The sequence below is a fragment of the Mobula birostris genome, chromosome 14 (genome assembly GCF_030028105.1).
Source record: "Mobula birostris isolate sMobBir1 chromosome 14, sMobBir1.hap1, whole genome shotgun sequence".
NCBI classification, from domain to species: Eukaryota; Metazoa; Chordata; class Chondrichthyes; order Myliobatiformes; family Myliobatidae; genus Mobula; species Mobula birostris.
This window is the reverse complement of record NC_092383.1, coordinates 73,643,127-73,765,022: the sequence shown is the minus strand read 5'-3', so window position 1 is coordinate 73,765,022 and position 121,896 is coordinate 73,643,127. Positions and strand designations below refer to the sequence as shown.

General features: G+C 42.3%; 1 protein-coding gene across 3 annotated transcripts; it reads left to right on the top strand.

Annotated features, from left to right (window-relative positions):
• The first annotated feature begins 250 nt into the window (after positions 1-250).
• On the top strand, positions 251-67,564 carry kcnc4 (potassium voltage-gated channel, Shaw-related subfamily, member 4). 3 transcript variants are annotated; one of them, XM_072277784.1, is made up of 5 exons: positions 251-889; positions 62,110-63,034; positions 65,598-65,757; positions 66,327-66,337; positions 67,287-67,564. In XM_072277784.1, exons 1-5 carry the CDS (start codon positions 251-253, stop codon positions 67,352-67,354), a joined length of 1,803 nt encoding a protein of 600 aa, XP_072133885.1. In that variant the 3' UTR covers positions 67,355-67,564. The 3 variants fall into 3 exon arrangements, with proteins under 3 accessions (XP_072133885.1, XP_072133884.1, XP_072133883.1); XM_072277783.1 differs by lacking the exon at positions 66,327-66,337 and having other exon boundaries at positions 65,598-65,753; positions 67,293-67,564; XM_072277782.1 differs by lacking the exon at positions 66,327-66,337 and having other exon boundaries at positions 65,598-65,784; positions 67,285-67,564.
• The last annotated feature ends 54,332 nt before the right edge of the window (positions 67,565-121,896 follow it).

Sequence of the window (121,896 nt, the reverse complement as noted above, 5' to 3'; positions counted from 1 at the left end):
GGTTGTTGAAAGTGAGCAGCTCCAAGCTGGTGAGTGCGGACTGCGGACCCAGTGAATGAATGCGTCCTGCCCGGATCTGTGGATGATTCTTTACCCTGACCTGCCTGTGCAAGTGCCATCGATTCCAGGTCTGATCGCTTTGTCCCTTCTCCAGTAACTTGATCCGGGTTTTTTTTTGGTCAAACCAGAGAAACAGGAATACAAACTAATCTTCCCTGGGAGGGGGATTTGGTTGAAGCCCGACCTCCGCATGATAAGCTCCGTGTGTGTCTCATCTTACCGGGGACGCAAGTCAGGCAATAAAGCTCCATCTAAACCATGTCTGAAGGAAGAAATGGGCAAGGGGGAGGACAGCGAGAGAATCACCATCAACGTTGGTGGCACTAGGCATGAAACGTACAAAAGTACCCTGCAAACGCTGCCGGGGACCCGGCTAGCGGGGCTCGCTGACCCCGGCGCCCGATGCAACTTTGATTTCGACGCCAAGTCCAGCCAGTTCTTCTTTGACCGCCACCCGGGCATTTTCGCCTATGTGCTGAATTACTACCGCACGGGCAAGCTGCACTGCCCGGCCGATGTGTGCGGACCCCTGTTCGAGGAAGAGTTGGCTTTCTGGGGACTGGACGAGACCGATGTGGAGCCCTGTTGCTGGATGACTTACAGGCAGCACCGAGATGCCGAGGAGGCGCTGGACATCTTCGAGCCGACGGACGGCACTTGCAACAGCGCCGAGAGGGAAGACGACGGCGAGCCCGACCTGGACTCGGGTCGCATCCTGGGACTGGAAGCTTGCAACCACAACCGTTCCACTCTTGCCAACTGCTGGAAGAGATGGCAGCCCAAAGTGTGGGCACTCTTCGAAGACCCTTACTCCTCCAGAGCGGCACGGGTAAGCAACAGATTAGACACCTGCTAGTCAGTTTCAGCATCTTCTAACCAATGTTTCATGAACACTTTATTTCCCCCGATTCCACAATGAATATATTCAGAAACCTGCACGTTTACATTAAATAAAAATAATGCGTAAAGTATTTTAAGAGCTCTAGCCACTAAAGTCAAGCCGCAGATTCGATAGAGCAATTATTTATTTTTTTAATAGTTCAAAGTATCTGAATATGACAATGTAAAGTGAGGGCTTTGGGCTTTCAAACTCCCAGTGAATCAGCAGATCGACGGTCATCGCGCCAAAGAATTCGTCTGACTAGTTAGTCTGAAATAGATAATACTTTTACTTGCAAATTAATATAAAATGCTAATATGTTAAACATTTCCTGTGACGGGGGTGGGGGAGACTCGATATGAAGCAACACTGCTTGTCTGGTAGAAAATTTGCAGAGTTTAGCGGAGTAGCAATGAATCTCGTTTCCAGTTCTTGCAGTATTTTAACCATTATTTTGCTGTCTACTGACTAAAAGAGATAAGGTGAGCGCGGGGGACTGGGTACGTGGGTACATGCACGCGCACCAGACAGCAGGGTCTAGTTTGGTGACTATATAATGGAGATGGGGAATGGATTCTGCACAACTGTTGCATGGGAGCGGCCTCCCGGTTTCCACTAAGCTTCGCCTCGGGAGGCAAGCATATTAGTATTATCACAAATTAACCAAAGTAATAAAGATGAAAATAGAATCAGACGCAGATAAAAGCCCACTGGTTTGGAAGGAAAGGTAGGGCGATCTATTTGCCATAACAATTAAAGTGATGAACGGGAACACGGACCTTAAGACGAAGAACGAATTTAATCACTTCAAGCTCAGAGCATCAGCTGTTAAGGTATAATGTTGATGGATGATTTTTCTTTAGTCTGACTGTTTACAATCCTTTTGTATTGTTTTAATTATTGCAATTATGTGGCACCTGTTTAATTGGAGTCAAATTTGTGGGCGTAAAAAACAGGCCATAAAGAGAGAAAAGATGAAATATGAAGGAGCCAATAATAAAAAAGCGGAAACAGAAAGTTTTTCTTTCCGGTAGATAAGCAGTAAAGGAGAGATGAGAGTGGATATCTGACTGCTGGAAAATTAAGCTGGAGATGTAGTAATGGGCGACAAAGAAATGGCAAACAAACTTATTAAGTATTTTGTGTCAACCTTCACTGTGGAAGACACTAGCAGAATGCCAGAAGTGCGAGAGTGTTCAGGGCAAAAGTGATTGACATTGCTATTACTAAGGAGGCGGTGCGTGGGAAGCTGAAAAATCTGAAGGTAGGTCGGTTACCTGGATCAGATGGACTACTACAGGGTTCTGAAGGAGGTGTTTGAAGGGATTGTGGAAGCATTCTTGATCTTTCAAGAATCACTCGATCCTGGATTGTTTCTGGAGGACTGGGAAATTGCAAAAATCATTCCACTCCTTAAGATGTGAAGAAAGCAAACAAAAAGAAATTATAGGTCAGTTAGCCTGACTTCAATGGTTGGAAAGATGTAGGAGTCTATTAATAAGAATGAGGTTTCAGGGTGGGAAGCACATGTTAAAGTAGGCGAAAGTCAGCATGGTTACCTTAAGGGGAAATCTTATCTGACAAATCTGCTGGAATTCTTTGAGGAAATAACAAGTAGGATAGACAAAAGAGAGTCAGAGGATGCTTTTTTTTTGGATCTTCAGAAGGCCTTTGACAAGGTGCCACACATGAAGCTTCTTAACAAGGGCCCATGGTATTACAAGAAAGATACTAGCATGGATAGAAGATTGGGTGACTACCAGGGGACAAAGAGTAGGAATAAAGGGGGTCTTTTCTGGTTGGCTGCTGGAGACGAGTGATGTTCTGCAGGGGTCAGTGATGGGACCACTTTTTTCATATTATATGTCAATGATTGGATGAAGGCTTTGTGGCCAAATTTGTCAATGATAAAAAGATAGGTGGAGGGGTAGATAGTGTTGAGGAAGCAGGGTGTCTGTAGAAGGACTTGAACAGAAAGGGCGAACAAGTGGTAGATGGAATATAATGTACAGAAGTGTGTATTATTTTCTAAATGAGAACATTCAAAAATCAGAGGTGCAAGGGGACTAGGGAGTCCATGTGTAGGGTTCCCTAAAGGTTAACTTGCAGGTTGATCAATGGTAAGGAAGGCAAATGCAATGTTAGCATTCATTTCAAGAGGACTAGAATACAAAAGCAAGGATATAATGCTGAGGCTTTTAAGGCATTGGTCAGACCATACTTTGAGTATTGTGAGCAGTTTTGGGCCCCTTATCTAAGCAAAATATGCTGGCATTGAGGGTCCAGAGGGAGTTCACAAAAATTATTCCAGGAATAATTCAGGAATAGTCAGCAAGGCTTTGTCAAGGGCAGGTCGTGCCTTACGAGCCTGATTGAATTTTTTGAGGATGTGACTAAACACATTGATGAAGGAAGAGCAGTAGATGTAGTGTATATGGATTTCAGCAAGGCATTTGATAAGGTACCCCATGCAAGGCTTATTGAGAAAGTAAGGAGGCATGGGATCCAAGGGGACATTGCGTTGTGGACCCAGAACTGGCTTGCTCACAGAAGGCAAAGAGTGGTTGTAGACGGGTCATATTCTGCATGGAGGTTGGTCACTAGTGGAGTGCCTCAAGGATCTGTCCTGGGACCCTTACTCTTCGTGATTTTTATAAATGACCTGGATGAGGAAGTGGAGGGAAGGGTTAGTAAGTTTGCTGATGACACAAAGGTTGGAGATGTTGTGGATAATGTGGAGAGCTGTCAGGAGTTACAGCGGGACATTGATGGGATGCAAAACTGGGCTGAGAATTGGCAGATGGAGTTCAACCCAGACAAGTGTGAAGTGGTTCATTTTGGTAGATCAAATATGATGGCAAAATATAGTATTAATGGTAAGACTCTTGGCAGTATGGAGGATCAGAGGGATCTTGGGGTCCGAGTCCATAGGATGTTCAAAGCAGTTGCACAGGTTATCTCTGTAGTTAAGAAGGCGTACAGTGTCTTGGCCTTCATCAATCATGGAATTGAATTTAGGAGCCGAGAGGTAATGTTGCAGCTATATAGGACCCTGGTCAGACCTCACTTGGAGTACTGTGATCAGTTCTGGTCACCTCACTACAGGAAGGATGTGGAAACTATAGAAAGGGTGCAGAGGAGATTTACAAGGATGTTGCCTGGATTGGGGAGCATGCGTTATGAGAATAGATTGAGTGAACTCGGCCTTTTCTCCTTGGAGCGACAGAGGATGAGAGGTGATCTGATAGAGGTGTATAAGATTATGAGAGGCATTGATCATGTGGGTAGTCAGAGACTTTTTCCTAGAGCTGAAATGGTTGCCACAAGAGGACACAGGTTTAAGGTGCAGGGGAGTGGGTACAGATGAGATGTCAGGGGTAAGTTTTTTACTCAGAGAGCGGTGAGTGCGTGGAATGGGCTGCCGGCAACGGTGGTGGAGGTGGATACGATAGGGTCTTTTAAGAGACTTTTGGATAGGTACATGGAGCTTAGAAAAATAGGAGAATATAGGTAAGCCTAGTAATTTCTAAGGTGGGGACATGTTCGGCACAACTTTGTGGGCCAAAGGCTGTGTTGTGCTGTAGATTTTCTATGTTTCTATGTTTCTGTGAATGAAAGGGTTAACAGATGAGGAGTGTTAGATGGTTCTGGGTCTGTACTTGCTGGAGTTTAGAAGAATGAGGGGGTCTCACTGAAACATCATTGAATACTGAAAACTCTAGATAGTGGATGTGAGGATGCTTCCTATACTGTGTGAATCTAGGACCAGAGGGCACACGCTCGGAAAAGAGGGACATCCATTTAGAACTGAGATGAGGAAAAATTTCTTTAGCCAGAGGGTGGCAAATCTGTGGAATTCATTGCCACATATGGCTGTGCAGGCCAAGTCATATTTAAGGGGATGTTCTTGATTAATCAGGGTGTCAAAGGTTAGAGGGAGAAGGCAGGAGAATGGGTGTGAGAGGGATAATAATTCAACCATGATGGAATGGCAAAGCAGACTCAATGGGCTGAATGGCCTAATTCTGCTCCTATGTCTAATGGTCTTAAGGTATATGTGGATAGGTGGAGAGGGTCAGTAACTTTAAATTCCTGGGTGTCACTATCTCAGAGCACCAGGCCTGGGCCATCATATAAATATAATTGGAAAGAAAGCACGACAGCACCTGTACTTCCTCAGGAGTCTGCGGGGATTTGGCATGTCATCAAATTCCTGTGCAAACCTCTATAGATGTATGGTGGAAAAGTGTGCTGACTGGCTGCATTATAGCCTGGTAGAGGAACACCAATGCCTTGAGTGGAAAATCCTACCAAAGGTAGTATATTTGGCCGAGTACTTCACAGGTAAAACCGTCCCAACCATTGAGCACATCTAAATGAAACGTTGCCATAGGAAAGCAGCATCCACCATCAGAGATCCTCACCACCCAGGCCATGCTCTATTCTCACTGCTGCCATTAGGTAGAAGGTACAGGAGCAACAGGACTCGCACAGCCAGCTTCAAGAATAGTTAATACCCCTCAACCATCAGGCTCTTGAACAAAGGAGGATAACTGCACTTATTTTTCTTCTGGTGTTCCTATAACCAATAGTCCCACTTTAAGGACTCTTCATCTTATTACAGTATTTCATGCTTTCATTATTTATTGCTATTTATTTATATTCACATTCAGGGAGTGGAAAGATATACTATAAGGCAGGGAAGAAGAAGATGGAGTGTGGAGTTTAGTCACTGACACAGACCATCTGGGGTAATTAACTTGTTTCTGTGCTCTAATATTCAATGCATCTTGGGTAACTACAGGGGAATGGGCAGTGCTTGTGGAAATGTTTTGAAAGGGAGATGGATTTTAGAAGGAAAGTGGCCGTATCCTAATTAAAAGAAAATGCTGTAGGAAAATTGTAGTATTTGAGGTAACCCGATAATTTCCAACAAATGCAGTCAAAGCCAAAGGGAACAGCTGTAAGGACAAAAGCCAATTTAAAGACTCTGCTCAACCAGAATAGAATGCTTAGCGTTCATGAAATTGTTCACACCTCGGGAAATTATTCTGACTGCCAGTCCCCGAGCAGCAAGCTGCTGAGATCACAGTGGCAAGGTATATTTTCAGGCCTGAATGCACTGGTACTCAATTGCTCTGTATGATTCCTTCACACAGACATTTGCTCACATCTGCATCAAACAAAAGCATTGAGCGATATAGTGAAATATTTTTCAGAAATTTGCTTTTGTTGGGTGAGAAGCATTTTGCCTCAAGGTTCTGGGGAAGAAATGCAAGATAAGGTGTCCGGATTTGAAAACAGAACTGAATAACAACAGGGAGATTAGGAAAAGTGCCTAAAGTTTAAGAGCAGAATAAAAGATAAAATGAGGAGTAGGTGTTTGGGAGATACAGACAGGAAGGCAGTGGTGGATACATGTAGTGAGAGAACACCTGGATCTTTGTGATCTTTGTTCAATGCAAACATGGATTACAGCTCAGACCCAAGAGGGCTAATCTAATGTGTGACTGCACTCAAAGTCAATTAGGATTTTGCCACCTCGGCAAATTAGTGTTTATCATCAAATGAGAGAGCATCACATGTACGCACAATGTATGAACGTTACGGCTATCCCAAATAAATATACATTTACTGTATCTCAGTATGCAACAATTGTCAGAGCTTTTTTCTATTCGGGATCCTGAACTGGGTTGAATTTATGGCTCTTCTGCGACTGAAATCCTCTGGAGAATAAGCTCATTGGTTCTTATCAACAGTTAAAAGAGCTGTACTTATAGCGCTACACCTTTTTAAATTGGAAAATTGGTTTATTATTGTCACATATACCAAGATATAATAAAAATCTTTGCTTTGCATGCCATCCACATGGTTCATTTCATCACATCAGTGCATTGAGGTAGTACAAGGGAAAATAATAAAAGAATGCTGAATAAAGTGTTACATTTATAGGCTTGTTTTTTTCAATAATATAGTACACAATCTCATTTCAACCAGATGACTATTGCCATTTTGGGACTGTCGCACTTTTAAATACAGGCTACAGTATTTACCTCCAAGAGAAATTCTGCAGATGCTGGAAATCCAAAGCATCACACACAATACTGGAGGGACTCAACAGGTCAGGTGGCATTCATGGAAATTAACAGACAGTTGACATTTTTGGGCTGAGACCCTTCTTCGGGTCCTGAAATGTCAACTGTTTGCTTGTTTCCGTGGATGCTGCCTGACACGCTGAGATCCTCCAGCATTTTGTGTGTGTTATAGTGTTCACCATTTTCTATCTTATCTGCTATCTACTGGTTTATAAAAAGAAATGTATTAGATATGGGCATCCCAAGCAATGTTATCTTTTATTGCCTTTTTTCTGATGGCACTTAAAAAGAGGATGGTAAGCCATTTTCTTGCATTTCGGCAGTCTTTCATCGTTTCAAGATTTGGGCTTTGCAATCAACAGGTTATTGGTGAGTAAGTACCACTTGGTTGTGCTATTGACTATAATTTCCATCATTTGTTAATGGTTGAGAGTAGATTAGTGGGGCAGAAATTAGCCGTATTTTATTGGTCTTGATTTTTGCAGACCATAAGACATAGGAGCAGAATTAGGCCATCTGGCCCATCGAGTCTGCTCTGCCATTCAACCATGGCTGATCCTTTTTTCTATCTCCTCCTCAACCCCAGTTCCCGGCCTTTTCTCTGTAACCTTTGATACCATGTCTAATCAAGAACCTATCAAACTCCTCCTTAAACACACCCAACGACCTGGCCTCCACAGCTGCATGTGGCAACAAATTCCACAAATTCACCACCCTTTGGCTAAAGAAATTTCTCTGCATCTCTGTTTTCAAAGAGCGTCTTTCTATCCTGAGGCTGTGCCCTCTTGTTCTAGACTCTCCCACCATGGGAAACATCCTTACCACATCTACTCTGTCTAGGCCTTTTAACATTTGAAAGGTTTCAATGAAATACCCCCTCATCCTTCTGAATTCCAGTGAGTACAGACACAGAGACATCAAACATTCCTCATGTGATAACCCTTTCATTCCTGGAATCATCCTTATAAACCTCCTTTGGACCCTCTCCAATGCCAGCACATCTTTTCTAAGATAAGGGGCCCAAAACTGTTCACAATACTCAAGGTGAGGCCTCACCTGTGCCTAAAGACTCAGCATCACATCCCTGCTCTTGTATTCTAGACCTCTTGAAATGAATGCTAACATGGCATTTGCCTTCCTCACCACCAACTCAACCTGCAAGCTAACTTTCAGGGTGTTCTGCACAAGGACTCCCAAGTCCCTTTGCTTCTCAGATTCCTGGATTTTCTCCCGGACATACCAGCATAATTTTCCACAGTGATTGGTAGATACCAGAATTGCCATCACATTAGGAAAATCCTGACAGTAGTTCTGGAACACATGCCGAAAGGAAGATAACAGATGGAGTATTGACTGGTTTCAAAGCTATTGTTCTCTCCGGCACTCTCAGCCTTTTCTTCATAAAATATGAAGTGAACTGGATTGACTAAAGACTGACTTCTGTGATTGTGGGGATATCATAACAGGGCCCAGCAGATCATTTACCTGGCAGTTTTTCTAAATGCTTCAGCCTTGTTGTTCTCCTTTACTGTTACATTGTAATGAAAGAGGGCAGTGAGTATTCATGTCAACCAAGTTCTCTGCCTCCATAAAGTCATGCTGTTTTATATCTAACTGACTCATGCTTTGACAACCCTTTAAACATTGATATGTTTTCTGAAAGGCTTTTGAGTTCCTCTTATGTTCATTGCTAATCTGACAGCATTTCCACTCCTAACTATTCATACTGTGCAGCCTTTTCTTTCCATAAGACATAGGAGCATAAGTAGGCCATTCGGCCCATCAAGTCTGCTCTGCCATTTGATCATAGCTGATTTATTTTCCCTTTCAACCCCATTCTCCTGCCTTATCCCCACAATCTTTGATGCCATTATTAATCAAGAATCTATCAACCTCTGTTTTGTCAAAGTACATATATATCACCATATACAATTCTGAGATTCATTTCCTTGTGGGCATACTCAACAAATGTCTGGAATAGTAACTATAACAAAATCAGTGGAAGTCCACCCCACTAGAACATTCAGCCAGTATAAAGAAGACAACAAACTGTGCAAATGCAAATATAAATAAATAACAATAAATAACGAGAATATAAGATGAAGGATCCTTGAAAGTGAGTCCATTGGTTGTTGGAACATTTCAATGATGGGCTAAGTGAAGTTCAGTGAAGTTATTCCCTTTTGTTCAAGAGCCTGGTGGTTCTATAGTCACAGAAAAGTGAAGGGTAATAACTGTTTTTGAACCTGACAATGTGTGTTTTATTTTAGGATTAGTTCATAACTAAGTTCCTGAGAAAACTAAAGAAACTTGGCCTGTCCCCTAAAACCCTCACTAATTTTTATAGATGCACCGTAGAAAGCATTCTTCTAGTGTGCATCACAACCTGGTATGGAAGTTGTCCTGTCCAAGACGGAAAGAAGCTGCAGAAGATCGTGAACACGGCGCAGCACATCACACAAACCAATCTTCCGTCCTTGGACTCACTTTACACCGCAGGCTGTCGGAGCAATGCTGCCAGGATAATCAAGGACAGGACCCACCCAGCCAACATACTTTTCGTCCCTCTTCCCTCCAGGAGAAGGTTCAGGAGCTTGAAGACTCATACAGCCAGATTTGGGAACAGCTTCTTTCCAACTGTGATAAGACTGCTGAACGGATCCTGACCCAGATCTGGTCTGTACCCTCCAAATATCTGGACCCGCCTCTTGGTTTTTTTGCACTACCTTACTTCCCATTTTTCTATTTATGATTTGTAATTTAGATTTTTGATATTTATTAGTTTTAACTATTTTTAATATTTTTAACATTTAATATTTGTAATCCAGGGAGTGTGAAGCGCAGAATCAAATATTGCTGTGATGATTGTACGTTCTAGTACCAATTGTTTGGCGACAATAAAGTATAAAGTATAAAAGTTATGGACCATGTATTTGTCACCAGAATCATATGGAGTCACCTCAGAATCAGTTATTCCCTACAGTAACATAAAGGTTTGTGCCTTGCTTTACAGCACCAGCTTGTAAGATTGGGGCTCGATTCCTGCCATTGTCTGCAGGAGTTTGTATGTTCTCTCCATGACTGTCTGGGTTTTTTTCCAGGTGCTCTGGTTTCCTCCCACGTTCTAAAAGTATGTTTAGGGTTAGTGAATTGTGGGCATGCAATGTTAGCACCGGAAGTGTGGTGACATTTGCAAGCTGCCCTGCACAATCCTTGCTGATATGATTTGATGTGAATAATGCCTAGTTATAGAAAAATACAGAAATAGGCTCTTTGGCCCATCTAGTCCATGCTAACCCATTTAAACAGCATTTTTCTGTATGTTTTGATGTACATGTGACAAATTAAGCTAATCTTACCTTTTATCTTTACATATTACTGTCTGTGTATGGGGATTATTGTTGTCTAACTGGTAATCCTGCATTTTGTTGACGACAAAAATTACCTGGAGTAAGTAGAGTGGTTGTTGCAACATGGATTCTTGCTTATGATCCATCTATCTTACCTCTAGGTATGCAATCTGTGAGAATGGGCTACTCTTAGATAGTGAAATGTGCATGAAGAACAGATTTTGAAGATTGTATACGGTAATATTTCTTAGGAGCTTATAATAGAAAAAAATACATGTTGACATTTGAAATTGTTTGATTTATTTGCATGATTATGGTTCCTTCCTGACCCTGAGGTTATCAATTATTTCGAATTATAACATCTTGAAGTGATTGGACCAACTTATTGTCAAGACCAAAGTGATTATATTTCATCTATTGCTGAGAAAGTGTGTCTTCTCCTGGCAACTGAAAAAAAGGTTCCAACTTAATGTGAAACATCAGACAGCATTATTAAGCCTGAAAACTGATGGGTCATGTTGAGGAGGGTTTCATGATTCAGAGTTTTAAAATAATCTTTCACCAAATATGGAACTTCCTGCAAAAAAGCAGCATTAATTTCCCAGGTCTACTTTCTCTTTATCTTAGCAGCTTGCTGGACCATTTCAGTGGGTCGTTAAGAGTCAGTTAGATTGTTATATGTATGGAGTCACACACGAGCAGGACCAGGAAAGGAGAGCATGTTTGCTCTCCGGGAAGGAATTACTGCATCAAATGGGCTTTTTATAGTAATTTTATGGTTCATTGTCACTATTACTGATTCTGCCTTTTTATTCCAGGTTGTCTAATTAGCTGAGTTTAAACTCCAGTTTAAATTTTGGGGTTCCAGCTTAGATCTCATGGTCACTAGCCTCTGAATTGTACCTGCATTTGACCGGTCTCTCTCTCACTCTTGCTCGTTGGTCTTGGAACAAAGTGCCTGCATTTGACAAGGTCTCTCTCTCCCTCTTGCTTGATGCTGCCCGTGGATGGTGCCGGCATCTAGGGTCTTGTGCAAGGTTTGATCAACGTGCTTTGTGGATTGGACATTGCAGTTTATGTTATGTGTGTTTCTGGTTTCTAGTTACAGCTTTTTTTTTGCTATTTTGTGCAATTTTGATTGGGGCAGCCCTGCTCTTCTGCCTGCAGTCAATGAACAACACAGCGCTAAATTGAAATGAACTGAAATGAAACTGAACATTCCCAGACTGGTTCAATGACTTTTTAATCTGTGTTTTTCCACTAGTTTTTGCCACTCGCTCGATTTGTTGTTTTTTTGTGTTTTGGGAGTTTGATGTTTTCTTTGAATGGGTTCCACGGTGTTTCTTTGTTTCATGGCTGTCTGTGGAATGATGAATCTCAGGGTTACATACTGCATACAGACTTGATAATAAACGAACTTTGAGCTTTGAACTTTGGATTGCTTCTCCTGTAACTGATCTGCTTTTCTACCTAAATGTTGGAAAAGGCCAGAATATTTACAAAAAAAAAGCTCATTGCCGAGAATTGTGAATTTAGAAAGAGATCATGCCAAAAAGTGGTTGATTTTGTGAAGTACAGTGAGCTGAGAGACCTTAGAGCCTGATATACAAATCCCTTAAATACACACAAAATGCTGGAAGAATTCAGCAGGCCAGACAGCATCTATGACAAAGAGTAAACAGTCGGTGTTTTAGGCTGAGACCCTTCAACAGGACTGGAGAAAAAAAGAGGATTTACAACATCTACTGATTTTCTCTTGTCTGTGATTACACAAATGCCTTATTGTGACAATTCCTTTGCCATAGTAAGTAAACAACTCTAGGTTATTTGCATTTATATTGAACTGTAAAAGCAAGGAAGTTGTATAGGGACACTTTATGGATCAATCCTACTGTTGTTATCCATTAGTGGAGACCCATTTTAAGTGTATAAAGTGAAGTAGTTCCAGGTCACTTCCAGGGATGCAGGACTTAAAATTTTCCAATGTGTCTTCATATCTTATTAGAGAAGTGTGGCTTCAAAGTCATGTTTAAATTCCTCTGATTGATTCCTGGGGTGTCAGATTTACATATGATATAAGGACAGATTAAGCAAACTATGTTCTCCTGTGTTTAGAAGAATGAGAGGCAAACTCATTGAAACATATAATTCTAGTGAAGCTTGACAATAGAGTTAATGTATCCTTGAGTATCATGGTGTCACTTAGAATCAGGAGCAATACATACAGAATTCTGGAGGAAATTAACAGGTCAGGCAGCATTTTTGGAAAGGAATAAACAGTTGACATTTTGGAATGAAACATCATTCCAAAGTGCTGCCTGACCTGCTGAGTTCCTGCAGCATTTTGTATGATTTACTCTGGATTTCCAGAATCTGCAGAATCTCTTTCATTTTGAACCAGGAATCATGTTTTCAAAATAAAAAGTTGTCAATTAAGTATGAAGATGAGAAGAAATTTCTTCACTAAGAGGGTTGTGAATTTTTGAATCTTCAAACCAAGACGGTTATGGAAATGAAATCACTGAGTGTACTCAAGCAAACATTTATAGGTTTTTAGAAATTAAGGGAATCAAGAAATATGAGTCGGTATAGAAAAATCATATTAAGCTAAATGTCTATGGACAATCTTATTGGGTAGTGGATCAAGTTCAAGGGGTATATTTTCTTCTGATTTTTCCTGATGTTCTAGTGTGGTTTCGCTGATTTTAATTATGGCAGATAGAGAAAAACATTTTCATCTTGCAAGTTAGCAGAGTTCATAATCACTTTTGAAAGGCAGAAAATATGGAGAAATGTTTTCACTTGGAAGATTATCAGGATCTCAAATCTTCCATTGGGAAAGGTGGTGTGAGCTGATTTCTTAAATAAATTAAAAGGGGGTTGCGCAGATTGAGGAATTTGCAAGGCCATAGACAATAAGCCAGGGTGGGATAATATGGGAATATTCTTTCACATAGACAGATTAAGGGGTTTTTGGACCCCTGGGCATGCAGAAATTGGAAACTCTCCATATTCCATTACAAATATAAATGAATGAAGAATCATTAATACAAAGGGCCATTAAATGTTTTACATATCATATTAATATTTCAAGTACAGCAAAGTACAAGAAAAATGTGGGCATTACTGATTGCTTAAGAATACAATTCGGCATTTACTCGAGTATGAATGCTGATCAGTTACTACTCGTGCTTTTTATCACCTGATTTGTCTTAACCTACCTCCATAAAGTCCTCTGTCTTGCATCTCACTTCCACCACCCTCCCACCCAACTCTACCTTGAAAATATGAAAATCCTCTGCTCTTTTCCCAATTCCGAGAAAGAGTCATTGGTAAAAAAATATTGAGTAGTTTCTCTCTCCACTGATGCTTCTTGACCAGGTGAACTCTTCCAGCATTTCTGTTGTTGTTTTCCAGTCTGAAAGATAGCATTGATGATTCCTGCAATTCCAGTAAAGCAGCAGGCTTATGAACTTACAGGCACTTGTGCATAGAAAAGTTCAAAGGGATATGGATTAAATTTTACAGTACTAGCTTAGATTGGAATTTTCATCAATATTGACTAGGTAGACCAAAGTACCCATTTCTGTGCTGTAGGACATTATGACTCTATGACAGTACAACGTATTCCAGTTATTTTGGCCATCGGTTAATCCGGACAGCCACTTATTTGGGCCGACTCTTAAGGGACAAAAAATAATTGAGAAAATAGCCCTGATTCCCTTTATTTATTTGGAACACCATGCCACTTAATTGGGGCAGGAGACTGTGGCCAAACAGTTTCTAATTAGCATCAGTCACATGCACTTGTGTAAGAAATTAGACTGTGTTTAGAGCAAATAGTTTTCAAATAGCACCATTGGCATGTGTTTGTGTTCATAAAACGATTTTTGTCACCAATAGTTGGTGAGAAGTAAGCAGAAAGATAATTCAGAACTGTTTTGCACTCTGTATTTTCAAGCATTTAGGTTTGGTGATGCCAAAAACGGCTGGGTGTGAAAATGAAACTACTTTAACATGTTAGGAATGCAAAAAATTTTAAGGTATTGACAATCATCTTCAATGTTATAATGAAAATGAAGATTTGGAGAATACAATCATTGAAAGCATTTTATGAAGGCAGCCCATAATCTACACTGGGTGTCTATGCTGATTTTGTTATTTTACAGTCAACTAAAAGTACACATCAGCGTACACTGGATGAATTCCTCCATCGATAACTATTAGAAAATAATACACTGTTTTATAGTACTGTAGTAGTATTGATGGCATTCTAATTTGTTCTTTTTTTAATTTAAATGCATATTTTGTTACAGTTAAACTGTAGTTTTTTATACCTTTTTAGCTATTTCCATTAAACAGTCTAATTGGGGCAGCCATTTAATTGGGTCAATGGTTAACTGGTTCTGATGTGTCCCAATTAACTGGAATCCACTTGTGCTCCTATGTCAACATTTACACCACAATGACATAACTAAAATATCAAATAATATAAACATTAAGAAAACCTCTTGAATATACATTTTGCCTTTTAAATTATTGGCTTCTTCTGAACTTTGAGAGGACAAGTATCATGTATGTCATTATAATCAATTTAGTGCATCAGTTGCAATTCAGCTGTCATCAGAGAGAACACAATCAGACACCTCTGATGCATTATAGATCTCAGTTTAGTTCTTATCCTTTGTGTTGTCAAAAATGTATATCCTGCTTCACAGATTGTGACTGGCAGGGTCAGGAAATGTCTAAGAATGATGTGCATATTAGAGAATGTTGACTGAAGGCCATTTTGCTTTAAAACTAGCAGCAATTTTCAAGCAAGTATGTCTGGCTTATCCTCTGCAAAGAATTTGAATTAGCTGAGTTCATTGGTGAAGTTCTATTCCAAATCATTGGGGTAAACTGCAGCAAGTTTGGTGAAATGCTAGTGAGGTTCAATAATTTTTTAAAGGGATACTTTCAATTTTCTTTTGAATTTGGGGGTCAGGGCATTTCCAAAGTATGAAAGGAGGGGATAGTTGAGACAGGAGATATGCTGGAACTCTGGAGGGATTAGAACTTAAAGTAGACAGGTTCTTCGTATTAATGGAATTTCCCAGGGATTTTGAGAGAATTACGTGAAGAACTAGAAGGAGTACTGATCAGGATATTTCAATTCTCATTGGATCTGTGGGTTAGTGCAATAAACTGAAAACTGATCAATGTACAAGTATGGGATAAGGACCATCCCCAACAACCAGATTGTCAGCATAATCTCATTGTTGGAAACACCTTTAAAAACAATGATCTGTGATAGGAAAATGGGTTAATTAATGCAAGCCAGCACATGATTTAAAGGAGGAGATCACGATTAGATAATTTTTTTCCAAGAGCCAACAAATTTGATGAGGATGATGCAGTTCATGTGGTGCACAGTGACTTCCAGAAGACATTTGGATAAAGTGCCACATGACAGACTGAAGTACGTGGCATGAAAGGGTCATGGATGTGAAGTTGGCAAAGTTACCAATAATAGAGGGTCATGGTGATTGATTTTCAGACTTGAGGAAGGTGAATAGGGAGATTTTGTGGGAATAGTTATCAGGGTTGTTGCATTTTTTGATCTTTATTGATGACCAACATTTGGGGGTGACAGGGTAGTGCAAGCCAGAATTTCTAAGTTTGCAGATGATCTTGGCAGTATGACCAGCTATGAAGAGGATGGTGATATCTGAAACAGGGTATAAGTGGGCTGGTCAAATAGGCAGACTCAACCTAGCCAAGCCTAAGTATGTGGAGCAGTTGGAGCGGGTGGGCACAGTAAAATTCCACAGAAGTTCCTATAAGACAGTTACACAATCTATTCAGCAGTCACTCCTCTTCTTCTCCTACTGCTATCAAAGTACTTCACTTACCTTCTCCTTTGACAGAAAGTTAGTGTTCCCTCTCTTTCCTTTTCAGTTCCATCCCCCTGACATAAACCATGGTACTTGGCTTCCTGTTTTATGAGGTATTCATTTGACATGTCACAGTTAGTTATTTGTATATTTATCATCTAAGATGACTTTGTCTTTCAAATCTTTTTCCCAAAATAATATACAACTGCCTTATTTTTCATGCTAAAAATGCATACCCATAGAACTGTGCAGCAAAAACAGGTCCTCTGGCCCAACTCATCCATGTTGGCTGAGATGCTGATCCCATTTTCCTGCATCTGCTCATATTCATGCGGTGGCTCATAACCATGAATACTACCTCACTAATGTTTTATTTCTATTTTTGCAATACTTATTTAATTTAACGAATAATATATATACTTGCTGCATTTCGTAGATTTCCTCTATTATTATGTATTGCATTGTACTGCTGCCACAACGGCAACAATTTTCACGACATGCGCCGGTGATATCAAACTTGATTCTAATTCTGATTCCTCTGCTCTGTTCCTTTCCACGTACCTGTCAAAATGCTTCTAAACCCTCTGATTGTACCTTCCCCCTCTGGTAGCTTAAGGCATTTACCTGCAAATCCCTCTGTGTTAAAAAGAAACTTGCCCCTTCGATATCTTTTAAGAATTTCCCCTCTCACAGTAAATATATGTCCTCTGGTTTTAGATTCACTCTTTGGTGGTGGGAAGCTATTTAACTTATATATGCCCCTCTGCATTTTATAAACCATAAGGTCTCCTGTGAATGAGTGAAAATAATATCAACCTATCCAATTTCTCTTAATAATTAAAACCCTACTTTGTGTACAACAAGCTGGTGTATTTCTTTTGCACTTTTTCTTGTGCTATTACACACTCTGGTTACCAGAAGTCTTCGCATCTGAACTTTTTCAAGTGAATTAAGATGCACCGTTTCTGTGTCATACTGCATATAAATATGTAGCATTGTCTGGAGATCTTCAGTTAAATCTCTGGAGTTGAGTGCAGATGTAGCAAATATGAATTTAAAAGAGAATTAACCAGCAGTAATAAATCTGTTGCTGAATCCACAATCATATTCTTATAATTCTTTACAACATTAAAGGCCTTTGGCTCATTGAACCTACACTGGCTTTCTGATTGGTCCTATAAATCCTATTCCTTCCAATTTACACATACACACAGGCCCAGTTCATTTCCCCTCTCCAGTCTTCCAATCACTTACCCAAACATCTACTAACTTACAGAGGCTGATTCAATTACCAACAAGCATATCATAAGCAGCTGCTTTCTACACAGATTAGAAATGGGGCCTCAATTTTCTGTATTTGTTTTCAACATGGCTGATAAAATGGAAAATATCCTAGTTTACAGACCCATGTAAAAATAGCCAGTGTTTTAAATAGTCCTGACGAAGGGTCTCGGCCTGAAACGTCGACTGCATCTCTTCCTAGAGATGCTGCCTGGCCTGCTGTGTTCACCAGCAACTTTGATGTGTGTTACAGTGTTTTAAATGGTAGATGATAATAAGATTAGAAGTACATATTAATAGATGATTTTAATGTAGCTTAATCTAAGGTCATCTACTTTAGATTAAAGTGGAACGTAACTGAATGTAGTCTAAATGGTGAAATAATAGACCCATGAAAAAATTAATGAAGTGCTTACCAATGTTATTAAGAGAACCAGGAAACATACCAAAGCTATACAAAGCCTGGTTAAATCTCAACTATGATGGGCGGTTTTGTGCACCACACTTGGTGAGCTGTAATGCCCTTAAAAGAGACTGCTTAACAAGAGATTTATGTAAGTTATGAGTGGAGATTACAGAAACTATTGTTGCATTTCCTGAATTTAGCACACAAAGATATTGAAACGTCAAGATGTTAAGGAAATCCTCAAGAGCAGATAGAGAAAAGACATACACAATATACAGGAGGAACTCAGCAGGTCAAGCAGCATCTATGGAAACAAACAGTCGATATTTCTGGCCATAGCCCATCTTCAGGACTGGGAAAGAAGGGGGGAGATTCCAGAAGAAAAAGGTGGGAGGAGGGGAAGATGGGTAGCCGAAAAGTGATAGGTGAAACTCGGTGCATGGGAAAGGTAAAGGGCTGGAGAGGAAAATGGACCGTAGGAGAAAGTGATAAGCAGGTATGAAGAGGCAAGAGACCAGTGATGAGAAAAGAAGAGGAAGGGGGAGAGAATTTTTTTTTTACGAGAATGAGAAATTGATATTCATGCCATTAGGTTCTACTGGTAAGGACATTTTCTAACAAACTCTACAAATTGGAGCTTTGACTTTGTGAAGTGAAGCTGTGGTAGAGGTACTATCTCATCATATACTAATGGTATTTAAAATAATAAGTAAACAAATAATTAAATAATACTGAGAACATGAGTTGTAGACTCCTTGAAACTGAATCAGTTCATTGTTGAGGTGAGTGAAGTTATCCACGCTGGTTCAGGAGCCTGATGGTTGAAGGGTAATAACTGCTCCTGAACCTGGAGGTGTGGGACCCAAGGCTCCTGTACCTCTTTCCTGATTGCAGCAGCGAGAAGAGAGCACGGCCTGGATGGTTGGTGTCCTTAATGACGGATGCTGCTTTCCTGCAAAGGCACTCCTTGTAGATGTGATGGACTGGGCTGTATCCACTACATTTTGTGGGCTTTTCTGTTCCTGGGCATTGGTGCTTCCACACCAGTCTGTGATGCAACCAGTCAGGGTACATTCTGAATCTGCACAAACTTCTGAGAAAGTAGAGGCGCTGTTGTGCTTTCTTTGTTTTGGCATTAACGTGCGGTTCCAGGACAGGCCCTCTAAAATGGTAACACCAAGGAATTTAAAGTTGTTGACCCTCTCCACCTCCAATCTCCCAATGAGGACTGGCTCATGGACCTCCGGCTTCTTCCTCCTGTAGTTGGTTCTCTAGCTTAAGTATTAATGGTTAAAAAGAAAAAAATCTTCTGTAGATACACAGTGTAGATTATCCAAACTAGGTGCATCACAGCCTGGTATGGAAACAGCAATACCCAAGAATGGAAAAGCCTACAAAATATAGTGGGTACAGCCCAGTCCATCACATCTACAAGGTCAGTTATCAACCAAGAATAGGCTCAAGGGGTGAAATGGCCTGCTCCCCCTGTCAGGGTTGTGTATCTTGTTCCAAACCCAGTCTTGGGTCATACTGTTTCCTGGATCTTGCATCTGGGATTAATTAAATAAAAAATAACTTAATAATCAAGATGTTCCAGTGGTTTTGTGCCATTAGTTTGCTTGTTGCATCCTCATGTGTAATGAGAGTATCACATCTTTCAGTCCCATAGCAACACTGCTGTAGTGATGATAATCCCATCAATTACCAGCCAGCCCAACTCTACTGAGCTTTGCTGTGAGTTGTCATAGTAAAACATTTTACTGAGGATTGTAAAGGAAGAAGTTGCATTTATATATAAAACATGCTACATCCTCAGCATTTCCCAAAGTGGCCTGTAAAAACTTAATGTTTTTTTTTGCATGTCACTTGTGTTAGGCAGACACATAATTCCTCCTAAGCAAGATGAAACAAACACCAATTAAAACGAAATATTCCATTTGGTGTGGTTTAGTCTGAGTGGATTTGTTGCCTGGACACCATGTGCCTAGAAATTCATCCCCAACCTAATTAAATGGGTTCTCTGTGTTCTAGTCCACTTTCAAGATCCAAGATTGTTTAATGTCATTTTTAGTACACAAGTGTAAAGGAGAATAAAATTATTGTTACTCCGGATCTAAAGCAGCACAAAAAAGCAATAAAATAAAGAAAAATACAATAAATATAAATACATAAGATAGCTGATATATTGATTGTATGTACATAAAGTGACGCTAGGTACAGGAGTGACTGCACATCAGGTGACTCTGACATGTAATGAGAAAATAGTGGTGGTGGGGTGGGTTAACGGGTGGAGATGTTGATCAGCCTTACCGCTTGGGGAAAGTAACTTTTTTTGATTCTGATGACCCTGGCGTGGATGCTATATTGCCTGTTCCCTGATGGGAATGGGAGGGATGCTTCATAATATTGCTGGCCTTTTTCCAGCACCTTTCTGTATATATGACCTTGATGGTGAGTAGGAAGTTGCCAGTTATACACTGAGCAGATTTGTCTACCCATTGTAGAGCCTTCCTGTCTGCCGCAGTGCAGTTTCCGTACCATTCAGTGATGCAGCGTGCTAGGATGCTCTCCACTGTGCACCTGTAGAATGACATGAGTATAGATGTGCATAATCCAGCTCGCTTCAGCCTTCTCAGAAAGTAGAGGAATTGGTGAGCTTTCTTGATTTTGTAGAATTGTTCTGGGACCATGAGAGGTTGTGCGAGTAATTAACTATTTGGTTCCATTAACCTTAAAACAGTGGTCCCCAACCTCCGGGCTGCAGACCGATACGTGGCCGCGAAGAATGCAGCGGTGCAGTGGTAGCTGGGACGCACCCAGCACATTTTTAAGAAAAAAGCCAAAATAAAGAAGCTTATTAATTAGGTGCCGCCCAGCATGTAAATGTTGGCCCAGATCAGAGTCGACGCAATCAGCAGCTGCCTTAAAATGATAATTGAATTTAGTTTTGTTCATTATGTGCCTTGTCATATGACGTGGGTAATTGTAGTCTTTCCATGATTCTGAACGTTCTTGGCAAATTTTCTACAGAAGTGGTTTGCAATTGCCTTCTTCTAAGCACTGTCTTTACAAGATGGGCGACCCCAGCCATTAACAATACTCTTCACAGGTTGTCTACCTGGTGTCAATGGTCGCATAACCAGGACCTGTGATATGCAGCAGCTGCTAGTATGACCACAAACAAGAGAAAATCTGCAGATGCTGGAAACCCTAGCAACACACGCAAAATGCTGGAGGAACTCAGCAGGCCAGGCAGCACCTATGGAAAAAAGTACAGTCGATGTTTCAGCCTGAAAAGTCGACTGTACTTTTTTGCATAGATGCTGCCTGGCCTGCCGAGTTCCTTCAGCATTTTGTGTGTGTTGCTCATTTGACCATTCTCTACCTGCTCCTGTGGCTTCACATGACCCTGGTCAGGGGGCTAAGAAGATGCTACACCTTTCCCAAGGATGACCTGCAAGCAAGCAGAGGTAAGGGGTGCCTTACACCTTCTTTAATAGAGACATATCTTCAGCTCACCACTCAGAATTGTGTTTAACCAGATATAATAACAAATTTGACATTTATCAACTACAATCTCATGGAAGGGAGATACAGTCTCGAGAGACTAAGTATCGCACTTCTGCTGCAATGTTTGTAGTTGGTTCATACTTGTATGTGTTGTCCAGTTACTACCATATACAGATATTCCCTGATTTGTAATGAGATTGTATTTCTGGAAAATGTTTTGTTGAAGAAAATTTGTAAGTCAAAAAGATGAAATGCATGAGTATTTTGGTGCTGTGCATTCCAAAGGACAGAAAGTGGTTAGCTATTCATTCTTACAAACAATAGATATGTAAGTTGAGGATCCATATCATGGAGAGCCAATGGTTTAATACTGAAAAGTCGGATATAAAACATTTAGAAATCATTGAATATTTGCTGAGCTCGAGGCGAAGGTCATCTGTTTTAGTATCCAGAGAGGACAGAGCTCAGTCAGTACAATGTGAATAATGTTTCTGGAGCAAAACACTAAAGGCAACATGATATGAACCACTCTGAGCAGGGGAGAAAGTAGTGAAAATAACAGCGTATTCATTTCTATAGCATCCTTTGCAACCTCAGAATATCCTAAAGTGGTTTGATGCTACTTAAGTACTTTGTGGTAATGTTGGAAATGTGCACTCAAATTGTACACAACAATCTTCTCTGGCGCAATTTAATGATGACAGATAATCTGTTTTCACCAATGTTGTTGGAGAAATGGAGGATTTATTGACAACATAACATCAAACAAGGTAATGGAGGTTGAGAGTATGACTCATAGTAGTCAATAGCAAGCAAACAATGGCATTTAACTTAGAAAACAATGCCTAATTAAAGTTCAGAGGAGACATAAACTACAGCAACTTCTCCTGATAAAAGAATAATTTGTCCAGAAAAATGCAGCAATTTGAATACACATCATCTTTCTAATCTTAACCACGTTCAGCAGGGAGAACTGCAAACTTGATATGCAAGGAATTACCCAATCACAATTTGCAAATGCTGGAAATCTAGAGTAAAAAAATAGAAAATGGTGGAAATGCTGCCAGCAATTTGAGGAGAAAGTGAAGAGAATGAATGTTGAAAGATTTTTTTATGTATTCTTCACAATACAATGGATTCCATTTAATTGGGCCATTGGTTAATCGGAGCCACCACTTATTTCAGACAACTCTTAAAGAACAAAAACTTATTAAGAAAATAGCCAGGATTCTCTTTATTAATTTGGGACACTGTGCCACTTAATTTGGACAGGAAACTGTTGTCAAACAGTTTCTAATTAGCATCAGTCGCATGGACTTCTCTGGCAGTAAGACACTACACCAGGCTTGGAGCAAACAGTTTTTCAATAGCGCCAGTTGCGTGTGTTTGTGTTCAAAAAGCAGTGTTTTCTGTCACTGATGGTTGGCGAAAAATAAGCAGTAAGACAACCAGAACCGTTTTGATCACTGTGGTTTCAAGCTTCCAGGCTTGCAGATGCCAGAAATGGCTGGGAGTGAAAATGAAATGATTTCACTTCTTCAACAAGTTAGAAACTATGAAGAAGTTGAAAGTATTGAGAATCATCTTGAATGTTAGAATGAAAATGAAGATTTGGAGGATGCAATCATCAAAACCATTGTATGAAGGCAGTCCATTACCTGCACCAAGGTGCCGGCGCTGATTTTGTCAATCGAAAGAACACAGCAGTGTACACTGGCTAAGTTCCTCCATCAATAACTTTTAGGAAGAATTCACAGTTTTATAGTAGTGTAGAGGTATTGATAGTTTTTAAATTTGTTCTGTATTTCATTTAAATCCATAATTTCTTACTCAATTATATGGTAGTTTGCCTTTTTATACCTTTTAAACTATTTTCACAAAACTTCAGTTAATTGGGGCAGCCATTTAATTGGACCAAAATGCACTGGTCTCAATGTGTCCCAATTAACAGAATCCATGAATTAAAATATATTACATTAGCTTAAAAAAGCCAGTTCTGACAAAAAGTCAAAGATCAAAGTACATTTATTATCAAAGCATGTATACAGCATACAACTCTGAGATTTGTCCTCCACAAAACAAACATCATGGAACCCGTTCAAGAAAACATCAAACACCCAGCCTGCAAAAAAAGAACCAACTGCACAAGTGGCAAAAAGCAAGCAAACGAGACCAAGAATATCAAGCATTTAAACCAGGAGTCAGTTTGATGCAGTTCAGCACTGCTCTGCTAGCTCACCGCTGGCCGCAGAGCCATTCTTTCCCAAGGTGTTCCAGTACGCATCAATTAAACTGCTCAGAGACAGCAAAAAAAAGAGTAAGCAGAGTCCAGAAGCACATGCACCATGAACTTCAAAGTCCATCAAAATGAATCCACAGCCTCAATGATGATTCCTTGGATGTGGATCCCAAAACTCCTGCACTTCCCTCGAGCAGCAGCTAGCGAGAGGGCAAGGAAGGCCAGATGGTGCCGAACACCCACCGCTCCTCTGTTCTTGTCCTTGTCCACTTGTAATGCTAACTCTACTTCTCTCTCCACAACTTGACCTGCAGTAGTATATTCACTAAATGGAGCTGTTATATTTAGGGTATTGCAAATAACACAATCGATTTTTTTTTTGAAAGGAGTGCCCTGGGACCTATTTCATACACCTGACACAGGAGAGAAAATCTTCTCATTCAAAACTATCTGTAGTTTTTTGTATCTTCTCATTCAAAAGGTGACTTTTCTGCCACTGCCTAAATTTTGCACTTCACCTAAAATGGGAATTTGGCCCATAGCCCTCAACACAAAGCTGAGGGCACGACCCATGGTTATATTCAAAACGCAAAATTGCAGAGAATTTAGCTTTTATCCACCAGGTCGATTGCCCATCACGTTTCACCCTTACAGCAGAATATAAAATAAACATAGAAAATAGGTGCAGGAGTAGGCCATTTGGCCCTTTGAGCCTGCACCACCATTCAGTATGATCATGGCTGATCATCCAACTCAGAACCCCGTACCAGCCTTCCCCCCCATACCCCCTGATCCCTTTAGCCACAAGGGCCATATCTAACTCCCTCTTAAATATAACCAATGAACTGGCCTTAACTGTTTCCTGAGGCAGAGAATTCCACAGATTCACCGTGCTCTGTGTGAAGAAGTTTTTCCTAATCTCGGTCCTAAAAGGCTTCCTCTTTATCCTCAAACTGTGACCCCTCATTCTGGACTTCCCCAACATCAGGAACAATTTTCCTGCATCTAGTCTGTCCAATCCCTTTAGGATTTTATATGTTTCAATAAGATCCCCCCTTAATCTTCTAAATTCCAACGAGTATAAGCCTAGTTGATCCAGTCTTTCATCATATGAAAGTCCTGCCATCCCAGGAATCAATCTGGTGAACCTTCTTTGTACTCCCTCTATGGCAAGGATGTCTTTCCTCAGATTAGGGGACCAAAACTGCGCACAATATTCTAGGTGTGGTCTCACTAAGGCCTTGTACAACTGCAGTAGTACCTCCCTGCTCCTGTACTCGAATCCTCTTGCTATGAATGCCAGCATACCATTCGCCTTTTTCACCGCCTGCTGTACCTGCATGCCCGCTTTCAATGACTGGTGTATAATGACACCCAGGTCTCATTGCACCTCCCCTTTTCCTAATCAGCCACCATTCAGATAATAATCTGTTTTCCTGTTTCTGCCACCAAAGTGGATAACCTCACATTTATCCACATTAAATTGCATCTGCCATGAATTTGCCCACTCACCTAACCTATCCAAGTCACCCTGCAATTTTTAGCTTAAAGGGAATAAAGGAAAGTGAAGGAATATGAAGGTCTTTACACAAGCTAGCAGTTATTTCATGTTATAGTGTATTGCCGAATCGTAAAAGCAACGAGTCCTTTAACTAACGTAAACAATACTTTTAAATTCCAAGTTATAGATTTTTTCTCCTTTCGACTGTAAATTTGAGAAAGTGATACTTGAGTCTCTGACCATCTCTTCTGCCATCTGATCGTCCATATTATTTGCTACTTACATAGATACCGATCCTTCTTCAGGACAATATCCTCCATTTAATTTGGCACTCTTGTTGGTGCATGGATATTCCCCATCCAATACAAACAGGTGCCTAAATTAAAGTGAGTTGTACCTGGATGAAGAAGATTTTAAAGAGAGATTAGGTTTATTTTTTACATGTACTTTGAAACATACAGTGAAATGAGTCATTTGTGTCAACAGCCAACACAGTCTAAGGAAGTATTGCTATGCTTCCAGTGCCAACATAACATGCCCACAACCTACGAGCCATAACCTGTACAGCTACTGGAATATGGGAGGAAACCAGCGCACATGGAGGAAGCCCATATGGTCATGAGGAGAATGTAGAAACTTCTTGTAGATAGTGGGGGAAATTGAACCCCAATCCACGATTGTTGGTGCTGTAAAGCATTGAGCTAATTACTACATTACCATGCCACCCTGAGTAATTATTAGCAAGTAATACTGAATACTATGTTACACAGTGGTGTTGGCCCTGTGATCTCTGTCACAGAGGCGGATGTTAGACTGTCTTTAAAGACAGTGAACCCTCGCAAGGCAGGAGGTCCCGATGGAGTACCTGGTAAGGCTCTGAAAACCTGTGCCAGCCAACTAGCGGGAGTATTCAAGGACATCTTCAACCTCTCACTGTTACGGGCAGAAGTTCCCACTTGCTTCAAAAAGGCAACAATTATATCAGTGCCTAAGAAGAATAATGTGGGCTGCCTTAATGACTATCACCCGGTAGCACTCACATTGAAATGCTTTGAGAGGTTGGTCATGACTAGACTGAACTCCTGCCTCAGCAATGACCTGGACCCATTGCAATTTGCCTATCGCCACAATAGGTCAACGGCAGATGCAATTTCAATGGCTCTACGCATGGCTTTAGACCACCCAGACAACACAAACACCTACGTCAGGATGTTGTTCATCGACTATAGCTCAGCATTTAATACCATCATTCCCACAACCCTAATTGAGAAGTTGCAGATCCTGGGCCTCTGTACCTCCCTTTATAATTGGATCCTTGACTTCCTAACTGGAAGACCACAATCCATGCGAATTGGTGATAACATATCCTCCTCGCTGACAATCAACACTGGCGCACCTCGGGTGTGTGCTTAGCCCACTGCTCTACTCTGTATATACACATGACTGTGTGGCTAGGTATAGCTCAAATACCATCTATAAATTTGCTGACGACACAACCATTGTTGGTAGAATCTCAGGTGCTGACGAAAGGGCATACAGGAGTGAGAAATGCCAACTAGTGGAATGGTGCCACAGCAACAACCTGGCACTCAATGTCAGTAAGACGAAAGAGCTGATTGTGGACTTCAGGAAGGGTAAGACGAAGGAGCACATACTAATCCTCATAAAGGGATCAGAAGTGGAGAGAGTGAGCAGCTTCAAGTTCCCGGGTGTCAAGATCTCTGAGGATCTAACCTGGTCCCAACATATCAATGTAGTTATAAAGGAGGCAAGACAGTGGCTATACTTTATTAGGAGTTTGAAGAGATTTGGCATGTCAACAAATACACTCAAAAACTTGAGATGTACTGTGCCGAGCATTCTGACAGGCTGCATCACTGTCTGGTGTGGAGGGGCTACTGCACAGGACCGAAAGAAGCTGCAGAAGTTTGTAAATCTAGTCAGCTCCATCTTGGGTACTGGCCTACAAAGTACCCAGGACATCTTTAGGGAGCGCTGTCTCAGAAGACTGCATCCATTATTAAAGACCTCCAGCACCCAGGGCATGCCCTTTTCTCACTATAACCATCAAGCAGGAGATACAGAAGCCTGAAGGCACACACTCGGCGATTCAGGAACAGCTTCTTCCCCTCTGCCATCCAATTCCTAAATGTACGTTGAAGCTTTGGACACTACCTCACTTTTTTAATATACAGTATTTCTGTTTTTGCACATTTTTAAATAATCTATTCAATATATGTAATTGATTTACTTGTTCATTAATTATTGTTTTATTTATTATTTTTTTCTCTCTCTGCTAGGTTATGTATTGCATTGAACTGCTGCTGCTAAGTTAACAAATTTCACGTCACATGCCAGTGATAATAAACCTGATTCTGATTCTGATACATCTCTATCAAAGGAGGCTCCTTTCCTCCGCTAGCCTGCAGGTCACCCTTGGGCAAGGTGTAACGTCTGCTTAGCCCCACAATGAGGGTCATGTGAAGCCATGGGAGCAGATGGTGGATGGTCACATGAGCAGTTGGTGCATATCACAAGCCCAGGTTAAGGAACCACTGATGGCAGGCAGACCATCTCCAAAGAACTTTGATAATGGCTGGGGTCACCCATTTTACAAAGTCACTGCCCTGAAGAAGACAATGGCAAGCCACTTCTGTAGAAAATTTTGCCAAGGATAATTATGGTCAGGAAACCATTATCACTGAAGTCATATGACATGGCCCATAATAATGATGTCACATAGACGGCCGCGTGAACTCATAATTATTATAGTGAATAGAGTCACACAGTCACTGTAGAGTGTCACATAGAGTCATGCGCAGACTTAATGTTGTGTCACACAAAGTGCAATACGCTCTCAACAGTGTGTTACAGAGAGAGCTCCGTGTCACCTAATCAAGCCACAGAGAATTTTGTGTACGCTACAATGTGTAACCCAGAGAACTGTGTATACCGTAGTTAACATTGTGTGTGATGAATATTATGTTACACAAGAGAGCTGGGTGTATTTCACAGTATGTTACCAGGTAAACTGCTTGCTTGGTCCATAAATCTCCGCATGTATCCCCGTGGGATTAGATTTGGATTGGTGTAAGAAGAGCCAAACACAATTTGGTAAATAGCTTCTTGGTCTGCTGTAATATTGAATGCGCCTTCTTTCAGCCCAGATTAGCGACTTCGGGGAGAAGAGAGAGAAAATAGAAAACATAGAAACATAGAAACATAGAAAATAGGTGCAGGAGTAGGCCATTCGGCCCTTCGAGCCTGCACCGCCATTTATTATGATCATGGCTGATCATCCAACTCAGAACCCCGCCCCAGCCTTCCCTCCATACCCCCTGATCCCCGTAGCCACAAGGGCCATATCTAACTCCCTCTTAAATATAGCCAATGTACTGGCCTCACCTGCTTCCTGTGGCAGAGAATTCCACAGATTCACTACTCTCTGAGTGAAGAAGTTTTTCCTAATCTCGGTCCTAAAAGGCTTCCCCTTTATCCTCAAACTGTGACCCCTTGTTCTGGACTTCCCCAACATCGGGAACAATCTTCCTGCATCTAGCCTGTCCAATCACTTTAGGATTTTATACGTTTCAATCAGATCCCCCCTCAATCTTCTAAATTCCAACGAGTACAAGCCCAGTTCATCCAGTCTTTCTTCATATGAAAGTCCTGCCATCCCAGGAATCAATCTGGTGAACCTTCTTTGTACTCCCTCTATGGCAAGGATGTCTTTCCTCAGATTAGGGGACCAAAACTGCACACAATACTCCAGGTGTGGTCTCACCAAGGCCTTGTACAACTGCAGTAGTACCTCCCTGCTCCTGTACTCAAATCCTCTCGCTATAAATGCCAGCATACCATTCGCCTTTTTCATCGCCTGCTGTACCTGCATGCCCACTTTCAATGACTGGTGCATAATGACACCCAGGTCTCGTTGCACCTCCCCTTTTCCTAATCGGCCACCATTCAGATAATAATCTGTTTTCCTATTTTTGCTACCAAAGTGAACTTCACATTTATCCACATTAAATTGCATCTGCCATGAATTTGCCCACTCACCCAACCTATCCAAGTCACTCTGCATCCTCTTAGCATCCTCCTCACAGCTAACACTGCCACCCAGCTTCGTGTCATCCGCAAACTTGGAGATGCTGCATGTAATTCCCTCATCCAAGTCATTAATATATATTGTAAACAACTGGGGTCCCAGCACTGAGCCTTGCGGTACCCCACTAGTCACCGCCTGCCATTCTGAAAAGGTCCCGTTTACTCCCACTCTTTGCTTCCTGTCTGCTAACCAATTCTCCATCCACATCAATACCTTACCCCCAATACCATGTGCTTTAAGTTTGTACACTAATCTCCTGTGTGGGACCTTGTCAAAAGCCTTTTGAAAATCCAAATATACCACATCCACTGGTTCTCTCCCCTATCCACTCTACTAGTTACATCCTCAAAAAAATCAATGAGATTCGTCAGACATGATTTTCCCTTCACAAATCCATGTTGACTTTTTCCGATGATTTCACCGCTTTCCAAATGTGCTGTTATCACATCTTTGATAACTGACTCCAGCAGTTTCCCCACCACCGATGTTAGGCTAACCGGTCTATAATTCCCCGGTTTCTCTCTCCCTCCTTTTTTAAAAAGTAGGGTTACATTAGCCACCCTCCAATCCTCAGGAACTAGTCCAGAATCTAACGAGTTTTGAAAAATTATCACTAATGCATCCACTATTTCTTGGGCTACTTCCTTAAGCACTCTAGGATGCAGACCATCTGGCTCTGGGGATTTATCTGCCTTCAATCCCTTCAATTTACCTAACACCACTTCCCTACTAACAAGTATTTCTCTCAGTTCCTCCATCTCACTGGACCCTCTGTCCCCTACTATTTCTGGAAGATTATTTATGTCCTCCTTAGTGAAGACAGAACCAAAGTAATTATTCAATTGGTCTGCCATGTCCTTGCTCCCCATAATCAATTCACCTGTTTCTGTCTGTAGGGGACCTACATTTGTCTTTACCAGTCTTTTCCTTTTTACATACCTATAAAAGCTTTTACAGTCAGTAAACAGATGTTCCTGACTAATTTAATCAGCTGTAGTGCTGCATGAATCTGTAAACCAATGCTGTATGTAAGTCAATTTATTAACATCCAATAAGCATTCGCTGTTGGTAGCTGAGCACTTCTGAATGCCTTTGAATTTTAACATGGGCAACTTCAGTTTAATAGCAGGCAGTTTGGCATTTCAGCGCTGTGTTCTGCACACTTCCACATTGTCCTTTCATCCCAAGAAAGCAGTCAGTGAAGGGTCTTGGTCCAAAATATCAGCTCTTCATTCCTCTCCATAGAGGCTGCCTGATCTGCTGAGTCCCTCCAGCACTGAGTATCTATTATTCAGGATTCATCTGCAGAACCTCTTGTGTTTTTGAGTCAATAATAGAACCAGGCTGACAAAATGAAATGAAAAACTCTGTCCCTCACTGCCTTGGGCAAAACAAACAATTTCAATACAATCTCCCAGTTGAGTAAGAGTATAGGACAGTGCAGACTTATAATGTACATGTACAAGGGGTGATTGATAAGTTCGTGGCCTAAGGTAGAACGAGTCAATTTTAGAAAACCTAGCACATTTATTTTTCAACATAGTCCCCTGCTACGTTTACACATTTAGTCCTGCGGTCGTGGAGCATATGGATCTTGAACCTCCAGAAAGTGTCCATAGCAGGAGTGATTGATAAGTTCATGCCTAAGGTAGAAGATGAGTTATACAGCTCTTGTTACATGCACATGCAGTTCAACTCTGAGTGATTATGCAGAGAGTTTGAAGTTAATAACTCTTCAGGGGTGATTGATAAGTTCGTGGCCTAAGGTAGAAGGAGATAAGTTATTAACCTCAAACTTTCTGCATAATCACTCAGCGTTGAACTGCTTGTGCATGTAACGAGAGCTGTATAACTCATCAGCTTCTACCTTAGGCCACAAATTTATCAATCACCGCTGCTGTGGAGACTTTCTGGAGGTCCAAGTTCCGTATGCTCCATGACCGCTGAACTAAGGGTATAAATGTAGGAGGAGAGGATGTTGAAAAATAAATGTGCTAGGCTTTCTAAAATTGACTCCTTCTACCTTAGGCCACGAACTTATCAATCACCTCATGTGTAACAATCATGATGGCTGTCGGCCCTTGACAAAGTACTCATCACATTTGAATGCACTGTTGTCTATTTAGACATTAAACGCAGTGGTTGTTCTCTTAATTTAGCTGTGACTGTTTTGATATTGGAAGTAAAAATAGAAATGTGGGATACAGATTAGTCGGAGCTGTACTGGCACTGGTAGCCCTCCCAACAGTTGAGCACATCTACGTGAAACACTACTGCAGGAAAGCAGCATCCATCATCTGTGACCCCCACCACCCAGTACATGTTCACTTCTTGCTGCTGCGATCAGGAAGGAAGCACACGTGCGCCAGACTCACAGCACCAGATTCAGGAACAGTTAATACCCCTCAACCATCAGGCTCCTGAACCAAAGAGGATAACATCACTCACTATCACTTTCCCATCATTAAAATGACCCCACAGTCAATTGATTCACTTCTGAGGACTCTTCATCTCATGTTCTTGATATTTATTGCTTATTTATTTCTTCATTTTCTACTTGCAGTTTGTTGTCTTTTGCACACCGTTGTCTAGTTGGGTGGTCTTCCATTGATTTGGATATGGTTATTATCCTATAGATTTATTGAATATGCCCACAAGGAAATGAATCTGAGGGTTGTATATGGTGACATATATATACTTTGATATTAAAATGTACCTTGAATTTTGGAGAAGCAAATTGACACTGCATTAACCATCACCTACATTGCATGGAATAAGCAGTAATGAGGCCAACCATTCAGTCCAGAAAGTCTGTTGCTGTCCTCAACACAACTTTATTTTCTTCCACTCTACCACCATATTCTGCTATTTACAGGGAAAGGGGGAGCTGATTTAAAAGTGCACAGTCTTTCCGATCCAGTATATACCTAGAACTCCTGTATTCCCAAGGTTTGCTCCTCCTAGGAATTTCTAACTATCTTCAAAAATGTATATTTTTCTGAGTTTTAAGACCGTGTTTTGTTTTAATCTTGCTCATTTGCAGCTGGAATCCGAATTCACTGTGGATGATCTCAGGGGAGAAAACTCCTGATTCATATTGACAAAGGGATTGTGCAGAATAATGAAACGATTAGCCCACTCTCCTGAAGAAGATTGCCTGAGCAACTTGACACGGATACCTAAGGCAAGGGGCAGGTGCACATTTGGCCAATATGAAAAGGAATTTAACATTGCAAAGTTATAGACAGCATTGCTTTTACCATTCAGTGTATTGACTACTTAGTATCCTATGAATTCATCCACCACTGCTGGTTCCTGCAAGCACTTAATATAACCATGAGCCTAAAAAGAATGAAAGGAGCATCATCTATGGGTCATTAACAACAATCTGTCTGAACTCTGACTTAAATCCCTGTTGCTGCAGTGGAGTTTGCATTTTTTTTAAACATTTCCAGACTCTGCAATAATGTAAAATGCATTTAAAATCCCAGGAATGAAAATGGAAGAGAAAGAATGGTAGGAGAGATTGCTGCTGTGTATAAGCGTGCCGGCAAATTTGACTGAGCACATTCCCTCTTCAGTGGTTATACTTGTTTTGGTGCCTTACTGGTAGGCAGGGAGAGGAGCATGTAGATGACACAAGTAACTTCAGCCAACACAGTGAACTGTTCCACAACCGGGAGGCAGCTCCCCAGTTCTTAATCCTTTTATTTCATAAATGCAAAGAAACAAACTGGGGAAGAAAGTTCTAAGTACACAATCCCAGAATAACAAGTGCTGATATAGGGATTGTACACGTGGCAAATGTGAAAGATTAGCCAAATAAAAATTGTCCTCCTCTGGAATAATTTGTTTCAGATAATTGTGGAACATGTTGCATCTGAACGAATGAAACACATCTCTCCCTCCCCTCTCCCCCCCTCCCCCCTCTCCCCCTCTCTCCCCACCCCCATTCTCTTACCCCTCTCTTATACCATCTCCTTTTTTGCTGTTATTCCTTCAGTTCTCCCAAACCTACCTGGGGGGGTATCATTCATTTTTGGCAAGGTATACACCCCAGTGCTAGAAAATACTGTATGTGATAGCATTGCAGCGGTGCAAACACGAGGAATTCTGCAGATGCTGGAAATTCAAGCAACACACATCAAAGTTGCTGGTGAATGCAGCAGGCCAGGCAGCATCTCTAGGAAGAGGTACAGTCGGCGTTTCAGGCCGAGACCCTTCGTCAGGACTAACTGTTAGTCCTGATGAAGGGTCTCGGCCCAAAACGTCGACTGTACCTCTTCCTAGAGATGCTGCCTGGCCTGCTGCGTTCACCAGCAACTTTGATGTGTGTTGCATTAGTCCTGACGAAGGGTCTCAGCCCGAAACATCGACTGTACCTCTTCCTAGAGATGCTGCCTGGCCTTCTGCGTTCACCAGCAACTTTGATGTGTGTTGCATTGCAGCGGTGGTAACTTTCTGTGATCCCATGGTGCTTTGCCTATGATAAAATGAATTATGCCAGGTACCTGTCCCCTTACTTTGCTCAGATGATGAACCTTCCAGAGAAGAATCCTCTGTGTATGAGGCCTTCAAGACAGGCCAATGCTCAGTGCAGCTGTCAAGTAACAACCCCTTTGGGCAGATCCCTGTGGACCAGGCTATTGAAGCCACGGTGAACAAAGACACACAGACTCCTGGAGGCACATCACGGATCAGCCTGAATGCTGGAGCTATCAAGCGTTACTACATAACAGCAGAGCACCGCAGTGCATTCCTGGGACAGTTGAGATGGTGCAAGTGAACAAATCAGAGCTTTGTCATGCAGAGGTACAGCGGCGAAGAATCCAGAAAGATGAGGAAGCAGTTTCAGCAGTGGTTAGCCTCGTACATGAATGGGTCAGCCCATTTGCAGAGAAGCAGGACCTCATTAACGTCCCTACGGCAAAGGCAGCCCCCAGGGACATTGCCTCCAACCTGATGAAGGCATATGAGATTGGTGAGCAATGCTATGCAACCTTCAAGGATGAGAGACTAGAGGAGGACTCACCAGCAAAGAAATTCCATGACCCAATGAAAACCAACAAGCTGAAAACATTCAGTGATATGTGCAAGAAGAGAGAAGTGAAATCAAATGGGAGGGTGATCATCTTGAAAGCAGTCAGGTCTGTGTTTGGACGTATCTACGTATGGAGGATATCCTTTCTCATCCCCTTGGACCATTACCCTGGGCCCTGTCCACACCAGATGGATTGCTGAGAAAGACAAATAAAGCTTCTTTAGCCACAACCTTGCAGAAAAATGTAGCAGTAGAAGGGCAACTCCCAGGAAACTCTGCTACATTGGTTGATGGAATGAACTTGGTCCAAAGAGTGAAAGGTGATCAAGTTACTTTCAGAGATGTTGCCACAACAAGACAGTGAGGAGTTGTCAGTTCTTCAGTGTCAACAAGAAGAAGCAGATGGCTGCCTACTTCTCCATGCTGCCCATGCCACAAGAGAGAGATACCAATCTGTAGTGATCTGATCAGAAGACACAGATGTCTTTATCATGCCTTTAGCATTTTGTAACAAGATTGAGACCCCATTGTTCCAGAAGTGTGGCACTAGAACCCGTACAAGGCTTGTAGACATCAGGAAGGTTACTGCCATTGTTGGCACAGAGGTTTGTAGGGCTCTCATCGGGTTGCATGCATATACAGGGTATGACACTGTAAGCAGGCAAAGAGAAGACAAGTGCCCTAAAACTTCTGACCAGCAACAGGGAAACTCAGGACACATTCTTAGAGTTGGGTCAGGAACGGGACCTCTCCCCAGAACTGATGGACAAACTGGAGGCATTTACATGTCTCCTTTCTTTCTTTCTCAATCTTTTTATTAAGTTTCAGAATTAATAGACATAACAATAATAATAATGATACAAAGAGATCGGGATTACATTAATAACGGTTAACATGTACAAGCACAGATTCCAAGCAACAAATGTAGTTTAACCTCCCAATCTCTTAGTAACTAACCATGAAAAAGATATTTTATAAAGAGAAAAAAAAACACTAAACTAAAAAAACTAAACTTAACAAAAAACAAATCCATCGTGCACAATGAGTTTCATCCTACTCTTGCGTCCAAAACGTTAAATATCAAATATTAATTGCCCAATAATAAAATCTAAGATTCGGCAAAGCCAAACCGCCTTTTTGATTTCTGTAAATATTTCTTACGTAATCTAGGATTTCTATTCTGCCATACATATGAAGAAGTTTTAGAATCAATAATATCAAAAAAAGATTTAGGGATGAAAATTGATACTGCCTGAAATAGGTACAGAAATTTAGGTAAAATAATCATCTCAATGGCATTAATTGGAGCAATCAAAGTTAAGGACAATGGGGACCATTTAGTAAACAGTTGTTTAACATGATCAATTAAGGGTAAAAAATTAACTTTGAATAGATCCTTATGCTTCTTAGTAATTTTAACACCCAAATAATTAAAATACAGTAATCAGTAACCAATCTACAAACTTGTAAATGGTGATTGTCTATAAATTGGAACTTGCATATTTAATGGAAAAAGCACACTCTTATTAAGATTCAGCTTATAACCAGAAAAACTACTAAACTGAGCAAGTAGTGTTATTACTGCAGGAATGGATTTCTCTGGGTTAGAGATATATAGTAACAGGTCATTTCCATATGGTGATACTTTATGCATCCCATTCCCACAAATATTGCCAGGTATATTGGGTGAATCATGAAGAGTGATTGCCAAGGGCTCCAGGGCAATATCAAATAGTAAAGGGCTTAAAGGACAACCCTGTCTAGTACCTCGAAAAAGCCTAGAAAAAGGGGATCTCTGATTATTGGTAAATACAGAAGCCAAAGGTGTATGATATATCAATTGGATCCAAGGTATAAATTTGGGCTAAAATTAAATTTCTCAAGTATATTAAATAAATAATCCCATTCAAGTCTATCAAACACCTCGGCGTCAAGCAAAATAACACATTCTGGAGTATTAGATGAAGTAATGTATCATCATCATCATCATCAGGTGCCGTGCCCAGTTTGAGCTTTGACTGCCATTGCCCACACACTCCTGGTTTGGGTCAAGTGGATCAATTCATTGGTATTTATTTCCAGTTCCCTGGCTGCTCTCTCCATCATCATTTGTCTTTGTCTTCCTCTTGCTTTCTTCCCTTCAATCTTTCCCATAATTACCGTGCATTCTAACTCCTCTTTCCTAATCACATGTCCACTGAAGTTACGTTACCTTTTCATGATCTCATACATTATTTCTCTTTTTGTGTTTGCTCTGTTCATGACATCCTCCTTAGATATTTGTTTCGTCCATGATATTCTTTGCATCCTCCTCAAAAACCACATCTCTACTGCTACAATTCATTTCCTCATGTTACTAGATATTGTCCAACATTCTGAGCCATATAACATAACTGGATAAACGTAACTTTTCAGTACTCTGAGGTGGGTTGTCATGCCTAGTTTAGTATTGGTGAGTATACTCTTCATTCTTGGAAGGTGTCTTTTGCCATCCCTGTTCTTCTTTTAATGTCCAAGTCGCACCTGCCATCTGATGTCACCCAGCTTTTTAAGTAGCAAAAGTTCTGTACTTGTTTTATGTCTTCCTCGTTTATTCTCAGCCTGCAGATAAGATTCTCCTTCTTTTTGGATATCACCATACATTCTGTCCTTTTACAATTGATAGAACCATTTTTGCACTTTCTTCAACAATTATATCAATTAAGTTTTGTAGTTCTTCCTCCGTACTTGTAATTAACACAGTGTCATCTGCATATCTGAAATTTTTGATGTTTTCACCGCCAACTTTGATTCCCAAGATGTCTCTTTTTTTTGTAATATTGTCTCACTGTACACATTAAATAAATCAGTGGAGAAAACACACCCTTGTCTAACACCTCTCTTGATTTTCGTAAACTGACTCACTTCTCCATCTATTCTTACAGCGGCAGTTTGATCCCAGCACAGATTTCTGATTAGGCGGAGGTCTTTCGAATCTAGATCTAGAGTTTTCAGTAATACAATAGTTCAAATAACTTATTGTGCTTCACTTTATCAAATGCTTTTGCGTAGTCGATAAAACAAACAAATAAATCTTTTTGCACTTGAATAACTCGTTCTGATAGTATCCTTAACATCGATATGTGGAAACCATAGTTAAACTGAAATTCTTGAACAGCCCGGAGGCGATTTCGCCTCATCCACTGAATTCCTAGTATGATGCTTTACCGCACCCCCCCCCCCCGCCACCCACCCAGGCGATTCCACCCTCAAACAGGGGTCAAGGAAGCAAAAAAACCAAGAGGGACACGGCGGGTCGAGCAGCATCGGATGAGGCAGGGTCTCCGCACAAAGCGCTCCCCTAACTCAGCTCGCAAACAAGAGAAAGTTTGCAGATGCTAGAAATCCAAACAACACACATAAAACGCTGGAGGAACTCAGCAGGTCAGGCGGCATCTATGGAAACGAGGACTGTTTATGCTGTTCCGCGAGGTCCTCCGGTAGCCTTCCTTCTTGGGTATATACATATATGTATTTTGCTCCAGGTTCCAATATCTGTCACTTCCTATGTCCAGCGAGGAAAGGGTTTGGTTTTGGATGATGTGTGAAGTGTGTAAGCGTCAGGAGTACTCGTCAAATCTCGGAGAAGGCTAGACTTCCTGCTTAGGCTGCAATGCAGTTTACAATTAGCCTGCTTGCGAGCAAATGGGGAGGAGTGAAGTTAGCGCGATTCATACTTCGCGTCTGCAATGGAAAGCTGAGGCCGCGCTCTGTCTAACAGCAGCACAGCGAAAGGTCTGTAGTTCCAGCCTGCGCTTCGCTTTTTATGTAATGGGCTTAAGCTAAATAATGTATTTTCACTATCTTGATGAAGGGTCTCGGCCCAGAACGTCGACTCTTTTTCCCTTTCGAGAGAAGAGGTGCTTTCTGATCTGCTGAATTCCTTCAGCATTTTGTATGTGTTACTCTTACACTTCTTGTGGTGTGCATTAATAAAAAAAAACAAAACCTGGTAAATCTCAATTCTCCATCTATAGTTGGAAAACGTTGTTTCTGCCGTGGACCATCACGTAGAGCGGTTTTCTGTCTACTTAGTGGTTGTCAGCGTGCAGTCAGTCCCGTGCGCTTTGTTTGAGGGAACGGTAGTGGCTCTCAGCGTCCCGTCTGCGGTTTTGCCGGGGTAACCATCCTCCCCTGTGGGCTACCCACCTGCACGCGTTTTCTTCAGTCCCCACTGTTACAGCAAAACGCCTCACTTGCCATCGAGTTGCTTTTTTTTCTGACTTTCTGAACGAACAGTCATATTGAAGGTTTCCTGTTTCGGTGCCTCATCCGGCCACGTGTAAAATTGGGTACTCGGACTGGGAGTTATTGCTGCGAGCACATTTTCTGCTCGACACTACAGTAGGTCGCATAGGAAGTAAACGCGGAGAGTTGACGCCACTTCATGAAGGTAGCTGAGCAGAAATTGAAGCTCCTAGGGGGTTTGTCAGGGAAAGGGGGAGACTTGAACGGGGTTTAGGTGTTTGGTGGGTCATCTGGGGAAATTAATGGTAGCTTGACTGTGCTGAGGAGAGGTTGTCATTGCTCGAGATGACATCAGGGATATTGGGGAGAGTTGGGGGAGGCAGGTTCAGGATCACTGAAGAGAGCAAGCGACGGGCTAAAGGTACTAGGGGAAGTTCCTGGGGAGAATTGGAGATTGGTCAGAGGCCACTGAGATCTTCAGTGATCGTCAGGGATACCGGGGAGAGTTCAGGTGAGTTGATAGTTGCTCAGAGATAGTCGCGGTGAGTATTGCTGGTTAGTTAGTCGGAGATCTTACGGAGAGATGGTGCTTCTTCGAGGGTCTTGAGGTGATTTGCTGAGCAGTCAAAACCTCTGGAAAAATTCGGTGTTGGGGAGAATTGGGATTTGGTCAGACGCCCCGAGAGGGTTTCTGGTTTATTACGCGTACTGGCGAGCATTGGTGGCTTCAGAGATCTTGAACGCTGGGTGGATGTCCTGGGGAAAATAAGTGATTGAAGAGAGGTGCTGGGGTGAGTTTGTGCACGGTTAGGGTAGGGGGGAGAATTGAAATTATGGATACAGGTGAGAGTTCGTCTGAAAACTGGTAAGAGATGTTATTGATTAGATTTACTGTAAAGAAATAACACTTAGGTGTACCAGGCAGAGTTCACGTTGATTGGATACACCCATTTTCGTACTTTCTTCAATGTATACGATGTTCATTAACCTCCTAACATTAAAATATGAATAACAATTTTTAGTAAATCCTGTCTGATCCCCGGAGATCATTTGCGGCAATACCTTCTCCAATCTAATTGCTAATATTTTGGAAAATAATTTAGAGTCCACATTCAACAAAGATATAGGTCTGTATGATGCACATTCAGTAGGATCTTTATCTTTTTTAGGAATTAAAGAAATAGATACTTCATGAAAGGATTGTGGTAATTTACCTACAAATAAGGCATCTTTAAAAAATCTACATAACCAGGGAGAAAGTAAATCTGAAAAAGATTTTAAAAATTCAGCTGTATACGCATTTGGACCAGCTGCTTTACCAGAGTTCATTGAAAAAAATTGCTTTATTTATTTCCTCTTCAGTAATGGGTGTGTCTAGTGCTAAATGTTCATCAACTGGTAATTTCGGAATATTCAATTTCCTTAAAAATTCATGCATTATGGTAGAATCATCAGGAAATTCTGATTGGTATATATTGGTATAAAATTCTTGAAAAGATTTGTTAATTTCATCATGGTCAACCGCCAAAATACCAACCCGTTTACGAACTTTATTAATCTGATGTTTCACAGGCAAAGGGAAGACAAGTGCCCTAAAACTTCTGACCAGCAACAGGGAAACTCAGGACACATTCTTAGAGTTGGGTCAGGAATGGGACGTCTCCCCAGAACTGGTGGACAAACTGGAGGCATTTACATGTCTCCTGTATGCCCCAAAAGCATCGACCACCAAGGTCAATCAGATTAGGTATCACCTTTTCTGTGCCAAAAAAGGTGAAATCAAAAGTCATCAACTCCCACCATGCAAGGACTGCTTAACAAAACATGCACAGTGAGCGAACTACCAGGCTGGTATATGGAGAAGATGTTTGGAGAAGGACCCACAAGGGCCAAGCCCTGTTGGCAGAGGATGGAAGATGGAGAGAGAAGAGGAAGCTGAACAGTTGGTGGTGCACTGGATGGAAGGCCAGCCAGCACCCAATGCTGTCCTGGATCTACTGGCCTGTAACTGTCCAAAAAAATGTTCACTCCCAAGATGTATGTGTGTTGCAAATGGCCTCAGGTGTACTGACATATATGTGTAGACTGGCAGACTGTGAGAACCAGGCTTCCACCTCAGAGAGTGTGGAAAGTTCAGATGAAGATGTGGAAGATATGGAAAACTTGGAAAATTATTATAATTATTAATAGATTATGAAAGTATGGAAAACAAAGTACAGAAAGCAGTCTTTGATTAAATATATTCATCTTACAACCAAATGGGGCCTAGGTTATGGTCGTGTGGAACCCCACATTTGAATTATTGTACTGTAATTCTGTATGCTATGGCAAAAGCTTAAGATTGTTTTGATTTGATACAACAATATGGAAAATATCATGACATTGATAAAACTCCAGAAATCTCTCCAAATGAGGTTTTGTACCTTCTGGGGGGCGGTAGGGTAACACTTTCTGCTCTACTGATGTTAATATAAAATATATACAAGAAGTGATTATTTATTTGAATTCCGGAATAACTTCTCCACAAATCCATGTGATTATATGTGTCCTAGGGTTTTTATTGGCTTTTCCAAAATAAACAACAGACAAATATTTTTGTAAAAATGAAATGATTCACTGTACTGAAATTGGGCACTGTACTGTGAGTGCCACCAAGGGCATAATTTTCAATGTAGAATTTTATAACAACATTTGATGGAAAGTGCTTGAATTCAGCTATCATTGTGACAAATTTCAATGTTGAGGGATCACTGATGACAAAATACCACTAGGTTGAATATATATGTTGTATATACTGGCCACTTTTCAGAAATGCTTATTTTAGGGTAGTGTTACAAAATGCATCATATCACACATAAAGCTACCACTGATGCAATGCTATCACATATTTTCTAACTCTAGAGATATATACCTTGCCAAAAATCACAATGAGCATTATTCCCCTCAGATGGTACCACACAACCCTACTAGCTCACGGACTAACAGATATATCTCTGAACTCACTTCACAAAACAGATGATCTAATCACTGTTTGATTAGTCCTTGTTGGATGTTACTTTGCTTGAACTGGCTTGTTTTGTACTTTGCACACAAAGGTATAGTTTAAAAGTATGACATTGGCTTTAAAGTATTTGGATAATTCCAAGATTTAGAAAGTCAATTTGCACAGACTCAAGGTGACTGGCAGATAATTAAATGTGATCCATTTTTCTACAAATGCTTTCTTTCCTTCTTTAATCAAAAATTCTTTAAATCCAACCTTTAAAACCTGTATTTCCTCATAAATACAAGAGATTCAGCAGATGCAATAAATCTGGAGTAACACATAAAATGCTGGAGGAGCTCAGCAGTTAAGGCAGCATCTATGGAAAGGAATAAGCAATTGATATCTCAAGCCAAGACACTTTACAAGGACTGATCCTTTCTTGTAGGATTTTTAACTTCAAGTGAAGGGTTTTAGGATCATCTCCCACCCCAATACATGATGTTCGGTAACACCTACAATTATGTTGCTTTAACAGAGATGCCATAATTGAGGAAATATATTGAAATTAAACATCATTTTCCAATGAAGAAGAGGAGCATTTCACTGTCAAAATTACTTCTGGAAAATAATATTTGGAAGTAAAGCTACAGGAAAAGGCAAAGTCAAAGCAAATTTATTATTAAACTACATGCACCATATACTACCGTGAGATTCATTGTCTTGTGGATATTCACAGTAAATACAACAAAACACTATAGAGTCAGGGAAAAAGATGGACAAACAATGTGCAGAGGTCAGCAAATTGTGTAAACACAGAAAGAAAAAAAACTTAATAGATACTGTAAATACGGAACAAACAATTGAGAACATGTGTTGTAGAGCCCTTGAAAGTAAGTTCATGGGTTGTGGAATTCAGCTCAGTGATGGGATGAGTGGAGCTATCTGCTCCAGTTCAACAGGCTGATGGTTGAGGGGTAATAATTGTTTCTGAACCTGCTGGTGTAGGACCTAAGTCTCCTGTACCTCCTTCCTGATGGCAGCAGTGGGAAAAGAGCACGGCATGGATGATTAAGTTCCCAGATGATGGATGCTTCTCTCCTGTAACAGCGCTCCTAGTAGATGTGCTCAATGGTGTGGAGGGCTTTACCTGTGATGGACTGGACTATATCCACTACTTTTTGTAGGCTTTTCTGTTCGAGAGTATTGGTGTTTCCATACCAGGCCATGATGCAACCAGTCAGTATACTCCCCAACATGTGTTTATAGAAATCTGTCAGATTTTTTGATGCCATACTGAATCTTTTCATCCTTCTAAGAAAGTAGGGGCACTGCCGTAACTTCATTGTAACGATACTTAGGTGCTGGACTCGGGACAGATTCTTTGGAAGTTACTGATCCTCTGCACCTCTGATCCCCTGATGAGGTCTGGCTCATGAACCTCAGGTTTACTCCTGCTGTAGTCAATAATCAACTCTAAGGTTTTGCTGATGTTGAGTAGGAGGTGGTTGTTGTTGTAGCACCATTCAGCCAGACTTTCAATCTCCATCCAATATATTGATTCATCACCATCTTTGATTCACCCTGGTTGGTGACCACTGGTTAAACTTTGACTTATCAAAGTAAGAGAGACTTATTAGACACATCCTTGCTTAGTATTATTTCGATTTCCTGCTGCATGGATTAAGGATGTACGTTGTAAAATGAAATGAATAGTCTGGTCTTTGTTTATCAGGGACCATGTGTCTTCATCTACCTTCACAGAACTATCTCACTGGAAAACAAAAGACTCAGTGATCTATTCATTATACTGGGATGCTTGATATGATATCAGCTAAGTGAAGTGTTTAGTTCCAAGACTGTATCTGTTGTCTTGCAAACATTCTAACTATAATTAAATTGTGCTGTTAATTTAGGAAGTGCACATCTAAATAAACAAGAACTCCTTGTAGAATAGGACAATTAGCTCATCATGAAGTATATTGTCAATACTCATTACTTATGGGTCCATAAGTGATCTGAAAGGCTACTTGACCTGCTTACAAATGGAAATGTTTACTGGTGTCCAGGTGATGCTAAATGCCCAGTTTATTGCTCTGAGACTTTAACACTAGGAAATCTTTCCTCTCAGATATTAATTCCCAGAAGTAATTTTGAAAGTGAAATGTTCCCCTTCTTCATTGGAAAATGGGTTTTCATTTTAATATTTTATTTCCCCAACTTTGGCATCTCAGTTAAGCAGTTCAATTGTAGGTGCCAGCCTAAGTCATGTATTAGAGTGGGTCATAATCCCAAAACCCCTTACTTGGAGTCAAAAATCCTACAAGAAAGGATCGATCCTGATAAAGGGTCTCAGCCTGAAAGGTTGACTCTTTATTTAGAAACATAGAAATATAGAAAACCTACAGCACAATACAGGCCTTTCAGCCCACAATGCTGTGCCAAACATGTACTTACTTTAGAAATTACCTCAGGTTACCCATAGCCCTCTATTTTTCTAAGCTCCATGTACCTATCCAGGAGTCTCTTAAAAGACCCTATTGTATCTGCCTCCACCACTGTCACCGGCAGCCCATTCCACGCACTCACCACTCTCTGCGTATAAAAAAACACACCCCTGACATCTCCTCTGTATCTACTTCCAAGCACCTTAAAACTGTGACCTGTCATGTAAGCCATTTCAGCCCTGGGAAAAAGCCTCTGACTATCCACATGATGAATGCCTCTCATCATCTTATACACCTCTGTCATATTTCTCTCCATGGATACTGCCTGACCTGCTGAGTTCCTCCAGCACTTTTTGTGTTACTCTGGATTTCTAGCATCTGCAGAATCTCTTGTGTTTATGAGAAAATTGAGGTTTAAAGGTTGGATTTAAAGGACTTTTGATTAAAAAAGGAAATGAACATTGAGGAATATGAGGAGTCCAGGAAAAGGCAAATTAATCAGTAACACATGGAGAGCACGGCAGCACAGTGAGCGGTTGGCATAATGCTATTACAGCGCCAGCTGTTTGATCAGGGTTCAATTCCAACTGCTGTTGGTAAGGAGTTTGTTTGTTCTCCCCGTGACCATGTGGGTTTCCTTCAGGTCCTCCTGATTCCTCCCACTTTCTGAAGATGCATGGTTAGCGTTAGTGGGTCATAGGAATTCTATGTTGGCATTTTCAGGCTGCCCAGCACCATCTTTGTTGATTTGATTTGATGTAAACAATGCATTTCACTGTATAAGAGAATCTCTCTTTTTAACACGTAGGGAGCAGAAAGCAGATGGAGCACATCATGTCACAGACTCTGTTCTTGCCCATAGGCATTACAGCAGCAAAACAATTCTTTGTGAGAATGGCCCATGGCTGTTCTCAGGCCCAAGATCTGGTTAGAGTACGACGATAAATTGGGATAGTCAATGAGATGTGAGATAGCTGCTGAAGCTCGGAGACTATCACAAAACAGGTGAACTGTGATGAGGTGCAGGATACAGGTAACTGGCAAAGGGGTTAGGCAACCACTGCAGAGTCCCCCTGTGGCCATTCCCCTCAACAACAGGTACAAACAGGCTACACTTTTGGATACTGTTGGTGCGGGGATGACCTGGCTGAGCAAAACCATGGCAGTCAGGTCTCTGGCACTGAGACTGGCTCTGTGGCTCAGAAGGGAAGGGAGAAGAGGCAAGCCGTAGCGATAGGGGATTTGTTGATTAGGGGGACAGAGAGAAGATTCTCAAAGTTCAAAATAACATTATGTACACACATGTCACAACATACAACCCTGAGATCCTTTTTTCTCGGTGGGCATACTCAGCAGATCTACAGAGTATTAACTGTAAACAGGATCAATGAAAGAGCAAGAGCCCAGAAGACAACAAATTGTTGAAATGCAACTATAAATAAATAGCAATAAATAACGAGAGCATGAAACAACAAGATAAAAAGTCCTTAAAGTGAAATAATTGGTTGTGGGAACATCTCAATAGATGAGTGTTCTTATCCTCTTTTGTTCAAGAGCCTGATGGTTGAGAGGTAGTTACTGATTTTAAACCTGATGGTGTGAGTTCTGAGGCTCCCGTACCTTCTACTCAAATGCAGCAGCAAGAAAACAGCATGGCCTGGGTGGTGAGGATCTTTGATGAAGGATGCTGGTTTTCTACAACAACGTTTCATGTAGATTTGCTCAGTGGTTGGGAGGGCTTTACCCATGACGTACTGGGCCGAATCCATTACCTTTTGTAGGATTTTCCACTCAAAGGCATTGATGTTACCATACCAGGCCAGAATGCAGCCAGTCAGCACAAGTTTCACTGCACATCTACCCAGATGATATGGATGAGAAAATCTGCAGATGCTGGAAATCCAAGCAATGCACACAAAATGCCGGAGCATCTCTGGAAAGAGGGAGTGGTGAAGTAAAGTGCCGGAAAGCTGATAGATGAAAGAGAAGGAGGGCTGCTTATCCTTGTAAGCACAACAAGTGCCATACCTGTCCCTACATCTCCTTCCTCACTACTATTCCTACTATCCAAACAGTCCTTCCAGTTGAGGGGACACTTCAGCTGTGAGTCTGTTGGGGTTATCTTCTGTATCCAGTTGCTCCTGGTGTGGCCTCTTGTATATTGGTGAGACCTGTCGTAGATTGGGAGACCGCTTTGCCGAGCACCTACGCTCCAACCGCCAGAAAAAGCAGGATCTCCCTGTGGCCACCCACCTCAACTTTACTTCCCATTTCCATTCCGACAGTCAGTCCATGGCCTCCTCTACTACCTCAATGAGGCCACACTCAGGTTGGAGGAGCAATATCTTATACTCTGCCTGGGTAGCCTTCAATCTGAACACCGATTTCTCGAACTTATGGTAATTGCTTCCTCCCACCACTTCACCATTCCCGTTTCCCTCTCTCACTTCATCTCCTTCTTTGCCTGTCACCTCCCTCTTCCTTTTCTTTCATGCTTTTCTACCCTCTCCTATCAGATTCCCCCTACTCCAGCCCTTTATCTTTTTCACCTCTCAGCTTCCCAGCTCTTTACTTCACCCCTCTGCTTCTCCTGGTTTCACCTACCACATTGCACTTCTTCCTATCCTCCCCCCTGCTTTCTTAATCTATCTTATCTTTTTTCCCCAGTCCTGATGAAGGGTCTCCACCTGAAACGTCGACTGTTCACTGTTTTCCATACATGCTGCCTGGCCTACTGCTTTCCTCCAGCATTTAAAGTGTGCCACCCAGAGGATTTGTTGCCTCCTGGGTGCCTGGGTCAGGGATATTTTGGATCAAGTCCAAAGCATTCCTAAGTGGGAGGGTGAGCAGCCAGAGATCATGGTCCATGTTGGTACCAATTTAATAGGTAGGAGGGCTTTTGAGGATCTGCAAAGTGAATTCGAGGAGTTAGGTGACAATTGAAAGGACAGAACCTCCTAGGTTGGGATCTCTGGATTACTATCTGTGCCATGTGCTAGTGAGGCCAGAAATAGGAACATCTTACAGTTTAACACGTGGCTAAGGTGATGGTGCAGGAGGAAGAGCTTCATATTTTTAGATCATTGGGCGCTTTTCCAGGGAAGGTGGGACCTGTACAGAAGGGACGTTTGCACCTAAACTGGAGGGTGGACTAATATACTAGTGTGAAGGTTGCTAGTGCTGCACGGGGGAGTTTAAATTAGAGTTGCGAGGGGATTGGAATCAGAGTACCAGCACAATAATGCTATTAGTTTCAAGATAATTTTAGAAAAGGTTAAGCCTGGTCCTTGGGTTGAGGTTCTGAATTGGGTAAAGGCCGATTTTGGTGGAATCAGAAAGGATCTGGAAAGTGTGGATTAGGACAGTTTGTTTTCTGACAAATGTGTACTTGTAAGTGGAAGGCCTTCAAAAATGAAATAGTGAGAATACAGAGTTTGTATCCTGTCAGAGTAAAAGGCAAGATAACAGATTTTGGGAACCTTGGTCTTCAAGAGATATTGAGGTCCTGTTTAACAAAAGGAGGAGGTGCATAGCAGATATTGGCAGATAGGAACTAATGAGGTACTTCAGAAATGCAAGAGAACACAAGAAAGAAATCTGGAAGGCTAAAAGAAAGCATGACTCTGCTCTAACAGACAGGGAGAAGGAGAAACCTAAGGGCTTCTACAGATATATTAAGAGAAAAAGGATAGCAGGGGACAAACTTGCTTCTCTGGAAGATCACACTGGTAATCTATGCGTGGAGCTGAAAGAAATGGGGAGATCCTCGATGGATTTTTTTGCTTCTGTAATTGCTTGGGAGATGGACACAGAGCCTACATAAGTGAGGCAAAGCAGCAATGATATCATGGACCTTATACAGATTATAGAGGAGGAAGTGTTTGCTATATTGAGCCAGATTAGAGTGGATAAATCCCCAGGACCTGACAAAGTGTTGCCTTGGACACTGTGGGAGGCTAGTGCAGAAATTGCAGGGGCTCTAGCAGAGATATTTAAAACATCCTTAGCCACAGTGTGGTGCCGGAGGTTTGGAGGATATCTAATGTTGTTCCGGTGTTTAACAAAGGCTCTAAGAATAAGCCTGGAAATTATAGGCCAGCGAGCCTGACATCATTAATGAGAAAGTTATTGGAAGATATTCTAAGGGACCAGATATACTGTATAAGCATTTGGATAGATAGGAATTGATTACAGGTAGTCAACGTGGCTTTATGTGTGGTAGGTTGTGTTTAAAGAATCTTATAGAGATTTTCGAGGATGTTACCAGGCAAATTGATGAAGGCAAGGCAACGAATGTCGTCTTCATACACCTTAGCAAGATCTTTGACAAAGTCCTGCATGGGCGGTTGGTCAAGAAGGTTCAGTCACTTGTCATTCAAGATGAGGTAGTAAATTGGATTAGACATTGGCTTGAAAGGAGAAGCCAGAGAGTGGTAGCAGATGGTCGTTCCTCTGACTGGAGTCTTGTGACTAGTGGCATGCTGTGGGGACCAGTGCTGGGTTTATTGTTGTTTGTCATCTGTATCAATGATCTGGATGAAAATATGCCTAACTAGATCTGCAAATTTGTGGATGATACCAAGATTGGGCATGTAGTGAGTAGACAGTGAGGAAGCGCTTACAGCAGCATCTGAACCAGTTGGAAAAATGGCCTGAGAAATGGAGGATTGAATTCACTGCAGACAAGTGTGAGGTGTTGCACTTTGGAAGAACCATCCAGGGTAGGTCATATCTGGTGAGTGGGAGGGTACTGAGGAGTGCAGTAGAAGAGAGGGATCATTATTCCTTATAAGTGGTGTCACTGGTAGAAAGGGTTTTAAAGGAATCTTTAAGGCACATCAGCCTTCATAGATCAATGTATTGAGTACAGGAGATGGGATGTTATATTGAAATAGTGTAATACATTGGTGAGGCCTAATTTGGAGTATTGTATGTAATTTTGATCACCAACCTACAGGAAAGATGTAAATAAAATTGAAAGAGTGCAGAGAAAATTTACAAGGATGTTGCTAGGACTTAAGGACCTGATTATAGGGAAAGGTTAGAATGATTTAGAACTTTATTCCCTAGAATATACGAAGGGTGCTTGATAAGTTCGTGGCCTAAGGTAGAAGGGTCAATTTTAGAAAGCCTAGCACATTTATTTTTCCTACATTTAAACTTAGTCCAGCGGTCATGGAGCATACAGATCCCTTCTTTGTAGAAGTCGGCATCTTGGACCTCCAGAAGTGGTCCACAGCAGGGGTGATTGATAGGTTTGTGGCCTAAAGTAGAAGAAGATGAGGAGAAGCTTCAAACTTTCTGCAATTTCACTCAAAGAGTTGAACTGCACGTGCATGTAACGAGAGCTGTATAACTCATCTCCTTCTACCTTAGGCCACAGACTTATCAATCACCCCTGCTGTGGACCACCTGGAGATCCAAGACGCTCTCGATACATGCACATGCAGTTCAACTCTTTGAGTGATTATGCAGAAAGTTTGAAGTTAATAACTCATCGCATTCTACCTTAGGCCACAAACTTATCAATCACCCCTACTGTGGACCACTTCTACAAAGAAGAGATCCGTATGCTCCACGACCGCTGGACTAAGTGTGTACATGTAGGAGGGGACTATGTTGAAAAATTAATGTGCTAGATTTTCTAAAATTGACTCCTTCTACCTTAGGCCGCTCCTCTTATCAATCACCCCTCGTAGAAGATTGAGAGGAGATTAGATAGAGGTATACAAAATTATGAGGGGTATAGATAGGGTCAATGCAACCAGGTATTTTTCCACTGAGTTTGGATGAGATTAGAACTTGGGGTCATGAGTTAAGTGTGAAAGGTGAATTGTTTAAGGGGAACATGAGGGGGAACTCAGAGAGTGATGAGGATGTGGAACGAGCTGCCGGTGCAAGTAGTAGATGTAGAATCAATTTCGGTATTTAAGAGAAATTTTGATTGGTGCATGGGTGGGAGGGGAATAGAGGGCTATGGTCTGGGTGCAGGTCCATGGGACTAGGCAGATTAATGGTTCAGCACAGACTAGATGGGCTGAAGGGCCTGTTTCTGTGCTGTAGTGTTCATGACTCTAAATCTTAGGGCATAATTAGTATTAAAAACTCTGTTAAATCGAATGTAGTGTAACAATGCCTTTAAGCAATTTGTCATATTGAAATAGTCATCAAATTGTGATGCAGGTTAATACTCTGTCACGTTGTACAAACTCATTACCATCTGCTGTTGCAAAGACAGAAACAAAATCTATTCTCATGCCTTGGGGATGTGGGAACCAGCTGTGAGCACCAGAACTGACAAAGCAAGAAATGACACTAGTGAAACTGAGGCCCAGAATCTAATGATATGCCTTGTAAAAAGGTCAACTGCAGGAGCAGGAATGCTGGAAATACTTATCAGGTTAGTTAGCATCTAAAGAGACAGAAGATGTGGCGGCACCATAGTGTAGTGGTCAGCATAATGCCTTTACAACACCAGCGGCCTGGGTCCAATTCGCCGCTATCTGTAAGGAGTTTGTACGTTCTCCTCATGCCTGCATGGGTTTCCTCGGGGTGCTCTGGTTTCCTCCCACAGTCCAAAGACATGAAGGTTAGTAGGTTAACATGAGGAAATCTGCAGATGCTGGAATTTCAAGCAACACACATAAAAGTTGCTGGTGAACGCAGCAGGCCAGGCAACATCTCTAGGAAGAGGTACATCGACGTTTCAGGCCGAGACCCTTCTTCCTGACCAAGGGTCTCGGCCTGGAACGTCAAGGTTAGTAGATTAATTGGTCACCTGGGTATAATTGGGCAACACGGGCTCATTGGGCAGGAAGAGCCTGTCACTGTGCTGTAAGTCTAAATAAAATTAATAAAGTAAAGTCTGAATTAATAGGTAAGTGAAAACTTAAAAAAAGTCTGCCATTGCTGGAAATATAAAATAATATCAGAAAATTCTGGCCACAGGCCATATCTATGGGAAGAGAATCAGAATGAATGCTTTCGGATCAAAGACCCCTTTAGTTTTCCATCCCACTCTGCTCTGACTTTTTGGTCTGTGACCTTCTGTATTTTTACGATGAGGCCCAAAGGAAGCTTGATGAATGCTCTTCAACTTTCACCTCTGCACTTTGCAGCCTTTTGGACTCAATATTGAATTCTACAACTTAAGGTAATTTTACTTCTCTAGTCACCCATGATTGTAGCTTTTTGTTTTCTACTCACCTTTTTAAATTCTGGAAGTAGAGGGCATGCCTGGCCTCACTTGCTGGGCACATTTGCCTGCTATGTGATCTCCACTCCCTCCTCCTTCTGTCTGTATTCTTTTGTCTGTGCTCCCACTCTCTTGACTGTCCCCATTCTCATTGACCAGATAACCCTGTTTACAGTTTATCCCATTGTAATCCCAGTTATACCCCATTGGAGACATTCCCCTTACCCCACCCTCTCCAGCATAACAAGTTTCTTTCGTCTCCTTCACAATTGCAATAGAATGTCTTTAGCCTGGAATGTTAACTCTGCTTTTCTTATGGCAGATGCAGTCCAACTTGCTGACTGTTTACAGCATTTTGTGTTTTCATAACTAAATTAACATCACAGGTTAATGACCCTTCATCAGAATTAGCCAGTTCTGCTACATACTGAAAGGCTGGCTATCTGAAGTTGATGAATTTCATGTTGAATCCAGTGAACTATCTCATTCATAATCAAAAGATCAGAGGCTGCTGTTTAATCTTAATTTGGAAAAAGTACAATTAAAATGCTACTTCATTTGAAAGCAGTTTTGGGGTCACTGAATGGAAGAAGTGGCTGAGGTGAAAGGGTATATATTGTGTTTCCTGCATTTGCATGGAAAAGTGCCATGTATTTGTTGCAGAGTCTTGAGGAATATTGTGTGCCTAGTCAGAAGAGAAGCTATTGTTTCCAGGTGAGGTAACACTTTATCTGTGAATCTGCTGGGGTCGTATATTGTGCCTGGTGTTCCCAATGCTGCCTCCTCTTCATTGGTGAGACCCGTTGCAAATTGGGGAACTGCTTCATCGAACACCTCCGCTCCATCTGACAAAAGCAGAACTGCATGCTGGCCCAACTGTTTTAATTCCGATTCCTATTCCAGTTCTAACATGTTGGTCCATGGCCTGCTCTTATGCCATGATAAGGCCACCCTCAGTGTGGAAGGGCAACGTTTTATTTTCTGTCTGGGTAGCCTCCAACCTGATGGCACGAATATTGATTTCTCGATGCGGTAAAAAAAATTCCTTCACCTTCCTTTCTTCCCCTCTTTTGGCCTTTTACCTCTTCTCATCTACCTATCACTTCCCCACGTCCCCTCCTCCATCCCTTCTCCGATGGTCCACTCTCCTCACCTATCAGATTCCTTCTTCTCCAGCCCTTTACCTTTCCCACCCACCTAGCTTCCCCTTCCCCCGCCTTTTTATTCTGGAAGAGTCTCAGCCTGAAACATTGACTGTTTATTCATTTCCACAGATGCTGCCTGACCTGCTGAGTCCTCCAGCATTTTGTGTACATTGCTTTGGATTTTCAGCATCTGCAGAATGTCTCCTGTGTACGATTAGCAGATGTTTGAGCTTATCTTGGTCTTCATTGGAATAGTACAAGAAGCCAAAGATACAGCGGACAGAATTGGAATGGGATGGACAAACTCAGGGGCACTGCTGTGGACTGGAGGTGACCTGTATTATGTTTCCCCAATTTAGAGGAAATCATTTTGTGAGCAATGAACACAGAGGAGGAAGTGAATCACTACTTCACCTGGAAGGTGTGATTGAGCTCCTGGATGTTGAGAAGTGGTGAAAGGATAAACGTTAAATTTTCTTTGTTTGCATGAAGAAGTAGATGGACATTGGTGAAGATAGAGGAGTGAAGTACGGAGATATGGAAAGAGGGACCCCTTAGGAAGACTGAAGTGAAAGGCCAGTGGAAGATGTATCTCATGGTAACGTAAATTATGGAAGACAATCCTTTGCATGTGGAGATAGAAGGAGTGGAAGATGGGGAGAAGGAGAACTTTGTCTTTGCTCTGGGTGAAAGGAGTGGGAAAGGGACCAGAGGCTTGAAAAATAGAATAGACCTTAATGAGAATCCAGTCAACCATGGCAAAGGGTAGTAAATGGATTACAATTAAAAAAAATGTATTGGAATATTAGCTCATTGCAACAGGAAATTATAGGTGGGAAAGTGATGGCAAATTTAAATTCAGATTGTTAGCTTTAGTTCTGCATTCAAGGAGAAATCTTAGTGTAGTTTTCTCCCTCTAACCACATGCCATTACAGCAAGATGGATTCACAATCATTCCACCTTGTTACTACTTTTAACAAAAACATTGGAAATAATGTGCTGTTTCATTACATGGAGCTAGTGGTCTCAACTACTAACTCAACATTTAATGAGCATTTTGTTCAATAAATAAAACTTGCTGTAAAGTTAATTTTCCTTACTCTTATCTTCAGTTTCACTTACCATACATTCCTTGTGTTCATTCATTCCAGATGCATACATATCTCTAACATGCTCTTTCTATTTTTAATTAACACCTTTTCTCCATTTCTGTATTCAGTCTTAGTTTATCAATTAGTTTCTCTTCTGTCCTTTCTTGCATATATTTCTCTTTGTATTTTACACTTCCTCCATTACTTACTTTGTTTGTCTCTTTATTTCCATTTCTCCCCCCCCAACATTTTTCTCTCCCTTTCCCATCGTCTCTCTCTCTTCCTCACATTATCTCTACCTCTCTCACTTAACTTCTCTTCTTTCCCCCTTCCTCTTCCTGCTCTCTCTCCCTCCACTCTCCCCCCCTCTCCCCACCCCCTCTCTCCCCCCCTCCCCTGTCACCTCCCTTCTCTTCCCCTCTCTCTCCCCCCCCCCTCGCACTTTCCCAATCCTGCTTTCATCCCTCACAAAGTCCTCTAAACCCCCATTGGGAGCAAAGATGAACCATTGTCACTGTCCTCTCCCATGCCAACATTCCCATCATTAAGTCTCTGCTCCTTATTAATCTGTGGTCCACACTGTCCATGTGCCTCATCTCATACATCTGAACTTTGTACTCTACCCAGACCAAAGATAGCTTGAAAGTCTTATTGAAAATACGTAATGTCCTCACTGATGCACAAGTCCATATCGGCACAATATGAAGAAGGGGCTTCTGGGAAGGCATTCAGCACCTCGAGTCTCCCCAATGGGAGCACCTGAGGCCATGCAAAAAAAGGGTCAGACTGGACATTATTTGAAACAACCCATCCACCAGCCCATCTAGCATCGCCTGCCTTACCCAGAGCACAGTCTGCACACCCCACTCCGAATTCTTCATCTGAGCCCACAGAATAGCCCTTGATTCTGCAGGATGACCACCACAATAGGTCACCAGCAGATGCAAATTCTCTGACTCTTCACTCTCCTCTGGACCATTTGGACAACATAAATTAATTCATCAGTGAGCTGTTCAATGCCTATAGCACAGCGTTCAACACAATATTCCCATTGAAACTTATCATCAACTTTCAAGACTTGGACCTCTGTACCTCCCTCTGTAACTGGATACTTGTCGCACTCATCGGCAGATCTCAATCAGTGAAGATTGATAACAACACCTCCTTACTGACTATCAGCTTCCCTAGATGTGTGGTGGAGAGTACATTGACTGGCTGCATCACAGCCTGGTGTGGAAACACCAATGTTCTTGAACGGAAAATCCTACAAAAAGTAGTGGATACGGCCCAGTCCATCATGGGTAAAGTCCTTCCCACCATTGAGCACGTCTACACAGAGCGTTGGCGCAGGAAATCAGCATCCATCGTCAAGAACCCTCCCCACCCAGTCATGTTCACTTCGTGCTGCTGCCATCAGAATGAAGGCACTGGAGCCTCAGGGCTCACACTACCAGGTCTGGCAACTATCGGGCTCTTGAACCAAAGGGGGTAACTTCACTCAACTTCACTTGCCCTGTCATTGAACTGTTTCCACAACCAATGGACTCACTTTCAAGGCTCTTCAACTCATGTTCTCAATACTTATTGCTTATTTATTCATTATCATTCTTTCTTTCTTTTTGTCTTTGCACAGCTTGTTGTCTTTGCACACTGATTGAATGCCCAGTTGGTGTGGTCTTTCATAGTTATTATTCTATTATGTATTTATTGACTGTGTCAGCGAAAAAAAATGAATCTCAGGCTTGTATATGGTGACATATATGTATTTTGATAATAAATTTACTTTGAACTTTGAACACAAGGCTGCATGCCTAGCCCTCTGCTGTACTCACATATAACTGGGTGGCTAAGCACAGCTCTAGTGTCTTATTAAAATTTGCCAATTGCACTACTGCCGTTGAACGAATCATAAGTGGTGAAGAGTCAGAATACCCGAGCGAGATAGTGCACTAGTTACACTAGTTTGGTAGTGCATTAGCAACAACTTCTCCCTCAATGTCAGCAAAACTAATGAGCTGATTGCAGACTTCAGGAAAGGGAAAGGGTGTGAATATGCGCCCGTCTGTATTGGAGGATTGACAGTGGACAGAGTCAACAGCTTTAAATTTCTTGGCATTATCATACCAGAAAACCTAACCTGGGTCAAGCACGTAGATGCAATCGTAAGGAAAGTGTACTAGCATCATTCAAAAGAGGGTAAAGAGATTTGCTTGTCATCGAACACTCTTACAAACTTTGACAGATGTAAATTGAAAGTATGCTGACTGGTTGCATCACGGTCTGGTATGATAATTCAAATGCACAGAAAGTAAGATGCTGCAAAGAGTGAACAGGAGGAATTCTGCAGATGCTGGAAATTCAAGCAACACACATCAAAGTTGCTGGTGAATGTAGCAGGCCAGACAGCATCTCTAGGGAGAGGTACAGTCGACGTTTCGGGCCGAGACCCTTCGTCAGGACTAACTGAAGGAAGAGCTAGTAAGGAAGAGCTAGTCCTTACTAGCTCTTCCTTCAGTGAGTCCTGCCAAAGAGTCTCGGCCCGAAACATCGACTGTACCTCTCCCTAGAGATGCTGCCTGGCCTGCTGCATTCACCAGCAACTTTGATGTGTGTTGCTGCAAAGAGTGGTTGACTCTGCCCAATACATCACAGGCACATTCCTCCTCACCTGTAGTATCCACAGGAGGCATGACCTCAAGAAGGCAACATCATCTGGGCCATGCCATTTTTTTGCGGCTACCATCAGGCAGGAGGTACAAAGTGATGAAATCCCACACTATCAGGTTCAAGATCAGCTACTTCCCTTCGATCATTCAATTCCTGAACCAAATAGCAAAGACCTAATCTCCACTAGTTTAGCAACACTATGGCCACTCTAATCACTTTGTCTTTATGTTCTAATTGTGTTTTTCTGGTAAAATTCTGTATAATTTCTGTTTATGTTATGTGCCTATGATGTGCTGTAAGCTTTTCACTGCATTAGTGTCTACAAATAAATAAATAAAGGCATCCGTTAGTCTTGCGAGACCATGGATCTGTGCCTGGAAAGCCTTCACTCTCCAGGGCACAGGCCTGGGCACGGTTGTATGGAAGACAGGTAGTTGCCCATGCTGCAAGTCTCCCCTCTCCACGACACTGATGTTGTCCAAGGGAAGGGCATTAGGACCCATACAGCTTGGCACCAGTGTCGTCGCAGAGCAATGTGTGATTAAGTGCCTTGCTCAAGGACACAACACGCTGCCTTGGCTGGGGCTAGAACTCACGACCTTCAGATCGCTAGTCGAATGCCTTAAACACTTGACTACGTGCCCACTACACGTACTTGCGCATATGACAATAAACTCAACTTTTACTTTGACCTAGACTACCTGTGAAGAAGTAGGCTAACATTACCACATTAAGTCAAAAGAAAATGACGAAAGCGTGCTGTGCGCAAGGCCCGAGCAGCATCCACTGCCACGACAGCACCCACCCACTTGTGTCCCACATGTGGGTGAGCCTTCAGGCCCGGACTGGCCTCATCAGTCACCTCCGGACCCACAGTCACCAATCTCCCATTTGACTTTGAAGCCATGGTCATCTTCGACTACGAAGGACGAACAACAACAACAAGTCAAAAGATAAGGCAAAGTGCAAAACATTTGCCTATGCTTACCTTGATTATTCTATTCCATATCCTCTTAAGTTGTCCTCTTTTAAAAAATATATGGCATTTACTGAACATTTTCAGGACATTCCCAGAGTTCAATAGAACATTAAATAAATAAAAAATACTGCTATTTACTGTAATCTTGTTTTTATCTTTCATTTCATGCAGTTCTGCTTTTTCACAATGGGAGGCAGAAGGGTTTATAGGAATGTTGACATTTAACTTTGTTTGTTTATATTACAGCTTAAAAAGCTGAATATTGATTGGAACGTATCTATTAAATTGATGCAAGCTTCAATGCACTTTCAGTGTGAAACCTCAGTGCTTCTGCTGTCAAGTATCTTGACCTAAGCCCTGGCAAGATGTTATATTGGCATTTTTGATCCTTTTTTACTTGACTAACCGACAATTTAACAAATGAATTGAGTAGTGAACATTTACAGAAAGTTGCTTGATGATCTACACTAAGTGTCCACTTTATTAGATACACCGGTACACCATATTAATGCAAATATCTAATCAGCCAATCATGTGGCAGTAGCTCAATGCATAAAAGCATGCCTGTGGGGTCAAGAGGTTCATTTGTTGTACTGACGAAACATCAGAAAAGGGAAAAAATGTGATCTATGTGACTCCGACAGGGAAGTGATTATTGATGCAAATTGAGTTCAAAGTTGAATGTTCAAAAAAAAATTATCAAAGTACATATGTCACCATAAACAACCCTGAGATTCTATTTTTGTGGGCATACACAGTAAATCCTAGCAACACAATAGAATCACTGAAAGACTGCACACAACAGGACGGACAAACAACCAATTTGCAAAAGAGGCCCCTGTACCTTGTTCCAGATGGCAGCAATGAGAAGACAGCAACACACACAAAGTGCTGGAGGAACTCAGCAGGCCAGGCAGCATCTGTGGAAAAGAGTAAACAGTCGAAGTTTCAGGCCAAGACCCTTCTTCAGGACTGGAGAGAAGGAGGAGAAGTAGGAGTATGAAAGTGGAGGGAGGGGAGGGAGAAGTACAAGGTGGCAGGTGATAGGTGAATCTGGGTGAAGTAAAGAGTTGGGACATGTTCCCAGGAAGGATACGTGGCCGTAGCGGCCGGTCTGGGTGAGCACATGGTCAAAGAGTCAGAGGGCTGCCGAGATCATAGAGCAGTGAGAGAGAAAACAACTGAACTGTTGAAGGGAAGATTTAAACTTCTTCAGGGTTGGCATCCCTAGAAAAAACTTCGTATTTTGTGTGAGTTGCGCTGTATTTCCAGCACCTGCAGATCTTCTCACCTTTGTGACACTTATTTTGGCTAGAGTTTTGTTCACAAATTTGAGTCCTTAATTGCACTGTTTATCTAATTCAAGCAATTAATTTCTACACAAGAGTTAACGACATTTTAATGATAATCAAGAACATTTTGCTACAAATTTATTACACCTTAGAGATCTTCAGCATTTTTGGAAGGGCCTTAAGGTAAGAATTGGCAGGATTTATTTAAATTACTTTGTATTGTTATGTCTTTGATCTAGAAAGGAAAATTAGTCACCCTAGAGTGGAATTAGAGACACTCACGCAGTTTCTCAGGATTGAGGATGATGTGCTTCCTCTCTGGTTTTGCAGATTCTGAGGGAGTTAAAGAGGCCATTTTGGGTATTGCAGACCCTTCAACAGATGAGGCAGGAGGTGGCTGATAGGGCAGGTGGGCGCTTGAACCACCAAGGCATTGTAGGCTATGGACCAAGTGCTGGTAAATGACATTAGTGTAGATGGTCAGCACAGACATGATGGGCCTAAGGGCCTGTTACTGTCCTTTAATAATCAACATCAATATTTATGGAGGGCTTCTGTGTTCTCCTGATTCTCAAAAGTATCCTGAATGTCCAGTAACGAAGTGGTTAGGTTATTTAACTAGCAGCTGGTGTTCAAAACCATTAATCCATAGTCACAAGTTTGAATACCACCTAAGCAATTCATTTTAAGAATTTAAATTTTAAAAGGCTAGCCTAAAGATAACCATAACTACCGGTTGTTATGAAACCCAACAAGCTCATTGATGTCCTTCAGAGAGGAAATCTGCTATTCTTACCCAGTCTCTGAGTGACTACATACCCGTCAGTGCAATGATACTTCACTTACCCCGGATTTCATGGACGATTAGGGTTGTACAATAAATGGCAACATTGCTAGTGAAGTCCACGTTGCTTGAATGAATATACAGAAGCTCACCAAGGTTCATTGCTGACCCAACTCATATCTCAAATATAATCAGCATACTTGCAGATGACTGTTATGGGAAATAAATTGCTTCTCCTTCCAGTGAAGAAATCCTCCCCCCTTCCTCTATTCCTCTCTCTGACCTTTTACTTCTTTTCATCTGCATATTACTTCCCCCTGGATCCCCTCCTTTCCTATCAGATTCTTTTTTCTCCAGCCCTTGACCTTTCCCACCCACCCATCTGGCTTCACGTATCACCTCCAGCTAGCCTCTTTCCTCTCCCTGCACTTTTTTATTCAGGCACCCCCCCCCCCCGCCTCTTTCTCCTCAGTCTTGAAGCAGGGTCTCAGCCTAAACTGCTTACTCTTTTCTATAGATGCTGCCTGACCTGCTGAGTTCCTCTAGCATTTTGTGTGAAAATTGCCTATTGGTTGGTAATATGAGTTCTGTGTTAGGAGATTAACACCCAAGTCTGAGTACTCTAAGGGTTCAGTCTAGAGTTGTGAATGAACTGATGAGAAGGCAGTGTTGATTGAGTGTATTGTTGGAAATAGTATTTTTCAGCTGCAATGTTACATCAAGTAATACAATGGTTCAATCATACTATTTCAGAAGGAATTTTGCCACAGTACCACATTTAGATAAATTAGTGATTCTTCTTGTTTATTGTTTGAGGAATCTTTCGGCTTGCAAAACAGCACCTATATTGACTTAGAGAGCAGTACTTGCACTTAAGAAATTTACTGATTATAAAGTGATGAAATTATTAGGGCAGTAAAGAGGGACTTTTTCTTTGCACCCAATTCATGGTGGACCTACCCTGAAGTGTTCATTAGTACAGGATGGAAGGAGCTTTACTCTACTAAAGACCTCTGCTGTGTCAAGGTGTGGAAGGTGAGGACTGCAATAGTGTGGGGCGTGGGTTACAAAAGAATTCACATTTGTGTCTAATAACAAAGTGCTGCTCTATTGGCACTAGAATCACAGTCTCTAGTCCTACTAATATTTGTTGTTCATATTAGGAAGCAAAATGTCCTCCATCTGGCATTATTAAGATCCTTCACCAAACTGTGTTCACAATTAACTCATATGCTAAGAATAATTGTAGTGATTTGATCACTGGGGAGATTTATCCTACAAGCTATTAAACGTTGATGGTTTGTTGCAGAAAATTCACAGTTCATATTTCACTTCCACTGAATGAAATACAAGTGTAACTGCTTGTGGTCACACATTATACTATCCTTGTATCCATAGGAATTATGAGTGCATATCTGAACAAATTACACCAATTCAGCACTACAGGAAGCATGATTGGGCGCAAATGCATGTTTATCAATCCCGTACTTACAGGAATTAAAAAATCTTCAGCTCCAAGTACCTTGTCTGACGGAGTGGCTGGATTATCTGTTGTGAGCTTTAGCTCAGGCTACAAATGTAATGAAGCGTTTTGATTAAACTGATGAAAGGACATCACTAATTGAGTCTTCTCACAGTCTCCAGTACTTCCAATAATGGGAAAATTACACCGCTGCGGACCCTAAAGGGACATTCTGCTTTATCTAATTCTTGCAAAATAGTTGTTTTGCTGTTTTTAAACTGCTTTATAAGTGCATATTTTTGTGGGTTGTTACAAAATTTTGATAAAATGACAAGCATGTAAGATTTAAGATTCATTCAACTGTTTTACTCATTCAGCCAGTGTAAGTTCTACAAAGACTCAACCGACCCATTTAATCTCAGATGTTTCATGTCTGTTATGCCTTGTGTACATTTAGTGGCCACTTTAATATTGTACCTCCTGTGTGATAGATATTTGCTTCCTCTGTCAGTTTTAAATGTGATTTAAGAGCTTTGTTTGCATTTAAATGTGGATCACTAAAAAAAAACTGTGTTTTAACTACTTTGTTAGGTGGAAGTATCTCCTCCTTAGTGTGGGGTGGGGTGGACCCACTGCTCAAATAGTGGGATTTTGGCAGCTAAATAAACAGGGAATTGGAGTAGTTTTTGAAGCGTAGGTAGCTACAGTGAGTGTACATCTAGCTATCTATATAAATAGGGCTTAAGGTCTTTGAGTTTAGAACTTCATGGTCAGCAAACCAAATATCAGCACAACCATACCTAATAAAGTGACCATGGAGTGTATCTGCCTGGTCTTCTGCTGCTGTAGGCCATCTACTTCAGGTTTCGATGTGCTGAGCATTCGGAGCTGCTCCTCAGCATTCCACTGTAGTAATGCTTGGTTATTTGAGTTACTGTCACCTTCCTGTCAGTTTGAACCAGTCTGGCCATTCTCCTCTGCTCTCTCTCATTAGCAAGGTGATTTTGCCTACAGAACTGCTGCTCATTGGATTTTTTTTGTTGTTTTTCACCCCATTCTCTGTAAACTCTAGAGACTGCTGAGCGTGAAAATCCCAGATCAGCAGTTTCTGAGATACTCAAACCACACTGTCTGGCACCAGCTATCAAAGTCACTTGGATCGCATTTCTTCCCCATTCTGATACTTGATCTGAACAACATTTGAAACTTGGCCATGATTGCGTTCTTTTAAGCATTGAGTTGCTGCCACATGATTGGCTGATTCGATATTTGCATTATCGAGCAGATTTACAGGTGCACCTAACAAAGTGGCCACCAATTGTACATACATGCATCTGCATACCCGACTAACCTTCTTAGATTCTAGATGTCCTACATGTAAACGTGTTGAACCCTTCAATTAGTTTCCAACCAGAGCACCTCATTGATTGTTTTAAAGTCCATGTACTGTTGGTCTATGCCTGATTCACTTTATTTTTTTCTCTTGCAGTGTATTGCTTTTGTGTCCCTCTTTTTCATTCTGTTGTCAATCACTGCCTTCTGCCTTGAGACTCATGAGGCGTTCAACAAGATTGTTAACTTAACAGAATATGTAAAAGAAGGAAACAGCACACGGATGGTGAATGTGCACGGACTGGAGACTGAGCCAGCTCTTATGTACGTGGAAGGAGTGTGTGTTGTGTGGTTCACACTGGAATTCCTGGTTCGCATTTCCTTCTGCCCTAACAAACTGTTCTTTGTCAAGAACATGCTGAACCTCATTGACTTTGTGGCCATTCTGCCCTTCTACTTGGAGCTGGCACTTCGTGGGTTGACCTCCAAGGCAGCAAGGGACGTACTGGGCTTCCTCCGGGTCGTCAGGTTTGTCCGGATTCTGCGGATTTTCAAACTGACCCGGCACTTTGTGGGACTGAGGGTACTGGGGCACACCCTGCGAGCCAGCACCAATGAATTTCTCCTGCTCATTATCTTCCTGGCCTTGGGAGTTCTCATCTTTGCCACCATGATCTACTACGCCGAGAGGATTGGTGAAAACCCCAATAGTGTGACTACCACTCACTTCAAGAATATCCCCATTGGCTTCTGGTGGGCAGTGGTCACCATGACGACACTTGGCTATGGTGACATGTTTCCCCAGACGTGGTCAGGCATGTTGGTGGGAGCACTGTGTGCCCTGGCTGGTGTTCTCACTATCGCAATGCCCGTGCCGGTTATTGTCAATAATTTTGGAATGTATTACTCTCTGGCGATGGCCAAACAAAAGCTGCCCAAGAAACGCAGGAAGCACATTCCCTGTGGGACACTCGCAAGGTCAATGGGACATTGCAAGGCAGATCCAAGTTCCAGGAGCAGCAGCATGCAAAGCGATAATGGGCCCTCTGCTGCTGAGCAGATAACAGAGAGAAGAAACTCAGGTAGGACCTGAATCCTCAGACCTTGTCTGTTAATAAAGAGGAAAGGTTGTGCAGAATGAGAAAGTGATCTTATTGGAGACACTTAAGGTTTAGAGGAGAGCTTGAAAGAAAGAGTGGTTTCTCCTGGTGGAGAGAGCATAGAACAAGGGAGCATAGCCTCAGAATAAAGGAGAAATTCTTCTCTTGCAGGATTGTGACTCTTTCAAATTCTTAGTCTCAAGGAGCTGTGTCAAGATGGATAAAGTTGAACTGAAAGGCCAATAATAAAACCGGAAGATCTGAGTTATAAGGGAAGATTGAATAGGTTAAGACTTAATTCCTTTGAACGTAGAAGATTGAGAGGAGATTTGACAGAGATATACAAAATTATGAGGGGTACAGATAGGGTAAATGCAAGCAGGCTTTTTCCATTGAGGTTGGGTGTGACTGCAACTCGAGGTCATGGGTTAAGGGTGAAAGGTGAAAAGTTTAAGAGGAACGTGTGGGGAAATTTCCTCACTCAGAGGGTCATGAGAGTGTGCAATGAGCTGCCAGCATAAGTGGTGCAACTGAACTCAATGTCAACGTTTAAGTGAAGTTCGGATAGGTGCATGGATGGCAGGGTTATGGAGAGCTGTGGTCTCAGAGCAGGTCAATGGGAGTAGACAGTTTAACATAGACTAGATGGGGTCAAAAGGCCTGCTTCTGTGCTGTACTTTTCAATGACTCTGTAACTCTAAAGTCTTGGGGTGATCAGGCTGGAAAGTGGATGACAAAATTCAAATCAGCCATGGCCTTGTAGAATGGAGGGGCAGACTCACAAGACACACTGAATTATAGAATCACCGATTTACACAGCACAGAAAAGGGTCCATCGGCCCAACTGGCCCATGCCAACCACAATGCCCAATTAAGACTAGTCCCATTTACTGCATTTGGCCCGTAACCTTCTAAATCTTTTCAATCCATGTAGTAATCCAACTGTCTTTTAAAAGTTGTTCTTGTACCCACCCCCCCAACCACTTCCTCGAGCAGCTCATTCCACACGCATACCAACCCTGTGTAAAACTGTTGCCTCTCAGGTCCTTATTAATTCTTGCCCCACTCACCTTAAGTCTATAGCCCCTAGTTCCTGGGATAAAGACTGAGTGCATTCACCCTTTTGCCCTTCATGATTTTAGATGCCTCTATAAGCTCACCTGTCAGGCTTCTACACTTCAAGAAATAAATTCCTAGCCTGCCCAGCCTCTCACTATAACTCAGTCCCCAAATCCTGGCAGCATCCTGCTCCTGTTACTTACACTGCTGTATTGTCTTGAGACTAATTCAGGATCTCTGCACTGCCCCTACCCTAATGGCTTAGAATTAGCTGAAGTGGCAAGTGGCTTGAAGTGGCTTGACTACTTCCCTGATGTTGCATTGTGTATTTTATCTCGCACAGTGCTGCTAATATGAGCAGATAACATTATGGGGCTTGTGAGATCCTTCTCTTTAACTAGTAAAACTAGGTAAAGCAGCAGGTTAACAGAAAAGAAATGAAATCATTCTGGAAATACTCAGCAGTTCAGGCAGCATCCACGAAGAAAGGCTTTATACTTCAGTCTGGATCTTTCATTGGAATACTGAGTTGAAATCTTAACTTGCTTCTTTTTCCACAGGCGTTGTCTTACCTGTTGTACACTATTAAGAATTAATATTCCCAGCTTTTTTTAATATTTAGCTGTGTAGCAGCGCTTAATTAGTTAAGGAAATAGAGATAGAAAGACAAGAAATGATAATGGATTAAGAGATTGAATGGAAAGGTACTGAATGGAAAAATGAAAATCACATTAAAAATAAGTAGGTGATTTACAAAAATGGTTCCAAGAATATTTTACAAAGAGATTGGAGAATTCACTACAGCACAGAGATAATTAAGGAGAGATCTGAGAATGTTCAAGGGGACATTGTTTCCAGTAGCAGAACAGTCAGTAACCAAAGGACAGATTTAAGTCAATTGACCATGGATTCAGCGATAATGTTTTCTTCCCCGCTACCAATTGATGTGAGTTGGAATTAAATTTGATAAGTACTTCAAGGAAATAAATTTACATAGAGGGAAGAAAAGAGCATAGCATTAGATGAATTGTTTGGCTCTACCAAGGAGCTAGCTGAGGTGTAATGTGCTGAATGACCTCCCTGCTATCTTGCTCTGATTCTAACAGGGAAAGGTACATCATTTTAGAATGCTGCATCGGCCCCTCATGCATGAATGACACATGTCCTGATAAATAGGTTACAGTGCGGGAATCCTGCATCAAAGTGCACCCATGTCCTGACATGCATGTAATATTGCATTTCTGTCTAGTCACATGTCCTGAGATATATGTTGCATTGCATTCTCACTTTGATGTTGTGCACAATCTATTCATCCCCTGATGTGTCTGTGATAGTGCACCTGATGCACTAACACTGTGTTGTCTCATAACTGATAGCACATTTCATATTGCTTTGCATTTCTTTAAATTGACTGGCCAAGATGAGGTTCTGTGATGCTTATGAGTGCAAGGTGCTGAGAGGAAATTGTGTTTGTGTGTCTTCCAAGACTCAAAGCAGAATGGTGATGCGAATGTAGCCTTATCCGATGAGGAACGCATGGCACTGAACCAGCCGTTGACACCTGATGAGAATCGAACTCTCAAGCATTCTGCCACCAAGGACAGAATCAAGAAAGGGACAGCCTGCTACTTACTGGCATCTGGTGAGTTTGCCTGCTTTCACGAAGGAGAGCTTTGATGTACAGAGGGATTTTGGGGTCCAAGTCCATGGCTCCCTGAAAGTGGCCGCACAAGTTGATAGGGAGGTAAAGAAGGTGTCCTACCTCAGTTGAGGCCCTGATTCCAAGTGTCAGGAATTATGAAGCAGCTTTATAAAACTCTGGTTCGGCCGTATCTGGAGTATTGCATTCAATTCTGGCCACCACACTATAGGGTGTATATCGAGGGTTTGGAGAGGCTGCAGAAGAGTTTTACCTGGATGCTGCCTGAACTAGAAGACATGTGCTAAAAGGAGAGGTTGGATAAACCAAGCAATGCACAAAAAATGCTGGAGGAACTCAGCAGGCCAGGCAGCATTTTGTGAGTGTTGTTCAGATTTCCAGCATCTGCAGATTTTCTCCTTTTTGTGGTTGGACAAACTAAGGTTGTTTTGTCAGCACTGTGGAGGCTAAGGGGGGAACCTCATAAGAATTTGTAAAATTCTGGGAGGCATAGATAAAATAGACTGGCCACTATCTTTCTCCCAGGTTTAGGAATGTCTAATACTAAGGTGAGAGGAAAAACGTTCAAAAGAGATGTGCGGGGCAAGTTTTCCACACAGAATAGTAGGTGGCTGAAATGTTCTGCCAAGAATGGTAGGTCAGGCAGATACAATAAAATTGTTTTAGAGGCTCTTAGATACACACATGAATATGCATAGAATTTTGGGATATGGGCCATGTGCAGGGAGAAGGGAATAATGTAATTAGCCTTCATTAACTTAATTAATTCACCAGAACATCATGGGCCAGAGAGCCTGGTCCTGTGCTGTACTGTTCTATCTTCAATGAGAGAGGAGAGGCTCGCAGTTATTTATGTTAGATGCCACAAATATAGCCTAGAGGAGCTGGCTAACTTACGGAATGGAATTTAATCACCATTCACAAGCTCACAACCATTCATGTAGACTCACGAATTCTAGCACACGCATGGACACACTCAAAGAAAGGCATGTTTAGGATGTTCCAAAGCACTTCACAGCTAATGATATACTTTTGATTTAATGTGAGGTTGAAAACACGTCCGCTGAGCAAGATTCTGCAAGCACTGATGTGACAGTGATCAGATAGTGTGTTTTTTTTTTGTCATACTGATTGACTGACACTGGGGATAAATACCTCTTTCTTTATGAAAGGAACACATATGACCATTTGCGGCCTCAGTTTAATGCCTCCCTTGACAAGGCAGTACTTATTCAGCACAGCTAGATTTCTGATTTCTGTTGTCAAGGAATACACACACAAAACTTTCTCAAAACACTCTCTCTCTCTCTGTCTATCTCTCCCTCCCTCCCTCTTTCTCTATCCTGCCTCTCCACACACACACACACACACACACACACACACAACACAAACACCCCCTTTGCAGGTTCAATTCCATTTTACATTATCCGTTGTTTGATCCATGTATTCATAAACTCAAAATCTGTCATTGTTTCCCATGTTTTACTTATGTTGTATTCCTGTTTTATTTTTGATATACAGAGAACTGCAAAGATGTCCTCACTGCTAATTACTCTCAAGCAGAAGTGCTCACTCTTTCCTAATAGAGGGAAGAGAGCCAGCTGTCAAGCGTCATCTACAGTCACTCAATGACAGAGGACCAAGGGAGGCTCCAGATTGTCACAAACAATGTTGAAGATCAGAAGCTTTGAATTAACAAGTACTCATAAACAAGTAAATTTGTTGTAATATATATATATTCAATCCTGTAAAAGCATGAATGCGTGGTGGTCCTGTAAATTATGTATTATGAAGAGAAAAGTTATAAATATATATATATTATATATAAACATTTCTATATGAATTATAGACACTTGTTAACATCTAAATCATAATGTGCAAAAATATTTGAATTCCAGCAATAGATTGATGATCCTTATTGTAATACTTCTGTTGCACATTTTATACTTATGTCCTCTTGTCTAATGTTCAGTAAGAAGAGAGATGTATGAATTTACCTCAAAGTGCTTTATTGTGATGACTGTTGTGCTTAAGTTTGTGTCATATTCTAGCAGCAGAGTTAAAATGTCAGAAGTTCTTTGAAGCTCACGTTATTTCATGTGATCTAAGTCTCTTCACAACATTGATCCACATCAAGGTCTTCTTTGTAGAGGTGAATTTAATTCTGGTGTTCTGAAGGGAATCAAAGGATGAAGCAAGTTGCCCTTGGGGTAAATCTGAAATAAGTATGGAAAAATGGAAATTATACCGCATGGCAGAAGAACAGCTCTAGAACATAATCTGCAGCTGTAACAGGGCTGTTCTAGAATGCCGACTAACCTACTGTGTATTTCTAGAATGTTCTTATTATCCTAGAGGAGTGAAAAAACTCTGGTGGGAAGTTGTGATATGGAATGAGAGGTCAAGTTTTTACACACACTCCAAAAGGATTGTCGTACCGTTCAGTGTACCGTGTCTCTGGTGTCTTGATGTCATGTCTGCATGTTGTTGAGTGTGAAACTTTGTGCAGCAGTGCTGGGAAGGAAATAAAGGGTTACCCTTTTCATGTGAACTTTATGTTTCTTTTCTTTCTATCTCAAAATGGAGCTGTTTGCAAACACTCACAGCATCATTAAAAACTTGGCACAGGAGGAGGTCAATTAGGCTGATTATACTATTACAGAGTAATAGTCCATGAAAACAAGCCCTTTGGCCCAACTTCTCCATGCCAACCATGATGCCTGTCTAAGTTAATGCCATTTTCTGGCATTTGATCCATATCCCTCTGAACCTTTCCTGTCCATGGAGCTATGCAAGTGTCTTTTAAATTTATTATTGCACCACCCTCAACCACTTGCTCTGGCAGCCTGTTCCATATATGTGCCACCCTCTGCATTAAGATGTTGTCCCTCAGGGGTCCTTTTTAAATCTTTCCCTTCTCTCCTTAAGCTGATGCAGTCTAATTTTCAATTCTGTTTTCTTGTGAAAAAAAAATGACTGCAATCATTCTATCTATACTTCTCATGATTGCATATACATCTATAAGGTCGCCCCTTAGTGCCTTGCACTCCAAAGAACAAAGTCCTAGCCTGCCCAACCTCTCCTTATAACTAAGGTCCTCGAGCCCTTGTAACATTGTCGTAATTCATACCCATACTAGCTCTCTGAGCAAGATATCCAACCCCCTTTCATTTTCACAATTACCCTGCAAAATATTTTCTATCCATGTATTCATTTGTTTCCCTTCTGAAAGGTAATTTCCATCTAGTTTTCCCAGACGTCCAGGCAGTGCATCTGGTCCCATGACCATTAAAGTTTGGGCATAGGTCTCCTTGGAATTGCTGTTCCTACATTTCCTTAACATAGGGGGGATTCCCAACCTTTTTAATGTCAGGGATCCTTACAATTAACCAAATGGTCTGTAAACCCCAGGTTGGGAATCTCTGGTTTAACATTAACCAGCTTAGTTTATACTGCTTTTTTTCTTAGTTCCTTCCAGGGTGCCTTATTTCATAATTCTTGTTAGTAAGTGTCATCAGACATTCATTTGATTATTTTAACAATTCATCTCTGCCATCTTAAATCCTTTTACTGAGCTAAATGTTTACTGTTTTTCCCAGTTTTGTATCCTCTCAGACACTGAAATTATGCCTGTTTTCACGAGTCTGGATATTGAATAGACCATTGGCCGTAATACTGACCCCAGGAGCATCTGTTCAACCAGACCAGAAGCATTCACCATTACTCTCTGCTTTCTGACATGCAGGCAATTTTATGCCAACATTTCTCCTGTCCCTTTCATTCCATGGTTTCAATTTATATTGCGCACACTTTATCAAATGCCTTTTGAAAGTTCATCTACAGAATGCAGTCCTATTACGTTACTAAGCTCTATTACTTTATCATGAAACTAATCAATTTACCCATGCAAAATGTGAATTTGACTATCAAAACAAATTTGCCTACTGCTCGGCAGGATTCCTGGCGTATGATTGATCGGTGTGACTCAGAAGCCAAGATACTGTTCAAATTAGAGTTGGTAATCTAACTAAGTACAACCGAACCAGGTTACGCATGGAAAGCTTCCAGCAATCTCCTTCCCTTGTCTCCATTCTTCTTGCCTGCTGTCAGCTATATCCTGCTGCCTTCTGATGACCTGGGTAGGAAGATGAACCAGTGCATTTCCACCTGGAATGGAAGATTACTGCAACATTTGCTACAGAAGTCAGGCACAAACATTTTTTGATACCCCATATCCTCTAACTTAATCAATAAGAAGCACATCTCCTCACTTACATAAAATTAGAACTGCGTAATAATAAAAAAAACAGCAGCCCATTCATTTCCTCTGAGCTATTGATTTTGGTCAGCTTTCTTGATTTTCTCTTGTCTCTGTGGGTCCAAAGAGGGAACCAGTTCCCTGGAAAGAATGTAGAGAAATGAAAATGTGATCCCTTCAATTGAACATTGACTAATTGGACCATTTGAGAATAGAAAAGAGCAAATCAAATTAAATTTCTAATCTAATGATGTACTGCAAATGTCAAACTAAAATCAACCAGAGAAGCCTAATATTTTCCATTAAAGATGAATCTATGGAATTGTCTCTTCTGAGGTAACACAGTCTCGCTATCTCGGAAACGCCAGTCTCTTTCAGCATCAGACCATTTGTTTCTGGCACAGCTCAATTGTTTCAGTTAACATTCACATTTATGAGATTGTTTCTATTGAAGAACAATTTACATTTATATAGAAAATATCTCAGCTTAATTTTGAAACCAGGGTTCTGGTGAGTAGCAAGTGTTAAGGTGGAATCAAAGTGAAAGGACACAAATTAAGAAACTTCACTGTCACTATTTTGGGATAATTATGAAGAATGCTTTGCTGCTGAGGCATTCACGCCTTAAGTAGTGGGTTTGGAAATTTCCTTTTTGAATCTCTCAGTATGCTATTTCCCCTCACACCTTACAACGACCACATTTTCTTCCAAGCTTGTGATCATCCTAGCACCCAGTGTCTGACTGTCCTGTGTTATCAGGAAGAATAAACACAAGGGAGAGGAGGAGTACTCCCGTCGTGGCCTCCTCTATATCGGTGAGACGTGACATAGACTGAGGCACCGCTTTGTCAAGCACTTTCACTCCTCCTATAAAAAGCGGGACTTCCTGGTGGCCAAACATTTTAATTCCAATTCCTTATCCCATTCTGGCACATCAGTCCATGGCCTTCTCTTCTGCCATGATGAGGGTACCCTCAGGTTAGAGGAGCAACACCTCGTATTCCATCTGGGAAGCGTCCAACCTGATAGCATGAAAATCAATTTCTTAAACCAACGATAACTGTCCCCCTCCCTCCTTCCTCTTCTTCAATTCCTAACTCTCCCCCTCCCCCCCCCCCACTTACCTCTTCTCATCTGCCTATCACTTCTCCCTGGAGCCCCTCCTCCTTTCCTTTTTCCCAGGGTCCAGTCACCTCTCCTATCAGATTCCTTCTTCTCCAGCCCTTTTCCACCCACCAGGCTTTACCTAGCACCTTTTAGTTTATACTTCTTCCTCTCCCCCCACCATCTAATTCTGCCATCTTCCCTCTTCCTTTCCAGTCCTGACAAAAGAGCTTGGCCTGAGATGTTGATTGTATATTCATTTACATAGATGCTGCCTGACCTGCTGAGTTCCTCCAGCATTTTGTTTTGTATCTTGCTCTGTAATTAGGAAGAAACTTGGACTGCTGCAGGTGGCTGGGAGAATTATTTTCAAATTAAGATGTATCTGAGAGTTATAAAATAATAAGCTTTATACAAATAACTTGCTTGAAAAATTATATTTGCTCTAGTTGGAATAAGGTAGATTTTACACAGTATCATAATTATATTATGCAAATAGTTGGTTAGACAGGTGTGATGATAGATATGGGTTTAGTTAGTAGACCAGAGAAACAGAAGTGTAGATTTTAATAGTAAATTATCTCTTTTGTTTTCCAACAGCACACACCACTGTGATAACAATAAAATATAGACTGCATGTGCTGGATACCTGAATTAAAATGGGGTGGCACATAGTAAATAGGTTGAATCTGACCTCCATGGTTGTCTGAGTAGAGTTTGTTACTTTATGGGTTTTCAATCTCTTGGAGTAAAGGGAAGTTACATCATCTCAGAGTTAAGAAAGTGCAACACACATAAAAATTGCTGGTGAACGCAGCAGGCCAGCCAGCATCTATAGGAAGAGGTACAGTCGATGTTTTGGATCTCCCCCTCCCCCTCCCACTTTCAAATCTCTTACTATCTCTTCTTTCAGTTAGTCCTGACGAAGGGCCTCGGCCCGAAACACCGACTGTACCTCTTCCTACAGATGCTGCTTGACCTGCCGCGTTCACCAGCACTTTTTATGCGTGTTGCTTGAAATTACAGCATCTGCAGGTTTCCTCGTGTTTGCGTTAAGAAAGTGCAGTGCAGTGCAGTTTTAGTGAAATGCTTAAAATGGTGAAAGGAATCAGTAGAATTTTAGAGAGAAACTATTTCCTTTGATGGGGGATCTGAAACAAGGCTGCATCAGCTTAAAGTTAGAAAGTTAAAAGTGTGGATGCTGGAGGTCTGTGGCAGTTCAGGCAGAGGGAAAAACAGCTAACACTTCAGGTCGATGAGACTCCATTAACCTGAAATGCTAACTGTTTCTCTCTCTCCACAAACCCTGTCTGGTGTTTTGAGCATTTCCAACACCATCTGTTCAATTTTGATGATTTTGCTTTCCGTTGGCAAAAGGTATGGAGGAATATAGAGAATAAAGGTGGGTAAATTGAGCTTTGTGAATCAGTCATGAGGTCAAATTGTCCACAGAAGTTGCATCAACTTCTCTTGACAAGTTAACTGTTTCATACTGATGAAAATGAGATACCCTTTGATTCAGGTTCAATTACAGATTTATTTATCACATGTACATCGATACATACAGTGCAGTGCGTCATTTGCATTAATAACCAATAGAGCCAAGGATGTGCTGGGGGCAGTCTGCAAGCGTCCCCAAGCATTTCAGCGCAGACATAGCATGCCCACAATGTTCAAAACAACAACACAGCACAATACAGAACACAGAACACGGAAGAAAACAAGCAATATCATCAGAACAAACAGGACAACAAGAGCTAAACAAGCAACCCACACAAAATGCTGGAGGAACTCAGCAGGCCAGGCAACATCCATGGAAAAAAGTACATTCTTCCTCATCTGCTCTCAGGATGAGGCTTTTCATTCCAGGACGAAGGAAATGTCCTCCTTCTTCAAAGAAAGGGTCTTCCCTTCCTCCACTATCAAAGCTGCCCTCAACCACCTCTCTTCCATTTCACGCACGTCTGCTCTCACCCCATCCTCCTGCCACCCTACCAGGGATAGGGTTCCTCTTCTGCTCACCTACTATCCCATCAGCCTCCACATCCAGCAAATAATTCTCCGCAACTTCCACCATCTCCAATGGGATCCCACCACCAAGCACATCTTTCCCTCCACCCCCCCCCCACTATCTGCTTTCCTCAGAGATCGCTCCCTACGTGACACCCTTGTCCATTCGTCCCTCCTCACTGGTCTCCCAGTGGCCACCCATTTTAATTCCACTTCCCATTCCCATTCAAGTATGTCTAAAGGCCGTTTCCATTGTTGTGATGAGGCCACACTCAGGTTGGAGGAACACCACCTTATATTCCATCTGGGTAGTTTCCGGCTTGATGGCATGAACATCAATTTCTCGAACTTCCGGTAACACTCCACCCCCCCCCCCTCACCATTCCCCATTCCCTTTTCCCTCTCACCTTATCTCCTTGCCTGTCATTGCCTTCCTCTGGTGCTCCTCCCCTCCCCCGCTCTTCTTTCTTCCATGGCCTTCTGTCCTCTTCTATCAGACTGCCCCTTCTCCAGCCCTGTATCTCTTTCACCAATCAACTTCCCAGCTCTTGACTTCATCCTTACCCCTTCAGGTTTGCCCTATCACTTTGTGTATCTCTCTCCCCTCCCCCCACCTTTTAAATCTACTCCTCAGCTTCTTTTCTCCAGTCCTGCCGAAGGTTCTCGGCTCAAAACGTCGACTGTACTTTTTCCATCGATGCTGCCTGGCCTGCTGAGTTCCTCCAGCATTTTGTGTGTGTTGCTTGGATTTCCAGCATCTGCAGGTTTTCTCTTGTTTGTGATTAAAGAGCTAAACAAGCCCCTTTTCCACCCTCCCATCCTCTCACACCCACAGGCCTCCAACCATAGGGCCTCCGATCCTTGCTCTGAAACTCGCAGACGTCGGGTCTCCAGTGTGATGATGTGAGGTTCTAACCTGCTCTGCGCACTCCAGATGAGACATGAAACAACTGAAAAACACTGAAATGTGACTTCAGCACCAGTGAATTGAGTTCACTTGAGATAAAGATCAACATGTTTGAAAGGCCTCCATTTCCTTTGCCCTTTTCCTGGATTTGCCCCTAATCCTTAATGATTTATTGAGGGTATTTGGAGCTTGCTGTTCCAAGTGCTCTGTTTCTAACTTACAGTTTTGCTTATTTCAGTCTGCAGGCCATGAACTACTGAAAGTATCAATGTCTGATTTACACACAGGATATAGAACATAACTAAGTGATATGATGCAATAATTACAATAGGTTTCTGCTACCTATAACAACATAAATCATTGTTCATTCCTAGAATAATTTAACAGAATCCCATCTTTAGCACCAAGGAAACAAGATTAGACGAAGTCTGGCTGAAGTGAGTTTCATGCTGAAACATTCCTATGACAGAGCTGCATCTTCTTTGCAGTGTTCTCTGACCTCCCACCAAGGATATGTGGGGCACCAATCAAATATCTAAAGGACTTCATGTCTCAAGCCTCTTTATTATTTGTTTAGTCTGGTGGCCCTATGAATTGCACTTGGGAGATTGTATTGTCCTTGCATGATAAAATGGGAGCAGGAGTTGACCTCACAGTTCCATGACTATGTTTTGACAGTCAATAAAGTAATGGTGATCTTACCCTTAGCTTCAGTCTTCCCAGACCTCATAGCCTTTTATTTCCTGACCATCCAAACCTTGCTGCTTTCCCCAATAAATATAGTTAAAAATTCAGCATCTATGGACCTCTATATGAGAGGGTACCAAAGTCTCACTATCTTTTGAGGAAATAAGTTCTTACTCTTTGCAATCTTATGTGACTGTAACAATGAGTATATTTCTTGACTCCCTTATCTGGGTAAGCATACTCATTGAATTAAGTCTTTTCTTCGGAGCTGCCTCATAATTTTTTAATGAGATCATTTTTCTCAGAGAGTATAGGTCCAATCTTATCATTTTTCTTCTCTCGTGGGGCAACACCCTTTCCCCTCTCAGGAATCAATCTAATGAACCTTTGCTGCATTACTGGTCTTATTCCCATTGCACTCAGTTTGGTATTACTGTTAGCCATGGACAACCACATGCTTATTTTCTCAAAGACATTGGTTGAGCTATTCAGGACCTAGAGGCTTTTAGTGGATAAGAGGAAATGGATGGCCAACTCCTTTTGATTGATCAACCTGAAACCGACTTTCTCTAATGAGACAATTTACTGAATTATTTAAGAACATTTAACATCGTGTTCACTTTCCATATTCATTCCTCACTAAGAGAGTAAGGAGTGTCAGGCTTTGCTCAGTGATCATAGATTGCATTATGCTGAAACCATTGGCATTGTCTGTAATTGAAGCTAGGAGTCTGAATACAATCAACATTAGAGACGTGAGGACAAATGGTTTAAAAAGAGAATGCTCTTTTTCCTTCCAAATAAATAGTTTAATCATCGGAACTCCTGCCAAACTTAGGCCCTCAAGGGCTCTCTACCAATGTAGTATAGGGTTTTATTCCATCAGAGGTCCCAGAAGTAATTGACTTTGGTGACTGTTCCTTGAAAGTTGATGTAATAATAAAAATAGTTCTGGATAAAAATAGACTGTCTAGATATTCTGTAATCTTCCTATCTCTGAAGTCTGCAAACTTTCAGGCTTTCTGAGTGACAACTTAATGCCAAGTTTCATCTTTTCTCCATCAGTTTCTGAGTTCAAGACTCATCATGGGACGTGACTCTATTTTTTAGGTTGAAAGCTCAAGGCAATAATAAGGCAGCACTACATGAAACATAGAAACATAGAAAATAGATGCAGGAGTAGGCCATTCGGCCCTTCGAGCCTGCACCGCCATTCAGTATGATCATGGCTGATCATCTAACTCAGAACCCTGTACCAGCCTTCCCCCCATACCCCCTGATCCCTTTAGCCACAAGGGCCATATCTAACTCCTTCTTAAATATAGCCAATGAACTGGCCTCAACTGTTTCCTGTAGCAGAGAATTCCACAGATTCAGCACTCTCTGTGTGAAGAAGTTTTCCCTAATCTCAGTCCTAAAAGGCTTCCCCTTTATCCTCAGACTGTGACCCCTCGTTCTGGACTTCCCCAACATCGGGAACAATCTTCCTGCATCTAGCCTGTCCAATCCCTTTAGGATTTTATACGTTTCAATCAGATCCCCCCTCAATCTTCTAAATTACAACGAGTATAAGCCTAGTTCATCCAGTCTTTCATCATATGAAAGTCCTGCCATCCCAAGAATCAATCTGGTGAACCTTCTTTGTACTCCCTCTATGGCAAGGATGTCTTTCCTCAGATTAGGGGACCAAAACTGCACACAATACTCCAGGTGTGGTCTCACCAAGGCCTTGTACAACTGCAGTAGTACCTCCCTGCTCCTGTACTCGAATCCTCTTGCTATAAATGCCAGCATACCATTCGCCTTTTTCACCGCCTGCTGTACCTGCATGCCCACTTTCAATGACTGGTGTATAATGACACATAGGTCTCGTTGCACCTCCCCTTTTCCTAATCGGCCACCATTCAGATAATAATCTGTTTTCCTGTTTTTGCCACCAAAGTGGATAACTTCACATTTATCCACATTGAATTGCATCTGCCATGAATTTGCCCACTCACCCAACCTATCCAAGTCACCCTGCATCCTCTTAGCATCCTCCTCACAGCTAACACTGCCGCCCAGCTTTGTGTCATCCGCAAACTTGGAGATGCTGCATTTAATTCCCTCATCCAAGTCATTAATATATATTGTACACAACTGGGGTCCCAGCACTGAGCCTTGCGGTACCCCGCTAGTCACTGCCTGCCATTCTGAAAAGGTCCCTTTTATTCCCACTCTTTGCTTCCTGTCTGCCAACCAATTCTCTATCCACATCAATACCTTACCCCCAATACCGTGTGCTTTAAGTTTGCACACTAATCTACCGTGTGGGACCTTGTCAAAAGCCTTTTGAAAATCCAAATATACCACATCCACTGGTTCTCCCCTATCCACTCTACTAGTTACATCCTCAAAAAATTCTATGAGATTCGTCAGACATGATTTTCCTTTCACAAGTCCATGCTGACTTTGTCCGATGATTTCACCGCTTTCCAAATGTGCTGTTATCACATCTTTGATAACTGACTCTAGCAGTTTCCCCACCACCGGTGTTAGGCTAACCGGTCTATAATTCCCTGGTTTCTCTCTCCCTCCTTTTTTAAAAAGTGGGGTTACTTTAGCCACCCTCCAATCCTCAGGAACTAGTCCAGAATCTAAAGAGTTTTGAAAAATTATCACTAATGCATCCACTATTTCTTGGGCTACTTCCTTAAGCACTCTGGGATGCAGACCATCTGGCCCTAGGGATTTATATGCCTTTAATCCCTTCAATTTACCTAACACCACTTCCCTACTAACATGTATTTCCCTCAGTTCCTCCATCTCACTGGACCCTCTGTCTCCTACTATTTCCAGAAGATTATTTATGTCCTCCTTAGTGAAGACAGAACCAAAGTAATTATTCAATTGGTCTGCCATGTCCTTGCTCCCCATAATCAATTCACCTGTTTCTGTCTGTAGGGGACCTACATTTGTCTTAACTAATCTTTTTCTTTTCACATATCTATAAAAGCTTTTGCAGTCAGTTTTTATGTTCCCTGCCAGTTTTCTCTCATAATCTTTTTTCCCCTCCCTAATTAAGCCCTTTGTCCTCCTCTGCTGAACTCTTAATTTCTCCCAGTCCTCAGGTGAGCCACTTTTTCTGGCTAATTTGTATGTTTCTTCTTTGGAATTGATACTATCCTTAATTTCCCTTGTCAGCCACGGGTGCACTACCTTCCTTGATTTATTCTTTTGCCAAACTGGGATGAACAATTGTTGTAGTTCATCCATGCGAGTTGCCATTGTCTGAATGGAGTGTAAAGCTAAAGCTCCATATCAAGAGGGCAATAAAGATACTTGAGCAAAGTTCCTTCAAATAAGTAATGATGTCCTTTCATTTTTTTTTGTTTAAGGGATTTTGTTAAGCAGATTGGCTCTTTTATTTGGTCGGCTTCCAAAAGTGATCCGTAAGTGATATGTGTCGGAATCTCAATGTTTTCCGTATGCCACAAAACAACAAATTTCACAGCATAGGTCCGTGATATTAAACCTGATTCTGATTCTGATGTCTGTAAATTTCCATATCATTTTTCCCTTTACATTCTGGATATTTCTCTAAAATACCAATGTTCTGTTTGCCTAATAAATTATTAACAGCTATTTACTTCAGTGCAGTTATTTTACTAGTATGATGGAATTAAATAAGATTTTCAAATGTAGAAAACGCATTCTGGTTTTCAACTGCAGAAAGGAGCACAAGAGACATCAACAAAATGCTGCTTAAGCCAAAGTGAGACAGTGCAATGTTAGCTGCTCCATAATACAAAAGATTTTAAAGTAATGGTGAGCAAAATGTTGCAGAGTTTACAATGGAGTACAGATGGACAAGACAGTATTTAGTGGAATTTATAATCTTGTAGGGGTTTGACACAGGAAGTGTGAAACACTGTTTGCTTTGTCTAGGGAATCCTCAATTTAAGAGACAAGAGAGGTTAAAGAAATGTCTTTAGTAGATTTTTGCAGAGTGTTTAAACAGAAGCAATGGTCACTGCTGTATTTTGAGGCAAAATAGGATAGATATTTCAAATGAAGGAAGAAACATGGCTTTGAAGGCTTTGTTCTGTATTTAATTCTAGCCTTACAAGTGTTTGATGTTAATAGTATAGAGAGGGCTCTGTCTGGTCTAGCTTGACATAACTTGCTCTGCAGTACCTGTATTTTATATCCACTGACCTTTGGTGCAGAAAATTCCAAATTTCTACTATTCCTTTTGTGGGGGGGAAATATGCTTCCTGATTTAATGCCTAAATGCCCTGGTTTGAACTTTAAGATTATATTCTTTGTTCTTGATTCCTAACTGTTTTTCTTTATTCAGTTTTTGTTTATCAATTTCATGCATTTCCAACACTTTGCAACCTTTTGTACTGCCTATTTAACCCTGTACGAAAGGGACCCCTGCTTATATTGCTGGGTCTGCAAGTGCTCAAGTGTGTATGACAACAAATAGTCATATTTTCACACTATCCCCTCTAAGAGGATATTATTCGGGGAAATGGTAAGGTTGGAAGTACATGGTAGAAGTACATTTGTGGTGGAGAGTATATTGACTGGCTGCATCATAGCCTGGTTTGGAAACACCAATGCCCTTGAACAGAAATCCTACAAAAGGTCCAGTCCATCATGGGTAAAGCCCATCTACAGAGAGCATTGTTGCAGGGAAGCTGCATCCATCATTAGGGAACCCCACCACCCAGGACAGGCTCTATTCTCATCGCTGCCATCAGGAGGAAGGTACAGGAGCCTTAGGATCACACCACCAGGTTCAAGAACAGTTACTACCCCTCATCCATCAGGCTCTTGAACCAAAGAGGATAACTTCACTTGCCCCATCACTGAACTGTTCCCACAATCTAAGAACTCACTTTCAAGGATCTTCATCTCACGTTCTTGATATTTATCGCTTATTTATTTATTCTTTCTTTCTTTTCGTATTTGCAGTTTGTTGTCTGTGTTGTCGTGACGATAGTTAATTGATTATATTATGGTTATTGGATATATTGAGTACGCCCATAAGAAAAGGCACGTGGCCAAGTGGTTAAGGCGTACGTCTAGTGATCTCAAGGTCGCTAGTTTGAGCCTCAGCTGTGGCAGCATGTTTGTGTCCTTGAGCAAGGCACTTAATCACACATTGCTCTAGTGTCTGTGCGAGAAGTGGTGCCCCGCACAGACTTCCAATCTGTGTCTTGTAAGGCATGAAAATGCCCGACGCAGGCCTCTCATGGTCTGAGTTGACGTTCCTATAAGAAAATGAAACTCAGGGTTGTATATGGTGACATCTATGTACTTTGAACTTTGAAGTCTGATTTCAGGTCAAGTGAACGTTTGAAACCAGTGACACTTTTTTGGTCTAGTCTCTCTGAAGGACATTCTTTATGATAGAGAAGGGAGGCATCTTGGAACTGACACACCATTTTAGTTCTTTCAGTGCCCAGCTTTCATTACAGTTTTCAGGCTCACTAGATGACAGGATTGCTCTGAAATCTGGTGAAGACTTGGAAGACCGAATAGCCTTCATCTCTGTCATAAGGAAACATGAGAATAAACAGATCTAAGTGTGGTACAAACTGATACGTACCAGGTTACAAAACAGCTCATCTGCACAGATGAAAGGGCTATGAACTCATTGTTTGGTATATCAATGTTAATTAAATTTAAAAATAGAGCAACAAAAAGCAGGCAGCAGAATAACAAATAGACATGATTGCATTTATAGAATGGTCTGAACATAGTAATGAAATGGAGAATTAATTAAGCAAAATTGTTATGATAAACAGCCTGGGTTTTATTTGTTCTGTAGATTCTACTGGATTAATTCCAAGTGATGATTCTTTCTTCATCATTTACTTGCATCCCGGCCCGAGTTCATGTGCCTCCCAAGCTCGGCTGTTTACAAGTTTCTGTACTTACGTGCACATGCACTAAAATTCAGAAGTTATTCACATAGAGTGATAGCTGTGAACAGCAATGGTTTGCTGAGACTCCCTTGCAAAATCTAGGTTGTGCATGGTTTGGGCTGATCCAGGTGAGCAGCACAATGCTGGCATCTAACTACATCTGCAACTATAGCGGTAATCCTTTGAAGCAGAACCACAGTGTTAGTTTCCCACAGAACTGAGTGGAAAGCTGCTCAGAAGCGTTCCCCAACAATGTGACATGACACCACTCCCATCCCAACACGTTTAGTCACCCCCCCCTTTGCAAGGCAACACACACAAAATGCTGGATGGAACTCAGCCTGTCAGGCAGCATCTAGGAAAAGGGTACAGTTGATGTTTCGGGCCGAAACCCTTCGGCAGGATTGAGCAGATTTTGAGTTCTTCCAGCACTTTGTGTGTGTTGCTCGGATTTCCAGACTTTATCTTGTTTGTGGGGGAAGGTGGAGCCAGGTGGGTGGGAAAGGTAAAGGGCTGCAGAAGAAGGAATCTGACAGGAGAGGAGAGTGGACCCTTAAAATGTCTTGCTTAACAATGAGGAAGATTGGATCACCCAACATGAAAAGAAGTGGAGGAAACTCATTCATGTTATAAACATTTTAGCCAAGCCAGTCCATTTAGTATAAATGATCCATTCCTATTCTCTACTCACACAAAAAAATAAATCTCTATAGAAAATAAATAATACCTGGAACTGAATTATAGGCTGAAATTTAAATTAGTGTCTTGGTAGTTTATAAATAGCTTAAGAACTATCTGGGAACAAATCAGGAATGGGAACCTAATAACCAGTCAAAGGAATTTATACATAGACCAACAAATAATCAGTAATCTGTTATAGATCAGAATCTAATTAGGGGAATTAGGCAGTTTATTTATAGAAGCATAGGTACATGGGAGTGAGTTATGTGCTGGATTTAATTGAGTGATTCAAGAGTTAATAACTGTATAATGCACATTCAGAACTGAGGGACAGACTTAAACCTTGCTGACTGTTAAGGATAGATAATAAGGTCATTACTAAAAATATCACTACTAATAACAGCATATTAATCATGTCAACAAATAAACAAGCGATGATGTCCTTGTAGGCACAGAGCAAAACTACCTTGTGTGGACCCTAGTCTACATCTGTCCCCAGTAATTTGAGGGAACATAAGCTGCTCTGATCTTGCATCGCTGACGGTCAGACAGACAGAATGAAATTCTTTCTGGATGAATGAGCAGTGTGAGCTTATATTAATGCAGCCAACATCACCATTCCGTGAGCGCATCCGTGGCCAGCAATTTCCATTTATTGCCAATGAGCCTCAGCATCACCATGGTGACCAGCTGTGGACCAGTGCTTGTCTTAGCATCCCAGCTGGCATTTAAAGTGAGGAGCTGCCAGACAGAGACAGGAAAGCTGAGTATGTGGTGCAGACAAACACCTTGAGTATGCCCTGTGCTATCCAGATCATCTGTGTATGACAAAGCAAGGTGCTTTCATGTATGCACCCGTGAGCAGAAGGAGGCTGTGCAGCCCATTGTGTACCAGAGCTCCTTGAACAAAAGCTCCAATTAAGCATCTCTCCCTGCATTTTCTTTTCCTGAAGTCATACAAGTTTTTCCTTGGTATTTTCCCAAACTTCTTTGGAAAGGTACTAATCAGTTTGCTTCTGTCATCTGTTCCCATTTTTCAATTCTTGATAATTCTTTTTTTTTCTCATCAATGTAGTTTTCTTAATACACTGAGAATTACAAGCAGGGATTGGAAGGAAACAAATTTACTGAGTCATAGAACAGTCGTATAGTTATACAGCCCCTTCAGCCTAACTCATCCATGCAGATCAAAGGTTCAAAAATGTTTGAATGTTCAAAGGTTCATTTTATTATCAAAGTATGTATACAGAATACAACTCTGAAATTTGTCTTCTCCAGATAGCCACAGAATATAGAAAACCATATAAGTAGTTGATAGAAAGACACTAATCACCCCCCACATGAAAAGAAAAAGAAACAAAAATTCACAAACTCCAGACACTTCCAACTCCTCCCTCGCACAAAAATTAGCAAATCACTCAAACCCCCCAGCTCACCAATCAGCAACAAGAAAGAAAGGTCAAGAAAATGAAAAAAAATCAGAATTGAGAGAGGCCAGTTAGTTTGAGCTGCAGTCCAATCCGTAAATGTCAGAATTTCAATAACATCTCCAACAGCATCGGGGCCCCGCGGCCCCTCCAACAGCATCGGGGCCCTTCGGCCCCTCCAGGAGCATCAGGACCTAGCAGCCTCACCGAGGAAAGCAACATGAACCAGTAGCCTCCCTGGGGGAAGTGACTAGAACCAGCTTTGAGATCATGTTTTCTAATTGAGCTGCTCCCAATTTCTCTGGTTTGACCCCTTATCCCTCTGAAGCTTTCTCATTCCAATGTACCTATCTTTTAAACATTGTAATCGCATATGCCTCTATCTCAGAGTTCCCAGCCTTTTTTATGCCATGGACAAATACCATTAAGCAAGGCGTCCATGGAGCCCAGGTTGGGAACATCTGCTCTACCTCTATTTAACCCCAAACACAAGAAAATCTACAGATGCTGGAAATCCCATGTAACACACACAAAATGCTGGAGGAGCTCAGCAGGTCAGGCAGCATCTATGGAAATGAACAAACAATCGATATTTCAGATTGAGACCCTTCTTCAGGACTGAGGAAAAAGCCAGAATAAAAATCTTATCTTTAAGATAGGATATTAAACCAAAATCCTGCCTACTCCCTCAGATGCACTTGAACACGTCCTGGCACTACAAAGTTCAAAGTTCAAAGTACATTCATTATCGAAGTATGTGTATTTTATACAGCCTTGAGATTCCTTTCCTTACAGACAGCCACAAAACAAAGAAACGCAATAAAACCAATTAAAAATAAAAGAAGAATGTCAAACACCCAGTGCACAAAAAAAAACTAGATCATGCAAACAATAAAAGCAAGCAAACAGCATTCAGAACTAAAGTTCACAACACTGGTCATCGCTGCAGCCGATCCAGATGTCCACTAGTTACAGGCCACAGCCTCAGTCCAGCACAGAGACGAACAAATCCCGCAAAGCGGTGAGCTGAACCGGATTGTCTCATTACAATCACTCTGAGCACCGGTGCCCCACAAGGCTGAGTACTCAGCCCCCTGCTGTACTCACTGTACACCCATGATTGTGTAGCAAAGTTTCCATCAAACTCAATATATAAGTTTGCTGATGACACAACCATTGCAGGCCGTATCTCGGGTAATGATGAGTTTGAGTACAGAGAGGAAATTAAGAACCTGGTGGCATGGTGCGAAGACAATAACCTATCCCTCAACGTCAGCAAGACGAAGGAATTGGTTGTTGACTTCAGAAGGAGTAGCGGACCGCACGACCCAATTTACATCGGTGGTGTGCAAGTGGAACAGGTCAAAAGCTTTAAGTTCCTCGGGGTCAATATCACAAATGACATGACTTGGTCCGACCAAGCAGAGTTCACTGCCAAGAAGCCCACCAGCGCTTTTACTTCCTGAGAAAACTAAAGAAATTTGGCCTGCCCCCCTAAAACCCTCACTAATTTTTATAGATGCACCGTAGAAAGCATTCTTCTAGGGTGCATCACAACCTGGTGTGGAAGTTGTCCTGTCCAAGACCGAAAGAAGCTGCTGAAGATCGTGAACACGGCGCAGCACATCACACAAACCAATCTTCCGTCCGTGGACTCACTTTACACTGCATGCTGTCGGAACAGTGCTGTCAGGATAATCAAGGACACGACCCACCCAGCCAACACACTTTTCATCCCTCTTCCCTCTGGGAGAAGGCTCAGGAGCTTGAAGACTCGTACGGCCAAATTTGGGAACAGCTTCTTTCCAACTGTGATAAGACTGCTGAATGGATCCTGACCTGGATCTGGGCCATACCCTCCAAATATCCGGACCTGCCTCTTGGTTTTTTTGCACTACCTTACTTTCCATCTTTCCATTTTTCTATTTACGATTTATAATTTAAATATTTAATATTTACTAATTTTTACTATTTTTAATATTTTTAATATTTAATATTTGTAATCCAGGGAGTGGGAAGTGCAGAATCAAGTATCACTGTGATGATTGTACATTCTAGTACCAATTGTTTGGCGATAATAAAATATAAAGTACTCCTCCCCCAGCACCCTGACCGGTTCAGTCTGCCCTGGCACTTAAATCGCCCAAACGTCGGGTCATTCCTCGCTCTCTACCACTTTGTTATGCCATTGGGCTTGGGCACCACTGCTTCAGTTCAGCCAGTACCTGACCTTTCCAATTCGGCTTGGCTCTTAAATAGGTCAAAGCTTCGCCTTGCCTCCGCTCCGCCTCATTGAACTGCTTCCAAATCCACTGCAGCCCTGACACTCTGCAACCATCCTCGCTCTCTGAGACCCTAGCCCACACCACAAAAATGTCAGGTCGTACAGGCAGTTCAGCTCAACTCCGACAGGGAAATAACAGGCCATTATTTGCAGCGATTGTTTATCAGAACAAGTGTGACTAGCAAAGTACTAAGCTGCTTTTTTTGTTTCATTTGCCACCAGCAAGAATTTGCTAAACTTCAGCAGCACCATCTTAAATTATCTCTCTCCAATTAATATTCAGACTTTGATTTCCCAGTTTCCCATCTCTGCTCCACTGATTCACCCATCTTCTCACACCCCAGATGATGCTTCCCAAACCCCAACTCCCACGGATTCTGAAAGGAGATAACATTCTAGTGTGTACAGAAGATTAGCTGTTGGACAGGTAGTACAGAACATGCATAAAAGTTCTCTGCTTGGGAAGATGTAACAAGTGGTCCATTAAAAGAATTGGTTTGGTGCTTCAACTCATTATGATTTATATAAATGACTTGCATGAAGGTACTAAATCTTATGATTGCCAAATTTTTTGAAGATAAGTAAAGACAGGTCGATAAATTATTTGTGTAGAGGACATAAGGAAATTACAAAGAAATAAGACAAGGCAAAGACCTGGGAAATGGAAAGCAATATAGGATCAAAACAAAAGTGAAGTTGTCCATTTTGGAATGAATATTAAAAATGAATCATATTATCTGAATGGTCAGATATTTCAGAGTTTTGAGATGTGGAGAAGATCTGAGAGTGCAAGTGTCAAAAAGGGCTAGAATACCGGCATTGCTATTGCTAATTACCAGAGGAATTGAAGACCAGAATATGGACATTATGCTTCACTCAGACAGGGCATTGGTGTGCGGACACGTGGGATGTCATGCATGGTATTATTTCCTTATTTAAGGAAGGATGTTAATTTGTTACAAGCACTTCAGAAAAACTTACTAGACTAATTTCCAGAATGGGCAAGTCATCATGTGAGGAAAGGTTAGACAGGCAAGTCTTAAACCTTTGAGTTTAAGAGAGGGGGGACTTGAATGAAACATTCAAGGTTACTGGGTGGTTGTGAAGAGGATATTTCTTCTTGAGACAAAAGTAACTGTTTAAAAAAAGGATCTTTCCATTTATGATCAAGATAAGGTAAAACTCTTCCTTTCAAGGAGGCAATTTTGAGTCTTAGGAATTCTTTTCCTTAAAGAGTGGAAGCTACAGCAAGGAATCAGATTCTGAAAAGGTAATACAATCTTGCTGTGACATTAACTAGAACCTGAGGATAGCCAGCAAAAGGCTGGAGGAACTCAGCAGGCCAAGTAGCCTCTACATTATGGAGAGGACGTTTTCAGCCGAGACTGTTTACTCCTCTCCACAGATGCTGCCTGACCTACTGAGCTCCTTCAGCATTTTGTGTGTGCTACACTGTATTTCCAGCATCTGCAGAACCTTTTGTGTTGCTGAGGAAGAAGTATTTTTTTAAGGAATTCCAATTCTAAAACTGCCTGCTTAGATAAGTGAAGAGATATTCAAAATGTGGGCTCTCTATAGTGTACAGAGAACTGTTTCCTCTGGCAAGTGGAATGATTATCAAGGGACAAGGCCCTAATAATTAATTTAAAAAAACAAAACTAGACAGGAAGATACATTTCTTAGCATCAAAATTTATTAAGAAATGAAACTCATGTCATAAATAAGCATGGAAAGCATAAACATGAAAGCAGTTTCCAAAGAAACTTTTGGGCATGCACTGGAAGAAAATTATTCTGTGAGGTCATAGGGACGAAAGCCGACTGGTGGTGTGGTTGTATCAGAATTGGACTTCGAGGCAAATGGTCCTGAGTTCAATTCCGGCCGGCTCCTTGCACACTTTCCACCTATGCTGGGTTGAGCATCAAGCTAGCAACTCGGACTCGTAATAACCAGTCAAATGTTACAGAAATGGCAAAAATAATGCCTGATAGATAGGCAAACAGATACTTTATTGATCCCAAAGGAAATTACAGTGTCACAGTAGCATTACAAGTGCACAGGTATACAAATATATAAATATATAGAAGAGAAGTAAGAAAGAATTTTAAAAAGTTACCTCGAACAGTCTAACAGGAGGGGGTCATCACTTCCCTGGCTATAGGTTGACTCATTATAGAGCCTAATGGCCAAGGGTAAGAATGACCTCACATAGCACTCTTTGGAGCAACACAGTTGTCTTAGTCTATTACCAAAAGTGCTCCTCTGTTCAGCCAAGGTGGCATGCAGAGGGTGAGAAACATTGTCCTGAATTGCCAGGACTTTGCGCAGCATCCTTTGTTCTACCACAGCCTCCAGTGTGTCCAGTTTGACTCTTATAACAGAGCCAGCCTTTCTCATCAGTTTATTGAGCCTGTTGATATCATCCCAGTTGATACCATTACCCCAGCACATCACTGCATAGGGATTGTACTGGTGACAACAGACTGATAGAACATCCGAAGGAGAGTCCTCAGTCTCCTCAGGAAGTGGAGGTAACTCTGGCCCTTCTCGTACGTAGCCTCTGTGTTGGTGTTCCATTCAAGTTTATCATCCAGCTGCACCCCCAGGTACTTGTAGGTCCTCACCACACTCATGTCCTCACCATCAATAGTAAAAGGGAGCAGTGCACCACGAAGTGCGAAAGCGAACAACAACATAGGGATGATGCTGTAACATCGCATAGCTAAGAGATGTCATGGGTACAATGTGGTAAAAGACTTTCTATTTTGTGAGACTCTGTGGTTACCAGTTTTTACAGAATATTGCATCTCATAATGTGACCTTGTGGTTTTATTTTTATTTTCAAGGATACTGCGAAGCTTATTTACACTATTGCTCATGTTTTGTGTTCTTCGATCAATATAACTCCCACAATCCTGAAAAATAAACAAGTGAAAAAATAAGTCAGCCTAAATTGGATTGTTTCAAATTGATACAGTGCCAGTGTCTGAGCTTGCATGAAAGGTGATGGAATTATTTTGTCTGTTGTCAAGGAAACTGGCAGCGTGCGCAATACCTGCTTCTAAGGGGGAAGAGAGGGACCGTTGGTTGCTTGACCAGGTTGTGTGAAAGATCTCTCTTAACTCTTTGCTGGTCTCAGTACTCTATGAGCAGTTCTATGTCAAAAGGACAATAACCTGAAATGCTAACTCAACTTCTCTCTCCACAAATGTAGCCTGACCAAGAGAAAAACTGGAGCATTTTCTCTTTTCTTCGTCAGCCCTGAATCAGCAACTGCTTTAACCACCTCAAGAAATAACGTGTCTCTGTGCTAACCATCTCAATGTTAAGCCTGTTCCTACTCTACCCCTTTAGGTGCTGTCCGTTTCTGCATTCATCTGTGAAACCTTTATAATAATGTTGTATTACTGTATTGAGTCTATCAATATCGTGGCTGACAATGTATTAAGGCTACCACTTGCTTTACTAAGCAACAAACTGTCATAAGGTGGTGGCTGGGAACGGACCCAAGTGCAAGACACAGACACTGAAGTACGGGACAGGACTAGGATACAGGGCGATGGCAAGGACATGGACAGGAAAACCAGGAACCTGGAACAGGACTGGACAAAAGAGCTAGGAGCCCGGGCTTGGACTCCGAGCCAGAGACTGGACAAGGACCCAGTACCTGGGTCTTGCCTCTGGCTCGGACCCCAGAACTAGGCAAGGACGAGGCTTGGCAGGCAGGCAGGATGAGGCTGGAGTCTTCAGGCTAGGAGCTAGAGGCTAGAGACTTGGCTTGGTTTGGCAAGAGGCTAGAGGCTAGAGGCTGGAGCCTACAGGCTCAAGGCTAGGCAAGAGACGAGGCGAGGCTTGGCAGGAGGCCGGAGACTTGAGATTAGAGGTGAGGCTGGAGGCTGGAGGCTTGAGACTTGAGGTGAGGCGAGGCTGGAGGCTGGAGGCTTGAGACTTGAGGTGAGGCGAGGCTGGAGGCTTGAGACTTGAGGTGAGGCGAGGCTGGAGGCTTGAGACTTGAGGTGAGGCGAGGCTGGAGGCTTGAGACTTGAGGTGAGGCGAGGCTGGAGGCTTGAGACTTGAGGTGAGGCGAGGCTGGAGGCTTGAGACTTGAGGTGAGGCGAGGCTGGAGGCTTGAGACTTGAGGTGAGGCGAGGCTGGAGGCTTGAGACTTGAGGTGAGGCAAGGCTGGAGGCTTGAGACTTGAGGTGAGGCAAGGCTTGAGACTTGAAGTGAGGCGAGGCTGGAGGCTGGAGGCGAGGCGAGGCTGGAGGCTGGAGGCTGGAGGCGAGGCGAGGCTGGAGGCTGGAGGCAAGGCTGGAAGCTGGAGGCAAGGCTGGAAGCTGGAGGCAAGGTGAGGCTGGAGACTTGAGGCAAGGCTGGAGGCAAGGTGAGGTGAGGCTGGAGAATGGAGACGAGGCGAGGCTGGAGATTGGAGACTTGAGGCGAGGCTGGAGACTGGAGGCTGGAGACGAGGTGAGGCTGGATGCTGGAGGCTGGAGACGAGGTGAGGCGAGGTGAGGCTGGAGGCTGGAGACGAGGCGAGGCTGGAGGCTGGAGGCTGGAGACGAGGTGAGGCTGGAGGCTGGAGGCTGAAGACGATGCTGGAGGCTGGAGAATTGAGGCGAGGCTGGAGGCTTGAGGCGAGGCGAGGCTGGAGGCTGGAGATGAGGCGAGGCTGGAGGCTGGAGACGAGGCGAGGCTGGAGGCTGGAGACGAGGCGAGGCTGGAGGCTGGAGACTTGAGGCGAGGCGAGGCTGGAGACTTGAGGCGAGGCGAGGCTGGAGACTTGAGGCGAGGCGAGGCTGGAGACTTGAGGCGAGGCGAGGCTGGAGACTTGAGGCGAGGCGAGGCTGGAGGCTGGAGGCGAGGCGAGGCTGGAGGCTGGAGGCGAGGCGAGGCGAGGCTGGAGGCTGGAGGTGAGGCAAGGCTGGAGGCTGGAGAATTGAGGCGAGGCTGGAGGCTGGAGACTTGAGGCGAGGTGAGGCTGGAGGCAGGAGACTTAGGGCAAGACTTGGCAGGCTCCTCCTGGGCAGGGCACGGATCACCTGGGCAGGGCGCGGATCACCACCCGACAGAGGCAAGGGACAGAACCAACCCCAGGTAGCGGCAAGACGGCCTGGCTTACCTGGGCGGAGGCAAGGGACAGGAAAGGAGCTAGGTACAGGGTGGCTCCAGGACCAGACAGCAGGACAAGGCAAAGCTACTGGCAAAGCAAGGCAAGACGAGAACTTCAGGCGAGGCGAGAGTTACCGGCAAGACAAGGCAAAGCTACTGGCAAAGCAAGGCAAGACGAGAACTTCAGGCGAGGCGAGAGTTACCGGCAAGACAAGGCAAAGCTACTGGCAAAGCAAGGCAAGACGAGAACTTCAGGCGAGGCGAGAGTTACCGGCAAGACAAGGCAAGGCTTCAGGCGAGGAACCAGAAGGCAGAGGAAGGGATACAAGGAGTAAGGAGAAGAACAATCCAGCGGCCACGCCCTGGTCTCTGGAGGTATTTATGCAGCCAGCCCCAACTAGCATCAGCTGCCTCAATTAGAGCTTAACAAGACAGAAACAGGGTAGATAGGAAAACCTGGAGCAAAGGTTGATGGACCTGACCGTGGACCGGAATATGGACTTTACGGACCGGACTATGACACAAACAAGATCCAGAGTGCAGAAAAGCCTACAAATGCTGGAATCTGGTGCATCAAACAAGATGTTAAAGAAACTCAGTGGGTCAGACAGTATCTTGGGGGAAATAGATACACAACATTTCAGGTCAATATCCTTCATCTGAATCCCACTATGTTTACCTAATGAAAGATCTTGACCTGAAACGTCAGCTGTCCACTTCCCTCCACAGACATTGTCTGACCCGCTGAATTCTTCCAGCATCTCGTTTGCGTGCCAGATTTCAATACCTACGGGCTCGTGTCTCCACTTGCTACATTAACCCTTTCAGTACTATTGGTTATTATATTGATTTTCTCTGAATCGTCATTAGTGCTCTAAATAGTAACTGTTTTTTCTGCACTAACCCTTTGTATTCTGCCTGTACACTTCCACTGCACTGCACAAGATTCTGGTATTAGGCACCACAGTATTGTCATTAATACTTAATTAACAGTGGCGTCTGTGTTTTGCATGGGTGGTCTTAGTGCTAGCAGTATTTCTGCTGAATCCAATAAGATTCCATTTATAGAAAAACTTCAGTTTTTTGCCTTGGATAGGCTAAAAAGTTTTAAAAGTGGGGAAGCTGATGACATGGTGGGGCATGTTCTTGAGAACAAGGACAGTTATGGACGCGGTGGAGCAAGCGATGAAAACTAATGCAGTGGAGGAGGTCATTTAAAGAGTCTGCTCTGTGCCAACTTTTGAACAAAGCTATCGAAAAATAATCTCATTATTTTGCTGCTCCCAAGAGCTCCAGGCCTACTTCCACTTATTTTCAGTCATATGCATTCGGTCCTTAAAATTCAGTCAACCTGTGACAGATCCACATAGTCATGTTCTCTTTTCATGAACTCTGCTGCGTAAATACCCTGACCAATATTAAGTATCATTGTTACGATGCGATTTGGCAATATCAGAACCCAAGTGCAGAGGAAAGCCACTCCAATGTAGAGACGATGATGAGAGTTTATTCACAATAATTCCAACAGAACATCAGTGGCTCAGTGGAGTGATGCTGCGAGATGTAACATTCTCAAAGCTCAGACCCTGCCATTAGCGCTAATCAGGTGTCTGCTTGAATAATACAAATAACGCAGAATCCCAGAGCCTAAGTAACTTAACAAGCTCACCAGACACCGCAGTACAAAGAGCAAGTCACTCAAGAAAAAACACAAATGACTCTAAACGATTAACAACTCGTATTAAAGAACAATTAACCAATTCAGATGCTCTGAAAACCCCAGAGCACAATGCTCTCTAGCACCCCACTAGCCTGAAGAACTCATTACATTAACTTACCATCACATCCTACACTTGCAGACAGAAGAAATGGTTCAATTGTAAAACTCTCATCTCCCAGTAACCTCAGCATATCTCCATCATTGTAATCTCACTCAGCTCTACAAACTTCAACTGCATTCCTCCTGCTGTGTATTTAATATTTCAGTAATATTTAAGTAATAAAGTTCAAAGTACATTTATTATCAAAGTACATATACATTTATACAATCTTGAGATTTGTTTCCTTACAGGCAGCTGCAAAGCAATAAACCAAAAGGAACCCACTAAAAAAAGGCCAACAAACACCGAATGCAGAAAGAGAAAAAAAAACAAGCAGACAGCATTCAGAATGAAAGAGAGTCTGTAGACACAAAGCCCAAAGCAGCCAGAGAAGGCCCTCAGCTTCAGCCTTAGTTCATCACACAGCGGAGCAAACCGTTGTGGAACATGCAGACGTGAAGCCTGGAGCATATCCATAGCCTCAGCCTCAGTTCAGCACAGTTAACGTTGCGGAGCAGTGAACAGAACTGGCCTAACCCGTTCCTCCAGACCCGACACCCTGCCTTTTCAATCCATCCAGTCCACTGTTTAAATCGTCCAAACATTGGGTTGTTGCTCGCTCTAGGACCCAGGCCCCTGTCCCATTGATACATCGGTGGCCTGGACCTCATCCCTATGTTACAGCCCATACATGACCTCTCCAAATCGGCCTGGTACTTAGATTGATCAGTCCTCTCTCTCGGTTTAGGTGGATGGACTCCAAAACTCCTCTGCTATGCATGCTTCAACTCCATCTCGAACATGTCTTGACTTCACCCTGACTACTTCTCCTCGAACATGCCTCTGACTTTGCATCACATCCACACACCTCGACTTTCAATTCAGCCTTGCCTTCACTCACCCCTTCATTGTTTACAGTGATCTTTACCATAATTGTTTTACAGAAAAAGTGTTATTAATAAAATATTTAGTTGTATCTCTTGCTTTAGGAACCACCAGTATGTTGTCGCTCAACCTCGGTAGCACCATCTTAAACCGGTAATATTGTAAATATATTGTTTGATTAAGCGTTCTTGTTCATTTATATACTTCAATACAGGTTATATGTAAAAGCATGTGAATGGCCAAGTTTTTAAAAAAGCGCAGCGGGAAACAGTCGAGTTAAAAAAAATGCAGCACATTTCTTTCTGAGCAGCATGTTTTCTTTGCAAAAGGAAAGATGATTGAGTAAAACAAAGGCAGAAACGGAAGAATTCACAGCCTCATAAACAATAAGTACCGAGTGATTATAATCATTAGAAAAAGAAAAGAAATGGCTGGCTGCATCGGAAAATTGATGTGCTTGATTACACAAAAAATAACTGGCTGCTGTAGATGGAATGGATTGAGCAGTATGTTAGAGCAAATGGAATAACCAATGAGAAACAAAGACTAGTTTTGCGGATGAGAAAATCTGCAGATGCTGGAAATCCAAGCAACACACATAAAATGCTGGAGGAACTCAGTCGGCTAGGCGGCATCTATGGAAAAGAGTAAACAGTTGACATTTCAGGTTGAGACCGTTTCATCAGGACTGGAGAAAAAAATGAGAAGTCAAAGCAAGAAGGTGTGGGGAGGGGAGGAAGAAGTACAAGGAGGTAGGTGAGAAGTGAAACTGGGAGGGGTGAAGTAAAGAGCTGGGAAGCTGATTGGTGAAAGAGATAAAGGGCTGGAGAAGGGGGAATCTGATAGGAGAGGATATAAGACCATGAAGAAAGGGAAGGGGGAGGAGCACCAGAGAGAGGTGATGTGCAGGTAAGGAGATAAGGTGAGAGAGGGAAATGGGAATGGGGGTGGGCAACCACCAGAAGTTCAAGAAATCGACGTTCATGCCATCAGGTTAAAGGCTACCCAGATAGAATATAAAGTGTTGCTCATCGTGGCAGTACAGAAGGCCATGGACTGACATGTTGGAATGAGAATGGGAAGTAGGATTGAAAAGGGTGGCCATCAGAAGATTCCACTTTTTCCAATGTACAGAGCATAGGTGTATAGTGAAATGGTCTCCCAATCTACGTTGGGTCTCACTGATATACAGGAGGCTACACCGGGAGTAGGTTATCCCAACAGACTCACAGGTGAAGTGTTACCTCACCTGGAAGGACTGTTTGGGGCCCTGAATGGTAGTGAAGGTGGAGGTGTGGCACTTGTTCCGCTTGCAAGGATAAGTATCAGGAAGGAGTTTGGTGGGAAGGGATGGATATACAAGGGAGTCATGTAGGGAGTGATCCCTGTGGAAAGCACAAAGTGGGGGAGTTTTGCTGAGTGCATTGGATTTAAAGGGTTACAGTTTTCTTTAAAGTTTAAGTGGTTCGACCAAACCAGTCGAAATGAGCTTTGCTGTTGTTGTGAAAGTAATGCAGGAACATTTAACTGAAACCACTCTTGATTGCAGAATGCTTTAGGTTTCATAAGCAGAATCAGAATGACAGGGAGTCCATTTCAGGTCATGTGGCTGAACTGAAGAGATTGTCTGAGCCTTGTCAATGCAATAATGGGCTTGATACTTTGAAAGATGGTTTAGATTGTGGAATCTTACAAGAAACCATTCAAAAACAGCTCCTAACTGTAGCACAACTTACATTTAAAAGAGCAGTTGAAATATTTGTATCAATGGTAATAACGGATTGAGTTGCAGTCTGGAATGAAAGTAAGTGTGAACAAAATTGCAGTGTCTTCAGAGGCCTACCTGGCTGAACAAATTGTTTTATCCTTATACAGGGGCTCACAGACATCAGACAAATGCAGATTTAAAGGTGAAACTTGCAGAAAACACAACAAAGTGGGACACATACTAAGAGCTTGTCGGGCAGACAAAAATAAATAGACTGCACAGAGTAGAGAAAAAGATAAAAAGTCAAGTTGCAGTTTCAAATAGAGAACTAAATTGTATGCTGTTGCTGAAAAATCTGATAATGATGAGAATGTCACAGGATGTGTGGCATTGAGATTTACAATGTGAAAACTATGTGAAGACAATTCCTATGGCTCACACCAGAAGTGAACTGCAAATTAATTAATATAGAATTGAACACTGGCTCAGCTGTTTCAGTCAGTCTACAAAATGAGTTTGAATGGCATTTCAAAGATACTAAACTGAAGTCTACAGATATCCAACTGAGAACTTATACTGGAGAAAAAATAACTGCTGTAAAAATGACATTCATAACAGTGAAATACAACCACCAACAAGCCACATTGGGCTTGTATATTGTAAAAGCAGCAGGACCATCATTGTGGGAGTGTGTTTGGCTGAGACAACTACAACTTGATCCATTCACCATTTGTATGCCACATTCCCTGCAATAGAATCAGTTGGATGTGAATTAAGAAAGGTACTGAAAAATGCCACATCTGTCTCCATGCTGCATGTCATGAACCGTTACCCAGCAGAGGGCAAACAGGTGTTGGGCACTTCTGTGTCTCTGTTTGGAAAGCATATTGGACTAAGGATGGACCACACTGCTCAGAGGAAGTGTAAAAGTGATGAAAGCAGTGGTCCGACTACCATAGTTTTTGTTAGTAACTTGTCTGAAAAAGTCTCTCGTATGTTAATCAGGCAGCTAATTGCAAAACGATGTTTGGTTTTAAACTGGAAGAGAGCTCGAGGAGTTTCAAGAACGTTGCAAGCATTTGGCTTTTGTAAGCATAAAGAACTAAAATTTACTCTGCATGCATTAAAGTTATTGCATGAACTCCAAGTGGGAGACAAAAAGCAGCTTGTAAAAGTAGATGCAAAGACCAAAGCCCAGCTAGTTGAATGGAAGGCCAAAAAAGAATGTGGTCAATGAAGATACGAAAACAAAAGGGTTTGTCAGCTGATGTTGTGCATGAGATTAGCTGCCCACTGACACCCAAATTTCTATCATGCTGCTGGTGTCTTCCACAGTGAAGACTCATGTAAAATACTTATTCTGTTCATCTGCCATTTCTTTGTACACAATTGATACCTCTCCAGCGTTATTCTTCAGTGGACCAATGTCCATTCTGTTCTTGTTACTTGTTTACTTGTTTGTAGCCTTTGACTCCACGAGTCCATGCCAGCTTCAAACAAAATCCCATCAGTGCTTAATCCCCTTATTTCCCTGTAACTAGCAACTTATTCTCCCTAACATGCTGTTGTATTGTTGCTTGTTGTGTTCTGTTCTGTGTTTTACAGAGCATTGTGAATTTTGTATGTTGGCGCCAAAATGTATGGCAACTTGCTGGCTGCCCCCACCGCAGCCTTAAGTTATGTTAGTTGTTAATACAAGCAACATATTTCACTATATGTTTCAATGTATATATGATAAATAAATCTGAATATGAATATTAATCTACCTACCATTAATCCTTGTGTCAATTAACCTGCTTACACCTTCGGGTTGTCGCAGGTAACCAGAGCACCCCTGGGGAAACTCACTTTGTTTTAGATGGAAGGGGTATTACATCTAAAATACGCTTCTCTTGTAGAATCAGTAATCTCTCATATATGCAACCAACTGATTCTTATTAAAATAAATATGAATGGTTATTCTTTAATATTTGGTGACCATGTGAGAGAATTTGAAATATTATAGCTATATTGTAAGTTTACAGTTTATTTCCTTCAACAATTTTTAAAATGGAAAGTTCACAATCTTTTGAAACTTTTATTAAATTTATTCAGTTTATATTAGTACTGTGAGTTGATGATCCATTTCCATTCAAAGCTGATTTCCACTTCTTTTGCAATGGATTAGATAGAAGACACTGAAATGCAGAGTAATATTTGTCATTGTCTCCCACTTTCTGTATCAGCTGCTGCTTTGAGGTTCTCCAGTTTTGACATCCAGATATTAATATTCTGCCCAACACCTCAGCACATCTCATCTGTGCAATCGCTCAGCTCCCCAAGACAAAAGAGCTGCAAAGCATCGAGAGCAAGAAGATATCTGCCTGCTTTTAAACAGTTCATTGTCATGCAAAGCACAGGGCTCACAGTGACAACCATTTGAACTACTGGGGAGATTTCAGGGTTTGCTTGTTCATGATAGATCCCTGTCCTTCTTCTGTAACAATCCTTTAGGCCAAAAGATGACTTATTTCCATTCCAGTTCCCTGGGTCCTGAAACGTTGATGAGGTCAATATGGGCTCCATGGACTCTGCCTCAATTGAGGAAAGTACTTGACCCAGTAGTTAGATGGGTATTTATAGAGGTGGAATGTCCCTTCCACTGTCATTGTCATTCTTCCATACGCTCCAACCAAGGGATTCAATCTTCCCAACCACATCCCAAACGCTTCTTTTCATTTCTGAGTAGTCATTGCCCAATTATTCCTCCTGGTCTTCGGGGTATGTTTGAACTTTTAAAAGAAGTCAGTGAGGGCATCTCGGTGTCCAGCTACGAATCTCTTAACAAGACAAAGCTTGGACTGGAGTGGCTATTTCGGAAGTCTAGTATTGGACATATAAATGACATAATCTGCCCTCCAAAGAGAGTTGATTTAAATTAGATCCTCAGTGAGGCTGGCCTGGGAGAGGATATTGAAATCAGTTCACTTATACTGTCAATGATTTGGGAGGATTTTGTGGAAACAGCATTGGTAGCATACCTCAAGTGATTTCAGCTATCTGCTGCCATTGTACCATGCTTATTTTCTTGACCATCAAACATAATCTGTCAGACAGCCACAGTCCATGCTGGTATATTGATCATGATGTTGAATTTTGCCACTGATGTCTGCCTTTGCTAAGCCGTAGTTCTTATGATGTGGAAAGTGGTCCATGTTTTCTAGGGCTTTGGGAGACCTTTATTCTCAGAAGATCTTGTTGTGCAGTGGAGGAGCACACTACGTTTATTTTGTAGACGGTAAGTGTAATGCCTACTTTTTCCTAAGTTTCAGTGAGCAAGTTGCTGATGAACTGGTGTTCAGCCTCTGAAAATGAACGTACTTCAACGTCATCTACTGCTGGGCAATGATGAAGGCTGAGTGAACTTGGATTGACAACCGCCTCTAATGTTCATTAACTTGATCACTAAACAGCAGGACTACAGATCCTGCTGCAAGGAAATAACGTCATCAAGGAGCAGTGCCTTAGGAAGGCGTCGTCCATCATTAAGGATGGACCAGTCAGGCCATGCCCTCTTCACATTGTTACCATCGGGAAGGAGGTACAGAAGCCTGAAGGCACACATTCAGTGATTCAGGACACCTTCTTCCCCTCTGCCAGCCAATTTCTAAATAGACTTGACCCCATGAACACACTACCTCACTACTTCTTTACTTCTGTTATTTTCCTCCACTTATTTTAACTTAACTACTTTATAGACATATATTGTCTATACATAATGTAACTCAGTTTTTTCTCTATATTTGTTTATCATGTATTTCATTGTACTGCTGCCATAAAGTTAATAAATTTCACAACATATGCTGGTGTTGTTAAACCTAATTCTGATTCTAAATATTAATACTCACAAGGATATCAAGCAGTAGTAAATCAAGGCAAAAACAAGTCCAGTTGCCTTGATTTACTGCTGCTTGATATATAATGACCTAGGTGACTGAGAACTTTCCTAGACCCTTACAAGGATAACACTAAGAAAGTTGTTCTCAACAGCAAATTAAACAGCAAAAAAGGAACAATAGACAATAGACAATAGGTGCAGGAGTAGGCCATTTGGCCCTTCGAGCCAGCAACGCCATTCACTGTGATCATGGCTGATCATCCACAATCAGTACCCTTTTCCTGCCTTTTCCCCATATCCCTTGACTCTGCTATCTTTAAGAGCTCTATCTAACTCTTTCTTGAAAGAATCCAGAGAATTGGCCTCCACTGCCTTCTGAGGCAGAGCATTCCACAGATCCACAACCCTCTGTGTGAAAAAGTTTTTCCTCAACTCCGTTCTAAATGGTCTACCCCTTATTCTTAAACTGTGGCCTTTGGTTCTGGACTCCCCCAACATTGGGAACATGTTTCCTGCCTGTAGCGTGTCCAACCCCTTAATAATCTTATATGTTTCAATCAGATCCCCTCTCATCCTTCTAAATTCCAGTGTATACAAGCCCAGTCGCTCCAATCTTTCAACATATGACATTCCTGCCATCCCTGGAAATAACCCAGTGAACCTACGCTGCACTCCCTCCATAGCAAGAAAGTCCTTCCTCAAATCTGGAGACCAAAACTGCACATAATACTCCAGGTGTGGTCTCACCAGGGCCTTGTACAACTGCAGAAGGACCTCTTTGCTCCTATACTCAACTCCCCTTGTTATGAAGGCCAACATGCCATTAGCTTTCTTCACTGCCTGCTGTACCTGTATGCTTACTTTCAGTGACTGATGAACAAGGACACCCAAATCTCCTTGTACTTCTCCTTTTCCTAACTTGACACCATTCATATAGTAATCTGCCTCCCTGTTCTTGCCACCAAAGTGGATAACTTCACATTTATCCATATTAAATAGATGCTGAAATCTGACTGCAGACAGGCAATTTTAACTGCTTCTCTTTCCACAAATGCAGACTGACCTGCTGAGACTTTGCAGCATACTTCTGTTTTTATTTCTGTCTTTGACAGACATTTGGTGACATCCTTCAGAACTGCAGTGTCTACCTTGTCTGTACTTCCCTGATATCCACCATTATCATGGGTGGCATGGGAGAATAGTGGTTAGCGTAATGCTATTACAGCACCAGCAACCCGAGTCCAATTCTGCTGCTGTCTCTACGGAGCTTATGTGTGCTCCCCATGACTGCTTGGGTTTCCTCTGGGTGACCGGTTTCCTCTCACCTTCCAAGGGCAGACAGGTTGGTGGGTTAATTGGTCACATGGGTTTAGTTGGGTGGCACGGGCTCGTTGGGCTGGAAGGGCCTGTTTCACTTGGGCTGTATCACTAAATAAAAATGTTAAAAATTAATTATTTAGCATTAATTAATTACATGTATTTAGCATCCCTACCAGAAAGCACCAAAACTGGATTAAAAAGCCTCACCCAGAGATTGCCAAGTAAATTAACCTCAATTACCATGCGTTTTTTTAAACTGGGAACTCTAGCATGCTTTAAGGGAAAAAAGAGATTCCCATAGGCACGGAAAGCTGAGGTCTAACACAAAATCAATGGCTTAAAAAGAACCGTGTTGAAAGGAATTTAAAAAGGCTCATCGGCTAAAAAAAAGAGCTCCTGACCTGATTATGTACCCGCTAACATTCTTAAACCAGTGGAAAGGAACATCACAACTTCATCTCCCACAAATGGGAAGATGGGCCCATGTCGATTGACTTAATCAGATATTGAAACCTATCGAATATTGAAAGGAAGCAACACACATCAAAGTTGCTGGTGAACGCAGCAGGCCAGGCAGCATCTCTAGGAAGAGGTACAGTCGACGTTTCAGGCCGAGACCCTTCGTCAGGACTAACTGAAGAAAGAGCTAGTAAGAGATTTGAAAGTGGGCGGGGGAGGGGGAGATCCAAAATGATAGGAGAAGACAGGAGGGGGAGGGATGGAGCCAAGAGCTGGACAGGTGATTGGCAAAAGGGATATGAGAGGATCATGGGACAGGAGGCCCAGGGAGAAAGAAAAGGGGGGAGGGAAGCCCAGAGGATGGGCAAGGGGTATAGTCAGAGGGACAGAGGGAGAAAAAGGAGAGTGAGAGAAAAAGTGTGTGTATGTAAGTAAATAACGGATGGGGTATGAGGGGGAGGTGGGGCATTAGCGGAAGTTAGAGAAGTCAATGTTCATGCCATCAGGTTGGAGGCTACCCAGACGGAATATAAGGTGTTGATCCTCCAACCTGAGTGTGGCTTCATCTTTACAGTAGAGGAGGCCGTGGATAGACATGTCAGAATGTGCATGGGATGTGGAATTAAAATGTGTGGTCACTGGGAGATCCTGCTTTCTCTGGCAGACAGAGCGCAGATGTTCAGCAAAACGATCTCCCAGTCTGCATCGGGTCTCGCCAGTATATAGAAGGCCACATCGGGAGCACCGGACACAGTATATCAGCCCAGCCGACTCACAGGTGAAGTGTCGCCTCACCTGGAAGGACTGTCTGGGGCCCTGAATGGTGGTAAGGGAGGAAGTGTAAGGGCATGTGTAGTACTTGTTCCGCTTACAAGGATAAGTGCCAGGAGGGAGATCAGTGGGGAGGGATGGGGGGGACGAAGGGACAAGGGAGTCACGTAGGGAGCGATCCTTGCGGAAAGCAGAGGGAGGGGAGGGAAAGATGTGCTTAGTGGTGGGATCCCGTTGAAGGTGGCGGAAGTTATGGAGAATAATATGTTGGACCCGGAGGCTGGTGGGGTGGTAGCTGAGGACCAGGGGAACCCTATTCCTAGTGGGGCGGCAGGAGGATGGAGTGAGAGCAGATGTGCATGAAATGGGGGAGATGCGTTTGACAGCAGAGTTGATGGTGGAGGAAGGGAAGCCCCTTTCTTTAAAAAAGGAGGACATCTCCCTTGTCCTGGAATGAAAAGCCTCATCCTGAGTGCAGGTGCGGCGGAGACGGAGGAATTGCGAGAAGGGGATGGCATTTTTGCAAGAGACAGGGTGAGAAGAGGAATAGTCCAGATAGCTGTGAGAGTCAATAGGCTTATAGTAGACATCAGTAGATAAGCTGTCTCCAGAGACAGAGACAGAAAGATCTAGAAATGGGAGGGAGGTGTCGGAAATGGACCAGGTAAACTTGAGGGCAGGGTGAAAGTTGGAGGCAAAGTTAATAAAGTCAACGAGCTCAGCATGCATGCAGGAAGCAGTGCCAATGCAGTCATCGATGTAGCGAAGGAAAAGTGGGGGACAGATACCAGAATTCCTCGTGTTTGCGTTGAATATTGAAAGGCCTAGATAAAATGGAGATGGAGAAGATGAGCGAGAGTAGGGGTAGTGGGGGAGTGCAGGAGCAGAGAAGGAGTCTCGGACCAGAGAGCCTCAGAATACAAAGACGTCCCTTTAGAACAGAGATAAGGAGATATTTCTTTAGCCAGAGGGTAGTGAAACTGTGGAATTTATTGCCAACTACGATACTGGAGGCCAAGTTATTGGGTATATTTAAAGCAAAGATTGATAGATTCTCATTTAGTAAGGGCTTTAACACTTACAGGGAGAAGGCAGAAGAATGGGGTGAGAGAGATAATAAATATGCTATGATGGAAAGGCAGAGCAGATACGATGGACCAAAAGACTTAATACTGCTCCTATGTCTTACAGTCTTAAAATCTTATTGACCTTAGAGAAACCATGATTGTGACTATCTTTAAGAAAGGAGACAAATCCATCTGTAGTAACTAAGAAGAATTTTTTTGCTGTCTGTCACAGGGGAGTTCCTCAGTGCCATCTCCCAGTGGCCAAACACTTGCTCCATCTAAAGGCACAATTGCCATAATCTTCACTGCATGTCAATTCCAAGAGAAATAGAGAACAACATCAATAACTATCCATGGCCTTTCTTCATCCCAACAATAGGTTTTGATTCTGTTAATGAAGATCGCATTTGGCTGGCCTCAGAAGTTCATCTTTCTGGACCACTTGCAATTGATGATTTGGCCCGATGAATCTGCAGCACATCATTCTCAGTTCAAAGTAAAGTCAAACAAGGCTGCGTCATTGCCCCAAAAGTTCTCCCAATCATTCTTGCTGCAAAAATGCACTACAACCCCAACAACTATCACACATGAGTGGAGCTAATCTACAGGACAAATGGGAAACAGTTTGTAAAGGGGAAGCAGTAAACCATAGCAACTGTATATCTAAATGTCAATTCACCGGGATGTTCTCTGAAACTGAACCACAGCACCCTTTCAAACTTGAGGTGAGTTGCAAGTCCCTGCTGGGAATTTTGGAGATGGAGGTAAGATGGTAGCAATGAGTCTCAACTTAGAAGTATCAATGCAGGACAAAATCATTCAACCCCTCAGAACTGATCTGCCAGCCAATTAGATCATACTTGATCTATTTCTAACCCCACTGACTTATGTTGGTGCTGAAATCCTTCCAATAAACCAGCAAATTCAGTTTTGATATTTTCTTCTGACTCCTCCCTTCTGCCTCTCCCATTGACATCCCACCTCAACTCCTCCCATTTTCTTTGCCCCACCAAACCCTGGAGGACTCCAGATTCCACATTTCTTGTGTGAAGTGCTCCCTGACATTACCTTCTTCAAGATACTCACAATGGAGGAAATAATTTTTATTTACCTAGCCAATCAAATCTTTTGCTCTTTTGAGTTACGCGGGGGCAAGTGTGGATCAGCAGCAAACCACATCATGGGATTGTGAGCTCAGCTCTGCTCCTCCAAATCAAATCTTTTAATTGCCATTGCCCACTGGGACACTCCTCCGGCCATGATATCTGAGCAAGAGGGGGTTTTGGATCATTGACATACACCAGTACTGGCATCAACTCCAAGAAGAAAGCGTTGATAGTACCTACTTGAACGTGATTACCACGGCTGACACTGCCTTTAGCAAAGACTGAAGGAATTATTGATACAACTGTACACTGCTTGTTTGTTAGCCTTTGTCTGTTTATGTATAGTTTTTTTTGTAGAATTTTATTTTTTCCTCCAAATGCTTGCAAAAAAATGATTTTCAGGGTAGTATATGGTAACATACACGTATTTTCATAATAAATTTATTTGAACTTTGAACTTTGGGATAAGGTCACCCCTTGCATAATCACCTCCATAATGAACATTACCAGTTCTAACAGAAACTTAATTACTGGTTTCACCACTGGAACTAACAAAATTTTTTACACCAATACAGTAGCACCATCCCATCACCACTATTACCAACATTGGTATCAATTCAACAGCACCCTAACACGGTCGGTAACAAAGGCAGCAACACTGACACCATTGCTGTGAACTTTGCTGAAACGTGCCACCAACTCTTCCAAAGGAAAAGAGTGCGGACCTTCATTAACTGAAGCCAGGAACCCTACAATCGTTTGAGGCCAACAAGAGCCCCTGAACGTTCTCCCATGTTAATACAGTCCTGCTTTATACCCATTTTGAGAATTAGTCCGTGAGCCAGGACCCCAAGCTTGGGCCAACAGTACCATCTGGGGGGAATAATTCTTATAGTGATTTTTGTCAAGGTATACACCCCTAGTGCTAGAAAGTATGTGATAGCATTGCAGCAGTGGTAGCTTTCTGTGAGGGGGACTGGGAGTTGCACCTCCATGCTATAAGAACCATGATCCCATGGTGCTTTGCCTATGATAAGATGAATTATGCCAGGTACCTGTTCCCCTTACCTTGCTCAGATGATGAACCTTCCAGAGAAGAATCTTTCAGTGTATGAGGCCTTCAAGACAGGCCAATTCTCAGGAAACTCTGCTACAGTGGTTGATGGAATGAACTTGGTCCTAAGAGTGAAAGGTGATCAAGTTACTATCAGAGATGTTGTCAGAACAGTTCTGGGTATGGCTCTGAGGGAAGGCAGTCAGAGTAGTGGAATAGATGTTGTATTCGACAAGTACAAGGAGAACTCTATCAAGAATAGTGAAAGATCTCTACGGGGTGAAGAGACTGGTCATGAGTTGCAAGGTACCACAGGCACACAGATGGTGAGGCAGTGGAGGAGCTTCCTGACCAAAGTCGGTAACAAAAATAGTCTCATTGGCTTCATAGTCCATGAATGGAGGAAGGTGGAGTACAGAACAAAGCTACAGAAGATTCTGTATGCAACTAAGAATGACAAATGTTACAGAATCACATCTCAAGACAGTAAGGAGGTGTCAGCTCTTCAGTGTCAACAAGAAGAAGCAGCTGGCCGCTTACTTCTCCATGCTGCCCATGCCACAAGAGAGGGATACCAATCTGTAGTGATTTGCTCAGAAGACACAGATGTCTTTATCATGTCTTTAGCATTTTGTGACAAGATTGAGGCCCCATTGTTCTAGAAATGTGGCACTAGAACCCGTACAAGGCTTGTAGACATCAGGAAGGTTGCTGCCACCGTTGGCATAGAGGTTTGTAGGGCTCTCGTTGGGTTGCACGCATATACAAGATGTGACACTGTAAGCAGGCCAAGGGATGACAAGTGCCCTAAGATTTCTGACCAGCAACAGGGAAACCCAGGACACATTCTTAGAGTTGGGTCAGGAATGGGACCTCTCCCCAGAACTGATGGACAAACTGGAGGCATTTACATGTCTCCTGTATGCCCCAAAAGCATCGACCACCAAGGTCAATGAGCTTAGGTATCACCTTTTCTGTGCCAAAAAAGGTGAAATCGAAAGTCATCAACTCCCACCATGCAAAGACTGCTTAACAAAACATGCAAAGCGAGCCAACTACCAGGCTGGTATATGGAGAAGATGTTTGGAGAAGGACCCACAAGGGCCAAGCCCTGTTGGCAGAGGATAGAAGATGGAGAGAGAAGAGGGAGCTGAACAGTTGGTAGTGCACTGGATGGCAGGCCAGCCAGCACCCGATGCTGTCCTGGATCTACTGGCCTGCAACTGTCCAAAAAAATGTTCACTCCCAAGATGCATGTGTGTTGCAAATGGCCTCAGGTGTACTGACATGGCAGACTGTGAGAACCAGGCATCCACCTCAGAGAGCATGGAAAGTTCAGATGAAGATGTGGAAGACGTGGAAGACTTGGAAAATTATTATGATTATTAATAGGTTATGAAAGTATGGAAAACAAAGTATGGAAAGCAGTCTTTGATTAAATATATTCATTTTACAACCAAATGGAGCCTAGTTTATGGCCATGTGGAACCCCACATTTGAGTTATTGTACTGTAAGTCTATATGCTATGACAAAAGCTTAAGATTGTTTTGATTTGATACAACAATATGGAAGATATCATGACATTGATAAAACTCCAGAAATCTCTCCAAATGAGGTTTTTTTTACCTTTTTTTGGGGGGGGGGATAACATTTTCTGCTGTACTGGTGTTAATATGGAATATATACAAAAAGTGATTACTTATTTGAAGTAATAAAGCTACCACTGGGGCAATGCTATCACATATTTTCTAACTCTAGAGGTGTATACCTTGCCAAAAATCACTATGAGCATTATTCCCCTCAGATGTTACAGACCAACCCGACTGGCTCGGGGACTAAATAGCAATTAGTCAGATTCCATTGCCAAGGCAATATCTAATTCGGGAAACAATGTGCAGACACTGAACGACAGATTCCATGTCTGGGTATAAAGGTAAAATTGATCACATTATTCGCTAGTGTGGTAAAATGAACAACTGGTGTAAATTAGAAATTGAGAGAGAGAGAATAGATTAATGTTAATTAGTCCTCTCAGCAGCCTATTGTAATGCATGGCAACACTCCAGTCTCTCCAGATCTAGCTCCCAGCATAAACTGCTTAAAGCAAAAAATCACAATAGCATTCTTCAAGACTCCAGATATAGGAGTTAAATGTTACTCGCTTATCCCAACTCTCTGTGCCTGTGATAGATTTCAATCCATGTGTTGAAATTGGAACTTTTCCCCTTCTGAAGAATAAAAGGATTCTAATTTGTTAATCTCATGTCTTCACAGCCATTGATATAAATTAGGTTTTGAATGATGGTTTTGTTAAAAATGATTATATTTAACTCTCATGCAGCAAAAATTGTGGATACGTGGACAGATTCCCAGGCACCCCCTGTTCTTACTTACCAGGAATTAGAGATTAAATTGGGAGTCATGATGAAGGCTCTTTGTGTCGACTCTTTATTCCCCTCCATAGATGCTGTCAGACTTGCTACAATCCTCCAGCATTTTGTGTGTGTTGCCCAAAGGTTAAATTACCAGGCATGCTGAAAGTAAACCAAGAGATTTTATCATCAAACTATGAACACAGGTGGATGTAGACAGTTAGATGTGCGTACTGACAAATATAGGTGGACCCAAGTAAACGCAAATGGCTGTCGCTGCATAGATGTGGGTGTAGGTTTGTATAGGCAGGTTTAGGTGACTGCAGGTGGGTTTAAGGTACCAGAGAGTGCAGGTGAATCCAAGAAACTGGCACAGTAGCTTAGTGGTTAGCACAACGCTTTAAAGTACAGGTGACCTGGGTTCAATTCCCACCGACGCCACTGCCTGTAGAGTTTGTACATTTTCTCCGTGACTGTATGGGTTTCCTCCAGGTGCTCTGGTTTCCACAGTATAAAGGTGTACTGGCTGGTCCCATAAGTCAGGGGATTTCAGGGTGGCACGGCTCGAAGGACTGGAAAGGTCTGTTTCCTGCAGTTGCTGGGGTTTGAAAGAAAAATGGGAGATCGCATTGAAACCTATCAAATATTGAAAGGCCTAGATAGAGTTGATGTGGAGAGGTTGCTTCCTATAGTGGGTGAGTCTAGGACCAAAAGGGACGTCCATTTAGAACAGAGATGAGAAAGAATCTCCTTAGCAGAAGGCAGTTAATCTGTGGACTTCATTGCTACAGACTGATGTGCAAGCCAAGTCAGTGAGTAAATTCAAAGTGGAGGACGATAGGTTAATTATTAGTCAAGGCATCAAAGGCTAAGGGAAGAGGGCAAGAGAATGCAGTTGAGAGAGATAATAAATCAGCTGTGACGGAACGGCAGAGTAGAGTCGAAGGGCTGAATAGCATAATTCTTTTCCTATTTCATATGGTCTTATGGTGTGTGCTTCTGGGTGCAGATGGATACATGACTGTGAGCAGATACAGATAGAGCTTGATGTGTGCAAGTGAAGGTCAGATTGGTTACTCAGCAGGTCGGGCAGCATCCATGGAAAAAATCAGTCGACGCTTCGGGCCGGAACCCTTCATCAGGATTGTAGAGGGAAGGGGCAGAGGCCCTATAAAGAAGGTGGGGGGAGGGTGGGAAGAAGAAGGCAGGTAGGTTCCAGGTGAAAAACCAGTAAGAGGAAATATAAAGGGGTGGGGGAGGGGAAGCAGGGAGGTGATAGGCAGGAAAGGTGAAGAAGGAATAGAGGAAAACACAATGGGTGGAAGAAGGAGCAGCTGCCTATCACTTCCCTCATGGTTCCGCCTCCTTCTTCTACCCATTGTGTTGCGGTGGAGCCTTCTCCTTCCCACCCTCCCCCCACCTCCGGCCCGAAACGTCGACTGATCTCTTCCACGGATGCTGCCCGACCTGCTGAGTTCTTCCAGCGTGTTGTGAGTGTTGCTTTGACCCCAGCATCTGCAGATTATTTTGTGGTCAGATTGGTTGATGTGAGTCCAAGTGCAATTAGAGAGGTTGAAGGGGCTGATTTGTGCTGTACAGCTTTATGCCTTTTTGATTCTCTAGGTGAGTATTTTTGATTAGATTAGATTCAACTTTATTTTCATTGTGCCGACTACAGATACAAAGCCAATGAAATACAGTTAGCATCTAACCAGAAATGCAAAGAATAGTGTTATTTACAAAATAGGTATGTTTGCACCAATGGAATTAGGTGGGTATAGGTGAGTGCTGGTCGAATAGTTTGGTACTATTTGATACTCCTGCAGATGGGCAAAGGTGGAACTAAGTAGATGCGGGTGGGTGCTCATGAAATTAGGGGTGTACAAATGAATGGGAGTGAAGTCAATGTGTAATGAATGAATGCAGATGGAGTTAGGTGCCTGTGGAGGTAGAGATACGCATTAGTAGTGGGTTCATGTGATTGCCCTCTAAATCTTGTTACCGCCATGCAAGTGCCCCATTGTGTTTCAGCACATTTCCAAAGGAAGTCAGTTTCTCTATTAAACTCATAACCAGTGCTTTCATGGCTGATAAAACACTATTGTGCTGAAAATTGCACCAGGGCTGGAAGAAACACTGAGTTGGGCTGATGGGGTTTTGTGTAGAGGCAATAAGGGAGAACGATGAACTGAATGGATATTCCATTCCCGACACACAAGTACAGACATATAGACCAGCTGTTCAAACAGTCAGACAAATGACTGTCAATAGGTCTTTGGGAGATGTGTGCATCATAATCTCCATCACGCACACAGACTTGGCTCTGTGCACACCTACTCATTCATCACCTGTTTGCATCTAATTCTCCAATGAATGAAATTTATTTGAGACATGAACCCAAAACAATGCCAGGGATCACAGGTAATGGCAGGTGTTTGGGGATATCGTGAACTGCAAATTGACTAACAGGGCCTGCCGACTCAGTTGCTTGCTTGAAAACCTAGGTGAAGTTAACAGATTTTCAAATTTTTTTTAATAGGTGAAATTAATTGATAGATTAGGTGAAGGGTGTGTCATTGGAAAGAACAACCAACGTTGCAGAACATGAGGTGAATGCTAAATTGACAAAGCCTCATCAACCTCAGTGAGAGCAGCAAAGGCTGCCCCTGCTCCTTAACCTTTAGATCTGTCACCACTGGGGGTGCAGGAATTCACATGAAAAGGGTTGCTGGGCATGGGTGAGAGAGCACAGGTCACGGTACTTTTAGCCTTCTTAAGGGATACGGAGGTTTTTTATAGGATATGATGGATAAGCAGGAATAGGGTACTAGGATGGCCAAAAATGGGAGGATAAAGTGTAGGTTAGTGTGTGTGTGATTGGGTGAAGGGATTTAGAATGTAAGTCTATTGTACACTCCGCAGCAGAAGGTGGTGGTAACGCACCATTAAGCTGGTTGCAACTGCCGTAAAACAAGACGAAGAAGAAGAGAAAGAAGAAGAAGAACAAGAAGAAGAAGAAGAAGAAGAAGATCTTTCATCATTCTGGAGGAGTAAAGAGGAAATGTATTTAGTGCTGTTGTCACTATAGTAAATTCTCAGATTCACTAGTATCAGTAACTTGAGAGTCAGTAATGTAAAGAGACTTAAGCAATGTACACAAACTGCTGGTGGAAGGCAGCAGGCCAGGCAACATCTATAGGAAGAAGTACAGTCGACGTTTTGGGTCGAGACCCTTCGTCAGGACTAACAGAAAAAAGAGATGGTAAGAGATTTGAAAGTGGGAGGGGAAGGGGGAGACCCGAAATGATAGGAGAAGACAGGAGGGGGAGGGATGAAGCCAAGAGCTGAGAAGTTGATTGGCAAAAGGGATACAAGACTGGAGAAGGGTGAGTATCATGGGACGGAAGGCCTTGGAAGAAAGAAAAGGGGAGGGGAGCACCAGAGGAAGATGGAGAACAGGCAAGGAGTTATTGTGAGAGGGAAAGAGAGAAAATAGATAAATAAATAGGGATGGAGTAAGAAGGGAAGGAGGGGCATTAACAGAAGTTAGAGAAATCAATGTTCATGCCATCAGGTTGGAGGCTACCCAGATAGAATATAAGGTGTTGTTCCTCCAACCTGAGTGTGGCTTCATCTCGACAGTAGAGGAGGCCATGGATTGACATATCGGAATGGGAATGGGACGTGGAATTAAAATGTGTGGCCACTGGGAGATCCTGCTTTCTCTGGTGGACAGAGCGTAAGTGTTCAGCGAAGTGGTCTCCCAGTCTGCGTCGGGTCCCACCAATATATAGAAGGCCACACCGGGAGCACAGGACACCGTATATCACACCAGAAGACTCACAGGTGAAGGGTCGCCTGGAAGGACTGTCTGGGGCCCTGAATGGTGGTGAGGGAGGAGGTGTAAGGGCACTTGTTCCGCTTACAAGGATAAGTGCTGGGAGGGAGATCAGTGGGAAGGGATGGTGGGGGAGGGGGGGACGAATGAACAAGGGAGTCCTGTAGTGAGCAATCCCTGTGGAAAGCAGAAAGTTGGGGGGAAGGAAAGATGTGCTTAGTGGTGGGATCCCGTTGGAGATGGCGGAAGTTACAGAGAATTATATGTTGGATACGGAGGCTGGTGGGGTGGTAGGTGAGGGCAAGAGGAACCCTATCCCTAGTGGGGTGGCGGGAGGATGGGGTGAGAGCAGATGTGCATGAAATGGGAGAGACGTGTTTGAGGGCAGAGTTGATGGTGGAGGAAGGGAAGCCTCTTTCTTTAAAAAAGGAAGACATCTCCTTCATCCTGGAATGAAAAGCCTCATTCTGAGCGCGGATGCGGTGGAGACGGAGATGAAGCCACACTCAGGTTGGAGGAACTCCACCTTATATTCTGCCTGGGTAGTCTCCAACCTGATGGCATGAACATTGATTTCTCTAACTTCCATTAATGTTCCTCCTCCCGTTCTTACCCCATCCCTATTTATTTATTTATGTATGTATGTATGTATGTATGTGTTTATTTAGTTATTTATTTATTCTCTCTCTCTCTCTCTCTCTCTCTCTCTCTTTCCCTCTTACAATAACTCCTTGTCTGTTCTCCATCTTCCTCTGGTGCTTCCCTCCCCCTTTCTTTCTTCCAAGGCCTTCCGTCCCATGATACTCCCCCTTCTCCAGCCTTGTATGCCTTTTGCCAATCAACTTCCCAGCTCTTGGCTTCATCCCTCCCCCTCCTGTCTTCTCTTATCATTTCAGGTCTCCCCCTCCCACTTTCAAATGTCTTACCATCTCTTTTTTCCGTTAGTCCTGACGAAAGGTCTCGGCCTGAAACGTCGACTGTACTTCTTCCTATAGATGCTGCCTGGCCTGTTGCGTTCCACCAGCATTTTGTGTGTGTTGCTTGAATTTCCAGCATCTGTAGATATTCTCATGTTTGTGTTTTTAAATGCAAAGAGACTTTATCAGTTACACTGTCTACAAAAAGTGTAAGCTGGGGTCGGTGCATTTTTTTTAAGACGGCTCATTTGCGCTTTGTTCTGTTTAACTCTGGTTACATCGCTCTTCCCCTCTTGGACGAGAGATTAACTCAGAATCAGGTTTGTTATCACCAGTATATGTTCTGAGTCGTGAAAAAGGGCCTCGGCCCAAAACAGTGACTGCTTATTTACTTCCAAAGATGCTGCCTGGCCTGCTGAGTTCCTCCAGCATTTTGTGTTTCCAGCACCTGCATTCTTTCTTGTGTTTCTGTCGTGAGATTTGCCATTTTGTGGCAGTACAGTACAAGACATAAAAAAATTACGATAAGTTGCAATAAAAATAGATAAATAAATAGTGTAAAAGATGAGAAACAAGATAGTGTCCACAGATTCATGGACCATTCAGAAGTCTGACACCAGAGGGGAAGAAGCTGAACACAGAGTATGGCTCTTCAGGCTCATGCGCCTCCTCAGTGATGGTACTCATGAGAAGAGGGCATGTCCCAGATACTGAGGGTCCTTAATGATGGATGCTGCCTCCTTGAGGCATCACCTTTTGATGGTGGGAAGGCTTGTGCCCATGATTGACCTGGCTGGGTCTAAGATCATCTACAGCCTTTTACAACCCTATGCATTGGAGCCCCCATGCCAGGCAGAGATGCAACCAGTTAGGATGCTTTCCACAGCACATTTGCAGAAATTTGCTGGAGTATTTGGTGACATAGCATATCTCCTCAGACTCCCAATAAAGTATAGCCATTGACGTATCTTCTTCATGATTGCTTCAATGTGATGGGCCGAGAATGGATCCCTCTGAAATATGGAGCTCAGGAACCTCTGAAATATTAAGCTGCTCACTCTTTCCACTGCTGACCCCTCAACAAACTCCCATCTACTCTCACAAATGGATGAAAAGTATTTCAAAACACTTTTGCTAATTAAGCATTGGAGTTTACTCTCTGCTAGCCTGACGAACACTCAGCCTTCAGTCATTAATTCTACACTGTCATTACCACAGTTCTATTTGTGGGCACTGGTAGTGTAGAATTTAATAGAAGATATTCTTACATCCACCAGTAATTACAGAAATTACAGGCATTTAAGTAATTAGCAACAGTTACAAACTTTATCTTCTTTTAAAGCACATACTTAGTTACCTTTTTTTTCTAAAATATTGACAGAATTTAAGCGTCAAAGCCTGTGGGCCAATCTGAAAGCTTGAGAGGTGCTATGTAAATGCAAGTTATATGTTATCTGTTAGTAAGGTACTTAAAAGGTTCTCTTCAAACCTTGATTTGCGGTAGACAAGATAAAAACCTGTAGTGGTGAAACTACTATTCAAATTGTCTCCTATTGCTTATTATTCGCATAAACACTATGGTGCCCAGAGGTCAGAATCCGAAGTACTCCTGCTGTATCATGATCTCCTTCAGGAGAGAACGTACTGGTTAAGAAGCCACTGGACTTTTGATCTTGTGAAGAACCTCTTTAAGTACTTAGTCAATGTCAAGCCAAGGTTTATGTGAATAAATTTCGCCAAGTCTGTGAAGGCCAAATAAACAAAAATGTAAATTAAGAAGTATTAAGTGGACAGTGCAGGTAATGAAGTAGGCGATGACAAACTTGATATTAAATTTGCAAGAATATACATAGAAGGTGGACATTAGGAGCCTAGAAAGAAAGTATTGGAAACAGCTGCATGTATTTTGAATAAAGCTGAAAAGAATATTGTTAAAAGATCGCAGCATGTTTAAAAAGCACTCTTTAGTTGGGACTGTTTCCATCATTATATTCAATTGTCACATTGCTAATGTTTAATATCATAAATGCTGCACTGTATGACATGTAATGTGAAGACACTGCATTAACTATTCCAGACCAAACTCAATGGTCTGAATGGCCTAATTTTGTGTTATATTTTATGGTCTAGTATGAAAGTCCTACTGGCAGTTTGTCAAATATCTACAAACTCACTTTCATGGATTCTTTATAAGTCGTATTCTCAGTATGATTTTAATGTGCAGTTTGTATTTTTTTGCACATTGCTTGCTTGTTAGTCTGTCTGTTTATATATATTGTTTTTCATAACATTATATTGTATTTTTTTTGTTAGAAACGCCTGCAAGAAAATTAATCTCGAGGTAGTATATTATGACATATAGGCATCCGTTAGTCTCATGAGACCATGGATTTGCGCCTTGGAAGGTATCGAGGGTGCAGGCCTGGGCAAGGTTATATGGAAGCTCGGCAGTTGCTCACGCTGCAAGTCTCCCCTCTCCACGCCACCGATGTTGTCCAAGGGAAGGGTATTAGGACTTATACAGCTTGGCACCGGTGTCGTCGCAGAGCAATGTGTGGTTAAGTGCCTTGCTCAAGGATACAACACGCTGCCTCAGCCAAGGCTCGAACTAGCGACCTTCAGATCACTAAACGAATGCCTTAACCACTTAGCCACATGCCAACTCATATACATACAGTACATTATGACATATACATACAGTATTTTGAGAATAAATTTACTGTGACCTTTGAGCCAAAGAATTGGTGTTACGGTCCCTAAAAGGTGCACTTCAACGTCACCAAATGCACTGCAGCAGGTGGTGTGTGTTGACATTGCAACACAGGATTAACCTTGGGCCTCTAGAAGAAGCATGTGCAATTGCTGATGAAAGCAATTTTGGAAAGAAGAGGCTTGCGGTGCAAAAGGAATCCAGTGCCATTTCTTGAAGGCCTAGGAACGTGGTGGCAACAGAATTGTCAAACTTATAAGAATACGGATTATGCCTGAAGAAATTCCTTAGCCTAACCAGATATGTCAAGGTGAGACAAAAATAACACTATATTCAGTCTCAACACACTGCATGAACACGTTCACAAACGCCTATTCATTCATCAAATGTAATTTACTCATGTAGCCACAAATGCACATACACCACCATTGACCAGAACACATAACACAAGAACCAGCTGAGGAACAGACATCTGGAGGGATAAGCTGTAACAAAGTAGAGTTGGGTTGAGTTAATCTCCGATCTTGGCAATTTACTTGCAAACGTTTCATCACCATACGAGGAGACATCATCAGTGTGCTGTTAATTTGTGGTGTGTCCTCTGAATACTTGGCCTTTATATACCTACTAATCGGTTGATTAGTCATCATTTCAGAAACTCATTTGTGTTGTGGGGAGGAAATCTCCTCACTGACTGGTTGTGTGGTGAACTTCATGGGTTGCCCACATTGGCTCATAAATATGATTGAGGTTTGCATGTTTGTCCTCAGAGTTGTCTGTGGAAAACCATGCTACTAGGAATTATGCAAACACGAGGAAATCTGCAGATTCTGGAAATTCAAGCAACACACACAAAAAATGCTGGTGAACGCAGCAGGCCAGGCAGCATCTATAGGAAGAGGTACAGTCGACGTTTCGGGCCGAGACCCTTCGTCAGGACTAACTGAAAGAACAGCTAGTAAGAGATTTGAAAGTGGGAGGGGGAGCGGGAGATCAGAAATGATAGGAGAATACAGGAGGGGGAGGGATGGAGCCAAGAGCTGGAAAGTTGATTGGCAAAAGGGATACGAAGCTGGGGAAGGGAGAGGATCATGGGACGGGAGGCCTAGGGAGAAAGAAAGGGGGAAGGGAGGGAAAAACCCAGAGGATGGGCAAGGAGTTGTAGTTAGAGGGACAGAGGGAGAAAATAGAGAGAGAAAAAAAGAAAGAAAGAAAGAAAGAAAGAAAGGAAGAAAAGATGGGGTACGAAGGGGATGTGGGGCATTATGTAAGTTGGAGAAGTCAGTGTTCATGCCATCTGGTTGGAGGCTACCCAGACAGAATATAAGGTGTTGATCCTCCAACCTGAGTGTGATTTCATCTTGACAGTAGAGGAGGCCGTGGATAGACGTATCAGAATGGGAATGGGACATGGAATTAAAATATGTGGCCACCGGGAGATCCTTCTTTCTCTGGCGGACAGAGCATAGATGTTCAGCAAAACAGTCTCCCAGCCTGCATCGGGCCTCGCCAATATATAGAAGGCCGCATCGGGAGCACCGGACGCAGTACATCACCCCAGCCGACTCACAGGTGAAGTGATGCCTCGCCTGGAAGGACTGTCTGGGGCCCTCAATGGTGGTGAGGGAGGAAGTGTAAGGGCATGTGTAGCACCTGTTCCGCTTACAAGGATAAGTGCTGGGAGGGAGATCGGTGGGAAGAGATGGGGGAGACAAATGGACAAGGGAGTCGCGTAGGGAGCGATCCCTGCGGAAAGCAGAAGGGAGGGGGGAGGGAAAGATGTGTTTAGTGGTGGGATCCCATTGGAGGTGGCGGAAGTTACTAGGAATGATCTTGCAAGATGCTTTTGCTTGCACCATGACTTTTATTGATGCCTAGTCGAATTTGTGCTCCTCTCAATTTTCATGGGTAGAGACTCAAGAGTATGAGGGGTTCGTTGCAGTGGACCTGGCCTCTGAAGGTGTTACCGAAGCTATGCAATCTACTTCACATCTTATTTCCAACAAAGTAGAGCATTGTCCTTGTTTTACAGGGTGATGAAGTGGGGATGAATTGGTGTTAACTAAGCCAAACACAAAGAAAAGCAGTTCTGAGGTTTTACTACTTAGCATGGCAACACATCACAGTTGGCTGAGGGGACACAGCTGAGCAACAGGAAATAGGAAATAATGGACATGGTATACCAATGGCAGTGAATTTCCTAGAGAACACAGAGGTGTACATGTCTGTACTTCTGCATTTTGTCCATCAGAGACAGGAAATTGTAGACTTGATAGCAAAATGATGCACAACTTCCATCTTAGCCTCTCTGGATGTTATTGCAGCTTCCAAGAAACACACTACGAGGCAGTTCAATAAATACACTTGACTCAATGGGCTCAAATTGCATCCATTGCTAGATACAACCTGTGTGAAGTCCACCGCTCTGCATTTACAGAGTCATGTCAGCCAAAGGCAGACAGCAAGCTGTGAGATGAGAGCAAAGGTGTATGAGGGACTCCTTGCAGTGGACCTGGCCTCTGAAGGTTCAACAGAAACAATGCAATCTACTTCACATCTCGTATGCCCAGTCCCCTGAGGACTTCAAAGAGCTGAAGTGGGTTATATTGATCTCTCTCAAGTTATTCTCACTTCACCTGTCAGTAGTGGCTTTCATACATCTTAAATACATGCCACAGCTTGTAGCCCATGCACCACTTGCTCCTGGTGCGATAAAACAGTCCATGCAGGAAGGGACCTCTCTGTGTCAATTGAAACCTATCGAATAGATTAGACGTGCAGAGGATGTTCCTACTGGTTGGGGAGTCTAGGACTAGGGGCAGCATTCAGAATAAAAGGCATCCCTTTGGAAGAGAGGAGGGGAGGAAATTCTTCATCTAGTGAGTGGTGAATCTGTGGACTTCTTTGCCACAGATGGCTGTAAAGGCCAAGTCATTAGATATATTTAAAGTGGATTTGATAAGTTCTTGATTATTAAAGGCTCCAAAGGTTACAGGGAGAAGGTAGGAGAATGGGGGTGAGAGAGATAATGAATCAGTCATGATTGAAAGGCAGAGCAGACTCGATGAGCCAAATAGCTTAATTCTGCTCCTATATCATATAGTCTTACAGTTACTAAAATTTAAATATTTAAACACAGATATAAGACTTGGAGTACCTCAGATGTGAAGTGAGCATTTTTTTCTCTCTCTGAGCAAGTCCCCTTTCTTTTAAATTCCCAAACTGTAAAAATAAATTTCGCTTCCAATAATCCGCTACGACACATAAAATGCTGGAGGAGCTCAAGCAGGTCAGGCAGCATGTATGGAAAGGAATAAAGAGTCAATATTTTGGGCTGCAACCCTTCATCAGGACTGGAAAGGAAGGGGGAAGAAGCCAGAGTAAGAAGGCGGAAGGAGGGGAAGGAGTACAAACTGAAAGGTGATGGATGAAGCCATGTGAAGGGGTGGGTAGGTGGGTGGGGAAGAGTTGAAGTGAGAAGCTGGGTGGTGATAGGTGGGAATGGTAAAGGGCTGAAGAAGAAGGAATTTCATAGAAGAGTAGAGTGGACCATGGGAGAAAGGGAAGGAGGAGAGGCACTAGAGTGAGGTGATAGGCAACTTCACACTTCAAACCCTCCTCTGCCCTCCTACCTTTCCCCTCACATAGCTTCACCTAAGACCCTCCAGTTTGTATTCCATCCTCTCTCCTACCTTAACACGAAGAATTCTGCAGATGCTGGAAATTCAAGCAACACACATCAAAGTTGCTGGTGAACGCAGCAGGCCAGGCAGCATCTCTAGGAAGAGGTACAGTCGACGTTTTGGGCCGAGACCCTTCATCAGGACTAACTGAAGGAAGAGCTAGTAAGAGATTTGAAAGTGGGCAGGGGAGGGAGAGATCCAAAATGATAGGAGAAGACAGGTTCTTATTTTAGCTTCTTCCCCCTTTCTTCCCAGTCCTGATGAAGGGTCTTGGCCTGCAACATCGATGCTTAATTTCTTTCCATAGAGACTGCCTAGCCTACTAAGTTTCTCCAGCATTTTATATGTACTACTATAGATTTCCAGCATCTGCAGAATCTTTTGTGTTTATAATAATCTGGTACATTAGAAACATAGAAACATAGAAAATAGGTGCAGGAGTAGGCCATTCGGCCCTTCGAGCCTGCACCGCCATTTATTATGATCATGGCTGATCATCCAACTCAGAACCCCACCCCAGCCTTCCCTCCATACCCCCTGACCCCCGTAGCCACAAGGGCTATATCTAACTCAATTAGGTTTTGGTCATGCTGGACTAGCAGAGTTTCCAATCTAGTGGATGCTATTTTGTTAGCATGCCATTATACTTTTAAATAGTATTGTTTTTAAAGATATTGCACAGATTTGCCTATCACATGTTGCGATGTGATCTGGACCAGCTGGAAAAATGAGCTGAAAAATGGTAGATGGAATTTAATGTTGACATTTACTGTGCATGTACTACTCTGGTGGTCCTGCACTTTGGCAAGATAAACCAGGATAGGATTTACTCAGTGAATGGTAAGGAACTGAGGTGTAAGGTATATCAAAAGGATCTGGAAATACAGATCTTTAGTTCACTGAAAGTGGCATCACAGGTTGTAAAAGAGAGCTTTTGGCACGTCGACCTTCATAAATCAGTGTACTGAACACAGGAGATGGAATGCTATGTTGAAGTTGTACAAGAGGCTAAATTTGTAGCATTGTGTGCAGTTCTGGTCACTCACCTACAGGAAAGATATAAGTAAGCTTGAAAGAGTACAGACAAAATTTATAGGAATATTACCGGGACTTGAAAACCTGCATTATAGGGAGAGGTTAAATAGGTTAGGACTTTATTCTCCAGAGTGCAGGAGAATGAAGGGAGATCTTATAGAGGTATATACCATTATGAGGAGAATAAATAATAAGAATAGAATAATAAAATAATAAAAATAGAATAAATACAAGCAGGCTTTCCCCCCCACCCCTGAGTCAGAGTGAGGTTAGAACTGGAGGTCATAGGTTTGGCATGAAAGGTGAAATATTTAAAGGGGAAACTGAGGGGGAGCTTCTTCACTCAGGATGGTGTGAGTGTGGAACAAGCTGCAGCAGAATTAGAAGATGCAGGGTCAATTGCAGCATTCAAGAGAAGTTTGGATGAATAGCTACATAGGATGGAAGAGGTATGGAGGGCTATGTTCCAAGCGTGGGTAGACAGGATTAGGCAGACAAATAGATTAGCATGGACTAGATGGGCCAAACGGTCTGTTTCTATGCTGCAGAGCTCTATGAATCCATTATTATAGAAGCATTTTAGTGAACCTGGTAAGTTTGAATGGAGTGCAGGAAGTGGAGCCCAGTGGTCCAGGTGAGTGTATGGAGAATGTAAGAAATAGGCCTTTCATCTCTCTCTCTCTCTCTCTCTCTCTCTCTCTCTCTTTTCAAAAGCACAGTTCATAGGGGTAATTCAGGACCCCATCACAGAGTAAATGAGTGTGCTAGAAGGAAGGTGGCATAACAATTTGTTGCAATTTTCCAGCATGGGATTTGAAGCACTATCAATTGGAAAATTATTTCATGAGGCCTGCAGCAAACACTGTTCAAACATTATTAATCATAACAGGTACTTCCAAGACCAAGATCTGTCATTGCATTGGTCCCATTGGAAAATATTGAAGCAATATTTTGTTGCTTTACAGATTTTGAAGTTTTGTCCTGAGAGAAACAGCCGGTGAGGTTTGATATCCAGCCATCTGCAATGGGTATCCACGAGCTTCCTGCGGAGGAAGGCATGTCGAAGGCTCTGTTGGGGTTAGGATTTTCAGGTCCATACAAGTTGTGACATAGGGTAGGCATCCTTTAATTGAAAATGAATGGCTTGTGACATGAGGTAGAACCTTGACATCAGACCTGATAACTGCTGAAGACATCATCAGAGCAGATTCACTGAAAAGTCATCAACGCCACCATTGATACATCTGCCACACTTTGCAATGACAACATTAATAAGCTTCACTTTCTTCTCCACACTTTGAGCTGCAGTTACTAGAGATATTGAAAGGTCAGTGTTTAACCTATCTTTGCAAATTTTATGGCGTCAATTCATTACACTCCTATAAAAAAAGAAGGGGTAAATTTTTATGTTTACCAATATCTTCACCTGTTGGATTCATTTAATTTGTGTTTTGTTTTAATGAATGCTGAAACAGAACACACATGAATTCAAAAGAATCATAAGGAACAGGAACAGCAATAATAAAAAAAAGTCTCCACACAGCACATACCCTATCCAACCCCATGCCTCTTTCAATATAATTACATTTATAATTTGCCTTAATGAATTTCCTCAATCACCAGAGACCTATCATTCCGTCTGAATATACCTATCAACCGAGCATCCACACCATTCAATATCCTCCCCTGAAGAAATCTCTCTTTATCTCAGCAGCAAATGACTGTTGTTATCTTAAGATTATACTCCCAATTTCTAACCTCTACAGAATCCAAAGCAGGTTTATTATCACTGGCTTATAAATCATGAAATTTATTGCTTTGTGGCAGTTGTACAATGCAAAGACATAAAATTACCACAGATTACAAATTAAATAGTGCAAAAAAGAGGAATAATGAAGTGGTGTTCACTTGATTCATCGACCACTCAAAAACTTGATATCAGAGAGGAAAAAGCTGCTCCTAAATCATAGAAAGTGGGTCTTCAGCCTCCTGTATTTATTGATTACAAACTGTGCAAATACAAATCAGGAGGAGGAAAGTGGAAATTCATGAGCCAGTCCTCATCAGGGAATCAGAGGTGGAGAGGGTCTGCGACTTCAAATTCCTCGGTGTTATCACTTCAGGTTATCCGTGCTGGGTCCAGTATGCAAGTGCAATTAGACAAAAACACAGCAGCACCTCTACTTCCTCAAAAGTTTGCGAAATTTTGGTATGACATCTAAAACGTTGACAAATGTCCATAGATGTGTGGTATATTGACTGGTTGCATCATGGCCTGATATGGAAACACCAATGCCCTTGAACAGAAAATCCTACAAAAAAGTAGTTGATTTGGCCTAGTCCATCACGGGTAAAGCCCTCCCCACAATTGAGCACACCTACATTGGAGCAAGGCAGCAGCATACATAAGCAAGGACCCCCACCATCCAGGACATGCTGTCTTCTCGCTGCTGTCATCAGGAAGAAGGTACTGGAGCCTCAGCACTCAAACCACCAGATTGAGGAACAGTTATAGACTCTTTATCTCATATTTTCAATATTTATTGATTATTTATTTATTATTATTTCTTTTTTTTTCTTTTTGTATTTGCGCAGTTTGTTGTCTTTTGATATTGATTGTTTGTCGATCCTGTTGGGGGTGATCTTTCAATGATTTTTTTTGTGTATCATATAAATACTTTGCTAACAAATTCATTTTGAGCATAGAACTTTAGAAAGCCCTCCACTGTACAACTATAGAAATACGTAAGAGTCTTTAGTGACATATCAAATTTCCTCAAATTCCTAACAAAGTGGAGCTGCTAGCATGCCTTCTTCATTACACCACCAATGTGTTGGGGTTAGGATACATCTTCCTAAATTTTGATGTTCAGAACCATGAAGCTGCTTACTGCTTCCACCCCTGACTATTTAACGAGGACTGGTGTGCATTCTCCTGCCTTCCCCTTTTTGAAGATCACAATCACCTGTAACTTTAACCTCTCACTTTGGCAGTCTGAGGTACCTACCTGTTTCAAGCAGGCTTCAGTTATACCGGTGCCTTAGAAGAACGTGGTAACCTACCTCAATGACTATCATCCAGTAGCAATTACATCTACTGTGATGAAGTGTTTT

Bases quoted from the DNA above. Each gene is read 5' to 3' on its own strand.
- kcnc4 (XM_072277782.1), top strand. From the start codon at position 251: ATGATAAGCTCCGTGTGTGTCTCATCTTACCGGGGACGCAAGTCAGGC. The intron at 63,035-65,597 runs GTAGGACCTGAA...GTGTCTTCCAAG, and splicing joins AACAGAGAGAAGAAACTCAG to ACTCAAAGCAGAATGGTGAT. The intron at 65,785-67,284 runs TTGATGTACAGA...GTTTTATTTTTG, and splicing joins TGCTTTCACGAAGGAGAGCT to ATATACAGAGAACTGCAAAG.